The sequence below is a fragment of the Triplophysa dalaica genome, chromosome 15, assembly GCF_015846415.1.
Source record: "Triplophysa dalaica isolate WHDGS20190420 chromosome 15, ASM1584641v1, whole genome shotgun sequence".
Classification (NCBI taxonomy): Eukaryota; Metazoa; Chordata; class Actinopteri; order Cypriniformes; family Nemacheilidae; genus Triplophysa; species Triplophysa dalaica.
Genome location: NC_079556.1, coordinates 9,334,760 through 9,466,172, shown reverse-complemented (window position 1 = coordinate 9,466,172; position 131,413 = coordinate 9,334,760). Strand labels below are relative to the sequence as shown.

General features: G+C 38.5%; 8 protein-coding genes across 16 annotated transcripts; 4 read left to right on the top strand and 4 right to left on the bottom strand.

Moving 5' to 3' along the window:
- The first annotated feature begins 10,165 nt into the window (after positions 1-10,165).
- g2e3 (G2/M-phase specific E3 ubiquitin protein ligase) lies at positions 10,166-16,270 on the top strand. The gene is given in 15 exon segments (XM_056768049.1): positions 10,166-10,504; positions 10,614-10,711; positions 11,138-11,239; positions 11,329-11,453; positions 11,579-11,622; positions 11,625-11,740; positions 11,833-11,939; positions 12,385-12,501; positions 12,612-12,736; positions 12,864-12,975; positions 13,812-14,119; positions 14,213-14,394; positions 14,513-14,685; positions 15,089-15,300; positions 15,529-16,270. Coding segments are annotated over 15 exon segments (2,127 nt in total). The 5' UTR covers positions 10,166-10,443; the 3' UTR covers positions 15,774-16,270.
- A 647-nt stretch (positions 16,271-16,917) lies between these two features.
- Positions 16,918-29,829, top strand: scfd1 (sec1 family domain containing 1). Of its 2 annotated transcripts, none has more exons than XM_056768282.1 (25): positions 16,918-17,038; positions 17,751-17,821; positions 17,930-18,018; positions 18,172-18,262; positions 18,376-18,489; positions 18,845-18,932; positions 19,033-19,122; positions 20,468-20,523; positions 20,992-21,077; positions 21,218-21,317; positions 21,756-21,895; positions 22,480-22,570; positions 22,702-22,775; positions 23,056-23,137; positions 23,257-23,353; positions 24,168-24,238; positions 25,326-25,405; positions 25,526-25,588; positions 25,691-25,766; positions 26,503-26,556; positions 28,314-28,366; positions 28,688-28,721; positions 28,839-28,904; positions 28,994-29,062; positions 29,611-29,829. In XM_056768282.1, the coding sequence occupies exons 1-25, from the start codon at positions 17,008-17,010 to the stop codon at positions 29,632-29,634; spliced, it is 1,890 nt and encodes a 629-aa protein (XP_056624260.1). In that variant the 5' UTR covers positions 16,918-17,007; the 3' UTR covers positions 29,635-29,829. The 2 variants fall into 2 exon arrangements, with proteins under 2 accessions (XP_056624260.1, XP_056624259.1); XM_056768281.1 differs by having other exon boundaries at positions 16,920-17,038; positions 18,376-18,498.
- A 12,522-nt stretch (positions 29,830-42,351) lies between these two features.
- coch (coagulation factor C homolog, cochlin (Limulus polyphemus)) lies at positions 42,352-47,799 on the top strand. Its single transcript, XM_056768074.1, has 12 exons — positions 42,352-42,422; positions 42,855-42,903; positions 43,020-43,064; positions 43,377-43,533; positions 43,664-43,797; positions 43,881-43,949; positions 44,032-44,088; positions 44,216-44,363; positions 44,444-44,547; positions 45,478-45,704; positions 45,792-46,305; positions 46,567-47,799. Exons 2-12 carry the CDS (start codon positions 42,870-42,872, stop codon positions 46,737-46,739), a joined length of 1,662 nt encoding a protein of 553 aa, XP_056624052.1. The 5' UTR covers positions 42,352-42,422; positions 42,855-42,869; the 3' UTR covers positions 46,740-47,799.
- A 139-nt stretch (positions 47,800-47,938) lies between these two features.
- On the bottom strand, positions 47,939-72,810 carry strn3 (striatin, calmodulin binding protein 3). 2 transcript variants are annotated; one of them, XM_056768073.1, is made up of 16 exons: positions 72,278-72,810; positions 58,029-58,132; positions 57,791-57,864; positions 57,627-57,705; positions 57,294-57,470; positions 57,015-57,153; positions 56,728-56,869; positions 55,189-55,325; positions 54,244-54,419; positions 54,042-54,089; positions 52,928-53,049; positions 52,653-52,820; positions 52,263-52,403; positions 52,037-52,144; positions 49,809-49,895; positions 47,939-49,577 (listed from the first exon to the last, which is right to left on the bottom strand). In XM_056768073.1, the coding sequence occupies exons 1-16, from the start codon at positions 72,533-72,535 to the stop codon at positions 49,408-49,410; spliced, it is 2,130 nt and encodes a 709-aa protein (XP_056624051.1). In that variant the 5' UTR covers positions 72,536-72,810; the 3' UTR covers positions 47,939-49,407. The 2 variants fall into 2 exon arrangements, with proteins under 2 accessions (XP_056624051.1, XP_056624050.1); XM_056768072.1 differs by having other exon boundaries at positions 57,627-57,708; positions 72,278-72,809.
- On the top strand, positions 71,660-74,705 carry ap4s1 (adaptor related protein complex 4 subunit sigma 1). The gene is made up of 6 exons (XM_056768075.1): positions 71,660-71,850; positions 73,503-73,664; positions 73,879-73,965; positions 74,087-74,155; positions 74,245-74,256; positions 74,411-74,705. The coding sequence occupies exons 2-6, from the start codon at positions 73,527-73,529 to the stop codon at positions 74,537-74,539; spliced, it is 435 nt and encodes a 144-aa protein (XP_056624053.1). The 5' UTR covers positions 71,660-71,850; positions 73,503-73,526; the 3' UTR covers positions 74,540-74,705.
- Positions 74,706-74,983: 278 nt separating this feature from the next.
- On the bottom strand, positions 74,984-97,398 carry hectd1 (HECT domain containing 1). 5 transcript variants are annotated; one of them, XM_056768066.1, is made up of 42 exons: positions 97,151-97,398; positions 94,739-95,002; positions 93,487-93,721; positions 93,113-93,340; positions 92,622-92,903; positions 92,074-92,344; positions 91,918-91,994; positions 91,424-91,522; positions 91,207-91,321; positions 90,691-90,865; positions 90,446-90,584; positions 90,181-90,351; positions 88,972-89,194; positions 88,173-88,436; positions 88,003-88,079; positions 87,441-87,575; positions 87,186-87,332; positions 87,011-87,105; positions 86,833-86,938; positions 86,581-86,715; positions 86,354-86,493; positions 85,869-86,192; positions 85,619-85,785; positions 85,291-85,467; positions 83,211-84,053; positions 82,832-83,053; positions 82,434-82,612; positions 81,992-82,148; positions 81,682-81,904; positions 81,546-81,600; positions 81,073-81,255; positions 80,482-80,695; positions 80,302-80,384; positions 79,720-79,847; positions 79,407-79,608; positions 79,184-79,321; positions 78,486-79,093; positions 78,264-78,342; positions 77,083-77,176; positions 76,816-76,966; positions 76,112-76,256; positions 74,984-76,004 (listed from the first exon to the last, which is right to left on the bottom strand). In XM_056768066.1, exons 2-42 carry the CDS (start codon positions 94,876-94,878, stop codon positions 75,867-75,869), a joined length of 7,764 nt encoding a protein of 2,587 aa, XP_056624044.1. In that variant the 5' UTR covers positions 94,879-95,002; positions 97,151-97,398; the 3' UTR covers positions 74,984-75,866. The 5 variants fall into 5 exon arrangements, with proteins under 5 accessions (XP_056624044.1, XP_056624045.1, XP_056624047.1 ...); XM_056768067.1 differs by having other exon boundaries at positions 82,479-82,612; positions 97,151-97,397; XM_056768069.1 differs by having other exon boundaries at positions 83,211-83,912; positions 97,151-97,397.
- Positions 97,399-98,226: 828 nt separating this feature from the next.
- Positions 98,227-121,161, bottom strand: heatr5a (HEAT repeat containing 5a). The gene is made up of 37 exons (XM_056767973.1): positions 121,031-121,161; positions 119,439-119,645; positions 118,948-119,159; positions 118,711-118,819; positions 118,218-118,367; positions 117,872-118,043; positions 117,498-117,655; positions 116,940-117,189; positions 116,664-116,819; positions 114,415-114,665; positions 114,176-114,287; positions 113,941-114,093; positions 113,657-113,756; positions 112,313-112,422; positions 111,854-112,017; positions 111,498-111,661; positions 110,557-110,662; positions 110,039-110,229; positions 109,807-109,966; positions 109,507-109,696; positions 109,247-109,416; positions 108,066-108,092; positions 106,889-107,033; positions 105,612-105,791; positions 104,401-104,637; positions 103,878-104,056; positions 103,253-103,321; positions 102,758-102,937; positions 102,377-102,599; positions 101,928-102,167; positions 101,667-101,794; positions 101,354-101,501; positions 101,002-101,274; positions 100,444-100,668; positions 100,195-100,346; positions 99,876-100,086; positions 98,227-99,789 (listed from the first exon to the last, which is right to left on the bottom strand). Exons 2-37 carry the CDS (start codon positions 119,562-119,564, stop codon positions 99,488-99,490), a joined length of 6,123 nt encoding a protein of 2,040 aa, XP_056623951.1. The 5' UTR covers positions 119,565-119,645; positions 121,031-121,161; the 3' UTR covers positions 98,227-99,487.
- Positions 121,162-122,272: 1,111 nt separating this feature from the next.
- On the bottom strand, positions 122,273-128,652 carry mis18bp1 (MIS18 binding protein 1). 3 transcript variants are annotated; one of them, XM_056767041.1, is made up of 18 exons: positions 128,587-128,652; positions 127,601-128,196; positions 127,397-127,498; positions 127,187-127,291; positions 126,680-126,978; positions 126,518-126,591; positions 126,307-126,428; positions 126,144-126,234; positions 125,949-126,061; positions 125,627-125,793; positions 125,448-125,520; positions 124,293-125,361; positions 124,025-124,194; positions 123,801-123,940; positions 123,560-123,702; positions 123,325-123,403; positions 122,910-122,955; positions 122,273-122,795 (listed from the first exon to the last, which is right to left on the bottom strand). In XM_056767041.1, the coding sequence occupies exons 2-18, from the start codon at positions 128,133-128,135 to the stop codon at positions 122,686-122,688; spliced, it is 3,438 nt and encodes a 1,145-aa protein (XP_056623019.1). In that variant the 5' UTR covers positions 128,136-128,196; positions 128,587-128,652; the 3' UTR covers positions 122,273-122,685. The 3 variants fall into 3 exon arrangements, with proteins under 3 accessions (XP_056623019.1, XP_056623018.1, XP_056623020.1); XM_056767040.1 differs by lacking the exon at positions 128,587-128,652 and having other exon boundaries at positions 127,601-128,573; XM_056767042.1 differs by lacking the exon at positions 128,587-128,652 and having other exon boundaries at positions 127,397-127,480; positions 127,601-128,573.
- Between the last annotated feature and the right edge of the window lie 2,761 nt (positions 128,653-131,413).

Below are 131,413 nucleotides of genomic sequence, written 5' to 3'. Positions count from 1 at the left end.
TATTACTTTACAGTGTCATATCTCTTAAAATTGCTTCACGATGCCATAAAGCCATTTTGACTGAATGGGTTCACATTAAGAACCTTTAACATCCAACAAAACTTTATGTTTTATAAAGCATTCTTTATAGCTGAAAACGGTTCTTTAGACTAAAAGGGGGAAAAAATGGTTTTCATAAGACTTTTGAGTGCATGGTTCTTTGGAGAATCAAAAATGGTTATTTTATGGCATTGAATAACTTTTGTATCAAACCTGAACTCAATGAAATTTGAAAATATTTCACGAAGTGGCTAATTTGTATGATGTAATTTGACTATTGGAAAAAAGCTACACTAAAGCCCATCCCCACCCTTAAATCTCACTGGTATGAAAGTAAATCATACTTAAATGTATGAATAAAATAATGCATCGTGTGAGATTGTATTTTATCATCGTTTTTAAGAGTGTAGATTTAATTTAACCTAATACAATTCATATATAGTAAAATATAAATCAATATGAATATAAATTAAACATAAATAAATTAGATAGTTTCATTATTAACCACTTGCTAGACTGATAACTAGACTGGATGTAAACCAGATGCGTGCGCCCGATGAAACTGTCTATGATATTGTTACTTTTACACAGAAATGTATGACAACCAATGCATAACTAAAAAGAACATGTGGGGCAGTCTAAGTAAAAAGGATAAGCTCTTTTTCCCCTTTAAAAAGGATTTATCCAGTATCCAAAACAAGTATCCTATTAACCGGTGACCCCATCTTGAGCCCTCCACAAGCCCTACCACCTGACGGCCCAAGTAAAACTCAATATTTCATTAAAGCAATTAAGCTTCCCTCAACAGACGTTTAACGTTGACAGAATATCTTCCTGTTGAAGTCCACACTGTAAGGTGTTGCCTGAGTGAATCCATTAAAAGACCATGAAAACATAGCCCCTGTTTGGACCAAGTCTGCACCTACCAAATGGTTTTAAGCCACTGATGTCATGTCGCATTAACATTTATTTTGTAGGATATTTTTACAAAATCACACAAGTTGAAAATGGGTCTCTGTAATCCCCCCAAAAACACTTGAACTATGAAGAGGAACTCAGATGAAAGGTATGGAAAACAAACCTTCAAGTAAAGCACATTTAGGAGAGTGACCTAAGGCTGTGGAGATATAATCCTATTAGAAGACCATTGATGCAGTTTAGACTGGCCTTTCCAACACTTGTGCTGGTACTGAGCAGATGCGGATCTGCTAGTCGGGAGATTGTGCATATCTGTTACAGATGGGCTGATGGAGAAGATAAACTAAAAAGTTATTTCAGTTGTTCAGATTTATTATGATCTTAGATGTAGAATCAGATTGTTCTTCTACTAACACAGAGTTTTAAACACTATGAAATTGTACAATCACAAAAATATTTTTTAGTTCACCTTCAAAATGAAAATTCTGTCATCATTTACTCACCCTCTTGTCACAGAACGCAAAAGAAGATATTTAGGAGAATGTTGTAGAACACCCACCCATTCACTTGCATTGGTTACAATAGAAGTGAATTCAAAATATCTTTTGTGTTTGTGAAAGCAAGAAAGTCATACATGTTTGAAATGACAAGAGGGTGTGTAAATTATGACAGAATTTTCATTTTGAAATTGAACTACTCTTTTAAATAGGTTTTGTCTAAAGGCTGTAAATACATGGCACTTTATTTCAAAAAGCAGATAATCCTGAGCGGTGCTTGCAGACTAGCGGAACAAACTTAACATGACCTCCCCCAGCTGCTTGCACCCCGTCACTCCCCAGCCTCGCATGTACAGAGGGAATGGTCTAAAGACAAGCCCAATATATAATTCATAACCATGTTGGGTCATATTTCTGGAAGTGGTTTCTTTTGGCTGATTCTATGTAAAACATTTTTGCATGACCCCTTCATTCATCGTCAGGAAAAACTAATAAAACACCTTCATGTGTCTTGTAAAACATTCAAATCTATTAAAATAGAAAAAGCAAGAAAAAAAGACTTCTATGTGTCAGTCGGTCTCGGGCTCTTAAAATAAAGCTATGAATCATATCTTGAAAGTTCCAAATACATTTGTGTATTTCATATTTGAATGCACAATCCACAAAAGAGAAATTCTCTCATACTTCTTGGTTCAAAAAAACACCATATCAGTAAGATGAGAGATTTTGCTGTTGCCAATGGTTACCTATACTAGGACAAACACATACATATTGGGTTATTCATTCTATTAGTTTCTAGGCAACATGTTTCTGGACTGCATTTCAACCTGTCACACCAATATTCTCCACAGCAGACAACAAACAAATACACACACTGCTTCTCTGTCAGGGGTTAATAAAAACATAATTCAGTGTCTATATATATATATTACATTAAAACACTTTGGACGTATGTTTATTTAGCTTTGTTAACACCGTTTACATTTAATATTTTCCTTATTAACCAAAGCACAATTCAACAGTGCCTCCCACTTGTTTTTTATTTGCTTGTGTACAAGAACAAAAGCTGTGTAAAAGGCTGTTTATAACTGTTGCTGCAGTTTTATTTTAAGAACTCCACAGTACTCAGTGTTTCAAAGGGATAGTTTACCCAAGAAGGAAAATTCTGTCATCGTTTACTCGCACTCAAGTTGTTCCAAATCTGTGTATACTGTTGTTATGCTGAACACAAAGAAAGATATTTGGAAGAATGTTTGTAAACAAACCGGTCTGGGGCACTATTGACTTCCATAGTAGAGAAATAAAACTACTATGGTAGTCAATGGTGCCCCAGAACTGTTTAGTTTTGTATATTCTTCAAAATATCTTCTTTTTTGAACAACAGAACAATGAACTTTACAGTTTTGTTAACTGGAATGAGAGCTTCGTATTATGTCTCACAGGCTTCTTCAATAATGCTTGTGTGGTGCTTTTTTCACCTGGTTTCCATTCACTTTCCCATTAAGAAAGCTGAAAAGATTCCTTTAAACATAGAAAAACAGCTATATGGGGTTGAAACAACAAGAATACTGAAAACAAAAATATATTTATCTTTCTATATTTCTAAACATATATCCCATCTCTGTATTCTGTTATGTACAACTGTACCACACCTGAGTTATATAGCTTCTATACAGATATACATCCCCTCTCACCATTTATGCTCCGTAAATAAGGCTTCATCAGAATGTGGCACCAAATCACTCACAAAAACCTTTACCCATGTTCCTCGGTGGTTACATGAATTGCCAATCTCCACCTGCGCTACGGAGTCCATCACAACCTTCAAAAAAAAAACTGAAACACACTTGTTCGGCACTCACTTTAAAATCATCTGAAGAATAAATGTCAATGTAATGTAAATTCCTACTAAGAGTACCCAAAATCCCAGATTCTGGGAAGATGACAGTGGTAGACCCAGGAATAATGACTCATCTTCTGCCACTAAAATCTTCATGTACCTCTCTCATGAAATGGGTAATCCAGGTCTCGTCATCCTCGAAATCCCAGTTTCTCTGCTGGAGAGAGACACCACACAGTCAATCACTTAATCACTGGATATCCAAAGAAAATCTTTAATATATATTTACTAACATTGTCTAATCCATATGTCACTCTTGATTATGAGGCGCCATGTAGGGATCAAATCAAACTTCGCTTATGAATACATATAGTTGCACTGTGTGGCTCTCTGGAAAGTTTGTTAATCTTATTATAAGCTGGACTGTATACTTACAGTAGTATGCATGTGGCCATATTTTCGGACAAAATAATGAACGGCAGACAAATAGTGAACGGCTAATCCTGTAGAAGCATGCTGCTTAGTCAGACCTTAAAAGGTTTAGGATAATGGCAAGGAAAGCACATGGGCTGGATAAAAAAAGTGAGTGTTTGTTGTAGTGATAAAAAACAACCAACAACAGAAGTCAAAAAGGATTTTATTTTGTGAAATTGACACTTAATTGTGTCTTTACACTACCAACACATAAAAATGTTGTTTATGTATGTATTTCTTTATATAGTTTTGCAGTCATACACAAGGTAAATGTGATTCTGCATGGACTTACTTATTATTTTAATTCCCTGCTTATTTCTTAAATATTTCCATGAATCTGGCAGTAAAATTAGTCCTGCCCTTAAACATTTTGACAAAATATTAAAGCTCAAAATCGAACAAATTAAAGCTGAAAATAGTTAGCTATCGTTGCCTTTGGGAAATAATTCTCTCCTTTGTCTTCTGGGAATGTGCAGGTGCTAACATGTATGCCTAATTGACTAGATAAAGCAATTAATTATAGTGGGGCTGAATGATCTCACTTTCTCTGGTCTGCTGCTCGAGACGATTATGCTAGAGCATGCGATGATCAATCTTGCCTTTATTCTCCTTTCTATTTTTTTTATCTCTGTCCCCTTCCCACCTTTAATGGGTGTTTAAAAGGTTCAAGGAGTGTTGTCATTTTTCCTCAATAGTCAACATTAGTATAGCAAATAAAAAAGCTCCTTAACCTTCAAACAATCTTCTTTATCAAGCTCCCGAAATGTCAAGACAAATATGGTACATATAGTTATCTAAACAGTCTAGTTTGTTATTTTATAGCAATATAAATACAAACAAATACAAATTTAAAAGGATGGAAAAGGTGTGGGTGAAACAAAAAAGAAACAAACGGTCCAGTTTTCATGCTATGTCATGGTTATGTTATTTAGTTTTCAACAGTTCTCTGTATTTAAATACAGAGAATGTTTCTTGAATGCTTTAAAATCAGTCCGTAAGATACCTATGTATAGCATACGTATGTGCTGGCATATGTGCCTTCTATTTTCAAACATTTATACATATAAACCGATATATCTCTGTCATTAAGATACTGCTCCCCGAAACCTTCATATCACTCTACAGCAAGCTACCAGCAACACAACAAAAATGCCACAACGACCTTCCTTGCAGAGCCGGTTGCTATGTAACCCATTTCCCTGGTATAATTCATTTACACACTTCATACAAATATGTGGACAATTAACCCCTTTTGTTTGCATAATAAATTTTTATATTAAATGGCGCTCATCCACATGCGCGCTACAAGCTAGATGAACACAAAGCGGCAGCATTGTGCAACCTGCAACGCCCCATCCACTGCAATCATGCCCTGCTACCTGATTTCAACACAGAGCCAGAAAAGGAGGATAAATTACCCCTAGCACAGCACAGAGCTTTAATTATAGCCTTGCAGACAAGAGAAAAGCTCATTGATGTGTAGATGAGGATGGACTATGCATGTTGCACTGAAAGAACCCATGCTTTGGTGATTCTCCATCAAAAGAACAGCTGGGTTGCCATTTTCTCTCAAATTAGATTTCACCAAAGCAATGCGATGCGAAACTAAGAGACGCAATTTCAAAAGTTATTTTTCTTGTTTGTTGAGTCATAAGAGCAACAGGAAAAGTCGACGTTGAATTATGTTAGTTGGCAAAAACGGGAGAGGAAGCAAACATCCTAATCATCTGCGATGGGTTCAAAGGTTGAATTGAAATGCTTTCAAATGAGGCTCAACCTTTTCAGGCCCTGCAGCAGAATTTATCACAAAAAGACTGAGCTTCTGCATGCAGCTATGTGAATTCAACATTTTGTACATTCAGATGAAACAAGCAATATTTAAATAGAGAAACAAATCGTTTAAATCATGTCTTTGCATCTGTTCAAGTTAGCTGATACTACAGTAAAGTAAGCGAGGGACTGTCGGCTGAAATGTGTTACCTCTGTCCAGAGACTTGGTGCTGTTGTGTGAATCCTGGTGCTGGCGGTCCATCCACTGTTTGTTTTCAGAGAGCTTTAAAAAAGATTGTGTGGTGAAACATTGAGGTTATTGATACCCCTCCATGACTCAGACGGCAAAAAGCTCCACCCAGTAATGAACCCTGTGACCTGAAGGTGATGAAAAGGAAAAGAGACCCCCCCACCCCTTCGCCCCCAAACACAAGCCTATCAAAAAAATTTGTTATGCCTTGTTCCATGATGAAGGTTTGTGTCTTTTCCAAGGAGCTTATCATAGTTTATAAAAAAATGTGCTGTTAGAAATCAAAGGATATAAAAAATAATGATGGCCTGAGTTTATTTCTACAAAGAGTTTACAACTAGTGTCAATAACAGTGTCAATGTTTTTAAAGAACATATCTTTAGTTGTGTACAAAAAAATTCAGCAAAATGTTACCCGATCATGCTAATGGTCAAACTGCAAAGTAGAAACGTTTAAAGAACATTTAAATAATGTTTGAATACAGCTTTCCTGTAGCTCAGTGGTAAGAGCATTGCCTTAACAACGCAGGTTGTGGGTTCAATCCCAGGGGATTGCATATACCTAAGTATAAATGTATAGGTTAAAGCAATGTAAGTCGCTTTGGATAAAAGTGTCTGCCAAATGCGTAAATGTAAATAATGTTTTGTACTATTGTTATTTAAAAATCTTGTTGTTATTTGTTAGTAGTTGTATAGCAAGTGAGAATGTTTATTAATACAGATTACGTTGAAAAAACGTTTGTTTTACACCGTGTCTACACCAGATGCGGTGCTGCATGGCGACAAGAAACAATAGAACGAATTAGAACCCATTATGATTAAAAAAATTGTCCTCACCGGACGTGACGCTATGCCTCGAGACGATCCCATTAGAACAAGCCATGTGTCGCATCGCGCCGTGCGTCCGGTGTACACACAGTGTAAGAGAAATCTGGAAAAAACAATAACATTTTTGTCATGCAACTAGCTGATGTTACAGTAAAATATCGCCGCTGCCTTTTGAAACCTTGTATCTCCATATTTCGTGATGAATCATTATAACTAGTCACCTGTTATGTTTGTCACTGGGTTTTGCAAATATGTAACCAATAAATGTGTTTGTTAACATTGACAATACTGTGTTGGATCATTTAAAAAAATTCAGTGTTTTTTTCATTTCCTGTAAATGGCAAATTTGGACATCCAATGTTTTGGAAAGACAGCAGCTATATTTAACATTTTCTGAATCAGACACAAGTGATTACATATGTTAGTGAAAGTTTGTACAATGTGAGAGGAGACAAAAGAAATATGCAATCCTCTCATGTCACCGTGCCACTCTTGCTCTGAATTTTTTCACATTTCTGATTAGCAGACACATTTTATCACTCTGCAGACAACTCAATTTTCATTTTGGGAGGGGAGAGAGAAAGGGTGACAGCCCGGGGCCTTTAAGGCGGCTCGGGGACCCCAGTGAGCCCAGAGCTGAAGCTGATAATTAGACTTCCCTGAACCACAGGTCAAAGAGACAGAATTATTTGGCCTGTGTAGACAGCAATTTTCTCAAGCCACACGAGATGAGATATCACAAGCTGTTATACATGAGCACCAGGAAGCTTTAGGAGTGGGATCAGAGTCATTTCTATTCCCCACAGAAATTCGTATATTGAAAGGGCAGCTAACTAGGGACCATGATCATTTAATTTGACTTCTTTCATGGGAGAGTGTTCCCCAGCCATCAATTTCAGGGACTGGTTGCAGAGCTAACATACCCTGATAATAATATCTAGGTTTCCCTCTTTTTTCTTTTGGAGAGAGAGCTCTTCGTCAGGGTTGATGGTCATGTCGATTAAACTTATCAAAAGTGACAGAATATAATGAAAAGGTTGCTGTCCCCTGTGTAAGTGCTATCACTCTGGCTTTGAATAAAATGGCTGGGGATTTAAGAATATAGGGGTGCGCAGAAGTATTGCACCACCCCTTATTAAGTCTTGTCTTGCAATATCTTATAGCCACAGTTGAAATATTTTGCTTGCGTTAAACCATCATCAAACAAATGTCTAAATTTGAATCAAAATCTTAATAAAGTCTGGTTAGAGGGGTCATATGGCAAGCATACGTGTTTTTCTGTGTCTTTGGTGTGTTATAAGTTGCCCATGCATGTATTAGACACGTAAAATTGCTAAAAATAAAGTGTCGGAACAAAATATGCATTTTATCTAAAAGCAAGTGCTCACTTAGACCAGCCTGAAACGCCTCGTGTGACCAAACTTCCACAAATCTATGTCAGTTCGTGGTCTGATTTGACTATGACTGCCCAAATGTATAGGCAAGCAGGGTGGGTGTACATGTCAGTACAATTGCTTTGGAACCTGATTTTCCAAATATGGTAAGAGGCATTACATTTCCATTACACGCTTGAAGTATTTGACCGCACTGGTTAATTGGCCAATCATAGCACCTCGCTTTCAGAGCGATGAGCTTTGTAAAAATTCTGCACGTTTCAAAGACGCGGGGCAAAGAGGAGATACAAACATGCACGGTATGTGGAAAAATACAGCGTTTTTGAACCATAAATCATGTATAGGCATTACATAAAATAAATAAAAAACGATAATATTAGTTTATGCCGTGTCTCCTTTAAAATATGCCATATGCTGACCTAGTTATTTCCCTATCTATAATATTATTTTCCATGTTTTGAATAGGATTCAAAAAATAATTGACAACACTGGCAATGAACTCAGACACAAAATAACAAAATATATTTAAAAAAATGCTTGTCTCAATGACATAAAATAGCAATTTGTATAAGTTAGCCAGCTGCCTGTGTAACATTATTAAATGTTACATTATTCTTGTCTCACATGCTTGTATGACATGTGACACATCCTCGCACCTGCTTCGCAAAGTACAACAATGAACAGTCGAGCTGAAAAGAAAGTCATGGCAGATTCTTTAAGATAGCCGTTACTAAAAAGGTGTTTTTCGTCAGACAGAGGCTGTTGCAGTAGTTGGGAAGGAAAACACGGGGACAGCTGTATAATTATACTATTTTTACTGTCGGGAGCTCAGTATGTGAGAGGAGAATTAGCATCACACCTGTGCATAATTGGCTAAATTAGCTCACATAATGCAAACTCTGAGAAGCATTGGACACGGGGAGGAAATGCAGTGTGGAAAATTGAGGGAGTTGTTTGGACTCCCTCTGGAATTTAGTCAAGGGAAGAAAAGCTTGGCCTGTAATCTTATATCCCAAGTCAAAAGAGCATCCAAGGACCCCCTTGCATGTGTTTTCAAACAATAGCCAAGTCAAGACCTTGAACTTGGATCTGCTCAAGCAAGAAAACAGACAAGGGGCCTAGCTATTATGTATTATTATTTGCTATTATTATTCCACCTATAGGCATGAATGAATCTAGGCATCAGTTCTGGCTTTCAGCCGGGGCGGCACAGGTTAGTTTACAGATAGTGATCTAGTGTTAATCCTGGCACTTCATTCTCGAACACTCTTCATTTTAGAGCATAATATGAATTTATTCATCACTGTGTAGTTTTGTAGGTCATGCAGCACACTTGCAATACATAACAGCATATCCTTAATGTAACGATAACATTGAACAGCATAACATAAAAATTAGCAAAACCGTCTCACATTGCGATTGAATATTCATATTTAACCTGTGTGTTTTATTTGCAAATATGTATTCAATTTGTTTTAAAGTCTACCACAAAATAAAGATGTTAATAAAAGACATCAATGAAAGAAATAAAAGACAATGTAATATAAATTAGGATTTTATTTATAGCCAGTTTATACAAAAGTCAAGTTGTTAGTTTTGTGATCACATTAGTTCCTCAAATTTGGAGGACCCAGTTCTTGCGAGACAGAGCTTTGAACTGTTTTGATCTATTGCCACCTGCTGGTTAGTGATACTCATGAGGAATCGACGAGCATATTTTCTTGGGTGTCCAAAATATTACAGAGCTTGTTAAATATCCGAATAAAGATGATGTATATTGAAATATTATTTAATACTGTTATTCATGTAAACGTTATTATCTAAATATGATATTCTGACACATGTCTATTAAACAAATGAAATAGAGTAGCTCAAGGTTTAGAAATGTATTGACATAAACTTGCTAAAACATCGACACAATTTTTTAAGTATCACTTATCGCATGAGAAAGCATATTTTTACCAAATTAAACTACAAGTTTCATATTTCCACAAAGTCCGCCAACTTGACCCTTATTTTGAAAGACAAGCGGAAATTGCGCTAACGTGTTCGCACAAGTCTCGCGTGCTTTGCGCACTTTTTCGTCAGAGACCCGCCCACCGGAAAACCTCTGTTTTGGTTTAAAATCAACCAACCAAAAGCAAGCAGAGGCGGATTTTCACGTAGAGGCAGATTTAAAATTTAAACACATCACACACACACATACACTCTGGAATATTGTATTAGACGTAGGCTACGCTGTAATGAATATAAAAGCATTTTATTTTCCCTGAGTGATTTAACTAGGTAAAGCTAATTGATAACGATGAAGTTAATCCTCCACTAGCAACCGAGAACAAACAGTTAACTTTTACTTCTGTGCTAACACCCCTTGTGTATACATTTTAGCCTTTCAAAAGGTTTATTATTTTGTTTGCTGCCTAACAAACCGACTATGAAAGCAATAAAAGAGGAGAGTACTGAAATAAAGGAGATGAAGGACGATAAGGACCTCAGTAAGTTTTTCCTTACAATATTTCAGTGACCAAACTCGTGGTGAAGTTGTTACCTAACTTATAACTTTACAGTTTTTACCTCAGAGTAACATCTTTGTTTATCCTTCAGTCTGTAGTCTTTGTAAGCGCAACGACAACTGTCCAGAAAAGTATGGGGAGAAGATCACCCTCGAACAGCACAACCTGACTGTCCACTACTTCTGTTTGGTGAGCAATCGCCAAGTTAACGTTACATTTGTTTGAACCTTTTTATACATTGCACTTTTATTTATAGGAGCATGAAGTGCAACATTTGTTATAAGAACGTGGCTTTTATTCTCTGTTGTGCATTTAAGATGCTTGTGTTGTATTTGTTTTTATTCTCTGGTTCATCTGGTTTTGATTCAGGATATAGATTTTACATTGCACATTAAACAGAGCCCACAGTATCAACATATCATGCCAATGTGTTTATTAAAATTAGCATGTGTATTTTTATTATGTGGACTGTATGGTCCCAACAATCAAAATATAATATGTCATGAAATTCTAAATAACACACCTCGAATACATCTGTCTTCTCCAAATCATATTTTTCCTTTATCGTATTCAATCATAATCTTATTTACAAGCATACTATATCTTCATTTACAGCTGGTCTCTAGTGGGGTATTTCAGAGAGGGGAGGAGCATGAAGGCATTCATGGGTTTCTGGTGAATGACGTCAAAAAGGAGATTCGCAGATCTTCTAAGCTGGTAAATACACAGTTGGCTGTCTACGTATTTTCAATTATCACTGCATGAATGCGTCAGACGCTAAAACTTGTTTTACTTGTCACTTGCAGAAGTGCACGCACTGTAAAAAGCATGGCGCTTCAGTGGGGTGTTTCATCAGAACCTGCAGGCAGATGGTCCACATGCCTTGTGGAATAGAGCAGGAGTTTATATTCCAGTTCACAGACTCATTTCCGTTAGTTTCTTTTTTGCAGATAAACCTTTCTTTGCCATAACATGAATGACATCGCCTGAATTCCAGCACAGGGGTGTCATCATATTTATGTAAGATACTGATGATGGCAGCTTTTGTTTTTACAGGTCATACTGTAAAAAGCATGCGCCTATTCAGACCTGCGTCTCCAGCCCGAGTCTTCCACTTCCTGCTCTGTGTGTCTTGAGCCTATTGAACCTGTACTCTCCTACAATGTGCTTAAGTGTCCTGCATGTCATGGAAGCTGGTTTCATAGGGCTTGTGTACAGGTACTCGATGATTGTACATATACATAATTCTTAACAAATTTAATAATCCAAGGTTGGTAATCATACCCTGGATCTCAATTATGTCGTTGCAGCAATATGCACACAGTGCTGCTATGTTCTTCTGCAAATGCACGCTCTGCAATAACAAAGACCAGTTCCAGCAAGAAATGATTAGGATGGGAATATACATACCAGAGAGGTAAGTGGCAGTGGTTCTCAAAATTTTCACTGTAAGGCCCCTTGTGTAGGGTGCAACCCTTTCTGCCTCCCCTAAATAAAAAACTTAGTTGAAGATGATATTGTTAATTAAACCAAAAACATACAAAATTAAACAATGCAGGAACATCAATTATTTTTGTTGGTGTTTTTTTTCTGATGTTTGATTAGAAAGAATTTATCATAAGTTCTAAGTGTGATAAAATAAATAAACAAAAAGCACCACATTTTACAGTTAGTACATTGCATAATTGATGCATCATTTGTCTATGCATCTCTTTTATTTTTTTTAGACCAGCTTTAAGATATTGCTATGATTCTTAAATATCTGATATGTACCATTAATGCCATTTTAATTGCACATGGCTTGAGCATGGCGAGATTAATTCTTTATAATTAATTGTGTTCAAATATAATACAATCTTTAGAGATGCATCTTGGGAACTAGAAGAAAATGCCTTTGGAGAATTGCTGCAAGTGTACCAGCACTGTGATGCCAGCAAGTGTCAATCTCAAAAGGGTCGTAAACACGGCACACTCTCAGGGTAATCTATGTGCTTATTGAAGTCATTCATTAAATTAAATAGAATTATTTTATGTTTTTGATATTTTTGTTAAGTTTCAATTGTTATTAACATTTCTGTTTGGTTTACAGCGCTTGGGAAATAATTCGTTGTATGCTCTGTGGATCCAGGGGAACTCATCGGAGGTGCTCATGCCTCAAGCTTTACGAAACTGATTGGACATGTGCGGAATGCAAAGCCGCTGTTGAGGAGAAAAGTAAACTATTGTTTATTTGTTATTGATCAGCCCATATGTATATTTACTAATAATGTAATTCTAACAACGCATGCTTGGACATGAAATACCATATACAATATACCTTTCTTCCTTTTATTTTGTGCAGATTCGGTGACCTTACCCAACTATGCAAAATCTCCACTGGCTGAAAGGCAAGAGAGGAAAAGGTTATTTAAAGGATGCATCTCTAACCTTCATTCCTCCCTCATCTCTAAAAGGTACTAGCTCAGTTGTTTATGATAAAAGGGTCATATGACACGGCTAAAACGAATTTTATCATTTGTTTTAGATGTAATGCAATGTGTATACACGATTTAAGATTCCAAAACACTGTATTTTCCACATACCTTGCATGTTTGTATCTCCTTTTTTCCCCGCCTCTCTGAAATGCGCAAATTTTTTTACAAAGCTCATCGCTCTGAAAGGCGAGGTGTGCTATGATTGGCCAGTTAACCAGTGCGTAGTGATTGGTCGAATACTACAAGCGTGTAACGGAAATCTAACGCCTCTTACCATATTTGGAACATCATGTTCCGAAGCAATTGTACTGACAGGTACGGTCACATGACTTGCGTACACATTTGGGTGGTCTTAGTCAAATCATACTACGAAGTGACGTAGATTTGTGGGGGGGGTTTACATGAGGTGTTTCAGGCAGGTGTGGGTGAGCATTCGCTTTTAGATAGAACGCATCTTTTGTTCCGACACTTTGATTTTTGCAATTTTACGTGTCTAATACATGCATGGGCAACTTATAACACACCAAAGACACAGAAATACACGAATTGGCACCAAATGACCCCTTTAAAGGGGCAGTTTACTCGAAAATGAAAATTCTGTGTTTAAACTACCACCCTAAAGGAAAAGAACAAATGATTTTATATTTAAATGCTGCAACTAATTGTTTTTGTGATGCAAAAGTCCAGCAGAAACATTTGTATGAATGAATTGCTTACAGTGATCATGCTTTTTAAAACATTGTGTTAGTAACATTTACTGAATGCATGACTTGTTCCATTTCTTAAAGGTATTGAGGTGCTCTTTACTTTTGTAGGCAGTGTCTGCCAGCCACTTCTGCAGAGATCCTAATAGGTCTGGCTTGTCAGATATCACAGCAGCAGTGCACAGAGGTGTTAGTGGGAGATGGTAATGATGATGAGGTGGTGAAAGCAGCTCTTGCGGTTTGCCGGCAAAGTGACTTTAATCCCTGCTACACACTTTCTGTTAAGTTCTCCAAAGATAAACTAAACAACAAACTCCGAAATCAACGTTGGTTCCTCAGACGTCTTGTTCACAACTTGCAGACGTCTGAAATCTTCGGGGGACCTGATGGAGCTAAAAACCTGGTTCTGAACTCACAAGGTACTGAAGTGTCCTTCTGTACAAATTTCCAATGCAATTCTGTCACCTAACTGAAATGACTTTGAAAACAAACTAATTGTATTGTATTAACAGCTCTGAGGGACGATCTTTACTTTGAGGTCGGCAGCCTGTTGGCCATCTCTTTGGTTCATGGTGGTCCCCTAGTGAGCTTCTTCTCTCCAGCGCTGTACCACAGTCTGTTCAGCTACCCTAAAGACTACAGACCAACACTACAAGACCTTGGTGACACTGTTTTGGCACACAAAATCAGAAGAGTGAGTTTTCTTATTGTTTAATATAGGTTTTAAGATAGCATCGCAAATGAACAAGCCATGATTCTAGCAAACAGAATGAATGTTTGTACACCAGTCACACTGTGAGCACTGTTTTTAGATTGCAGACGCAAACTCCATAAGTCAGATGAGAAGTGCAATGCTGTCAGCCAGAGAGTACTTGGAAGCAGCAGGCTGTTGGCGAAAAGTCAGTAAGCTCTCGGAGAAAGACATGTTGGTGGAGGATGTTCTCAGTTTTTACTTGATCATCAGACTACAGTTGCCCCTGCAGAGGTTGGTACATTAGAGGGATAGATCACCTTAAAATTAAAATTCTGTCATAATTACTCATTCTCTTGTCATTTCAAACCTGCATGACTTACTTTCTTCCGCAGAACAAAAAACAAAGATATTTTGAATAACGTTGGTAACTGAACAGCACCGGCACCCATTCACAACTATTGTATGGAAACAAAACCAATGCAAGTGAATGGGTGCCGGTTCACAACACTCTTCAGAATATCTTCTTTTGTCTTCTGCAGAAGAAGGAAATTCTTACAGGTTTGATGACAAATGATGATACAATTTTAATTTTCTTGTATGTGTCTGCTTGTTTATTCTCTTATAAATATATTCAAGATGTATGTGTGCATCGATGTTAACCTTTCACTGAATAGGTTCTTATTGTTATTTTCAGGTTTCGGGAGGGTCTAAGGACGCTTGGAGTTTTTGAGCAGGTTCAGATGTGCGCTGAAAGTTTCTATTCGGTTTTCTGTGGCCCCGTGGAGAGGATGACAGCTAAATCCATCCTGGAGCTCTTTACCACACGGTTTTCAGAGGAGGAAGATCTGAAAGCAAAAGAAATCACGACCATTAACTTTTGGGAACAATATCTACATGAGTGTGAGGGTATGTTTGTTGGTTGGTAGAATTTCAAAATACTGTTTTATCAATTTATTTGGCCAATTGGGGTTGCATAATCTATCGCTTATTATAACAGAATGAATTATGTGGAATGCAAGAAAAAAACTCTAACAAAGTAACAAAATAAAATATCTTATTTGTTTTGTACCATAACCAACATATATAACTGTGTGTTTATAGTGCAGTGAGATTACCTCTCATCTTTTGTTTCAGAGGGCCAGTGTGCAACATCAATCGAGGACATTCTTACATTTGCTACTGCTACGGATGCGGTTCCAGCCATCGGATTCAATACCACACCCACCCTTTCTTTCCTAGACTCTCCAGACCCTACCTGTGGCTTTCCACAGAGCCACTCTGTCAATCATCTCGTTCTTCCTATACTACCCTCTTATGAGGTCTTCAAGAAACACTTGGACTATGCAGTGTGTCAGTTTTCTGTTATGCAGTACATTTGAAGAATCTTTTCTGTATATTAGACCATGTTTTACCCAGTTATCTGCGAAGGTGCTAAATGTTTATTTATTGGAGTTACTGAGTATTATTTAAAATATTTTTTTATTTCTAGCTCACATTAGCATTACTTTATTATGTTATCTCAACCGTATGTTAGTGCCCTGCGATGGGTTGGCACTCCATCCAGGGTGTATCCTGCCTTGATGCCCAATGACTCCTGAGATAGGCACAGGCTCCCCGTGACCCGAGGTAGTTCGGATAAGCGGTAGAAAATGGAATGGAACCGTATGTTACCCTTGAACCCCTTTTTTTACATTTATCAGAAATTTGATATCCCCAGCTATCATTGTATTTTATCATTGCAATTATAAATAGAGAATGACAGGGTCTAGGTGGTTAAAGTATTCTACAATTCTGTAAATGCCTTTTACCTTACAAGAAACATAAAGAGCAATCACAAGTCAGCCAGTCATCACAATAAACCATGTCGTTTTTCTTCTATGAAGCATGTTCTTTACAAACGTTGATTCATAACAGTGAGTTTATTGAAGTATTTTTGAAGTTATGGAAAACCAGGCATTTATTTAGGTTTAGGCTCTTGTAAATATGGCTAATAATATACATTGCTTTACTGGGATCAGAACTGTGTTCCTACCAGCCACACCCTTCATAGTTGCACCGGTTTTACCACCGTTAAAATTTTCAGTAGTTAGTGTTTATACATGTTTGCCTACAGCATGAATACCAAGCAACTGGATTTAACAATGTTCACAATGAACAGTTCTTGTTTACAAGATAGCCACAAGATGGTGCAATTGCTACTTTATTGTTTATTACTAGCCACAGTCCAGTGTTCTTTGAGGTCGTTGATTGAGCATATCTGTCATATTTGTTAAACTTTCTTAGCTATTACTCTCACAGTTTCTAACTTGGGTTTAATGAGAACTGTTTAAAATCAAGTTGAGTACACCGCCTCAATAAGCCTTATTGCACTCTGTGGCAGAAAAAGTGCATGAGGTTTGGTCTTGACGAGTATGACAGGTGTGGTTTCCATGGTAACTGTTTAATGGATGAATGAGATGGGGGCGCTATTCCAAAAGAGAAAAGTAAAAAAAGATTTCTTCCCTTTAATGTTTCTTTAAAGACCCCTTTCAGTGCGCGCGTTCCCGTACACACACAGAGCAACTTGCCGGTTGCCACGTCACCTTCCTAGACGTCACCGCATAAACAGTAAAGATGGCGGCCTCCGTCCGGGAAAAACAGGCAGGTCTGTTGCTAAGTTTAAATTGATCTCGAAACACTCCATAACGTTGATTTAATTCCTATGAATTATTCTCAATACATTGTAAGCCTTAATTGTTTAAAATACATACTGTAGAAATGAGTACGTTTTAACTTGAGTTGCTCTGATGGAATAGCTGAGGAGGCTAATCGTGTTGGTTATCTAGCAACTGGTTAACATCAGATGAGTTGATGATTTGTTTATTTTATATGACTAGATAAAGTACTTTAGTTTTGATCAATGTATAGAGCCAAACAGCTCCTTTATAAACCCTGCTGGTAATAATATCCCCGAGATTGAGGAACCGGTGGTTAACGTGACACGCTAGCTTCGAGGCAATAAGCAAAACCATATCTTTAGTGATCATAATAATTGATTATTTTATTATATTAAATAATTATTATAAAGATATTTTTAGAGGTTAACAATATGTGGATGTTAACATTTACTTTGTGGCTGCTGCTGTAGTCAAAAGGACTCGAGTTTTACAGCTGTGCATTTAATGTATAAAATGTGTATGGCATATGGGCACTGCATGAAGTATGTTATTGGTGAGATATGAAACATAGTGTCCTTGATGAAATGCTAATTAATGATTAATATGATTTAAATTATTACCACATGCAACAAAGGCGTTTATTGGGCTGGCTGACTGTGGTTTTCGATTTTGATGTTGAAAGAATGTTTCTTTCTTCAGCTGCTCTAAAGCGAATGCTCAACTTCAATGCCCCACCCCTGAAAAACACAGCAGCTGAACCGGTATGGAAGGTAAGGATGACATCTAGAGGTTCACTACACAAGGGTCTTAAAGTATAACAGTAATGCTTCTGTAGTTGTCATGACACACTCACACTCACCCTTTGCTATTGTTTTAAGGTCCTTATTTACGATCGCTTTGGCCAAGACATCATTTCTCCCCTGCTGTCAGTGAAGGAGTTACGTGACATGGGCATCACTCTTCACCTGTGAGAACCTTCAATACTTCATTATTATGATAAATATTGTGTTTTAAAAGTAACATTTTGTATAATGGATGCTTTTTTTAATGTATTGAATGTCAGTCGTTTGAATGATTTGCTTTTGATACTACAGTGCATTATGTTTGTTTCATTTTCTAGTTTGTTACACTCCGACCGCGATCCCATTCCAGATGTTCCTGCCATTTACTTCATTATGCCCACAGAGGAGAACATTGACAGGATATGTCAAGTAAACCTTACGATTATTGTCTCTATTACTGTTTGCAGTATTAACCAGTGTCAACCTTCATGTTAAAAAGTAACCCTGTTTTTAAAACTAAAAGATGAACTTTTTTCTTGCAGGATCTGCGAAACCAACTCTATGAGTCCTACTACCTGAACTTCATCTCTGCCATCTCCAGAAGCAAGCTGGAGGATATAGCAAGTGCTGCTCTAGCTTCTAATGCAGTAAACCAGGTGACCAAAGTAGGTCAAGCTCTCAAGTTGGAGAAGTTATTTGCTTGAAGCTTTGAAATGTTTGTAAAGAATTAGTTTACCCAAGAATGAAATTTAAACCATAATTTCCTCATTTTCGTGCCGTCCTAGGTGTATGTGCCCTAGGTTTATTTTCTTCCCCTAAGCACAAGTTTAAATCATTTTTAAATAATACGTTTAAAATATATGATATCCTGACTCTGCATAGCGTTGTAATGGCATTGCATTATATTATTGACTGTGCTTTTATTGATGATAAAGTGATGATTTTATTGATTTGTTCAGATCTTCAGAATACCTAAAGGCTCTTTCTCAAATCTGTTCTACCTTTTCGCAGGTGTTTGATCAGTATTTAAACTTTATCACACTTGAAGATGAAATGTTCATTCTCTGCAATCAAAACAAAGAACACATCTCTTATCACGGTTTGTTGCTCAAAAGACCGGCAGTGTTTCCTTTATATTTTCTGATTTTATTTGAATTCTGAATGGAATCATTTACACTACTAGTGTTATTTACCTGCAGCCATCAACAAACCAGATATCATGGACACCGACATGGAGGCTATAATGGACACTATAGTGGATAGCCTGTTCTGCTTCTTTGTTACACTTGGTAAATAGCAAGCTTTAATCCTTCTGTACGTGCACTCTGTTTAATGGGTTGTTTGAATTTAGCAGCTTATGATTTGTTTCAATTGTCTTCTCAGCCACCAAACTCTCAACTTAAATGGATAGTTCCTCCTAGTCATTTTTTTACTTTTGTATTTCAACAGGAAATGTTGATGAAATATAATTATTACAAAAGCTCAAGGAAGCCAACGTTTGCTCATTGTTTAACTGTTAAGATGTTTTGAAGACGATGAAAAATGATGAGTGGTTTGTGTTGAGAGAGCCACTGGGTGGCAGAACCTTCCTGCAGTAATGATTTTCTGTATATTGACTAAATGCATGAATATTTCGATTAAGGCCCGGTTTCGCATGTAAGGTTTTGCTTAAACCAGGACTACTCCTCCGTTAGATTAAGATTTTTTTAAATTTAAGTCACTTTTATAAAAAATGCCTTGAAAAATACATTTCTGCTGTGCATCTTGAGACAAAACAAACGAACTGATATATTTTAACATATGTCAGGGCAAGTTATTTTCAGTTTAGAAAGCTCAAATATTAATTTTAGTTTGGGATTTGTCTTAAAGGGATTCTTTACCCAAAAATGAAAATTCTGTCATCTTTTACTCACCTTCGAGATGTTCCAAATCTGTATAAATGTACATGTTACGATGAACACAGAGAATTATATTTAGAAGAATGATTATAACCAGATATATTTTGCCCCCCCATTGACTACCGTAGTAGGAAAAAATTCAATGGTAGTCAAAAGTGCCCAAGAACTGTTTGATGTCCTACATTCTTCAAAATGTCTTCTTTGGTGTTCAACAGAACAAAAAAAAGATTGATTTATTTTTCCTACTATTGGAGTCAAAGGGGGGCAAGATATATTTCTATGTGTTCACCAGAACAAAGAAATTTATAAACATTTGGAACAGCTCGAAGGTGAGTAAATGATGACAGAATTTTCATTTTGGGGTGAAATATCCCTTTAAGACTAGTCCCAAACTACAATTAATATTTGAGCTTTTTTTTTTTAAGTATTTAAACCAAGTCAGTGAAACTAGGCATAAGTCTATATTTACGTAAATAATGAACACATTTGGCTTTCATCCTTGCCCATAATCAAACAACTTTATTTTGATGAAAGGTGTTAATATGAACCAAACTGCAAAACTTTCATTTGACTGAAACTTCATGATTCGAACTAAGTGCAATGATCAAGTCTGTATTGCTGTTTATTAAGTGTGAGTGAAACTCTACTGAACATTCGTGTGTGTCTTGGGAGCCTGTGTGTGGATATTTAATTCGGCCTCCTATTGGCAGTACAGTGAGCTTTCCTGTTATCATAGGTGCTGTCCCAATAATCCGATGTCCAAGAGGGAATGCTGCAGAAATGGTAGCTGTGGTAAGTAACCCACTTATCTGTTATTTGATGTCCCTCTGATACCTTCTATATGAACAATCTGAGACATCTTTGTCCGGCTCGGTTTAAAAGAGTTTATGAATTGTGAATAGAATGGTATAGAATATCTGTGGTCATTTATTAATCACCTCCAACCCTCCAGTAAACCCTTTTACACAGCATTTGTAAATGTCCAAAGTGTGCAAACTGATACTGTCACTTAATGTTGTTTTACTGAAGGTACAAAATTCTTCTTTGTTCTGTATGTGGGACACAATCCAAGCTCGCCTGGCTTTCACTAGAGAGCTTTTGGATGATTAGTTTTCTAACAGAAGAATGTCTTGGTGTTATGTGAGATAAAATTAACACCTTAAGTTCCTGGGTTTATTAGATTATTTAATTTCCTACATATTGTACAACTCGTTCCTACTGGAACTATTGGTTTTACTGATTTCACTATTTTCCATCTAGAAACTTGACAAGAAACTGAGAGAGAATCTGCGGGACGCTCGAAACAGCCTGTTCACCGGAGACACCATGGGCACTGGCCAGTTCAGGTGGAGCAAAATCACACACACAGATAACAAACAGACCTATAGATAGATGGAAAGTTAAAGAAAAGATCTAGAAAACAGAGATTTTGGTTTGACTGTAGTTCTAGGCTTTATAATTGTATAACTTCACCACACCCCCACAGTTTTCAGAGGCCGCTGTTTGTTCTTGCCGACCGGAACTTGGACCTAGCGACTCCTCTTCACCACACATGGACGTATCAAGCTCTCATTCATGATGTGCTGGTGAGCAGATCCCAAAGAAACCCACATGAACTAAAATTAAGCCCATATTACTTATTACAAGAAATGCTAATGTACTTTTCCCCTAAATGGAAACTGCAAGTAGCTCCAAGTTGCGGTATATATGGAAAGATCAAGTTATTAAAGTCACCGTATGGATGATAAAGGGTTTTTTAAATGTGGAATGTCTGCTCTGGGTTGTGTTTTGTGCCAGTAGTCATTTATTCTTTTTTTTCGTGGTTTCAAAATGCTTCTGCTTTAGTAAAGTGACTTGCTTCAATTGCCAGAAGTGCTTTGAAGGATCTTATTTGATGTTCTGTACAATTGGATTGAAAGTTTTTGTTGTTATTTTATTGTCAGGGACTATAGGGCCTGCAGTATGTTTTGGTCCATAAATTCTGTTACCCAGCATCACATATTTGTATATATGCGTTATATCAGGACTTCCATCTGAACCGGGTGTCTGTGGAGGAGTCTCAGGGATCAGAGGCCAGCCCAGCCGGGGCACGACCCAAAAAAAAGAACAAGAAGAGCTATGATCTCACTGCTGCTGATAAATTTTGGCAAAAACACAAAGGAAGGTAAATACTTTCTCTTATAGTGTTCTTCTGTATTGTTTTAGTATCTAGCTTCTAGTAAATTTCAGCATAATGTTCTGATATTTAGTATTTTTAACAGAATTATTATATACTTGGTCTTTTCAACATTAGTTGAGAAACAGAAGAGTTCAAGATTTAAACATCAGTGCATTTGATGTCATTATGTCCTGTGCTTTCCTGTGGCTCAGTGGTTAGAGCATGGCACTAGCAATGCCAAGTTCATGAGTTCGATCCCAGGGGATTGCACATAGTCAGAAACAAATTTATAATACAGTTCAATGTAACTCGCTTGGATAAAAGCATCTGCCAAATGCATAAATGTAAATGTGTACATTTTCTAGATGTATTCGCAAATTTTTTTACTATATTTGAAACATTTTGTTTTGGTAGGGCATTGTGGACCTTGAATACACTGTTTCTTCGATAAAAGTGTCTACCTGATGCATAAATATAAATGTTTTGGTTCCATTTCTATATAATAAATAGTTTATCCGGATCACCTAATGGCTTATTTTTAGCCTCAACCTCATGAAAACCATTGAATTGATTTCTTTTCGCTGTTTCAGTCCGTTTCCTGAGGTGGCAGAAGCCGTGCAGGAGGAACTGGATACATATCGAGCACAAGAGGATGAGGTTAAACGCCTCAAGAGCATCATGGTAAGACACAAGGATGCGGTTTGTTATTTGTGGAGTCGCTGCAGGGCTGATGCTGAATAATATATAAAGGCATTGTTGGACTGAAGCGGTGATAAGAAGACTGTAACGCCAATATGTGGTTTTCTTCAAAGGGCCTAGAGGGGGAGGATGATGGAGCCATTAGTATGTTGTCAGATAACACTGCCAAACTTACCTCAGCTGTCAGGTAGGAGAAAGAAAAATTTCTTATTGACTTTGTGTGTTTTGTTCAAAGGAATGGTATGGCTTTCTTATTTCATTTGTAGATCATTCCCATTAACAAAAAAAGTTGACTTCCCTTCCAAAATTGTAATTGTTATGAAATCCTACAATAATCTAATTACACTTGTCTCCTATCGCACATGAGCTATTATAAATATAGATTAGTCATTGTTCTCACAAAGGGTCTTCCGCTGTACCCCTGCACAAATAGAGTTCGATAACACCGTGCTCCTCTCTCCAAACAGTTCTCTTCCTGAGCTTCTGGAGAAGAAGAGATTGATTGACCTCCACACCAACGTTGCCACGGCAGTTTTGGACCACATCAAGGTCAGTGCACCATGAGAAAAATGTTTTTCATCTCTTGGGTTACGCTTTCTCAGCACATCTTATTATTTTTGCGAGGCAGAGCCGCATATTTTACTCTTAATGCGCCTGTCTGTCTTTAGAGTCGTAAGATGGATGTGTACTTTGAGTATGAGGAGAAGCTCATGAGTAAATCTACTCTTGATAAATCTCTACTAGACATTATCAGCGATCCTGACGGTGAGTCTTCCACTTTAAACATGCGGAGCTTATTGGCTGTTAGTGCCATCACATTAAAATATTTATAATAGTATAACTTATTGTTCAAATGCTTCTAATTCCGTGGCATCACAATGGGTAGCTCCGCCCACAGTAAAATCGTATTGGTCCAGACACAACTGGGCTACAGGAGTCTCCATAAAGATTACATTTGTTCTAATATCTGATTGGAACAACATCCGTTGTGTCCGACAACATTACATAACCCTTTTAAAATCAGTGTAGCACTTGGCCTCATGTGACTTTTTGTCGAATTGACTGGTCTGTAAGCCTAACTGTCCTACACCATCATGTCCCTAAAAACATGGCAACTGCCTTATCGATCACAACGTTTTGTCTAACCAAGAACAACAAGATCAAACAAAACTAATTCAATGAGTAACTCGTACATTGATGAGATTCTGTCCCACCCCTCTTCTTCATCCAGCCATTTTCCAGCTTAGTGGACTGAAAAACATCACATCCCTAAGGGAAAGCGGTAGACTTTAAAGCTTCTCTGTGATGCTACCACAGGATGAAATTTGTTTTCTCTCCCGCCTGCATTGTGAGGTTTCGAGAGGACACGGTTTCTTGATCTCCACGGGGTCCTCTTTAAGTTCACGGGTTTCCTATGAGTACACAGGAATGGCCACTATGCTGACTATCATGATAGCGATCAGTTATTTTTCAAGTGTTCGAAATACACAGTGCTTTATTGTTCAAATTGAGGCACGTTTACTTTGTTGAATTTAAATGAACAATATGCATTTTAAAAATGTTGTTTCCTTATTGGTAGCTGGAACTGCAGAGGATAAGATGAGGTTGTTTCTCATCTACTACATCACTTCCCAGCAGCCCCCATCTGAGGTAGGGCCTACAATCAAACTATAATACCCAAATTATTTATCTGTTTTCTATTTTCCTGTATTTATCTAGGAATCCTAATGTTGCTCCAGGACTCCTTGACAATCTGTGCTGATAGCTGGTCATGATCGTTTATCATAGAGTCCCATAGCAACCATTTGATGTCTATACAAATAAAACTGAAACACAGACTTGCGGTGTCCTCTGTGGTGGGCTACCCTGATGTGCACTTTCGGTAACACCACATTTATTTTTCATAATCTGCGGCAAATGCATGGATTTCATTATTTTGGGACACATCAATCCAAATCCATTCTGATTCCTCCATATAAAGCTTGGCCTTGGTTCTCAAACAGTATTTTTTTTACTTCAAAAGCCTTGTTGTTCTTTGGAGCACATGCGGCGCAGATTTGGGGAACGCTGACGCTCTTTGATGCCACGGCCAAATGTTATTGCTCTTGTACCTTGATAAAGCAGGATTGTTCCGCTCATGGCAAGATCTCTTAAATGGCCATTCAAAAGACAGTATGAGTTCTTGTGTATAATTTCAAGACTAGGAAACAGAGCCATGGGAGCAAACTCGGATAGATGATGTCTCACCCCACAGCAGTGACCCTTAAAGTTTTGTCCTATCAGGACAGAAAGCGCAGTGGACAATGCGTCACCAAGGGACCCCGCTGTCACGCACTGACACAGTTGTTAATCTTGGCTGTTAAAACTTTAACTTTCCAAATAATAGTGATTTGACAGTTAAAGTCAGACAGGAACTCTCTTCCACGTCTTCTGGGATCTATCTTTCATCTGCGTCCCCCTGAACCGGAGTAGATTATTGTTGGCAAAGCGTTTGCACGAACTCCAAAAACAACCATTTTGTTTGTTTTTTGGAGGCAGTAATGAGATTGGTGACATCAAAACGGCCTGACTCGTTCCTGCGGTGCAGACTGTTATGCGTCTAACAGAAATGGGTTTCTTCTCATTCTGATGAATGCTCATGGCTTGTGAGCCATGTGCCATCCTTCATTGTATAAAAACAGTTTCATTTGACCAGCTGAAGTTTTGGTTTAATCTGAAAGATTTTGTTTTTCTTTAGGCTGATCTGGAGCAGTACAAAAAAGCAATGCTTGATGCTGGCTGTGACCTGTCCCCACTTAACTACATCAAGCAGTGGAAGTAAGTTCTGGCCATTGTCAACAAAAACATCATAACATGTCTCATAGTAACTACAATTTAATTTAACAGAATTATGAGAGCAAGAGTTTTGTAACTATAATATGGCCTAATATTTTCTAGAGCCTTCACCAAGATGGCTGCGACACCAGCCAATTATGGGAGCGGTGGAGTAAAACCAATGGGGTATGACGTTACGCTAAATTTAGCTCTTATAATGCGAATCCCTTTGTTACTGTCAGAAGCGTCAGGTGCAAATTTATGATGGTCTGCTTGTCGCTTTCCTAGTCTTTTCTCGAGGGTCATGAACACCGGCTCCCAGTTTGTGATGGAGGGGGTGAAAAATCTAGTATTGAAACAGCATGTGAGTATAAACGCCAATAACAAGCTTTAGGCTGCAGTGCATTAATCTGCAGTAAAGGAATAATTCACCCAAAACATGAAAATGTGTCCACTTACTGGCAATATACAGAAGCAGATGTTCTAAAGAAGTTCTAGCAGGTTCCTTAGAAAGTAAACACTTTCACAACATCAAGGTGGGAACTGTAGGAATTTTAGTTAATTAATGCTATCGGCTACAGTAGATAAAATAAGCATTTACTATGGTACTAGGAGTACATTTGTGGTGACAGAGCCAGAAACGAACACCATGTGTGTTGCTGCCAGAGCTGTTACAATATCAGTTTTACACGTCACAAAAGAATACACAACAACTATATTATTGTGTTATCTATTCAATTTGAAAAAAATAAATTATGCTTTCATTCGAATTCATATTTTTGTCTTTCATTTGAAACAAACAAATTAAGGGAGGCAGAGAGGGTTTGTAACCATTGTTATTCTTAAGGTCATTTTTTAATGAATGCTGAATAGTTTATGATTTTGTAGATTATGTGTAGAATTAACACAATATCAATAATCATGGTTTTTATTTAATCCTAGTAATTGTCAATATCTGTTATTGTGACAATATTACTTTTTAGTCTGCTTCAAAGTTAATATTTTTTTACGATCTAGCTCGGTTGCTAATGTTTGCATTGATGTTGCTATAATATTTTTGTCGGCTTTCTCGTGAGTCTTATTTGTTTGTCTTTGTTTAGAACTTGCCTGTTACACGAATCTTGGACAATTTAATGGAAATTAAGTCAAACCCGGTAAGCATGCATCTGTCTCTCGCCTACTCTATCACACCATCCTTTTTTCTTGTTTATTATTCATAGGAGTACCTATAAATCTGATAATCCTTCGCCTTATTGCGGTTTGTTTTTGCACATCTATGGATAGTTATACAAAAATGTTTCCAACATGCAAACAGTATTGCATATCATCAAGGATGACTGGTTTAGCTCCAACTGCGGATTAATGCCTATGACACTGCAGCTCTATGGGACACTGGATTTACTCTTAACAGGGCACAGAAGAAGCTTTTTTTATACAAGACCTCAGTTTAGGCAGTCTGATCTGCTGTGTTAATGCGACTGTAACAGCCAGGGAACACCTGTGGAGAGCGAGTGAGGAGATGGTTCTTAGTGATCAAAAGCATAATGTTTCGAGGGATTTGGAAGCGATCCATTTTGCTTTTACCTTTTTCGAAACAAATGAGCTTTAAACAGCAGTAAGAGGTAACTTCTTTCTGCAAACTAAAAAAGATTTTAATGATGGGTCCCATCCCTGTACTTGAATGTCTGTATATGAAGCATCAGGTATTTAAACACATTGGCTGTTTTCAAGTTATTGTTGGACTGTTTTGAAGGAAAAATATTCTTTGAAAATGTCTCCTGATGCTTTGAGATCAACTACGTTCTCGGACTGTGTGGGGGAAAATGATTGATGCTGATTTCTTATAAATGTGGAATCACTGAAAGGATATGATGTGGCAATTTTTTGTCAGCGCCCTCACATTATGACTCTAAGGGCTCAATTTTATATAGTCATGTTGAATTTTCCCTAAGCACACTTCCAAGAACTATCCTGAAGAGCTATCCTAAATTTAAAATGCTGTAGTGGAGACTGCTAGCTGACATATTATCTCTTGAGATCTGCTTGTGTAACAGTGGCCTTTTAGCTTCCCCTTCTCGCACCAGGACAGACCTTATTTCCTTTTATAACGCCTTCAGGGTCTTTCTGATGTTCTCGCTCTTAAAAGCTGGGGTGGACAGATTGTCATATCTTGATACTGAGATACTTCCCTTTCAAACTCTACGTTCTGCCCATAAACTTGAATTGAACATAACAGTATTATCATATTCTCAGCGACTGGAATTCCAGTGCCAAGCACAATACAGCTCTTGTTGGGAAAGCTATGCGATGAAGGGATAGGAGCAGCTCAAAACCTCCACTAACAGACCAGCCCACTTGACCAGGTTTTAGTGCAAAAACAAAAAGCTCTGAACTTTTGCTGATAATGTGGAGTTATACTACCTAGCAGCTGAAAACTGATTGCAGAAAAATCTGGAGCATGTAGACATTTAATAGTATCACTGGTCTCCAGTTTCAGTGAGTTGACATCAAAGTTTTCTCTTTGAAATATGTGACGGAGCACCAGGTCTGCCAGGCTGACTAAAGTCTCGTGGGGGAAGAGACAAGCTTGGCCCTTTAAATATGGAGGATGAATCAGTAGGAGGCCATTTGCCCCCACCTCAGAGACATCTCTCGTTAGTTGAAGTCAAAACATTCAAAGAAGGATTTTCTTTATTAGCCTAAAGGACTGGGAGAGCATATTTTACTGTTTGGGGCTAGTTTCGAGATAAATTGTTGATGGTAGCATAATAGGTTGATAAGGGTTTAGAGTTGATAAATGAGGTGGTTTTCAGTTGCTGGTGATGTGGGGACGGTACATTCAGTGTTATTTTATCCCTAATTTACTGACGTGCTCTGTAATCCCTTATGTTAAATTCTGTGATTTTTGCAGGAGACAGATGACTACAGATACTTTGATCCCAAGATGCTTCGCGGAAGCGAGAGGTAGGAACTCGAGATTCATTCAGAGTCCTTATATTTTCTAACGATAGAGCTCAATGTTTGATTTGGTCGCACTGTATGCAAATATTATGTTAAAGGCATTTGATCCATGGAGGAATTTGAAATCACTTGTTTCTTTTATTACATACACATAAGGCAGCATTGAAGTTGTGTAAATAACAGATCCACACATCCTTGCCAGCGCTGTGACTTTCCACTGAAAATATTTAGAATATAAGAAGATCTGTAGTTTTTCCGCAACTGTTGGCTGCTTTCTCTCTCTGCCACTGTTGATGAATTAATCAGACTCTTTAATTCCTTCAGCTCCATTCCAAGAAACAAGAACCCCTTTCAGGAGGTAAGCATAAAAACCGGTGATGACACTTGATAGCTGATGATATTTGGACCAAGTCTAATTTATTAAAATCTTTAAATGTGAATTGAAATTCCATCTACCATCTTTGTCATTTTACAGGCCATTGTCTTTGTTGTTGGTGGAGGCAATTATATAGAGTATCAAAATCTTGTTGACTACACAAAGGTATTCTAAACAGACTTGGGTATGTGAAATATCCTTCTACAAAAGATCTTTTATAAAAATGCATAACAGTTTTTTTTTGTTCTCTTCAGGCTAGACCAGGGAAGCGGGTTCTTTATGGGTGTAGTGAGCTTTTCAACGCATCCCAGTTTATTAAGCAGGTATGATCAGTTATCCTAAGAATATTGATATCAGGATATCTAAAAGAAATATTTATGACCCATATACAGCTCAAAGTCACGATCTGCATCACTCTTCAGCCATTCACATACATGGAGAGAATGTCATGAAAAAAATGCTTTACAATCCATTGCTCTAAAACGACATCTGAATATCCCAGAGTTGGAGGAACAACACTGCTTTGAGTGTCTTGGAATGCTTTTTGCTACTTGAAGCAAATCTACGTTGTACTTTGTCTTAACAAAACTGACACCAAGTCATAACGTCCCCTTCACTTTGTAAATATTTTTTGAACATTTTGCCCAGCTTTTTAGCATACATTTTTTGTTAATACACTTTTACCCCATATTCCTCTGCCTGGGTAAAAAAAGGAGGGGTTTCTTCCTTCTTTCTCTTCGTCGTGAACCTATATGACGCAGACTTTGTATGAATAAGAAAATCATTCAGGTGTAATCCTGCTTTGTTTAGGAGTTAATGTGATTATGCAGTGTTCGAGCTATTAAGACTGAATCCATTCATTTCTCCACAGCTCTCCCAGCTTGGTCAGAAATAGGAGCAGCGAAGTCGAGCTATCCACTCTTCTCAAAATTGGAATCAAGATATCTTCATAGCTATTAATGCTATGCTATAAATTGTCTCTAACCTCAGAATCATTGATATTCCATGTACTTTATACTGTTTTCCTATACTATTTAATTCAATAACAATGGTTCTTGACAATAAAGTTCTAACAGTCTTAAGCAGGAAAGGGCTGCCATTTTTATTCTTTGGGTCATCAGCATTTTTCAGCATCTTTTGTATGGTTTTGCCTTTTGGTTGAAGCATCTGTTTCAACCAGAGTTTAACCAGAGAAGTGTATGTGTAAAGTCATAAAAAATCCAGCTTGGGATAAATCAAATTTAAAGGTTTTGCCAACATCTCAGAATTCTGACTGAAGATGGGTACCATCAATTTTTTTCCCTCAAAGATCTACCATCTACCAGGTGTCACATGGAAGTGAAAACATGCAAGGTAAGGACATAATTTGGCATCTAAAGAAAGTTGTTGATAAAGTCAACTTGAAAGACTAAACTATTAAACTATAATGCAGCCTCAGAAAATATTAAGACATTTTATTTAATAAGCATTTCTAAATGTATTGTGGCCATTCCAGTTTAGTATCTGTTGAACTTCAACGAAATCAAACCTCAGAAGTCATCCAACAGCAAAGTGATAGATTTTTATCATATTTCTCATGTCTTATCATGCTGTCTGTCTGAGATATCATATAAAGAAAATATGCACTTCCCTAAAAATATGTACTAATATTACTGTTGTATTGCTTAAAAGTGAATATAAACTTGTTTTCTTTGCAGTATTTGAGGTCTGAAAAAACACAGAGCATCTTTTCTGTTTTTACCTGTTTCTTCAGTTTTCATTTTCTACAAATAAATGTAAATAGAAACATTTTTTTATTAAATTAGAAATACGGTTAGTAGTTCACAGAATGAAAAAAAAAGATGTCTGATACGTACCTATAAATAATACATTTTAAAATCAGAAAAACTCATTTTGAAATGGTCTCTTATCACTTAAGTTTACTTTAAAAGCTCATGTAGCTTTCAAAGACATTAGGCAAAATCGGCCACTGGTGTGTGAGGTCTATCTTTGTATATTTTTTGCCATCTGGCAGGTGATGTTATGAGGATCTGAAGAGATAAATGATTTGTATCCGTTCCAAGTACACAGGCATGTGTCCTTTTATCCCCTAATCTCTCTGGCTTGCTCCCCAGGACCTGGTTAGTGGGTGATGAGACAGGTTTCCAGAGAATGCCAGAACTGTTTGCACTGTATAAGATGCTGTGTCTTGGCCAGGTGGATGAATTCTAATCCTAAAATCATCAGCATCAACACGCTGACGGCCATCAATGTGGTCCATTACATCAAAGGTTACCAGCCTCATCATGGTATGCTCCATTTTGGCCAGACTCTCTCAGAGAGAGAGCATGCGTACTCTTTATTAATGTTGGCAGTTTTGTAGAGTATTTTAAAGCGTATGAGCAAGACACATTCGAATGAAAGGGTCTTTACAGGTCGATATATTTGGTGTACTTCAGACGGGAGAAGGTGGTCTGACAGTAGCCCGCCACTCTCCACATCCGACATACAGTGACGGCGTACACACAGTTCCCTGTACTATACAACATAAGAAGTATGTTCTGTGCATACCAGCCACGAGTGCGCCATCTGAGAGAACAGTTAGCTTTGTGGGTTGTGGAGGAGATATGAGGCAGCATTAGTCAGTATTGCTTGTAAACTCAATTAAAAAAAAATTGATCCCTTTCAGATTTGGTAAGTTTGCCTGCTTACAAAGAAATTAAGGGTCTATAATTTTATTGTAGGTTTATTTTAACTGATAGAGAGACAGAATATAAAAAAGTCAGGGGAAAAATGTTATATAAAGGTTATAAATTGATTTGCATTTCAGTCAGTGAAATAAGTATTTGATCCCTGAGAAAAAATAACTTTGTACTTTGTGGAGAAACCCTTGTTGGCAAGCACAGAGGTAAGACATTTCTGATAGTTGGTCACCAGATTTGCACATGTGTCATTATACATTTTAGTCCACTCCTCTGTCAATCTTTAAGGTTTCTTGGCTGTCGCTGAGCAAATTGGATTTTTAGCCTCCTTCACAGATTTTCTATAGGAATAGGATCTAGAGACTGGCTAGGACATTTAATGTGCTTCTCCTTAAGCCACTCTTTGGTTGTCTTGGCAATATGTTTTGGGTCTTTGTCATGCTAATGGTCCACGTAGGACCCATCTTCAGTGATCTAGTTAAGGGGAGGAGGTTCTCATCCAAGATATTACGGTACACTGGGCCGTCCCTCAGCCCCTCAACGCGGTGAAGTCATCCTGTGCATGTAGCAGAGAAAAAGCCCTAAACATAGCATAATGTTTCCAACAATGTGCATCTCTGTAGGGATGGTGTTCTTGGGGTCATAGTCAGCATTTCTCTCCCTCCATAAACAAGTCAATTTTGGTCTCACAGCATTTCCAGTACTTTCGCCAAAGCCTTATCTGAATCATTTTGATGTTTATTTTCAAACCTCAGATGAGTCAGATGGGCCTTCTTGGGGAGGAAGACCTTGTGGGTGCTTCATGATTTCTATCTATTGTGGCATAGCGTGTTACCAATGGATGGCTTGCTAACTGTGGTCCCAACTGTCTTGAAATCATTAACAAGCTTCTTCTGTGTAGTTCTGCGCTGATCTTTAACCTTTCTCATGATCATCTTTACTCCATTGGGGAAAACTTGCAGGGAGCTCCAGACCAAGGCCAATTGAGAGTTACTTAGAATTTCTTCTATTTCCAAATAATCACACCAACAGTTGTCTCCTTCTCACCAAGCTTCTGTGTGTAGCCTATTCAAGGTTTGTGGAGGTCTACAATCTTGTCCCTGACATCCTTTAAAACCTATTTGGTCTGGACCATGGTGTTGGAGAGATTGAAATGGAAGGTACAGATTATGTTGGCAGGCATCTTTTATATACATAACAAGCTGATTTATGAGTACTTTCAGTGACAGGACTAATCTGCAGTCCATATAGGCACATAACCAATCTGTGGAGCCAGAATTCTTGCTAGTTGGTAGGGGATCAAATACTTATTTCCCTCACTGTACAAACTAAATATAAAAAGTGCATTTGTCCATTCAGTTTATGCAATAGTGAACAAATTGGCTAAATAAATAAAATTCGGCTTTCAGCCAAGTGTTTCATTTTTATTCAGCTTCGGCCAAGAATTTTTATTTCGGTGCATCCCTAATATATTTTCCCATATGGCAGTAAATGGGGTATGAGATTTTTTTGGTTACTAACGTTCCTCAGTCTTAAGCAGATCAAAGACATTCATACAGGTCTGAAACAACCCGAAGGTGAGTAAATGATGACAGAATATTCATTTTTGGGTCTACTATCCCTTTAAATAATTTTTGAAAGTTTATACATTTTTGTGTTTTAGATTTTTCATAAATATATGCATGCATGTGTATGTTTTTATTTATAATTTTAAATTATATAATTAAATTATAAATATAATTTTAAGTACAAAATGAATATGCACAGTGCACAGACATATATGTAAACACAAACTTTTATTCTGGATGCGATCTACCACGGTTAATCGTTGGATAGCCCTAATTTTATTCATCTTACTTTGAGTTCTGACTCACTTCTTTCTTTCTTCAAAGTATTGTAGCCCCCATGTTTTATTTTTTATTTAATTCTCTCGCTTTTTCTGGACTACAGGGATGCAAATTGTTTTGTTTTGTTACACCCGGTGCAAATATTCACTAGGTTATCTTATATAGTATGGTTAGGATTGGTTATATTCTAGCAAACAGTTCTAGGAACACTGGTCAAAGAAACTGGCCTCAATACTAATGGAATATAGCAGGCCATGTTCATCGCATTATGGGTCATTTCACCTAGACAATATTTATTTCTCTCTCATTGACCAAACACAGGTTCAGCCAGGTTCCTCCATGACCTGAAAACATCTGTACTTGGGCTTCAGATGTTATTTTTCCATTATTAGTAGCTCTTAAGACTTGGCGGTACAAATTCTAGATAAATCAGCATTATTACTCTGTTAGGACTGCATTGATACAAATGTTCTCCATCTCATTGCGTCAATAGGCGTAACATTGCCGCGGTTGTAGCAGCAGTCTGGCTGTGTTGTGTGTGTATTGGGCTAGGGTAGTTACAGAGGTAGGACAAGGACATTACTTCTAGTGCATTTTCATCAGTGGTCTTTAAAATTGGGATTTCACGCAAACTCCGTTTCGCTCAAGCTCCGTCATTGACGCTTTCTCTAACTACTTTTGCTAGTATGCGTTACAGTTTTTGTCGTTCCTTTGCATAGTCAAGTCCAGCAGAGGAGATGTCAGTGAGAGGCAAGAGAAGATTGAGCGGAGCATTATGCGGGTAAATCCACTGGTCCAAACCTTTTAATCTAACTCCATAAGGAGAATCAATCACGTAACCAAAGACTGATGATCATTTAATGTGGAAATGTACCCCTCTTCTCTATTAACACAGGTGTGTATTATTACATGTACTCTAGTGTGTATTTGATTCTCACACCAGGTCTCACTCATTCTTTGTGCGGCCTTCCTGTTGGCCTGGTCCCCATACGCAGTCATTTCGTGGTCGGGTGGGGTTACCAAATACCCCATCTCAACGGCATCCTGGCAGGCCTCTTTGCCAAGTCAGCAAGATTTTACTATCCGTTTATCTACATTGGCATGATGTCTAAGTTACGGAAGGACCTGCGGGCTCTGCGCTGATGAGGGTCTGAGGCAGTAGAACAAAATTCCACCCACCCTCCCAATGGCACCGGCCTGTTGATGTGTAGCTCAACATGACTGCATTTGAGGAGCCAGTTAATCCAGACTCAGAGGTGGAGATGGGCCATGATAGGAGTGAAGGCTCAGGCATCCCATGAACCAGAAAACCACCGTAAACCATTAATGGCGTCTTGAAGGGTTTTCAGGAAACGCAGCTACTCTGGAAGGTTTAAGAGGATTAGGTTTGCCATAAATGATACGTTTTTACAGTTTGCCATTTATACAGTTCTTGGCCAACTTTGACTACCATAGTATGAAAAATGAAAATCAAAAGTGCCCCAGAAAGGCTTGCTTTCCTAAATTCTTCAAAATATCTTGATAAAGATATTGATAAAGAACTTTTTCCTACCATGGTAGTCAATGGTGCCCCAGAACGGTTTGGTCACAAACATTTTATTAAAATATCTTGTTCCGTGTTCATCAGAAGAACAAATACATTTGAACTGTTTTGGAAGAACTTGAGGGTGAGTAAATGAAGACAGAATTTTCATTTTTGGGTGAACGGTCTTTTAATGTATGTCTCTGAGGATTGTTTGGGTTTGAGAAGAATTTAGAAATGGTTTGGGGACAAAAAACAAAGATTGTTGGGGTTCCCTCAACTCAATTTCGAAGTTTCCAAAAACATTTTGAATAAAACTTTGGAAAGCATCAAAGAACGGACGGGAAGGGGAAAGGGCCAAAATAAACAAATACACCACACTATCTAAAAGGGAAAGAATCTAACTTGCCTAAAAATAAAAACAAACAATATCATTTTTCCCTTTTTCTCTCTAACCAAAAACAAGAACATAAGGCCAATATCTTCAAATAAAATAGCACTCACCTGCCTACTACTATACAACATAAAAACGTTATATTTTTTAAAGTTATGCAAAGTATAAAACTGAATTCATAACCAGCAGAAGGGCAACAAAACTATGATCAAATAGCATCAACATCTGGAGCACAAAAAACAAATCCTGCTGCATATCGTCTCTGCTTTTCATTTTCTTCCCAAGACATTTAATTTCATCTTAATTAGAAGGACAAGGGACAAACAAGTCAGACAAGAAGACATTGTACAATTGCAAAATAGCGTTTTTCTCCATGATGCGTAAGAGGAAAAAACTTGTGCAGTGTGGTCTGTGTGGACAACAAGGATCTCAACTACCATTCAACTAAACATGCGTCATTGGTTCAGTTGTCCCTGAATAAACTGGCCAAGCTCACTATGCTTAGTTATTTTGCCAAAACACTTAAGTTGGTGTATTTTTACAACAGAGAGGCTGGATGAATGGGTTATTTTTCAGAAATTCACTGAACAGTCATGGACCCGTTTCAATTAGTTAGACTGAGGTGTTATGACTCCTGAACTGTCCCTGTAAAAGTAAACATCAGCAATTCCAGCGTAGATTTAAGAGTTCAATGAAAACATTCTAGAGTCTCACGGGATTCCAGGTGATATTTTCTCGATATTTGATATCTTGTACCTCTTTCAACAAAAACGGCACTGTAACTGAAACGCTTCTCTTACAATTATAATAGGAAAGATAATAGAAGATTTTGATTTGGTTTTGCCAGCAAGCTGACAGAAAGAAAGGCAAAATCCGGAGATGTCAAAAATATTTCATCCATCCATTCTCCAAACCAACTTGGTCGCAAGAGAGCTGGATCCTATCCCAGCATCTTGGGCATCCCTGGTTGGCCAATCCATCACAGGGCTACAACAAATATTCAGAAATGGTAAACACCCAAGATCTGAATATTGCTCTGGCCCTGCATCACTCGGTTTCAAGAAAGACTTTATTCGCAGAGGAAGATGCAAAACTGGCCGAAGAAAGGATGAGAATACAAAGACCTCAGAGAGCAGCAACTGTTTAGAAACGTATACACGATATATCCAAGTTTTAAGCCTGCAATACCACCACAACCTAAAAGGGAGCTTGGGTTTAAAGTAAAAAAGAAATATTTTAATTCTCTCTATAACCAAAAACAGGAAGCACAACTCGGTACACACATTCCTTAAGTTTCCATGAGTCCATTTTAGAATTTACCAAAAATGTTGAACCCAAATATTTTACTAATAAATAGGATGTGAAACTCAACAGAGTACTAAAGAGGAATAACACTAACAACAGACACATCAGCAGTTGTTACACAGGACTCTGTAGCGTTTTTTCTAACCTTTAAATTCAATGCGCAATTATAAATGATAACACTAATTATCTGTAACACTTAAGTATGGGGGCAATTCTCAATATTAACTAGTTGTTATTAGCATGCCTATTATTGGCATATTTGCTTTTTATTAATCCTTATAAAGCATAAATTCTGTATAAGCATACTCTACATCCCTAAACTTACCAAATACCTAAACCTAACAACTACCTTACTAACTATTAACAAGCAACAAATTAAGAGTTCATTGGTCTAAAAAGTTGTAGTTAATGGTTTGTTAACAGCGAGAATTGCCCCCTATACTGAAGTGTGATCTAATTTTCTTACACAACTTTTCAGTGATTATCATAAACGATTCAACCATGCACATTATAATTTTTGTAAAATTAATTTGCAGTTGTAATCTTCAATCAAAGACATAAAGCCCCACCCTGCCTCTAAACAACACCTCTTCATGACATAATGCTTGAAAAACGAGGTTGTACTATACTGATTGTCCAATGGGTACCGGGGGTGTATCAGGCCAAATAACAACGATCCAATAAATAAGGGGAGGGTGACAAGAAGTCCCAGTCCAATTTGTTTTTCAAATTTCAAAAGTCACGATCCGAAAAGAAGACAATCGCAACTTCCTTTTCATGGTGATTTCAAAGCTTTAACCAGTTTTAGTTTGTGTAAATTGTAAAGAATTTTTTAAAGATAACTTTACAATCTCATGGACCACATAAGGGGGTGGAGCAATACAATCTCATGGCAATTTGTATCTTTCAGGTCAGCAAACTCGTTTAAATGTGTATCTCAATTTCAGCCCATCGATGGCTGTGTTCAAATAATGACATTTATTTGGAAAAAATAACACAAAACTGTCTACGAAATCATTACTAAAAAATATGTTAAAGTTACATTTTCCTATGAGAACCGATTTGAATAAGGGGAAAAACATTTTACAAATGGGTTGCAGAATATAATATTTGGAGAATCAATCCAAAAAAGCAATAATATAAAAAAAAGCATCCGGCTGACTTCTCCCTTAATGTCCCAGAATGAGAAATAGTGGGCGTGAGTTGTGTTTTCCACTCCAAATCAATTGATTTTAAAACCGTGAAGGAGGCAAAAGAATATTATTTTTATACTGTAGATTTTGATTAAGAATTATGAGGTTACACAAATAAAAAATAATGACCCCCACAGATAAAGTATTTACAACAAACATTGTAAATTCTTAAAAATATACAAGTTTCGATTATTATGGTGACTTTAACAACTTCACTACATGACAGCCTTATATGAAATAATCTCAGCTTCAATTTTATTTGAATATTTTCAATATATGTACAAAGTGAGCCACGTTACAGTCAAATGGTTTCAACATGCACCTTATATAAAGCAGAATTTGCTGCTTTTTGAAGAGTTATGTTCAAATTGTAGATAAAATCCTGCAATATAATTTTATAATATTATAGTCTTTATTTGTTTCTAATACAGTGATAGGCTTTAATCTTGAGATCTAAGACAAATGGTTAGGACCTTAATGACCTAATTGTGGGAAATGTCCCCGAGAATTCCAAGAAGCCAAACTTTCTCTACTGAAGCATATTGTCTCTTGTCCAATAACAGCAGAATTTGTTGCAGATAAAGGGAGGATCCTAGTGGGCATTCGTATTTTGGTGACTGTTTTCTCAAATTAAAGTTGTCAGGGGGTAAGGCAGGTCTGTTACGCAAGGTCATTTTTGGCTCACACCACTTGCTTATTTTGGTTTGAAACATCACCTGGCTACCAGGTTGTGTGAGAAATGAAACTCTGGATAACATTCATTAGTGTGATCATTGGATGATTTAAAGATTTATGGGAGGAAAAAGTTGCATCTGCTAAGCTCTGAAGTTATTATTTCCAATGGAAATGTATTACTAAACCTGCTGTCATTCAATGTAAAACCATTGAAAATATAGAACAATTTTACTTGAACTAGAATTTCATTAGCTCTAATGAAGAAGTACATAAATATTAAAAGGTCTTCAACAATGACCCTATACTGTACAAAGCTGAGCGAGACACAGATACTTAAAACCACCTGAAAACCAAACTTGAAACACGAGCTAGCTATTTCTGATGCAAACCATTGTAGTTCTTCATTCAGCCCACATTCACAGATCTATTGTGCTGTGGATATTCATCACAGCAGATGCGGAGAGTGACACAAAGAGAGTATAAATCTGAAAAGCAGAAGCCTAATATATATACTCTCTATTATTAATAGTGACATACTGTGTATTCATGTTTCCAACATTGAAAATGAAATCAACTTTTTATTTTGTTTTGAGCAGACAGATCTGGGCTCAAGTCTATGCAATACTAGCCAAGGCATATATTTGTGTAGGTAAAGATGGTTGCCTAAATGAGACATCCATTGGACGCTCGCTACTATTTATAAGCAGTCAAGCGGTAGTCTTTGCATTCTTGGACGAAAGCAGCAGATCTCCCATGAAGTCTCACATGGTGTGAAACGTGACCGCGCAATACTGGCCCGAGACGAAGTGTGTGTGTCGCTTCTCTTTAATTTAGCCTTTCATCTGACTGCACACAGACAGAGTCAAGCCAACTTGTCCTTATGACCATCAGCCGCTGCCCTAATGGGAACAAACTCTGTGTAATACAAAATAATAGGATACAGTCACCTTCTTAACCAATCATAAAAAAACCTAGACTATTACATAAAAGAACATTACGAAACCCAAATTAACTTCAAACACAAAAAACAGTAAATAGAACATCAATATTTTATTATGTAAATATATATATAGTACAGTATATTAATGTAATCTTATTTACACTCGTGTAATATTAAAGGTTAATAAAGCAATTTCTAACTGAACCTATATAAACTAAAAATCTATAACAATGATCCAAGAATGACTTATTTTAATGTTTATGTAACTTCTTTAAAAATTGTACACAAACATGTTTTTATTTTTGTGTTTTGTTTTTATTATGTTTAAATATTATAAGCTATTATATATTTTATTGTTTTATTATTTATTTTATGTTATATATATGTTATATATATTTTATATTATTTACAATATTATTACAATAATACATTATTAACTATAACAATACATGGTAAAACTTTGCTGTAATTTCGCATCAGGTTTGCCAGTAACTTTCTGTAGATTTAATGTGCAGTTTTTTTTTTCAAGCATAAACGTACCTTTATATATTTTTCTTTCATAAAACAAGACTAAATATCTCGGGTCACCTTTCTTGTTATGTAAATGTATTGTAATTTAAGACATTTTTTATATTTTTACATAAAATAAGAGAAAAATATTTAGGAAGAATGTTTTTTTTTGCAGTTTTGCTGTGCTAAAGCTGGCCTCTTCTTGCTCATTTTGAATCTCAAAAGTCAAAGTGTTTTACTTTTGATAAAAGTAATTGAAAAAAGTAGTTATTTGATATTAATATTAAGAATATTCAGTAGTAATTGGTTCTACGGTAAGTTTCTGGCAAACCTGCTGCAAAAACTACAGCAAAGTTTTACAGTGTAATTAAAGTTTATTTAGAAGAATGTCAGAAATCAAATATATCTTAATGTAGTAAATGGGAGTAAATGGGGGATGATATCTGTTTGTTTACTGATATTCTTCCAAATATCTTGCTCTGTGTTCATCAGAACAAAGAAACTCACACAGATTTCGACCAATTTGAGGGTTAGTACATGACAACAGAATTGTAATTTTTGAGTGAACCATCCATTAACCATGAATAAAAATGTATTATTACATTATTATGTTTTTATTAAAAGTTTTCATAAAAGCTTGCCACATTTACACCGTGTCTACCACCGACGCAACATGACAACCTGAATGGGTGTGTCGATTTGCGGCACATCCAGTGTTGACAAAACTTAAAGATATAATTGGTTCTAATACGTTTTTTATGTCTTTTTTCGTGTCGCATCCTGTGTAGACACGGTATTAAAAATAAATCTGATGCTAAAGGTTTCTTCTATGGCATCAAAGATGTAAATCAAAAATATTTATCATTGATAATTTGCTGCACCTGACGGGCAAAAATCATTATGTTAAATGTTTCACACAGTAATTTAAAGTCATTAATAGTCATTGATGTATTTTATCCACAATAAGGTTAAGTCTTCCAATAAGTGAGAAAATATATATTTTGTTAAAGATTTATCCGTATTTCTGGTGACTTTATGTAACCATCTTACATCAGCTGTGATGTTTGAAACATTTCCAGGGTTAAACCTGGGATCAAACAGGAATATGATATGCTAATGTTGACCGTGGCATCCCCAGCTCATTGGCATTTTCTGATTAAGCGCTTTGGAAGTTTGTAAGGGTGTGTGTTGCACGACAAGGTCCTCATTCAGAGCGACAGATAAAAACTATTCAAAGAATGAAAGCTGATCCATGTGTTATGGCCCTCTTTGAACAACTGCTCATTGTAATGACTGGGAACTCAACCAATGTCTCAATTAATAAATATTTCACAGCACACAAAGTCTGAGGGTCAAGCAGTCTTTCACATTTTTGTGAAAGTTATTATAGAGGGATAAACCAAACTGAACAAGCCATGCAAGTGTGAATTTCATTGTGGCCGTATCGAGTAAAGCACAGTTAGATGAAAACAACCATTCCTGGATCAATTCCAGAAGTGTAAGATGCTAAGTAACGTTGTGGAAACGTTGAAAAGGATTTTAAGGGGTTAACCCTTCATTATATGTAGTTGTAAAGAATTGTTACTAATTTAAAATGTGTAGTGTAATAATGAACTGCTAAGTGTTATAATGCATTAACTGTGAAAATAAAATTATTTATAACACATTACGATGCATTAAAATGTACATTGCACTGATTTACAACTACATTCATGCTTCAATAAAGTGTTACCGAAATTTCTTAGTTCATCACACTCATCCTGTTCCAAACCCGCATGACTTTCTTTTTGTTACTAAAGGTGTTAGGCAGAATGTTAGTGACGGACTCAGTCACCATTCACTTGTACTGTTTTGGGGAAAACCTTAAAAACAACTCTTTGTGATCTATCCTTAAACAAACTGGTTTGGAACATGAAGATGAGTTTCCTGTTATCCTTTACTGGCAGAATTGTTATTTACATCTTCTCCATATACTGTAGATGCTAAATACATTTAAATACATTTACAGATTCTTCACATTTAATCCAGTTATTAGGGTGAGGATTAAAGTTGGTACCCGAAGGTTTGAGTTTGAGAAGAAATTGTGCCATAATAAAATTGTCTAATAAATGACTATACTGTACACACAGTGATACATTTGCCGATTCATCTGTATCCTGTTTTGTTTGTCAGAGGATCATCAAAATTTGGAATTTGCTTATTTGGACTCTTTATTTGCTACTCAGGATGTCCTCAAGTTGAACCAACAGCCTTCAGTACTCAGGGCCTATAGTGGTTTGCACACAGTAGCTTCACCTTTGCGTTCAGTTTCTTTTCGTTGACTAAACTAAACCACCGTTAATTCATTGTCCTGTTAAAGCATATAACAAACATATGTTTGCACATATCTCTAAATGACTCAAAAGAGGCCGACTCCACAACGATGTCCTTTTCAGGTGCTTTGGACGTAAGCCCCGCCTCCTTTGATGTCACCAGGGAATCATTGGGCTTTCAGGGACATTATTTAAAGGAGTAGCTCTTTCCTCGATATTCAGACGCCTCTGGAATATCATCCGTAAAGGAATTACTTTTGTGTGAAGCATTCAGCGCTGTGGACAGATCATCCTGCCGTTATCTGTAAGCTGGATTTCATTTTAGTTTTTGGTTGTCTGTTTAGTGTGTGGTAAGGATAAACCTTTTCATTATTTAGACATGTACATGATGATAAGCCTTTTCATTATTTTTACATATTTGCAACACACATTTCTGTAGTTTCTGTCTCACTCTCTCTCTCTCTCTCTCTCTCTCTCACTCACTCTGTGAGTGGATTAACTGAAGTATGCGACAGGGGCTGTTTGTGATGGATGTGTCTAGGGAGATTACATTCTGTATCATATCTCATCTCTCTTCTTGCAAAATAAATATTACACTCTTCAATACAAGAAAAAAAGCTTTAAAAAAGCTCTGAGAGGAGTTGGTATCTTTTTTTTTTAAATATACATAATACTTTTTGTTCAGGATAAGTGGAGTTACTATTGTTGCCTGGCATAATGTTCTTTGTCTCTATAGACATCTTCATTCACCATGTCGATGTGGTTTGCTGTACTTCATGTATTAGGTAGGCGATACATTTACGAGTTTGTCCAAAGTTATTTTATGGAATGCCTCATAAATTTAAAGTTTAGATGTGTTTTAGCTGCAAAAAATTACAATTCAGTTTTTTCTGATACACAGGTCTACTGTCTGTATGCCGCTGCACTTTGGGCTCTGAAGTTAATGGTAATTTCTTTGATCTTTTTCAATGTGTATTAAATTTCATCCAATGGAGCAACTTTTTAGATTTAACAATACAACAATACATTTTTATGAGCTTTTTTTTTTTTTAAATTACATAATTACCTGCATTTTATTCACATACCTCACAGTTACCTTCACATTTTTAATACACACTTCACTCTTATTTATTTATTTTTTTACAGCATTTCTGAAACACTCTGGAATTTATATGCAAACTTCAAAATGTTTTTTTAATTCTGTTTTGTTATACTGTAATTCTATATGGACACACATTTATTGTTATGTATATCTCAGTTCCAACACCAATTACCTGTGGAACCCGGGCAGCTGATCTGCAGGACACGCGTCAGCTGGTTCTCTGCCCAGCAAACTGCTCTCTATGGAGTCTGTCGGTGTTTGGTTCAGGAGTTTATGCGTCAATTTCTAGCATCTGTGGTGCGGCAATACACAGGTACATTTTTCACAAGAATGAAATGTACCTCAGAAAGTATAAAAATCTTGGAAAAACGAAACAAAGAAAAACGAAAGAAATGTTAAGGTCGAGTAAAAATGACGTGTCTTTTGTCCGTATCATCACCCAGAGGAATCATAACTTTATCAGGTGGCCCCGTGGAGGTTCATGGACTGCAGGGCAGAACAAACTATCTCAGCTCTTTCGCTCACGGTGTCCAATCTCAGTCCCTGTCACAATGGAGTTCATCTTTTACTGTGGCCAGTGAGTAATTTCTTTATGATTGGATCATTACAAATGTGTGCGTGTCTCCGAAATGCAGTCTATGATTTGTTAATTTCTTATAGGAACAATAAGCTTGCCTTTGGAAGTGTCCGGCCAAACCAGCAGTTCCTCCACTGTTGTATCTGGAGCAGGTAACATGATGAGAGCAGATAACAAGAGTTGATTAAGTTTGATCTGTTGCCCATTCTGAATATCCATACTTCTCCTTTACAGTCAAGAAACCAGTCAAAAAAACTGTGAAGAAACCTCCTCCTACAACAGCAAACAGAGGTCAGATGATTACAACAACCTTTTTTTTTACTATTTAAACAATATTTTCTAACTTGAAAATATTTTCTAACTGAGTTACAGGTATGATCATGATTTAGCAGATGATGTGTAAATTATGTTTCTCCAGATTGTCCAGTGGATATGGCTTTGTTGCTAGATAGCAGCTATAACATTGGACAGCGTCGGTTTAACTTGCAGAAGAGCTATATTAGTAAGCTTGTGTCGATGCTGAAGGTTGGATCACCAGGACCTCATGTAGGAGTGGTGCAAACCAGGTGAACTCTGAACATTTTTTCCTTTTCTGGAGATTTGATTGTCATGTAATACCAGTTTTAATACATGTTCTTCCCTGCAGTGAGAGCCCTCGAACTGAATTCTACCTGACAAACTATACTACGGTCAAAGACCTGACTTTTGCCATCAAAGAAATTCCATACATTGGAGGCAATACAAATACAGGTTAAATACAATCACTTACAAACTCACAAAGCAAACATACTTTTGAATTATTAGTGACAAATCTCACTGAAATGCACTCTTAAAGGAATGCTTCAGAAGTAATCTCTCTTATTAAAAATGCATACCAATTACATTGTGGGGCAAAAAAACAACAAAAAAAGTAACAACAACGAAGCTTTTTCACATGCATCAAAATGTTTGTGCCGTTTGCTAAAAAAAAAATATTCTTCATAGTGGCAATAATCCAACAAACACCACCTGGAGTTTCACGCTGATCTAACAAACGTGATAAATGAAAACAAACATTAATGTTGTGCAAAACTTAAAAATAATTTTAAGGAGTGAACATCAAGTGGTGCATATAAGTCAACAAACCACAATCAGTTTATATTGTTAATGCTTTCAAACTGTTATAAACTATTCATTATACCATGCAATGTGCATTTTGATTATTCCCCAATACATACATTCTACAAAGGCTGTACAAGGGGAAATCATATATTCTGGTTGAGCATATATATATTACATTTATGCATTTTGGCAGACGATTTCTCATCATGGTCATCATTCATTCATACATTTTTACATTCCTGTGATAAAATTGAGATTATTGTTTAATTGATAACGCAAATAAGAAGTATTTCATTTTTAATTGTCAGCTGGATATTTTTTTTGGGAGCCCAAAGGAAATCTGGGGGGGGCACTGGCCCCTCAGACCTGGTTTTACAAGAACATTAATAAAACGTTTCAACACAAAAACTAGTAAATCAAAAGTGTCTAATTAAACACAATTTGTACTAAACAAAAAAGTGCTTTGACAACAGAATGAGCTTCACGTTCTGTTTTTAAACATTTAGGATGCCTTGCCCGGTAGACTTCCATTAAAAGACTAGTACAATTTTGCTTTAAACATTTCACATGTTTGCACAGGTAAGGCTATACTACACACCGTGAGGAACTTCTTCAATCTGGATTACGGTGTGAGGAGAGGTTACCCACGGGTCATCGTGGTGTTTGTCGATGGTTGGCCCTCGGATAATGTGGAGGAGGCTGCGGTTTTGGCCAGAGAGTCTGGCATTAATGTGTTCTTTGTGTCTGTGGCCAAACCTGCTCCTGAGGAGGCTAATATGGTGAGCGACCCAGACTTCATGAGAAAGGTGAGACGATTGAAAAGAACCCTCACATTTTTGGACAAAAAGAAGACTATCGGTTCTCTAAAACCTACCTCTACTTGTGTTTGACAGGCGGTTTGCAAGGACAATGAGTTCTTCACCTTCACCATGCCTACCTGGTTTGGAACCAACAAGTTTGTGAAGCCACTTGCTCATAAACTTTGCTCCATCGATCAGATGCTCTGCAGCAAGACGTGTTACAATTCCGTCAACCTGGGCTTCCTCATCGATGGGTCCAGCAGCGTAGGTGATGGGAACTTCAGGCTAGTCCTGGAACTTCTGGCTAACATTGCACGCAGCTTCGATATCTCAGACATCGGATCTCGCATCGGTGCCATCCAGTTCACCTACGACCAAAAGATGGAGTTCAATTTCAATGACTACACCACAAAAGATGATGCTTTGAGGGCTCTGAAGAACATCGCGTACATGAGCGGAGGCACTGCCACTGGAGATGCCATCAATTTTGCTGTGAAGAATCTGTTCAAACCCCGCACAGGATCCGGCAAGAAGTTCCTCATTATCATCACAGATGGACAGTCCTATGATGATGTGAGAGTGCCCGCTTTGGCTGCCCAGCGAGAGGGTATGTATATGTACATGCACACACTCTCCCTTTGGTTAATCCAGAACCAGGCTGTTCACTCAGGGGTCCTTGAAAATCACACAATCCATTCAGTAACTATTTTAAGAGATGCTAATGTGGACTTTGTCAAAATTTCACATTCTCAAGTCTAGTGTGACCCAACAACAAAAATAAAATTCCGACATCAATAGGGCGTCACTTGAGTGATTACCAGCACAGATTATGGAAGGCCATCATGACCATGTGCATCTTGTTTCATAGGGATTACCGTCTATACGGTGGGCGTGGCTTGGGCTCCAATGGAAGATTTGAGGGCCATGGCGTCCGAGCCCAAAGACAGCCACATGTTCTTCACCCGCGAGTTCACCGGCCTGGCAGATTTCCATCAGCCCATCGTGCGGGGTATCTGCAGGGACTTCACAGAGTTCAACTAGAGAGGGCAACTGTTGGAGAAAGAGAGAAGACCAAGGATGCCGCGAAAAAGGAGTAGAAAGCAGGGCGATCTTAATGAAAAGAGCATCATGTTTATTATCTCATTTGGCTTTTCGTTACGCATATTATCATTTAGAACCAAATTAAGGCCAACAATGTAGTTTTTGTATTTAAAACAAAGTGTTCAAAGCAGGGATGGGGAAATTCTGGTTGTCTTGAAGGAAACGTTTTAAGTTTAAATTTGTCAAAGGTTACAACGTATTTGAGAATGCATCACACATTATTGTCAATCTCTCTATAATGTGGAAAATGTAATTATTATTGTTCCCGTTTAACTTTACAAAGGGCTCTTTTATATTAACATTGGAATCAAACATTTCATTCCAGTTAGGAGGCCGTGCACAAGATGCAGATTTTTCTGGTAACCAAAAACAGCATAGAGGATACCCGCAGTGAAACAGAGCCCTCATGTGGTAGTACAGATGAACCGAGTCCCGGTTGATTTTTTTCCTTTTTATATATCTTAATAGGTCCTTTGCCGATTCGCTCCATTACATTAATAAATCTGGGTTATATAATAAAGCAATATGGTCCTTCCCAGGGGTACCAATCGATATACATGCACTGTAATACACAATTTCTTACTCACGTTCACAACAAATCATGTTTTCTGGGTTTCTGTTGAGAATAGCATTTGGTAAATTGGAATATTGATATTTTGCCTTTAATTACACCTTCACATACCAAACAAAGCTATCTTTGCCTTATCCTTCTATAAGCATGCTTCACTGCCTCACATAATGACGACAAAGGGGAGGAGGGGGCATCAGACTGCTTGTACATTTGTTTTTAATTTATTACTTTTCCTCTCAATAAAAGACAAGGTGCTTTAAAAACGTGACCAGCTGTTGATCAAACATGTGAAATCAAATGACCACACTTTCTTCTAAACAGGTTGAGCTTCATTACGTCCACTGGACGCAATCGAAAATTCACAATTACTCACAATTGAACACTGAAACAACCCATCCTCATAACAAAAGTACAGTCTTTCATCTATGTAGCAGAGGTCTTGTTTATTCGTCTCCATAGAAAGAAAATCTTCATTAAAATTGTGAATATTGGCAATAAATGTTTGTCGTTGTCAATCGAATACTTTGATAAATACAACGCTGCATTAATTGTGGAGACAAGGGGCATGTTGCATATACAGATACACCATTTAATATTTATTATAGACATTTTATATACATTACTTTTCAACAGTTGCGTTTTGCTATGTGGTACAATCTTTAAAATCTGCTGAGTCGTAGTAAATCAAAAACCTTACAAAACTCATCAAAACTCTTCAAACTGATCAGATCTTTTGGAAGACTAGAAAAAATACTTTATTGTCTTAATCATGCATTACACAAACCAAAGGTCTTTTGTTACACCATAAACTGCACTGTTTCTTTAAAAATCCTTTAACAAAGGATTGGGACAGAAGAACCAAATATTTAGAAGTGTTTTTAAAATCCCTTAACTTTTGACCATGCTTCCAACTGCCAGCCAGCATGAAGTCAATGCAAACCCCACTAGCAACCAGGTCAGAAAGTGTATGTTTAAAAAAAAACATTAATATTCATCTATAGGTTTGCTTGTTATTGGATTATGAGCCCCAATTGGTTTGCAGCCCAATCTACTAGTTACCATCGAGCTTTGCTCTGAACAAAAAACAAGACTATCCACAAACTGAAAATAAATAAGCCAATAGCGTTCAGATCCTGTGATAATTCAACTCAATAACAGTAAGGTGTACAAAACATCATGTGACAGGACACTGCAGTTTATCTGTAGATTCCTAAAAGCTCTCAGAGCACCACATACGTATTTCTACTAGTGTACAGTCTCAATTTTATGTGATAAAACAAGATTAAAGCAATGTCACGTAGCAGTATGCGATATCGTGGCACTCATCCCAAGTTTCCAGAGACACAAGAGCAGTCATGAAAGAGAACCGGGTAAAATGGAGGGCTTGAGAGGGATTATAGCCCCTTTCCTTTAAAAAAAGTGATTTTCAGCGGTTTTACGACAGTCTTTATTTATATAAAATTGATTATAAAAACTATACTTTTTTACACAAACATGGAACAAACTCTAAAGGTATGAGGCTGACTGAGTTGAAGTGTTTAACTGTATTGGTTTTCACGCTACATTAGGGTGGGGAAGGCGACTGGATAAGGGTGTGGTTTATGGCTCGCCGGGGTGGGCGGGGCTCCTTTCCGCCAGCCCAGGTAATGGTCAATGACAACCTACTGATGAACATGAGAACCACTTCATGGTCACTGAAACATACCTACAGGACAAAAAACCAGTCGAAAGGCTACAAACACTGGTCTCACTCCAGCTCTGACTTAAAGTAAATTACAGTTAATTTTTCTTTTCTGAGGAACATTTTTTTAAACTGATCGAGCGCTCCACACTGGCTTCACAAAAACAGCACTTCCCCTCATGGCACCTGGTATCGGTGTGTGTGTAGCGTGAGTTTGACAGCAGAGGTGGTGGTGGAGGAAGCCACGTCGTTGTAGTGTGTGAAATGCTACTCTTGTTACACAAGGCAGTAAAACCGTCCGTTTCTTGCTCTCGGTCTTAAAAGTATGAACTGATTCAGGTGCGGTCGAGGGCTTTTTATACAAACACTTTGGCCAGGGCATCGGCTCCAGCACTTCCTATATAAGCCTTGGATGGATGGAAGGCAACGTCATATATGGCCTCGTCCGACTTTTTCCTGTGAGCTGTAACTTCCTGTACACAAGTCTTACTGTCCAGGTTCCAAAGGCGGATGGAACTGTCGTGACCTGATGGATGATGAAGAAAAGGTTTTTTATCCTGAGCTTTATTTTTAAGGTGTATTTATAGGTGAAACTATTCATGAAAACATGTATACAAGAACTCTGTACACATTTCTTTATAAATAAAATTTTGTACGCATTAAAACAAAACTTTGCATTAAAATTGTCAATTGTTTTATTGTTTTACTCAGCTGGGAAAGCCTGTTTATAAATCATATATGTGTAAATAATACTTACTTCCTGACATCAAGTAGATACCATTTGGATCTATAGCCAGACTAGTCACAGCATCCAAGTGAGCCACCATTGCATGAATGGCTTTACCTGCACAGAGAGATGGACAGAAGGTGATGAGTAATCCCTGGCATTAAATATATATAAAAAAATCGAAACAAAGAGAAACATGCATTAGAACTAGTGGTGGGCCGTTAACGGCGTTAACGCAGTGAGACTTTTATCGCGCGATAAAAAAAATGTCGCCGTTAATCTATTCTCAAAGTTGGGTTGGGAGCTGGGTCTATACTACGCAAGCTATGATGACTTTCACCTTGATATTTTAGCGCGGATGTATACCAGCTTAACTGAACTGTACAGGGCGAGAACGAGATTTTTCAACTCGCGTGATTCGTGTCATTCGCGGAAGCAGAAGCCGCCTCATCATCTCATAACCAGGGCTTCATTCGCGCGATTCGCGCAGCAAGTAGGTCTATTGGCTCTTTGCATTAACATATAAATCACTCGCGCTTGACGTGCCATTCGCATTTGGTCTGAACACAACATAACGTTACTGTGAAATTACCGCATCAAACGTGACGTGCTAACATGGATGCAGCTATGAAGCCGCCGGGTTTGCTTCAGGGAATATTAATTTTAAAAAAGCTTCCCAATGGAAACATCGACAAGACTAAGGTTGTTTGCACCTTGTGCAATGCGGAATTGGTTTAAAAAAACACTTTCTCTCAACAGGTAGTGGTCTAGCTTTAGTTGAAACCAGTAACTTTGTATTGAGATCTAATGTATTATGGCTCCTGTATGACATATCGCTTGTTGCTCCCTCACTCTTTGTAAATCGCTCTGGATAAAAGCATCTGCTAAATGACTAAATGTAAATGTACTGTAGGAGCTCTTCCAGTCAAGTACCACCTAAACGAAAGCATCCCTTAGCTAATGCGGAAGTAAACACAAGTTCATCTTATTGAACATAATTTAATTTTCATCACCAATTATCATAGTAGAACAGCTTTCTCAAGCAGTTTGTGATGCATTTTGGAAACAGGAGATGAGCCCCTGGTCTAATGCGCCACCTGGCTTGAGAAACCCGTTCTCAAAGACTTACTTTTAGTCATTATTTGGGTAGCACACATATTCTGAATGCCTTCGGCAGAATTCAAATGAGCCATTTTAATCTAGATTAATCTAGATTAATTCCAAGATTAAAAAAATTAATCTATGCCCACCACTAATTAGAACGCATTAATATTAATATATATATATATATATATATATATAAAAAATACAATCCCTTAATTTGTTTTCTTTACTACACAAACAAATTGTGCTGACATATTATGTAATGAAAAATGTTTAATAGCAAAAGGCTGTTTTCCTTCTGAAACCTTGCATCTCTTATTATGCCATAAATCATTATTAGTCACCCTTTATGTTTCTCATTGGGTTTTGCAAATATCTAACCAATACATAAGTATTAAAAAGTAGGGATCCATGATAAATTATCTCCCATATCGGTCGATAAATGGTTGTTTTTAAGGTTATCGGTAGATAATAAAATTTAGGCCGATATATTATGGCCGATATATTATGGCCGATAAATCATAAATCATTTCCTCTGGTTAAACTTCTTCAGCTGCATGCTGTTCACAGTTAAAATACAGTACAGTCTAGATACAATATTTATGTAAATTATAGGAAAAAAAGCATATAGATTGAATCAGACTGCTGTCTGAATGCTTTCTGTCTTGAGCCCTGTTAGATGTGGCAATTAAGATTTTTTTTCTGGGTTGCTCAGGAAGAACACCTGTAAATTGCTTATTAAATAAAAAAAACAGGAAAGTTTGAAGGTTAAAGAATCGTTAACTATTATAAAGTAGGCTTGGTACATGATTTTAAGGGGAAAATGAGAACTAATGGTTACCTTGCAGTGGACAACTTTTTGCCTTTTGCTACTGTCTAATATTAATATTTAAATATTGTATATCAACCAATATATTGGTTATCGGCTTCCAATATTTAATAACTATTGGTAATCGACCAAAACTCGGCATCCCTATTAAAAAGTAGTTTTCAAATTTGACAACACGGTATGTAATCATTAATAAAAGTAGAGTGTTTTTTTCCATTTCCTGAAAAACAACAAATTTGGACATAAAAGGTTTCTGAAGGACAGCTACGATATTTATGATGGACATTTATATAGACTGAAACACCAACAACAACACAACACTCACCTGATTTATTATCAAAGAATTTGATGTGTCTGTCCTCATGAGCTGTGACTGTGATTGGCAGGGTTGGGTGGGAGACTACTTGATTTATATGATTCCCACAAGGAATAGCTGCAACAAACCAGAGGAATACATAAACAAAACATATCACCAATCCAACTCTGAAGAACTACATTATCTACAAAGAAAAGCTTTGATTCTTAACACTGAGATGTAGAAATGAAGTTACCGCTCTCTCCCTGTGCGGAGAACACCACAATGGGCTGAGATGTCTCCAGATCATAAATGACAGCGTCTCCCGTGTTGAAGGATGCCACCATATGAGCTGGATCACACCCGTTGAAGTCAATGGATGTGGGCATACCATGATCTGAAATAAAGAAATTATACATGTGAACAAGTAAACCGACATATAAATACATTGCTAAATGCCACATAAAAACAAGGTTAACACAAATATTGATCAATTAACTTCTTTTAAATAATCAGTCATTATAAAATGATATTACGTGATATTACTAAATAGCAGTAACCAATGATTAGAATGACCTAATGCTTTTACAAACTTCCTTCTTTTACAAGCCTGGAAATCCCCAAATGAATGGAACCCTCCTCTAACCTCTATCTGAGTTAAACGTCTTCAGACACGGTGACTTCTCCTCAGGGTTCCACAATTTGATCGTCCCATCAGCTGAACAGGAGAGCAGCCGGTTTTTGATTCCACTGTAAGCAAGCCCCCACACCGCATCACTGTGACCCAACAATGTACCAGCCAACACGCTGGGATCTGAGCGAAACAAGGGACTTTTCTTAGTCGAATATATAGACTTGCGAAACAAGTCTCTGCAGTGCCAAACATAGTGCTATGCTTGTGTGATTTTCTCCTCTTCTTACCATATGTATCGTAAGGGTCTACGTTTGAGCTGGGGATGTTCCACCACTGTATTGTTGAATCGATTCCACCGCTGAAACACTGCTCGCCATTTGAGGTCAGAGCCAATGAGAGAACAGGCCCACTACGGAAAGCAGAAAACAACTTTAGAAGTTTAAAATCTGCCATTGACACATTAACTGATAAAGAGACACAAAATATCTCTCGACATTTCAGCCATTTTAGAAATGTTTGAATGTCACGGTCACACAAGAATTTGAAAATGCAAAATGGTTACATTTGTGTAACCAAACTCGGCCTTTGGAAAGCAGTGAAATACGAATTTTGATTTTGAATGGAAGTCAATAGCTTGAAAAATGTTGCATTAGATGAAGATAACAAAATATATCACCAGGCAAAATTTATTTTTAAGAAATATAACCCATGCAAAGAAGAACATCTGTTAGGTTTAAAAATAAATATTTTGAAATATCTAAAAACTCATGCTTCATTTGTATGGAGATTCCACTTGGCTTGCTATCCAATGCAAAAGAGATTCATGAATTATTAAGTGTGGCTTAAGTGTCTAAATAGTTTTCATGCACATATGTACAGTATATATAAGTGTACATAAAGAAGAATACAGCCTCTTTCAAGGCAACAGAAATTTCCTGCTTGGTCAGTCATAAGTGCTGACAGTAAAGTAAAACATCCCAGAGCAAATGGTAAAATGGTACCATATCATATGTGCTCACAAAAATGGGACTGAGATCTGAGGGTTAAAGTTATGTGTCCTCCTTATAACCACTGATTTAAAAAACCTCTCGAACAACAAGCCATGCTCGTTGGGAGTTTCTGGAACTGGCTTTAAATAACTGTGACATCACCACACGCTTTTTGCTGTTGTGCTCACTGCACACTGGAACAGAGAACATTGGGAACACGTTCTGTAGAATGATGAATAACATGTCACATTCTGATGGATGATGTGAGCAAAGAAGGTGCGAGAACCTTTTTTGAGCACATAATACCAATAATCTGCCTGTTTGATGAAGCCTTTCGGCAATACTTTCGTTGCATGATCCTTAAACCACACAAAAAAAACCCCAAGATAAAGCTGATGAAATCAATACTCACACATGCCCTCTAAAGGTGTATATAGGCTCCACATCAAAAGAGGCACTTCTGCAATGACAGATAAAACATGACGTTTAGTCGTGTTTGTTAAACAAAATCTGTACGAAACAACATGTTAAATCATTTTCCGAATACGAGTATGCCATACCTGTAGATCAAAACCACTAATGCTCTATTCCCAGAATGCAAAACCATCCCTTACCTTTTGGCAGGAACCGTCTTCTGGAGGTTCCAGAGTTTAAGGGTGTGGTCTTCCGAGACGGTGACCAGTACCGGTTCCACAGGATGGAAGGCCAGGGACCGGACTCCATCGAAGTGGCTTCGCAGGGTATATTTGGGATTCCATGTCTTTCTGAATGCGTCCTTATTGGCTGGCAGCTAAAAGTAGAGGTAGGGGAACACCAATGTATAGGTATTTCAACAACTGTGACATAAAACCTGGAAATCGCAGGTGGCATGATTCTTTTCTAAAATATTTTACAAGATGTACACCGTTTAAACTGTATTAAAGGTCCAGTCAGTGAAATCTAGCGGCAAGGTTGTAAACTGCATCCAGCCACTCACTCCACCCCTCCCGTTTTAAACACTACGACGGCTGACAGAACATAGCGAATAACATGCAAGGAGAACCCCGGTGTATGTAGATAGAAATAGCTAAATAGCTTACTAATAGCTGTGTAAGCTCTTTATATACTTCTGAAGACATAGTAATGTACATTATATTGCATTTCCGTCAATAGATGCTCCAAAAAAATGACACACTGGACCTTTAAAGAGACAGTTCAACCACAATGAAAATTCTGTCATCATTTACGTACCCTCTTGTCATTTTAAAGCTGTATGACTTCATTTCGTCTGCAGAACACAAACGAAGATAATCTGAAGAATGTTGGTAACCGAACAATGAAGGTACACATTCAATTCGATTGTCCAGACAAAAAAACTACGTAAGTCAATGGTTGACCAATGTTGTTACCAACATTCTTCAAAATATCTTCTTTCGTGTTCTTCAGAAGAAAGAAAGCCATACAGGTTTGAAATGACCGTAGATGATGAACTATAATACATCTTTATTATAAATGGTATCTCTACCATTTATGTCAATGTTCTCTTCATTAAAACCAATTAAACAAGATGGCATGCTTACATCATAGCTGTATTCAGCCTCGTCATTGGACACGGTCAGATCGGCGAGATCTCCCAGGCCTAGCACACTTTCCAACATGTCATCAGAGCCCATGATAAAGGACTTGCCCCCACCAGGCGTGAATGGCAAAGGCTCAGCTAAGAATAGAAAAGCATAGAGAGGGGTACTGTAAACAAGGTGCCACTATGAAGTGGAATCCAGAGCTCTCTGATTGGTTAAGCAAGATCTCAAGCTCTTTTACAAACGCTCTTTTACAAACACATACACTTGCACTTGAACCCCATTACACAGCTCATAGGGTTGATGCTAAATAAATACTCCTTAGGAAAGAAACAAACAGGTAATATGTTCATACTTTCATGAGTTCTAATAATGTAATTACAAGCGAATCATTGTCATAAGATGATATTGCACTCTAATAATAATATATACAGCCGTGGAAAAAAATAAGAGATCATTTCAAAGACTGTTTTCTGATTTTAAGGTAAAATTATCATTTTTGTTTCATTCTGTGAACTACTAACAAAATTTATACCAAATTTCAAATAAATATATTGTTTCTATTTGCAGAAAATGAAAACAAGAGAAACAAAATAACAGAAAAGATGCTCTGTATTTTTTCAGACATCAAATACTGCAAAGAAAACAGGTTCATATTAACTTTTAAGAAATAAAACAGTTATATTTCTACATGGCTAAGTTAAAAAAATATGTTTATGTGATAACCTGGATGTTTATCACAGTATTTGTGTCTTGTCATGCTGTTAGTATTTCACATTGCTGTTGGATGACGTTATGTCACTCCTGAGGTTTGATTTTGTTGAAATTCAACAGACACTTGACTGGAATGGCCACAATACATCTAGAAATTCAGATTTTAAAGAAAAATTTGGAATGGTCCCTCGACTTTTTCCGCGACTGTACATGCTTATATCCACAATCCCCTATATAAATTTGATCGACATCTTCACATATACCTAATTTGACAATGTATGGTTCTTTCAAAATACACGTCCTTTTAAGGTCTAATTGACATAATCCTTAATTTCAGAATTGGGACAGAGCAGCCAGAGGAGTGTAAGAGCTAAAGACAGTAGAAGTGTGGGTGTGTGGTGGGCTGATGTGTGTGACCCAGCTGGCTCTGGATCAGGGTAAGAGAATCTCCTGCGCTGGAGGACACAAGAATGCTGATGCGACAACTGGCCTAACTGACACTCAACTGCAGGGTCAGCGTGCAGCCCGGCACAAATGAAGAACACACGAGCAAAAGTTAAAGGAACAGCACGCCTCAACATTTTGGAATATTTTATTGGAGACTGCTGCTTTTTGTTTTTTTTGAACCACCTGCATTCAATTCATTAAAGAAAGAAAATGATTTATGTTCCTTTAACTAATACTTAAATTCTAACCCTTCTTTCAACCCTCCACCTGTCCCACCTCATAAAACTCACAAGTCTGTTTATTTTCTCAAAAGATGTGCCGTATTTTTACTCATAATTGATTGTAAAGCTATTTTGAAATTACTAGAGAGTATTTTACCCCACTCTGTGCCATCTCCTGAACTCCGGGCCTCCCCGGCCCCTTCTCCATCCTCGGCGTTCACCAGGAAGTCAAACTCCTTCAGTGCCTCTTCTGTGTCCGTGTCATCTGGCAGATCTGATGCCAAACCTTCATTTCCAACCTGATAGAAAAGCAGTTATGCTTTTACGGTCATCTCTACTTACACTATGCTATGTTTCCATGATGTCCGTGTTTATATAATACCAATATAATTATTATTCATCATAATATTATCAATATCCTTCGCCACTTAAATCAACACTCACCTTAATTTTATGCTTTCTTATTCTGAGCGTATCACTTCTGTCCGGCACATCCTCCATTATATCGCCCTCCTCATCTTCCTCTTCATCGCTATCATCTGCATTTTCTAAAAAATTAAATGTCTCCAGAACCTCTGGATTCCTGTTAAATCAAAGGTTTTGATCACTAAGTTAAGCAGAAATTCTCTTTAAACAAGAAAGGTATGATAACTATGATACCAGGCCTTAGTCAGGACAGAAATTATTTCATTTTCAAGGAATAATGAGTCAGGAAATCTGTACCTTTTCATATCTTGTCCCTTTCTTTTGGCTGGAGACTCTCCTCCATTAAGAATCTGCTCTAGGTTCTTGGTTTCCACTGAACCATTCTGCTCAGAGCCAGACAGCCCCAGTAATGACCTTACTCTCTGCGACCGAACGTCCAATATTGTGTCTGTATAGCCTACTTCCTGAAGATATCTGAATGGAACACAGACGCATAAAGAGAACTACATATGAAGCTCTAACAATCAGGGGTTAGAAGTCATAATATGATGTTACATGAACTTCCTTAACCGGCAGACTGAGACTTACTGGCAGAAAAACATACTGACTTATGGCCACAGGCCAACTTACTGTCTGAGGAGTTGCCTGCCCTGTTTCCATGTTAACTGACTGTTTTGAGGTATGGCCGACACCTCTGTATCTTTGGTATCTTCTGAAAAGAAACACATGATTAAATATCAAATAAAACCCATGCAGCCAAAACACAGGTACACAAATATGTGAATTATTTTTACCTGATTCAAAGCTGGGCATTTTCACTTCACCTTGATTTAGTTCTGTCCCATATTTTAATTTATGGTATTTTGCTCTGGTAATGGGTGAGAGACTTTTTGTTATTTTTTCTCAAAAAATTTAAAATATATATATAAACACATTAAATATTTTAGAAATAATTTAATGTATAATATTAATGAAATAATGATATTATATTATGAGAAAGCAAAAAGTAGACAGAATAAAACAAGTACAAACCTTTCTTGCTTTAATGCGTATTCTAACATTTTTATTCTTCTAACAAGGTCATTCTTTAAGTTTTCTTGACCTTTTCTTTCTCCTTGAAGGAATGCTATTCGGGCCTGTAAGACAAAAAAATACATAAGGTCTGATTTGCTGCAAAATGAAGTATTTACTTCGATCATCATTCTTATTGCAGAGAGGTAATGTTGAACAGACAATAATTGGATGTTCAAGTGATTTCGTAAGCAAGACGACAGCGTTTCTTTACAATCAATCAATGCTTATTAATAAATCAAAGCCATTTCTATACTGACAATGATGGCTGTGCTGACTCGGGCAAATGGAAGTTAATCCAAAGGAAAGCAATATCCTCTACATATTTATACACAATAGAAGAAATGGGCTACATGGCACATAAATATCTTAAAGATGAGGTAACAAGCTATTTAATGCATTCGGGCTTCTTTACAACGGGTGTAGGAAAAATTAGATTCTTAGATGCATCGGCATCTAAAAGCAGGGTATTAAATACACTGTGCGGCAGCATGCGAATAGATTCTCATGCTTAACATTGTCATCTTGTTTAAAAACTAGTTTGGCGTATGGCACAGTATTTCTGTGCTCGATAGAGCTCATACAGGTAGGGCTTTGACGGTAAGGTTTTGTTTCTCACCGTGGTGAAGATACAAAAAATCATAACAGCAAATTATTATTAATATTATTTAACAATTAATAAAGCTACTCTTATAAAAACAAAAAACAAAAGCAACATAAACATAAAATGGGAATATATGGCTAGCCTATAGTACAAGTGTTCGGCTCTTGTACAACTACTTGGTTGCTTTAGTGAATCGTTTTGTTATTTTTTGGTCTTCATGTTTCGTGCGAGGAAAACAACCATGTTCACTTTGTTTGGTTTCGCCGAGGCTCTTAACTAGGGATGTGCCCAAATGTTCAAATATTGGATCTGCAATAACTATTCGAAAGTTAAAAATGCTTTTCGAATATTCTTTTTTTTCAAAAGATTAAAAATGCATCCCCACAGGGTTAAGTTAGCTCTACAGAAGACCATAGAGTTGTCACGTCTTATTTAACGCTTCTTCACTTCATCTGTAATGATTTTTTAATATGCAGAAAATTTAAAAAACCATTTGTGTTCCTTAATCTTTGTTCATACAGATCGCAAGTTATTTTAAGTTTACCGGATGCCTGGATCGTTTGTTATGCTCAGCTCACTCATATCACCATATTAAAATGTTTCAAAACTGGTGAGCCACAGAATTCGTTTACCTTACTTGCATAAGGTATACAAATACCAACATAATATTAAATGACTAACAATGATCCATTTATTAACATTTGTTCTTTTGTAAATGTATTTGTTCATAAAAAATATAAATGCTAATTTCAACAATTTGAAACATGAAAATGTACATTTCACTGCAAATAATGTTTATGAATTTGGCCTTAGCATATAAGACTGGTACCTTTCCATACCTAGAAGCCTGAATTTTCCTTCAAAGAAGCTAACAGGTTACAGCCTTTTAATTAAATTTGCATGGATGCTTTTCTTCTTTGTTTTCAAACGAGCTGTGAATCCCGAGTTACCTTAGTTAAAATAAATACCTTATTTATTGATACTAATGCAAAGCTAAACAAGACATATCCTGTCCTTGAACGACAAAGAAAACATTATTTATTACAGACTCTCAATTCACATTTTGTGCCCAAATAGTAGACACATCATTTGGCTTCAACACTAGATTTGTGGCCATTTTTTTAATAATGTTATAAACTGACTTACTTTAGGTTACTCGAAACTCAGGGCAATGTAAAACACATCCGTGCCGGTATGAACTAAACCTGCTCATCCTTTTTTTCCGGGGATCCAAATTACTGTAACCTCTCTACTTCTAACGGCGCAGGAAAAAAAACACTCAACTGCGACAAATCAACATTACGTATATATTTCTGTGCGCTACAATACAAAAAGCGTGCGGTGATGACATCAGCATACTGCTGTAATGCGGTTATCGCCACAGCCCTACGTACAGATTTCAGAAATTACTTTTCAAACATTGATTTTCATTTCGTAACAAGGGTTCTTTGTCCCTTATTGGGCAATTCTCCCTGAAAAGTACACCCGCTCCTCCAACGTGAGCAAAGAGCACGCCAACGTGTCAACCAGCAGCGAGAGAAAGAGCACACCCACGCATCAACTGAGCGAGCGTGAGAAAAAGAGCACTGGCATCAATGCGATGAAACTAAAGACTCTTCGAAGATACGGAGTATGCAGTACTACTCTATAGGTACTCAATTTTAATATGAGATTGGCAGAAGCTGCATGTGTTACCCCATCTTTAAAACTGTGTTCAGATTAAAGTTTGACTTCTAAACGGGACTGACAGCAGATTCATGAAACTAGCAGCCTTCTTATACTTTTGCATAAATTTAATGCATTACAGTTTGGATATGATTATTTAAAATATGTTCATATTTTTGCATTGTTTTAACATATTTTTACAGTTAAGTCAATAGTGATTATTTCTGTAACTTGAGCTATTTTACCTTGCGTTTTATTTCAGTATAAATTTAGCAAACTATCAGTTATCAGCTGATACTGCCAAACATAGCTAAATAAAATCCAATATCGGTTGACTTCTACTTCCGATAGTTGTAAATCTGTCCATTTTATAATGGATCACAGTTGAAACATGTATACAGGGAAGCAACACAAAGCCGCCCGCAGGCACCGGCCCAGAGGAACAGAGCTCTCCAGAGCAGGTTAACATTAGCAAATGAGAGCAGCTGTGCAACTTGACCCTCTTAAAGGCCAGTGAGTGAATGAGAGGAGGCAAGGGGCGGGGTTATTTATAGACAACCCAAACCCTCAACCTTTCTTCCTCTAGAGAAAAGCTCCTGCAGGTTCAAATAACCCGATCTATTTAGTAGGTAAACTGAAAGAGGACTTCCTGTGGGGTTTTCGTAGAAAAAGGGGAGGTGATATGGGCTTGCGGAACAACCTTAGACTTGTCCTTTACATTCTTTTGATGCAATATTTTCCTACTTGTTGTTAGGATGACAGAAAAGAACATTGTGGGGGGGGTTGTTAATAAAACGGTATGTATATGCGTATGCATGTGGGAGTCCATAAATTCATCGCAAATGACACACTTGCTCCTGTGAAATTTGACTAGAATACATGACACGACAGACGACAACCCATTGATTGAGTCAACACTACTGGTACATCATGTACTTGAACTGTTAAACTCCAACACACACAAACAACATCACTTGACACGCACTGAACGTGTTTTCTGAAACATAAGTAAGAGCTTCTGTAACATGACAGCAAATGGTACATAAAACTGCAAAGCAGAATATATATATATAAACCCCTTCACAACATCCAGACAATTAAGGAACAATCTCAAAGAGGTAAATATGCCAATGAATAAACAATAAAGAGAAGGCAGGGACAACTACAGAGGGTTCACAAATAAGTGCAAGAGCTTTAAGAATAGGATTGGTAAATTACACTTCTAAAATAGCTGAACAAGCTCTAAAATAGAGCTGTCACGACTAGGAAATTTGGCTAATTGGTTAATTGTCTAATAAATCATGGTTATTATAAGGTTAAGTGTCCATTTTATGACTTTGGCATTTAATTCTCATATTTTTTTTATTCATGAAATCATTTTTAAAGTGTTGTGATTACTTAACTTTTGCAAGATGTCCCTGGCAGTAAATATAAATACACTTAATACATATTTAGCTCATGTAAGGGGTCATATTAGAACCGGACCACATGTCTGTAGTGGCTACAAAAAAGACAATAACTTTCAAATCCTGGAGAATAGCATCCTTCACTTCCCTGTATAAATTTGGAATTGCTGTTTCGGAAATGTATGTTTTTCCTGGCAGTTCATACTGCTTGTCGAAGTTTTGCTGTTTTTTCCACTGTATTTCCTTTTTCATTATATTGCGTTACACTGTCAGTAAAGGAGCGCCATCTGATGCGGTCTCGTTTAAACTTAGTTGTTCCTTCAAAAGCCTGCGTTATAGGCAATTGACGAGAAGTATGCGCGGACGAGGATGTTTTCACCAGTTCGGCAAATTCAGTGGGGTGATGTGACTTCCGGTGAGTCCGTAAGTTTGTGGTGTTAAGAGTGTTTTGCGGCTGTCTCTCTCTTACACAAACGACGTATCAATATCTTGCGGTTGTCCACTTTAGTCTGATTCGAAACCAAAATATTACCAGATCGGTGCCGTCGTATTCGGCTTTGAAACTAGATCCATTTTAAATGCGGATACTGTACCACTCAGAGTCAGATGACACCTGTAACCAAAATCAGACGACAGAGCGATGGATGTAGGGCACGACAGCTCCCCCTCTCGTCCACGCATGTAGTAAGCTCCGTGTAGTGTGTTTAACTGTCACTTGGATTTAAAATCAAAGAAGCGTTTATAATTCAGCAACACATTTTCGAGAAAGAGCAAACAGCCTATAGCAGCTCTTTAATGTAGATGTACTGTATTGTGATTTTGTCCGATGATGCGTTTATAAATCAGGATTTTAGGTCCTAAGTAAAAATTGGGCTTAATGCTAACACGAGGCGATCACGACACAAATATGCTAATTAGTTTGTAACATCACCAGCACCACAACACTGAGAGGTCCTAGAATATCATGATATGACCAGACAACACCTTCAGTAAAATAGTGTTCAGGCAGTGTGTTTCCATTTCCATGGATGGCTTCCTAAAGCACTGGGTTTTTTTGGGGGAGATGTAACAGAAGACAGAAGCATCTGGATTAATTCTTCAGTTGTCTGGATGTTGTGAAGGGGTTTTTCTTTATCATTGAGAGGATAATGTCCTCATCCACCACTTTTATCTTAAATAAACGTCCAGGATTTTTTTGTTGCTGAGCTTAGCATGGAGTTGTTTTTTCTCAGAATGTACCAAATTGTTCATTTGGCCACTCTTAAAGTTCCCCGGGTCTTTTTGATGATTTGTTACGTTTTTGAAATCTAGTTATGGTCCGTTTCACTTGCATGGAGATCTTCCTGAACCCAATAATGTGGGCACCACAAGTAGAATCAACTCCAGAACTTTAACATGCTTAATTTATGAAGAAATGATTTAAGAAAAAGCCCATACCTGTGTATAAAATAGCTTTTGATTCAACTGTCCAGTTACTTTTTATTTTAAAGGGGGGAGCTACATATAAAAGAACAGTAATTGCTTAACCCTTCAGAGTGCGCACTTTATGACAATGTAAACTGAACAACTGTAACTCAAATAAATTTTGTTACACAGCTAAAATAAATCTTTCACTTTATATAACTTGAGATTTAAAAACGACTGTCTTTTGTTGGTGTGGATAATGATTTGGTGCGTATCTAAAAATATCTCACGTATGCCCAAATCAGAAACTGGGAAACTTATGTTTCAGCATTAACTTTTGAACACATAGGGTATGCTAGCTAACTTTGTTAGTAATAAAACTAGCAGTTAACTATCGGCCAGAAACTAAACAAAGGAAACTGTTTGTCATCTTTTTTTTAGTTCTCTCACAAGTGCATTATAAAGAGATATTTTTTGTCATTGTTAAAAATCAAGCAAACCAAGTGTGCTTCCTAGGGCTGGGCGACGTGTTTAATTTTTTAATCGATAATCGACTTTAAAATCATCGCGATATCCGATAATATCGGGTGTGTTTGACTTAATGCAAATGTTGTGCAGACGATCAATCTGCGGATACGGACCGGGAAGGAATTTGTTCCGAACCCACCAAGTGCCAAACAAAACAGATGGTTTATCTATGCGCTTGTTTGTGCGTGTGGCGCTCCTGTGTGTGTGTGTTTGTGCATGCATACCTTTTATGCAGTAGAAAAATGTTGCAGGTCTTGTGAAATGTCATCCTACCCATCAGATTATCCTACCAGGCATGTGCACATCAATGTTAAGTCATTTTTTTTGCGCCATTAAATCATTCTACCCGTTTATTTTATACTGCTACAGGAATATGATCATTCTACATATTTAATACCTATAGTACAATTTGATTTGGTTCTGCGCTGTAAATTAATCCTACATGTTTCATTTATGCTGGTCTGGGTCTTTACACTGTAAATTTATTTCATACATTTAATTTATTTTAATGTCAATACCTGACAGGGTATTTAGCATTGTGAAATCATCCTACTGGTTTATTTTGTTGATATGGCTTTGATTATATTAAGTTTTGGTCTACGGTAGAAAATCTACTGTACTCAGCAAATAAAACAGAGGTTGTTTTGGTACGTTTTGTTTAAAATATATTTGTTCTAAACCATTTAAGCAAAGAAATGCTGCGTTTATGCGTTCGTTTGTTTTCGTAAATTTTAGTTTATTTTATGTTTATGGTTATTTGTTGGCAGGCTCATTCGGCTTGTAACTGATATTATAGTTTTTTATTTTTGCTAATAAATTATTTAAATGCACAGGCACCCTCCTTGCGTTTTTCCAACACATGATAATTATAACTTTTTCCAGTGTTGCTGCTGCTCATTTATGTCCGTTTAATCGCTTTATTTATATTTTAAAACACTTTATTACTATGTTTTAGCATTTCTCTGTAGTATGGAGGTGTATTTTGAAGTGTACATATTTTCTCAGCCGGTAAACTTAGACTATTCTTTCCCTTGTATATATGATACATATAAACATTAACCTTCAAGCTAAAGCCTACATTGAATGATAATGTTATAACGCGTATTCTCCATTATTATCAATTATCTTCTGGTTTCTGTCTGTTGTTATTAACGTCGGGATACTTGCAAGACACATCGCCCAGCCCTAGTGCTACCTTGCATTGGTAATCCGATCAGGGGGATCTTTCTGCCTCCACCCAAGCTCCAGCCTAAACCTTGCATCTATATCGGCCTAAATGTTATTATCGATACAGAAAAGGACGATAATTTATCGTGCATCCCTAGTAAATATATAAATGAGACTCATGCTTAATTAAGAAAAATACATTGAAACAATGAGACTAACCTTGTTGATCAATATTATAATCATAAGTTTTCTGTCAGTAAAGGAATTACAGACGCAACAAACTAATACTTTTCACATTTGCCCACGAGACTGTGTTGTCATGGTTTCTATGGCAGTAAACGCGGAAACCGAGGGTAATGCTTGAAAGGTGTTATTGGGGAGAAGCACTGTCTGGAGAAATGTAACGACTTCCATGAATCATGTGAGGCACCTCAGCCAATCATGTAACAGCCTCTAGTCTGCTTTCCAGCATTTCGCTATTTTTGACAAAAGGTTGCAGGCTTACCATCTAGTGTCTTTGGTAATGCGGATATGATGCCATTAACAGCCGACTGCCAGAGACGGCCCCATGTCACTGGTTAAAATGACAATTTTCTCACGATTTACAAATAGTTGGAAATATTTGAGATATTGTAAGTACTCAAATGAACAAAAGATATAACACTAGCCTAGTAGTTTTTGGGTCACACTAAAAAATACACCAACATAACATGTTTATATTAGGGGTATCAAGCAATTAATCGCATCCAGAATAAAAGTTGGTGTTGACACACGTATACGTCTGTATACTGTGCATATTAATTTCGCTCTTTAAAACACATATAAGTATACAAATATGTATACATATTTAGGAAATATTTACACATTTATTTATATTTACCAATAATTTTCATTATTTATAAATGCTTATTAATTTTTACATTTCATATTTTCCTTAAATATATGCATGTATTTCTTTCCTGTAGCTCAGTGGTAAGAGCATTGCGTTAACAACGCAAGGTTGTGGGTTCGAGCCCAGGGGATTGCAAATGCCTATGTAAAATGTATAGAATAATGCAATGTAAGTTGCTTTGGATAAAAGCGTCTGCCAAATGCAAATGTACACAGCCATAAAGTAAACACAAACTTTCATTCTGGAAGTGATAATTGCGCTTAATCGTTTGACAGCCCTAGTATATATTTGAAAAATATATAAAAATCAAGAAATCTTTATAGATAATTTAAATTATATATAAATGTATACATGCAAAAAATTTCCCTAAATATATGTATATATATATAGATTAGTAGTTAGTACGTACATGTTTATAAATACAAAATGTATATGCACAGTGCACAGACATATATTATGTAACACAAAGTTTTATTCTGGATGTGATTTACCGCAACTAATCATTTAACATCCCTTAGAATTGTACACCTCAAATTATAGACAGGTTTCAGAATGAAAAAAAATCCTTTTTCAAAAATGCTGTTAAATTAAAAGCCCACTTAGCCCAAAAATGAAAATGAATATAAACATTACATAAACCCAACAAATCATTATGAATTCATTCCTAGCGAAATTCAACTCTTTAATATGAAGCCTGACAGCTGTGGCTACTCTGAACTGTTGTCATGTGGAAAAGATCTAAGTGAAGACTTTTATTTTGTCTCATGGTTTAAAAAACAGCATACAGAATTGGAATGACATGAAAGTGAATAAACAGCAACAGAGTTTTCATTTCAGGGTGAACTATTCCTTTAAGAGTTCATCAGAGTGAAGAGAAGGCAAGTGTGGTTGGGTGGTCAGAGCCATTACGTTTTCAGTTGGAGCTCTCATAGAGACAGCTGTCTTTGCTTGTCTTCAAACCATGGACATTTTGTAAAGAGATGGCACACTGAGACACTCTGCTCAAGAGTGCATCGTGTCTACAGCCAGAAAAGTACTGGAGAAAAATCTTAAATCCTACACTGATAAAAAACAGACCACTATGTCATCTTGGGTAACATTTATTACTCATCATGAGGTGATGATATTCTTGAGAGAAGAAGTACATGCGTCTACGATCCACCCCAGCATTTATAGTTCTGGAATCGATGTGTGAGGTCACTCCAGTGATACGCCTCACAGGCTGCCCGAGGGAAACTCGGTGAGATCACTGGCCTAAACTACAGCCTTACAAAGGAGCAAAGCTGTGGCACGCCGGGCAAGAATAGCCCTTACCGACGCATGACACATTCCCCCGTACAGTCGTCAGATAACAGCTCACGGCACGAAAATATGTGGGTTAGAGAGAGAGGAATGGGAATGGCATGTTTGAAGCAATAATGATCAAATAATTTTGATATGAGAGGATTATATCAAACTAAACATGCTAGTTGTTAGGCTGCTTGAGATTTTTAACGTTATGAAGATGTTGTCATTGAACATGCCATTATATAACATCTACGGGTAACACTTTATAATAATGTGTATTTAAAATGATAGTTCACACAAAAATGTAATCATTTACACACACTCTTGTCATTTCAAACCTCTTTGACATTCTTTCTTTCACAGAACGTAGAAGGAGATATTTTCAAGAATGTTGCTAACTGGCACCCATTCACGTGCATTGGTTTTTTTTGTCTATAAAGCTGAATGGGTGCTGGGGCTATATATAATCTCTTTTATGTTCTGCAGAAGACAGAAAGTCGCATAGGTTTGAAATGACAAGAGGGTGAGCAAATGATGAAGAAATTTCATTTATGGGTGAACTGTCCCTTTAACATTAGTTTATGCATTAGCTAACATGAACAAACAACATTTCTACAACAACTATTCATCTTCAAAATTAAAAGTTGTAACGTTACCATGAGTTAATGCACAGTAAATTAACAAACAGTTATCTATTCTATCTTACATTAACAAAGAAAAAAAAAAGTCCATGCATTTACTGATGTTAGCAAATACAACATTAAACCGTAAAGTGGTACAGGAACACGTAACATAATCGTTCAATTGATGCATGCATTGCCTCCAGGTAAATTATTAAAACCTCTTCCCTAGTTACTTTAAGAGGTTCAACGTAAACATTTGAAGTAATTTTCCGAGTACCTGCTTACTGAAGATGACTTATTTTAATAAATTATAAACAGAACAAAACTGCAGCATTGGCTCAACCAATGGCATGAGCCTGAGGAGACACAATCTGACTGAACAACCAATGGCAGATGGGGAAATCCTCTAAAAACATATTTCATTCTATGTACTAAACAGATGTAACACATAACAGATGAATACATTTCAACCTGTCAAGCAAGTTTTAACATATACATTTAATTCAATTTACACAAAATCTCAAGAAAGCAGCGGTACTAGTTGACTAGTGTGTGAATCTGTGTTAGTTTATAATCAAACTACCAAACAATAGTAAGAATTCCCTCTTTATCATTACAGAGATCCAAAAATAATGAATATCATTATAAACCAGTATATGACTCTTTCCCTTCATATAAACACAAAAGAAGAGATTTTGAGAAATGCCTCAGTAGTTTTGCGTGTCATACATAGTAAGTTGTTGTTTGGTTACCAGCATTCTTCAATATATCTTATTTTGTGTTCTGCAAAACAAAGTCATACAGGTTTGGAATGACACAAGGGTGAGTAATTGATGAAAATTGGGTGAACTATCCCTTTAAGGCTTAATCACAGGGACTGAACGGTCAGAACATAAGTTTAAGGCTATATAGTTCAAGGGAGGCAAATTCCCACTCGCTTTTTCAATCTTGCTTCCTCTTTTAGTTAATCAAGGTCCTTTTTAGGCAAACTTGCAACCTTTGACTAAATTATCCCCCAAAAATCATGATGCTTATCGCAATTCACAGCAGTCCAGCAAAAATGTATACAAGAACGCTTAGCCTCTTTGCTGACACTGCAACTGTAAAATCTGATGCACAACATACAGTACATATAATAATAAATGAGTGAATCAAAGTTGCGTAGCTAGAACTGCAGTTTTTCCAAATATCTTCATTGTAACACAACGCGTCTGGTAGAAGTATTGTTAATTTACATTTCAACTACAATACAGTCACCAAACTGTGGCTCATACCATACACGTTTTCTGACTCTACGGAGATATCTTTAAACATTTCCAACACACCTAGTGCACTTCTGTTTTTAATTTTAAGTAAAAGTTCTCAAGTTCTATAGACTCAAGAGTGCTATAACAAACAACAATACAGCTTGGAGCTATCAGATGTATACTTTTGTTTATCTCTGCAATGTGATATGTGCATTAAGACTTGAATATTAATGACATGACTCGGCATTAGTACGGCACTAAGCCATTAGTTATACACCTTACTCATTTCGGCTGGTTATGAGTTAACATCGATAATTCAACGACTTCTGGACTAACCTGACTTAGACCTACATTTTTATTTGAGTGTTTAAAGCAGTGTTAAGTGCAGGCAGGTAATGCTAAAGAATACTGGTCTATAAAAACACAGCCCTGCTTGTATCAGCAGACTGTGAAGACAGCTATTACACATATGGTCGGGAACAGCTGGCTGCTCACAGCCCTGAGCAAGACTCTGATGCTCGGTGGAAATCTCTGTCACCTACCCGATTTAAAGAGCGGCAGAACAGCATTTCAGCTGTGCGGACTGAACGCAGACCCTAAAAATACTCTGGGCGCTGTGGGAGAAAAACAGCTGAATGAAGGGACCTTATGGGTTTAATTTTAGCATGTGAAGCAAAATGCCTATATCAACCAAACTCACAGGCACGTTCAAACTCATTAAACTTAAACAACATTAAAGAGTATTTAAGAAGCTAAACTGCATTCTGGTTGAGCTAAACTGAATGATAAACAAACCGCAATGATGTTAGGGGATGTCTCCGTGTTAGGGGCTTTATCTATAAGTGAACACGTGTCAGAAAAATCGGTTAAAAAACAATGTTTTCATAAATTTGCTTTTGTTCCTGGTTTCTACATACAGTAACTGTTTTACAACCATTTAATGTTATGCTTAAGGTAGTAGTTTACCCAAATATGAGCCATGTGTAAAATGAAACAGCATTTTCTTGGATTACTCCGCCAAGAATCACAATTCTGTCTACATTTATATACCCTCACGCAAGTCAAAACATGTTTATGACTCTTTCTTCTGTAGAAAACACAAAAGAAGATATTTTGAGAGATGTCTCAGGGTTTTGTGTCCATACAATGGACGTCAATGGGGCCTATTGTTATTTGGTTACCAACATTCTTCATAATATCTTCTTCTAAATTCCGCTTATTCTGAATAAAGAAGCCAAACAGGTTTGGAATGACATGAGGGCGAGTGAAGGATGAAATCATTTTCATTTTTGAGTGAACCATCTCTTTAACATACAATTATTTGTTACGATTATTAATTGTTGCAATTATTTTATTCATATATAAATATTAAATTTTGTATTCGAGTGAATGACTCCTTTAACATTAATAAAAAACACAGAAAACATTTATGCTGATGGCTACAGAGAGTCAATGAGTCATGACTCTGAAGATGGTGCTACAATGACCTACAAACCCTGAGCTAACCCACATAACCCAAATCAGCTCTGTTCCTGATGTGACTGTTTAGGACATCACTCCTAGCAGCGTTGCCTAGACGGACTGGCAAACTGACAAGAAGAGTTTCACATCAACTTGGGCAAGAAACTGTCATAAAGCAGCAATAAACTACAACACTACAACCATTGAACTAACATTAGCCCCATCTCCCACAAACACACAGATACCAATATAAATGTACGTACAGCACTAATAATGGGCCCAAACTAGCGCTTATCTTTTTACGTTCAGTTACAATGCAGTAGCTGAACATCTGAACCATGGAATGCGGAGCAGATAAACAAGACCAAACCCTTTTCTGAGAAAACCTGGATTGGTATGAATGTGGGAGAGCACAAGCTGACTGCTTTGAATAATGACAGTGCCTATTAGGTTTAAAGTGGGAGTCACTTTTACACGCATGTCCCTGGACAAGTTTGAACACGGGTGGTAAAACTACTTGATTCCTCCTAAGGGAAGAGTCACAGTGTTTACATAACGCAACCTCATGCCACAGGCCTTCTAGATCCTTTCCTCGTTCACTAAAGATGGAGAGATTTAACACTCATGAGAACATTGAAGTAAAAGGCCCTACATTATTACTGCACTTAAATTCGCAGCTGTCAAAATCAACTAGTGTCAAAACTAACAACCCAAAACGTCACGGTGCTCAATTATAAGGACACACATACTGATAAAAAGCTACATTTTGAATGCAATGCTAAATGCATACATGTAGAACAGAAGAAAACATGCCTTTAGTGTCAAGAGAGGGCAATTTACAGCTTCTTGTTTGTTACACCACAGCCAGGCAAAAATGAGACCAAATGTTGGTTGTTTTCGTATTATTTTATATCTCTCAATCCCTGAGATTGTGTGTTGTAGTCACTCAGGAAAAACGTATAGTCTCCCATTCCACAACACTGTACAAGAACTGAAGTCCTAATGGTCAAGCATTAAGATAACCGTACAACGTGGTAAAATACCCAGACTAGAGTCAAATAAATATATTTCTATTTTTTCTAGAAACAATGTCAGAAATAAAAATAAGCGCAAAACTAAAGCAACGGCATTATAACGTTAGCTTCGAAACTAGCTAACAGCTTCGCAGTTAACGAAAAAGCTCGACCAGCTTAACGTTACATTCATAAATTGTGCTTACAAGACAATCGTCACTTCTGTGTGTTGTGTACTTGATGTCACAAAATATCAAAAATGTAAATACTGTACATTACAGTGGGATGTTAAAGCGAGTGTGCTAATAGGCTGAATAGATACAAGAAGAGACCCATCCGGACGCCATATTGACCACAGCAAAATGGCAGAACAAGAGAATAGTTGACAAAGTCTGCTGGCTCTCATTGACAGATGCTTTCTCATGGCACGATAAACACTAAACAACAACACATCAACAACTATCAAATCCGGTTCTGTGTCCGTGGGTAAGATCATACTGAATCCATCGTTCCCGCTGTCGGTGAATATCGTTGGTGAATCGATGTCATGTTAGCTTAGCTTAGCCCATCCAGACATGCTAAACCAATGTACGGTACGTTACAAGGGCCCCGTCGCGTACATTGAAGACATCTTATTTCATTGTAAATGTAATTTTCTAGTTAGTTTAGTGTGGACGATGGCAATAAAGAAAGAAAAATGTAGAGAAAGCGTTCATGTTAACTTAGTCGCGTCGCTAGCAGTGCGGGACGGGGCGGACAGGAAGCTCACAGGATCTTTGGTATTTATTAGCAAATCAAGGACTGTGCTTAAAAAGCGCTGTTTAGATAAATACAATAAACTTGTTTGCGATTATTGCATCGACATGTGGTATCAGACATGGGTTTCTGCAGATCTAACGTGACGGGTCTGTACCTGAAGTTCGGCCCTTTCGACTTCCCAATGCGCTCTCTCCATCTCGAAACGGGCCCATTCGTGCTGGATGTAGTGTAAAATCCCCGGGATAGTGTACTGCTGGGGCCTTGGCATCTCGTCTTGCTGTTGTTGGACCATCGGTGCCCCTCCAGAGCTGCCCATTTGGGGATTCATGCTGTTGTTGCCCTGTTGCGGTGCGGGCTGCTGCTGCTGTCTCTGGGCGGCCATTCCTCCTCCTCCGCCGGGCTGTTCATCCATATTTAAAAATAGGAAAGTCCTGCTAGAAGTCACCGATTGTTTCCCCTCAACCCTCCCTTATTCACCGTTCGCGTAGCGATACGATGTCGCCCTGCCCCCCACGAAGAAGGCTGGCACCTGAGCGGGGTGGTACGGTGTTTTGGCTTTCGTGTCAGCGCACGGATTTGCCGGCCGCCATTAGTTCGATCCCTAGATGTGAGTCTCCTAACTGCGGGGGCGAGTGAGGGAGGACTGGCGCGCACTGCATGATGGGACGCGTTCACCCAACCCTGCCTCATCCGAATACAGGACCGAAGGGAAGACACAGGGAATGCGTGCGTGTGTGGCGAATAAATCGGAGATTATTTCTTAAAATGACTTTAGTATAAATTAATTCAGACAGAAATGTATGTAGACATGTAGGAATAAAAAAAAAATTGTCCTAAAAAGGGCATAATACAAATTTGGGCTTGAATTTAGTTCTATATTTACATAAACATAGTTTACATTTTATTTGTAGATTCATATATATATACATGCATTTATTTATTTGTATACATTTATCTATGTATGTATTACTTCCTTTTTTTTCGTCCTCTACAGTTTCTGAACTTGATAATATAATATTCAGGCATTAAAAAGCAGTATTTATACTGTATATACAGAATAAATAATTTATAATTATATACAAAACAATGACAGTTAAAAGTCCTGAAACCTAAACTGTGATGTCTTGAAATTTGCTTCTGTAAAATTAAAACACCAAACCCGTAGCAATTTTATTCATTCATTTATTTTGTTTTGCAACATTAAATTTGGATTTTATGGTAGCGTTTTAAATTGTGGTAACTATGGTATTTTTGTGGAAACTACAAAGGAAATGCATAAATTCAGGCATAAAAATAACTTATTTGAAGTTATTTACGATCGATTATCGTTACTTACTGTTACAGTTGCAACCTAATGACTTGAGTATTTTTCTTTTCAGTGGAGAACATTCATCTGGTTCACTATGATCAAGTTCCTTCTGATGGTCAATAAACAGGGCCAGACGCGCCTGTCTAAGTATTATGAACCAGTAGACATTGGAAAGAGAGCAGCTCTGGAAGCTGATGTGGTCAGGGGATGTCTCTCCCGGAGGAAGGAAGAGGTAATTTTCCAATTGGCTTTCAGTTTAATGGTTAACCACACAACTTTATTGCACTAGTCTGGTATATGGGGTGTGATATAGTCTAAACAAGATTGATAGCTTAATGGTTATACATGTATTGTTGATCCCACTGGGAATTTAGTGGTACATATAGCAACATCAAACAAGTCTATATTACTATTCATTTGTATTTCTCTTCTTTTTGTTTCCACAGTGTTCATTTGTGGAGTATAAAGACTACAAGCTGGTATATCGTCAGTATGCAGCTCTTTTTATTGTTGTTGGGATCACTGAAAATGAGGTTAGATATTCATGTTTCTGGTAACGACTGATAAATTGTTTTGTGATTATTTAGGTGTCAATACAAGTATTTGGTTCAAATGCTAAAATTTGATTAAAACACTTCTGTTCCTATTACACAGAACGAACTCTCAATTTATGAGCTCATGCACAACTTTGTTGAAGTGTTAGACAAGTACTTCAGTCGTGTGGTGAGTATTGGCAGGGTTAGATGAGAAATATATAATCAGGTATTTTTACATAAAATTTACTGATGTTATCTTTACCCTTCTCTCGACAGAGTGAACTGGACGTATCCTTTACAAGAGGAATGATATATTAGGCATTAAACAAACTTGTTTGTTATTTATCAGTTTTATTTACAACAAAGTTTGTTTGTGTTGTCATAGGAATTGTGGCATGAGTTTATACAATCATTAGCGTTTAATTCCTTAACGTTAACTCAGATAATGTTTCATTTAGATAAAGTGCATATTATACTTGATGAAATGATCCTGAATGGACACGTTGTGGAGACAAATAGGAACCGTATACTGGCACCGCTTCTCGCCCTGCATAAGATGGGTGAAAGCTGATAAAATGACATTTCTTAATTGTTCAGCAAGATAAATTCACACTAAACTAAACCAATTATTTGCATTATTCCATAAAATTGTTTTTAACATTGATATCCTGTAAGAAATGCATTGAATAAATCTTCCTCTTAAAAGTATTCACCGAAAAATAAAAATATCATCCTCATGTTGTTTAAAAACGGGACATGATTCAAACACAATAAAGCCAATGGGGGTCGGTGTTTTGGTAACCAAAATTCTTCAAAATATCTTTTGTGTAAAAGTCAAACAGGTTTGCAATGACACGAGGGTAAACAGATTATTTTTGGGTACTCTTATGTCAAGAAAATACCTTGTTCTACAGATAACTGACAACACATATGCAATAACAATTTTGAGAACTGAAATCTTCCACAGTTTGAGTGCTTGCTAAACAAAAACCAGACAAAATGAGAAGACGTGACATGGTTTATACTTTGCAAACATTTTAATGATTATTTTTGGAGCATACACATTTGAAAATATTTGTTTACTTCAACCTGCAACTTGAGTTAAATAAATGTTTATAATATACAAAGAAAATACAAGGGAAAGCACAGCTTGCTTTTGCTTTGTTTTTTTTTAATGTGCCTTGCACACAGAACCAGTGTTTCTGTATCTCTAGCTTTATTGTAAAATTACACAAATGCACTCGGGGACTTCAATCCTTAAGCAGGGCAAGAAACGGTTGAAAACATACTCACACAGTAACGGAAGCGAAAACGGAAAAATACCCAGAAACAAAAGCATGTGCATGATTGTATGCAGACGGATCAAGTTAAACAAATGAAAAAAAAATCCTAATATTTCAACGACGCAGGCACTAGTAAAACTTAAAACCTGTTAAGGAAATGCCCAAACACTCTAGAAGTTAGCTCTACAGAAGCAGGTGTGCTTATGTCCCCCTCGTGCAGAGAGACAGTTGTCTGATGCTGGAGATGGTGCTATCTGGATCAGAAAAAGGTGATTCATGCCGAAATTTACACTGAACCTGGAGAATGACAGTAAACACAGTTGAATGAGGTGAGACTACCCTGGCTGCCAGCGGCTCAAGCCCTTAAAGCAGTACAGTGACCTAGGAAAGGCCTTGTAGAGCAGTCAAGTGAAGAAGGAGAGGTCAAGGCCCTAGTTTGTTTCAGTAGCTAGTGGAGCTGCTATGGGACATTTTTTCCTGTTTTTTGGGTACATGTGGGGTGCTTGGGCGATAAGGGGGATGGCATTTCATCAGGGCACAGCTTTTATTTTCTGCAACAAAACACAACAGGCGTCACCGGTATGGGAGTTGGTCAAAAATGTGAGGAGAGCATGCTCAGTTGAGGTGGAAGCCCTTCTCCATAGTGGCAGCAAGGAGGCGCTCTCTCATGATCTCTTCGGAGGAATACTCAGGCAACTTCAAGTAGTGCACACATGTGTTAACAGAAGGATAGCTGGCATCTGTTGCATCAACCTAGAGGACAAATAGTGGTTTTAATAGTAGTCGATAAAAAACTGATAACTGCTTATAACAGAACAGCTGGATTTAGCAGATTATAAAGAAAGTGGAGGAAAATAGACCTTTCGGACTATTGTGAGACGTGGGTGCAGGTTGGCTAGTCCACCAGGGGGTAGAGTTGAGCAGCCTGTAGTGAATTGAAGGAAGGCTTTCCTCTCATCAGATGACATTCCACACAGCACTCGCACAAAGCGCAGGAAACCAGGACTGCAGTCAAGTGAAATCAATGAGACAAAAGTATTTAAACATTTTCCCATTTTTGTTTTGTTAAAGGACCAGTGTGTAATTTTTAGGAGGATCTATTGACAGAAATGAAACTTAATATACATATCTATGTCTTCAGAGGTGTATTAAGACCTTACATAATTAAGTGTTATGTTTTCATTATCTTAGAATGAGCCGTTTCTATCGACAAGGTCCCCTTCCATGGAATTCACGGTGTTGTTTCTACAATAGCAGCCTTAAACGGTCATAATGCTCTACAGAGCGTGTTTCATAAGTACATTATCTCCTTTGTTAAAGAAGCGAAAACATAACAACATCCAAGTCCTGTGTCAGCCACCGTAGTGCTTTAAAAAAAAAAGGAGGGGTGGACTGAGCCATTGGTTGCAATTTCATACATTGGACCTTTAAGCACTGATCTTAGTATTAAAATATACTTCTGTTTGCTATACTAAAACAAAAAGATACCTTTACCTCTCCAAAAGTAACCAACTCACATAAAATGAATGTAAAAGAAATATAAGCAGCGTGTATTTCTATCTACCTGTCACGTGTGAAACCCAGTTTGGGTTCTGTGTAGTTAACAATATCCTCAGCGGTCCAGGATGGAGACTGGTTGCCACAAAGGATCATCTGCACTTCTTTATGACTAAATGAACTAAGCTTCTCCATAGGGAACACTTTGATAAAGCCCTCTGTACACACAAAATAATAATATTAGAACAAGATCAATGGTACAAACAGTGCTGAATAATAAAGTGGGTTCAATTACATTGCAATTCACACAGGAGGTCTGCTAAAGTCATCTTACCTCTGAAGGCCTCCATTTGTTTCTGGATTCCAGTGTGCATGCAGAAATCAAACATGAGCTCTACATAATCCTCTGCATTGTCCATGGTGACCATCTGAGAAGAGAAAAGCGAATATATTAACATTCACACCCTCTGCTCCACACTGGGCTCAATACAAACCTACGTGTTCTCCTTTCATGACCTAACAGTAGCTTAAAGTTACTTGCAAGTAACTAAATGAAATGATTACAAAACAGCGTGTACAAGCACCTATCATTGTTACTGACTGGACATGAACATTTGTCAGTAATTAGTATTGTATGTCTGACAACAAAACTTTAAATATGTAAATGACTGCGGCGTTACGGGTATTAAAATACAGTAAGTTAAAAGAACGCATGTACGTCGTTGCGGTGCCGTCACAAACATGTTAATTGGCACGTAATATCACCTTGCCCCATAGTGTCGAGTAAAAATATATTATTACGGATTTTTTACGAGCCTGTCCGTCAAAATGATTGACAATGAAAAAGTCTAGTGCAATTAGGGGTCGGCGATATGGACAAAAAATAATATCTAGATATTTTTGGCTATTTTAACGATAACGATAATTAGACGATATCCATTAAAAATGTTATTTTAAAAGTCTGAGTTACTTAATCACTGATGATAATAATGGGCACAATGTTGAATGAAAACATTGCTTATTTATTTTCTTTAACATGTAAGTATTCAAGTAAAAACAATTCAAAGACATAAAAAATACTAATTGAACTAGTGTAAGAACATCGAACTCTGAGTAAACATTCAGTTGTACACCTCTGCTGTAATGTAAATTGTGGAGCATACAAGCAAGATGAAATAATAATAATAATGAACAAATAGCATCTGTAAATAAAGTTCTCTGATCTGTAACATATTGCACACAACCATGTGTCCTTACGGCCTTATTGAACAAATACCTAACTTCAAGTACTGCCCAATACAAAGATGTGAACAGCAATCACGTGACGCCCTGCTGCAGCCTCTGAATGTGTGGCGTTTTAATGCGTGTTTTTTCGGAGTAATTTAAATACTCGATAATGAGAATTTGCACATCGATAACACAACAATCACGATATTATCGCAGACGATATATATCACCAACCCCTAAGTGCAATCTCTGCATACAGTATAAATTCAGATTACAATAGCGGCCTACCATATCCTCTCCATTGGGCTTCAGGTCCACTGTTGAGAAGCCGTGTACTTTGGACGATGGGCAGAACTGGAAATTTAATCTAAAAAAAAAACAGATTCATGAGAACAACGACATCAGCAGCTAACATGAATAAAACACATTACTTAAAGTAATCAATTAATGTGCATAACAAATTGTTCCAATAGTCTTCATTAACATGCAAAGCAATGTTTGTAATCTCACCCTAGATCTTCTACACTAAGTGGTGGGCCAGAACCCATAGGGTTCTTCAACATGAGATCTTGCAGCCGTGTGTTCTTTTCATCTTCAGACAGGCTTTTATTGCTCAGCATATGCCTTCTCTTTACAGAAAGCGCCTTCAGCTCTTTCAGAAACTGTGCTCTATGGGGATTTACAAGTTCAAAGTCCTCCCAGGTCAGGATGCCGTGATACCAAGCTGGTGGCTTAGGCTTGGGTGGGTCAAGGATAAACTCAGACTTTGAGTCTTCATCAAAGCTACCCACAGAATACGTGTCCTGACCCTCCTCGGTGGAGGCCTCCGACTGAATCTCGGAGAAGTGGCAATCCGACTCGACACGGGTTTGGTAAAGGAGCTTACTCATGTTGCTTTTGATGTCGCCCATACAGAGCAACTTGAAGAAGGGTTGGGAGACGGGCAGGTCCACAAGCCGGTTATCCTGGATGCATTTGGCCAGAAAGATGCCAAGAAATAGGAAAAGCTTAGTGATGCGCTCAAGTTCATCGCTGTCTTGGGGAAAGGGAGCGGGGAAAAGGCCGCAGGAACGTTGAACGTAGAAGCCGGGTGGTTTTAAGCCACCGCCCAGATCCACCTGATAAAATAATGAAAGCAAAATTTTAACAGTGAGAACCAATTGGCAGAAAAAGGCTCACCGAAGCAGCTAAATAGGTAAAGCTTTCACCTGACGTGACTCATCATCTGGGAAGTCGTCATCACAAAGCCAAATACCAAGTGAGGTCCTCTGGAACTCTGCAGCCACCAGCGCGTAAAACTCCAAGGTGGGACCAAGACCAGTTCCCTCCTCCCCCTGGAACTCAACCTGTGCAAGAAAATCATCAGCCATTAATCTTCAGAACAGATTGAAGTATACAGATCAGTGTAGTATACAGAACAGTAGTCTTTACCTCTAGCACAGACTTTCTGTCAGCGTGGATCTGCATCACGCTCTCAGCCCACTCCATCATGCTCTCTCCACGAGGCACCTTGACACGCTCGTGTTTGAGCCTGCCCACACGAAACTCCCCTGGATCATCACGACGCACCGTGGTGGATGGACGGGAACGCTCCATAGTGGCTTCTCTTCGGTTCTGGAGCCAGACTATAGCCCTGCAAAAGAAACAAACCCATCAATGCTAATCACTCCTAGTGTTCTCCGGATTACTCGAGAATGAACTCCAACAAAGCAATGATTTCATTAAATGCTGCGTGTGCACAGACCTGGAGGCTCCAAACGCAGTGCAGGTGAAGTAAAGCTGCCGTGTTTCAAAGGGGATGAGGAAAGGACACTTGCTGGTCAACTGCTCACACCAGTCTGGGAGAGCCCCACTAGCCAGGGCCAGTGGCTCCTGTAAATTTGTGATTGTGGATGTGACATCATCAGTCAAAATAATAAATTCTAAGAGCAAGTTTTTGTTACCACCAGTTCATTGAACCATCTGTTTATATTTGACTAAACCCCTGTTGACATTGTCCAAACATAAACATACAAGTCTACTTAAAAAAATCATGTGTTATGGATTTGACAAAATACTTTTTGGGAGACAACATACGTTGTAGGATTTGGGTGAATTTAAATGTACGAACCAGAAGCAACAATAGCTAACAAACGGAGAAGAGATAGATCTTTATAGACCACAAAGTAGTTATTTTATTATAATTTTCATGTGACCATTTATGATCAATATGGACTGTAATGGACGTGACAATAAAAATGAATGACAAATGAAAAAAAAAATGCTTAATCTTAAGGTTTACATTGCATGGAATTGCCTAACTACACTGAAAATGTAAAACACACACCTCGATCTGCTGCAGGATTTTGGTTGTAATCTTTTTGCTGGTGAATTCTTCAGGTGATGCATTGAACTGCAGCTCTTCCATTTCTACACAAAAGACATGATTGTTATAAACACACACTGTACTAATGCTGTACTAATGTGAAGAAATAACTGGTCAAAGAGGTTAGAATGTGTTCCCCACCTTCTTGTAGTGTGCGTCCGGACAAAGGTTCTCCCCCGATGGTGAAGAGGATGCGTAGGAGCTGCAGCACATCCTCCACGCTGCAGGCGCTCTGGCCCGAGCCCGCCTTAGCTTGAGCCTGCTCCCGCGCAGCACTCAGTATATCACAGCTCTGAGTGGCGGACAGCGTCCCAGAGCTCAAGCCTGAAGATCTGCAGCCACGCTCGCAGAAGTCCTGTAAAATTACACAATTACGCACACATAAACTACAGCATCTTCCACTCCGTTACTCCATTGACAGTTACTGCACTATCACGAAGGGCTGTTACAATTACCGTATTCTCACTAAATCAAATACTGTATGGCCAAAGACGAGAAAATAACTCAAATCAAACCAAACAGAGAACAAAGTCCACAATGACAGCTGAATACTTTTACGGTATGACATTATAGCCCATTGGGCAAAGAATTTACAATAGGACAGCAATTTTCCTACAGGTGGCTACACAAGTGACAGTCAAGCAAGAACAAAAAAATACTTGAAAAACAGAAGGGAAAATAAAGATGGTATGTATATAGATAGATATATGCACATCCGATGCCGTTCTATACCTTGTATGCAGCTATGAGCTGCGAACAATTTCTGTTTTTCCTAATACTTTTATTAGAGCCGGTTAATTTCCAGTGGCGCAGGAAAGTTGAGTCTGCATTCTTCTGCATGTAGGTTATCAAGTCATTCTTTGGTAATTCATCTGTGCCAAGGTACTGTTCCACATGCTCTACAGACCAGCAACCCTACAACAGGAAGAACCAAATGTTGGTCTTTCCTGATTGTAAAGTCTCACGCAATACACATGCATTACAGTAAATTTAACCGCTGAAAGGCCCGTGCAAATGAACAAATGATACCAGTGCGAGTCATTTCAGTCTCCTAGCTTTAAGGTTAGTGACGACTGACAGACAGTTTACTGAGGAGTATTTACACATTGGGGATAGCCACAGAAAAATCACAGGCAAGATTTTAATGAGCCGAAGAGAACGAATGAGAGGGAGAGAAGGAAGAGTAAAAACATTTTTTTCATTACCATCTTTCCGCTCTCTCTTTCCTTGTCAGAGTCCTTCAATTCTCTGTACATTATTCTGCAAAGAAAAAACCCTTTGAGTAACAGAAAGAGACAACATTTTAAATCAAGAGACATTTAGAAAACCTGAAAGACTCACGTGTATGTAGGCTCCCAGATGCGTCTAAGCTTGTCAGGTTTAATAGCACCATTGCATGAGAGCTGGAGAAGTTTTTGGACATAATAGAAGATGGTGGACTTGTAGTTAGAGAGAGGTAGTTCAACTTCTCGAGTAGTTCCCAGCCCTGCTACTTTCAGGATGAGAGCCAGACGGGGGGACGGTGTGCACTCCACCTCCTCTTGTACCTCTGATCGAGGTGTACCTAAAAGGTTAGATCATTAAATACATGAGATCAGATGCAAGTCACAGGTATGGGGATGAATCTTCTCTTTAAAGATTTGACAAGGACCTGGTGGAGCGATATCCAAGTCAGTAGTTTGCTGGACGTTAGTCCGGCCTGGTCTGGGGTCAAATGCAGGTACTAGAGCAGAAAACTGTCTCTTCAGCACAAAGTCGTCATCCCAGGTTCTGCGTCGACCCCCTTTGGTTTCGTACTCCTCTTCCTCCTGTCAAGTGGTCAGCATTGAAAAAAGTGGTAAAATGGTTTTACATGTAACTGCATGCAAAATGCATTAATTCACCTGATCATGCTACACGTGGACACCATGCTGGTCAAAATAACGCAAAAACACAGAGTACAATCCTAACCAATAAATACACCACTGTTCACGAAACTAAAAATAAAAACAACCACCATCGAATTTCGGTTAACCATACAAAACAGAACCAAAAACATATAAATGAAATAAGGAGTTGCACTGTACTATTATTGAAACTTCAACAGATTTTACCCTATGAATATGAACGTGGTAACCAAGGTTGACCCTGGACCGTACCAGAACTTCCTCATACTCCTGTTCTTCCTGATTGTCATCTTCGTTCTCATCGTCGTCGTCGTCCGGCTCTGGCAGGTCTTCCTCATCATCCAACTCTGCAAGCAGCGTGTTTGCCCGACAACTGTCCAGGAAGTCTGTGGAAAAAGTGAGGAGAAACCCATAAGTCCTTTCATATTCAAACAATTTCAAAAACTGAAACAGGAAACTGAAGCTTAGTAGCAGTGCAAAAGTTATAATTAGATTAATCTGCATATGTTTGATGCTGACGAAGGTCATGTACTAGAAAGATGTAAGAGAGGATGCGGTAGGAGAGGAGAGTTTCTGTAAAAGTCAAAAAACATAACATGGCCTACCATAGAGGGAAAACTCAGCCTCCTGACCTGTGTCACTCTCGCTAGATGTAGAGGTCAAGCTGGTCGTCAGCGTGTTACTGAGCAACTGCCCGACGGACAAACCTGTAGTTGCCGTGGCTACATTATTGCTGCTGGTTACTATGGAGGTTGACATTGTAACAGTTGAAGTGGTACCAGTGGATGTAAGGTTAGGAAAGCTCTGCGCACCCATGAGAGGAGAAGCTACGAAAACAACCCAAAATCTGTGATTAGTTGATGAAAAATAAGCAGCTTGCCATACAGACTAAAAACATGCTGAGAATGGCTGCAAAATGTTAATATCGAGTGCCATGTTTTATAAATACACCAGAACATAATAGAATTTAACCTTGATACTCACTGGCAGTGCTCATGACATTACGTCCAAGCGTGTTAGTGTTGTTGTCGCTGCTGCTTCGGCTTAGGTTCATATTGTTGGTGGCGTTGGTGCGAGACATATTGGGTGCTCGGCGAACAAACGACTCCATCAGACTTGCTTCACGAGAGGACAAGTTAGGGACACTGGCGCTGGAGCTCATAGGCGCTCCAGCTGCCAAAAGAGAGCTGACGGACAGCCGCGCACTAGTTGCGGAACACAACGGCCTCTGGGATGCAGCGTCCTTACTGGACGACTCTGAAACCGAACTGACATCGGGCGAGCTGACGCTCACGATTCCCATAGAGATGGCTGTAGACTCAGCCGACTGTCTCAAAGTGCCATCGGGTGCTGGTGTTATGCGATCGCCACTTTCACTTCCTGTATCCGCTGTTAACGTGCTGGTGCTGGAGGCGGAGCCAGCCTCTGCCGAGGAAAGCACGACAATTGGTTCTTGTCCTTCCGCCCCAGGGGGTCCCGCGACGATCCCCATGCCCTGCTCCAACAGGCTTTCGACCCTGCGCTCCGCGCGGGTGGAGCTGAGGCTAATATCGCTGCTGCTGGCCACGCTACACACCGAACTGCTACTACCCTTGCGACTGGAGGAACTGGCCCCCGCTGTGGAGGACGAGCCGCCCTTGTCTGGACAGTTATTTTTCACCAGGCTGCTCCAAGACTGCGGCGTGCCTGCAACAGTGGATGAGACAGGTTTGGGTGACGGCGCTGATTCAGGGTCGTACCCTGGTGCAAGCTTGAGGTCAAACTTCCCTTCCGCACCCATACGATACGAGTTTGAGCCACCGGCATCCCAGGTGACATCAATCCAGCCTGAAAAGGGGGGGGAGGGAGGGGGAATATGAACGGGTGAGACCCAGCAAGAGAGCAGAGAGAGACAGCAGCAAGTCAAAGACAACAGCTTTGCCTGACGCTGGACCAGAAACACGATAACAACACCGGACCCTTTTGTTAGGTTGCATTTATTGACGCTTTTGCCTCGGCAGGCAACATGAAATTAGCACCACGCCATCCACATTTCATATGTACATGATCATTAGACGTTTAAGAGGCATCCCCTGGTCCAGGTGAAGCAGTGAAGAAACATGAAGCACAGAAAAATGACAAAAAGCAATAGAATCTTGCAAATGCCAAGCTACAAAGCCACTTAAGAAAAAGAACAGAAGAATCATTTCTGTCAGTGTAAAAAATTGCAATGGAGTTCATACAGAGCTTGCAAATTGTGACATCAACATGCACTTGGCTCGACTGATGGAGACAGGTTGAAAAGGGTGTTTTACACACTGAAACATGGCTGCCCAAAGAATTTGATAGCAACAGAGTGGATGCTTGAGATTATACGAGTATGACATTGAAAATGTTACCTGTTAAGTTGGGGGGGAGGGATAAAGGTTGCACTTCAAAATAGCAAACTAACAAAAACAAGAAGTATGGAAGGACAGTTGCAGATAGCAAGGAAGTAGTCATCTAACACATCTCACTAAACTTCAGAGTGTGAAACAGATCAATTTCGTATGACATCATTTCTTCATGCAGAATAGAAGCAAGAGAAAAGCACCACACAAGGAAGTAAACAAAGGAAGAGAAACTGGTTTCAGATCAGCCCTGTCTGTATAACAGCGTGTAGTGTTTAAATACACACAAAGCATTTAGGAAAACACTTGAGTAGGAAGTGGCTGGTTTGAAAGCAGTCCTTTTCTGAAACCATGCTGGGAAAACAAAGTCAAAAGTGATATCAACTTCACTTCTGTTTTACAGTGTGACGTCAGTAACTCCGTCCCCCCCCCCTCGCTTATCAGATGGGTTTGCTGCTCAGAATTTACTCAAAACATGCAAATGCACGTGATGTTCACAATTTGTTTCCCTTAAATATAATAGTACCACTGAACTCCATTGTAGACTGGTCACCAAAACGCTCTCCACGTAGTGGTTCGATGCTGTTAACGCTGTTGTACAGATAACTTCCACTGCATAAGCGTTACAAGTTGGCTCTCCTTTACAAGCTACAATTAGCTAAAGGCGCTTCCACAGTCTTAAAAAGGTGACTCACCATTGTGGGCCTCTCCAGTGACGGTGCCCTCTCCTGCGGGATTACCATCCTGATCCCGCCACTTCCAGTCGATGCCGCGCACCACCCGTGCCCCTGGAACGATGTACTTCATCACCTGATTGCGAAACAGTCTACGCTGGCGTCTCAGGTTAGCCTCGGCCTCCTTCACGGCTTTACCTGGAGATGCAGAACAAACAAGAGTGACATCTTCACCCAAGCATGAATTTTACAATTGAAACACAATACAATAGTAGCAACCTCAAAAAGCCAAGAATCACTTTAAACAGTTTACAAAAGTAATAAAGACAAAGTCTAAATTGGCACTTACCCAGCTGGTCCTCACACACACCAGTAACAGTGCCGTAGATCTCCAGACCAGACAGCGAGAGGTAGTGTGTTTGACCGCTGGCATTCTTCCCCATCTGTTTAATGCGAATGTGCCTCCAGCCCTGCTTTTCATCTTTGGATGGATCCAGCGGCCACGTGGCTGTCGACCTAACAAAGGGAGACGAGAAATGTTAGTGAAAGCACAATGAACCAGCACAAAAAAAAAAGGGCAAAACCCACGCCCCATGTACCCCGGTTCATTAAGAGAGCTGTCATCCACGTGCGTGTAGAGCGTCATCCAGTTTTGACCGTCTTTGGACACTTGAAACACCCAGTTGCGGAGGGCGGAGCGGCCATATCCACGTGCGTGACGGAGAGTGTAAGCCGAGGGAATGACCCATAAACCAAGGTCAATCGCAAACCAGGCGTTTTTATCGTCATTTGTGTGGCAGTTGAGAGCAGAGCTGTCTCGGCTCAGGATGTCTTCGAGTCGGCCGTAAGGCAAGTTCCTGCCCTCTGAGGAGGTCACCACGACTAATCCATAAGCTGCGGGGTTTACCCATTCATACGCAGTTCTGCGGCCAAACACAAGAGGGTAAGAGTTACGCACAAACATTTCGCACAGTAGCCATTGACCCATTCAAAGACAACTTCTAGGAGAGCAACACAAACACAATTTCTCGATTGCATTTAAATAATCAATGATGGTCTTAGAAAAGCCAACAAAGTTGCTCACTTGGCGTTGGTGCCAATCCAGTACACGATCCCATTCTCATCAAAGTCATGCTGGTGTCTGAAGGTGAAGCTCTGGCCCTCCCTGAGCTTCCTAACAAAGATGAATGAGGCCCTGTCAAAGTCATACCACTGCTTGGCCACCTGGGGAAAGACGAGGAAAACGTTATGAACTCTTCTCCAAGGCAAACGAGCTGAATGAAAAGAAATAGGAGTGAAGAAAACTTTCACCATTTTGAGGAGATACTGCTCCAGTGATTCAACTGTAGCAAGCGGCTCCATTTTGAGCATTCGGCCGGTGCGGTCGATGAGGGCCGTTTCGCCAGGAGCGCGCTCCAGACGAAAACGTAACCTTCTAGTCAGAATCTAACACACAAAACAATGCAATGAAATAACACGTGTTATAAAAACAGATAAACCATTTATTGACATGCAAAACCAAAATGACACATGCAAACAAGGAGGGTGTAAAGAGACAATCACCTGTAAATTGTACGTTGAGCCTGGTGTGTCATATAAGTGGAGAGGTAGCCGCTCTATCGATTCTAACACTGCTAAGAGTTTGCGAATTAAGGCAACTGCAGGTCGGCTAAAGAAGGGAGACATTTATGTTAGCTAAATGAAGCAAAACAAACATTACAGAATTGTGAAACATCTTCACCTTTCATCGTCTTCATTTTCAGTAAAAGCAGTCTTGAACACGTTTATTCTTTCCATCAAAGGCTTGCAGTCATGTTTAAGGTCCAGTTCCACACTCTGCGAGGACAAATAATTATTTCAACCAATTTATAGGAATAAAATCAGACAAAATCTTCATGACTGGATGTGTGACTTACATTGCTGAGGACAGTAAACAGTGCTTGCACAAGGCCACTGCTGCACATTTCATAGGGAGAAATTGTGTTCTCATCCTTAAGAACAACTATTAAATTCTCAAGAGCTGTTTTCATTAGGTCTCGCCACGTGTTTTCGCCCTCAATGCACTGTGGAATCAAAAGGCAAATGGTACTTTAGTGTTATTGCACACATAATGATAAAGCAAATGTGTCTTTACTAGCACAGGGAGGTTAAATATTTGAGCGTCACTGCACCTGTCTGTTAGTATGCAGCTCCCAAGCAGACTCCAGCTGTGTGGCAATGTTTCTCAGCGTGACCACAACGCCTCTGGGCATGCTCTCCACAGCCTTGAAGTGATCATCATATAGATCTCTGGCCATGGTTTTGACCTACACAAACACAGAGGCGTGATCAGCAGGTTCAATAAGTTTAGTTGAATGGCATGGCTTAAATATGCATCCATCAAGTTAAGGACCCCTATGCAATAAAGGATTATTATGAAAGTCTGCCAAATTAAAGATATAAAAAAATTGGTCAAAAGTCATTTAAATGGTATGAATAGTACATTTACAGCAGTAAGAGAGAATTGAACATGCATAGAAAAAATAAATAAAATGATAATCATATTCTATACTTTCATATGTATGTGATATTCCATACGTTCATGTGTTCTAAAGATTTAAAACAAAAATCCTGATGACTCAACAGAACGTTATCAATAAAATCTCTTTCCTGTTTTAGAAAAGATACGTTTTTGTCCCCAACTAAACACATCATTGTATTTCCTATAAAATTCACGTTTAATAAACGACATACCTTCTGTTTCGTTTTTTCCAATTTGGATTTCAGCTTTCTTCCTCGTTTACCAGTCCAGCCAGTAACGAACTCAGAACCTGTGAAAAAATTAAGGCAGTAATAGATAAGTGACAAAAGACAGACAAGACGATTTTTAACAAAGGAGTACATTTTTTTTTAAGAGAGTTTACCTAGAGACGTTTCTGCAGTAAAAGAGTGTTTAGTGCCTCTGTTTGATTCAAACACAAAGCCTGGCAGGTCTTCCTTGAGGATGGTGGCCTGCTGTCCATCCGAGTTGTGGATGGCAATCTCACCCTCTTTCAGGCAAGTAAGAGACCAGTTGCCCACGGATAATTTGGTGGGACCTTGTGTGGACAGGATGGGCTGGCTGGCGGTCACTGGTTTGACCTGACTCCTAGCACGCTGCAGCTTCTCCAGAAACTCACTTCTGCTCTCTAAGGAAGGGAGGACAAAAAAACATCAGCTGGAGGACTGTATAGGTCAACCATAAAGATTTTATTAGATATTAACAGATGCTCCCTGCAGGGCCACATAAAGTCATAAATAATGCAGAGGCTTAATGCAGAAAAGATGAGTTTTAATTTCACACAAGAGGTTTGGCGCAGAGCTGGATGGAGTGATGATTAAGTGGCGTCAAAAACATATTTAAGTGAATGACAGGAGAGTTGTGAAACGCAGCATGTGGCTGATCAAAAAGTTAACACAATCTTTGAAAATGTAGCATCTATATGCATGAATAGTTTTGTTGGTTACCAAAAAAAAAAGCACAAGCATTCGCCATTCGAAGTTATTCATCTCAACCTTTATTGTTTGCTGATAGTAAGACGCAGCTGACAACAAAAGTATTTTGCAAACATAATTAAGGTTCGAAGCAGGCCTCAAATTGTGCAAATTATGAACACAACATATACAGGACAATTGGATTTAAAAGTAATTTTCTGGATTGATCGCTGTATGCAGGGGACCTACCAGAGCTGTCAGATCCTCCCTCAGGGCTTCCACTGGAGTACATAGTGGCCAGTTTACCATCCAAAATGAAGCGGAACCAACCATTGCTGCCATTGGAGAGCTCCAACGCAGCAGCATCGCTCCAGATATAAAGACAGTCCCTGCCTCTAATGATAGACCAGTCCCTCCAGTGGTAGGGTTTCCCCTGCTGTATCTCTTTGGCATCTTCTTGAGGTTCATCATCCTGAAAAAGAGACAAGGATTGCGTAAATCAAGTTAGTTGAGCTATTTCTGAATATTCCTACTAGTGTTTTCAAAAGTCCCGGTACTTCGGGTCCAAGTCGGTACCTAAAAATAAAAAAGTTGGTACCTAATTTTCATAAGACCTGGTAGCACCGACGTACCGGGTCAACCAGGTACAGATGTTCTGTCTGACAGGTTGTAAGTCGGAAACTTTTTATAGACGCAATAAGACGTGATGAGCGGATAAGCGAGGCTCCATCCACAAGAGATGCGTGCAGAAATACTTCAGATTAAGTCATATCATGAAGAAAACAAACATTATGCATTATGAATGTTGTATAATATGTTAAGTTAAAGGTAACATTAAAATAAACATCCCTGTTTGCGTGTTAATTTGTTAGCGCCAATGCTAATCCAGTCAAGGGTCCTTATTAATCATTTAATGCTTTTATAACTGTAATTGGGCAAAATAAATGGGACATGATGGAGTTTACATTACCTATTTTAAATAGGCCTATCTGTGCTAGAAAACAATATATGTTTGAATAGAAATGTGTATGTCTTGGATGGATAATTCTATAAGGTTTAAAGACAAATTTAAACTAAAGAAAAATCTATCTGTTGCAATTATTATTACCTTAATGTAACTAAATCTAGTAAAAAAACAGAGGTTTATTTTAATATTGCATGTGCATATTTGACAGTCAGTTAACTTACTGAAGTTTATTATATTTGTACAATTAACTTGGCATTGCTTTTTATTCATTTATATTAACAATGAGCTTGTTAATAAAATTGTGTTTCAATTAACATGTACTGGTGTTTTGCTTTGGTACCGAAATTGGTACAGAGAACCGTGGAATTTTACTGGTATTGGTACAGAATACTGAAATTTTGGTACCGTGACAACACTAATTCTACCATGTCTGCAAAACGAAACAGATACTGTAAGACAACAAAGATTAACTGAATGTGAGCGAGTCTGACCTTCTCAGGCTTGGCCTCCTCTTCGTTTTCATCGTCTGACGTGGGTCCTGCCAGAGTGGAAACCTTATTAATGACACCCAGCCTGGCCAGCTGGTCTAAAAACACGTCACCTCCCTTATCCACCAGATCCCTAATGATCTGTAGTGCCAGCAGGTGACCGTCATCATCATCCTGTAAGATAGGTAGAGGTCAGAGAGAATTAACTACCATCAGTGAAGCGGAAAGCCTACCAGCCCAACTAAAGATTCTAACAAAATGATCGAACCTCCTGATCCAACACGGTCGCAGTGATCTCAACGAGTACAGTGGGCAAGTTGTGTCCAGCATCAGAGTCGCACACCTCCTTGAGGAGAACTTCAGAACTGTAGTGCACCATCTTCCTGATCAGAGCTAAACTAGCTTTCCTGTAAAAGAAGATGATACGTTAAATGTAAGGCATTGATTTCTACAAGGTGCCACAAAATGTTTGGCCTCCGTTTAAAATGGTGCATGGCCCTCAAGTCCGTTTACCTTATTGAAGGCAGCATGGTTTGCTGAAATGTCTGTGCAAATACTGGAAGCAGCCTTTTCAGGTAGATAGGTGCCATCTCAGGGTCACCTTTCGGCTCACTGCCCTCCTCCTCTTCTTTATTTACATCCTTCTTTTTCTTGTCATCTCCTTTGTTGACAGGGCACATCCAGTCTCCTGCACCACACACCATAGGAATCACTTAAAAATCTTTCAATTATCCAAATTCCAAGACAAACCCATTGGCAAACGAAATTACAAATGAGTAAATGCATTAAAGACGAATGTGTTATTTTTAAACTTGAAAGAGATCAATTGAAGCACAGAACCACATACTGAGCTTACACATTTTGGGGGAAATCAACCAACAAATAGCAAATTAGACTGGGATAGTAAAGTACCTTTACTTATAAAAACGTTATTGCAAATAAAACTCATGAGATGAAACTTGACTGAAATTTTAATTGTGTGAGCAACACAAGTAATTAAATTAAACAAGAAAAAGTTGATGGACCCACCGGGAGACTGAAGAATTGCTACAACCTCGCTGTGACCCCTCTCTCTAGCCTTGTCCAATGGAGTTTTCCCATCTTCATCTCTGAGGTCAGGGTTGGCCCCATGGCGCAGTAAAGTCTATATGTTTTAATACATAAAATATATGCATAAAACTATAACATATAAAAACCCAAAGCTTTGTTTAAAAAAACTAAAATGTAACATATCAAAACGCTTTACCTTGGCTACTTGTGGTCTGCCAAAACAGGCAGCATAGTGCAGTGAGGATGACCTCTGACCTCGGTTGACATCAGCACCTCTCTCGCAGAGAAACTCCACCTTAATTGGGCCAAAATACAGTGTGAGATATCACGTCCCTCAGAGAACAATGCTCATCTGTTGCACTGACCCGGTCCCTCTCGCTTACACAAGCCATTGCCAGACCAAGGGGGTCAAGAAAATGAGGTCGTATTAGTTTTCATTAGACATGGTAGTCATGGCACCTCTGCTGGCGGAAGGTCAGTCAGCATTACAATCTTGCCTACTCAGCTGGGTCCCTTCACATAACCATATTGCACAACATAAGCGAGCTGTCCTAAATTCTGCCAGCAACCTTTAGAAGTCATCTGTTTGTTTGCTCTGATTTCCATGAGTCACTGTCTGAAGGCTATTTCTTGCTAAATGTGCATGTAACAAACAACTGCAGAATGCCAGACGCTACCAAAATCTCTTACCATCTCTTGTGTGCCGAAAGCAGAGGCCCAGTTCAAAAGTGTCTGACCCACATCATCCATGAAATTCACTTCAAATGCTTGGAAGAAAGAAAAAAATATAGATTTAACAAACAATCTGGAACAAAATTAGTCTGCCTCGATATTACAAATGCTTACCACCGGTGTCGATGGCATCAATGAGAGCGTCTGTGTCTTTGCTGCGTATACAGTCAATAAGCTGTCGGTGGGAACGTTCTCCAGAGCTGTCGAGACGTCGCAGACCTGGGATACGCCCAGTGGAACCAGCTGTCGATTTGGGCAAAGCCTTGCGGCCCTCAAAGAGTAGCACCAACAGTAAGTCCACCAGACGCATGGTGTCCAACACGCAACGCTCATCCCCCTGCAGGGCGCTCTCCATAGAGTCAGGCAGCTCGGAGCGCAGAAGATCCTGAGCACACGAGTTAAGGCGACTGTCAATTTTACATTGCTACTGTACCTTTGTATTTATGTAATTGGTAACTGAGTTTCCTAATTTAATTGAATTATAAGTAAAACATTCATGACTTTGTGAATAGATGTAACTGAATTTTAGGAATATGTATTTCAAAATTTAGAAATGTCTGTCTTTTTGCAATGTTCTGTCATTTTGCACTAATCTGAGGAAAACCCACAGTACTTGTGACATCTAGCAATCGGCAAGTACATTCTGTGAAATTATATCTTACATGTGTGACAAGTGGCGAGCCTCTGCAGAGTGTGGACAGAAGGCTGACGATGGTGGACACTTGGTTGCTCAGTTTAGAGTCGGCAGCAGATGGAGCCGCTCCGCTGGAGGTTCTGCCAGGTTTGCAGGTGGAGGACGGTCCAGATGCTGTTCCACCTGCTGCTGCCATACGGGACAGCAGCTCTTCTGTAAGTCCGTGCTTGGCTAGAGGAGCTGGGTCAACTCCACGCCGTGTGAACCTGTCCGCCAGTGAGGCAAAGCAGCGCAGCGCTCCGTCAGACACCTGTGGATCACATAAGGGCAATATTTTATATTTAACTATACAACAGCTGTGTGTCATATTTCATCTACAAATGTCATATTTTCACACACCATAAATCTGTTCAAACATACTAAGCAAATATAGCACTTAAGTACTTTAATTGCACTTTTTCACTTTATTTGAGCCTGACAGACCATGGCTAAATGTACATGAGTTTGCTCATGTAGTACCTGGTGGTCTTCGTGTTTCAGCAGACTAGAGAGGGACTCCACGCATGTCTCGAGAGAACAGTCCTGTGGCTCCATCTTACTGCACAGACGAGAAACTACTGACATGGCGGAGTGCAAAGTGTCTTTGTGCACTAGATGACCACTGTCCCGAATGAAGCTCAGCACACAGTTCAGTCCCCCGGCCTCGAATACTGCTCCAGACTCCCTAGTGCAGATCAGCTCTAGAACCTGATAAGGAGAAAGTATTCACAATTTAAAACAGCAACACAAGCTTGTTCTCTTTATTTTTTTCCCACTAAAAATCTTTGAGTGATCTTAATTAGAACCGACTACGTTCAACTAACACTAAAGGCAACCAATATAGCAACATTTACCTTTACACACTGTTCAGCCAAATCTCTGCTGGTTCTGTTGTTGAGCTCCACCACCACCAGCCGGTTACAAAGGGCCTTGATAGCTCCATCTACTCCCACAATCCTGCGGGTGCATTCGGCAGACACATCCAGGTAGTAGGTGATAGCTCTGGCTGTCACTTCCAGCACATTATCTGGTGCGCTCTCATCTAAAAAGATCTTACACAAAGCTGGAAGAAATGTCCGTGGAGGACACCTGTTACACACGGAGAGCAGAAGAAAAAATAAAATACATTTTATTTAGAATGCATCTCATATTTTTGAAATATGGTTGCCGAACCAATAACTGCATAAATAGACATCAGTGCTGCATGCTATGAAGGACATTATGATGGCAATACACAATACGGATTAAATGATGGACAAACCTAAGAATAATTTGACAAATCAATGTCTATTATGTCCAAGAAGAATTAAAGCCAGATAATAATGACAATCAAGATATAATAAATTATGTATAATGGATATTTCTATGACTCAAAGTTCTCAGTTAACAGTAAATCCTATTAAAGGCGTAATCCACCCAAAAATGAAAATGCTGTTCTCATTTACTCGCCCTTCAAACCTATATGACATTTTTTCTTACGCAGAACACAAAAGATATTTTGAATAATGTTGGTACAGAAAAGCACCTGCACCCATTGACTTCTATTGTATGGACACAAAACCAATGCAAGTGAATAGGTGCCGGTTACCAAAACTCGTCATAATATCTTCTTTTGTGTTCTGCATAAGAAAGAAAGTAATACAGAATGAGAGGGTTAGTGAATATTGACAGAATGTTACTTTGTTGGGTGAACGATCACTTTAACGCAAATCGATAAGGCCTAATTTACACAAGTTTTGAAATCTATGGGTTTTATGAACCATATCTGACAGTGTGTGGTCATGTGTGAAACCAAAATACTCCCACACAACCTAGGGACTTCCTCACTTAAGCACCAAATATTCAACTACAACTATATCAGATGCCTCCAACCTGTCAAACCTATCAATGCTGGCTCGGTCTTACACCTACGATCACGCATACGATGCGCATCTGCAGCATTAGCTGTTATATTTCTATTAAGTGCATCTAAATGATTCCCTTTTAGCATTGACATTGTATGCGATGATAAAAACGTCCTTATCAAACTACCCTAGCAGACATTACTGTTACATAAGACAAACATCAGCCCGTCACAACAGGCCCAGCATCTGCGTTCAGACTTACGTTTCGAAGCAGCGGTCGACGTTGTCGGACATGAGCAAAAGCATGCACAGCTGCTCCAGGGCGATGAGCTGCATATCCCGCTCATCCCCCTGTCCCATCTGCAGCCACTCCAGCAATGTGTCCGGATCCACGTCTGCCATGATGCCCAACGACCCTATCCACCCAACACCCGGTCACAGCCCCAACTGGGGACGCATCCGCCGGTAGCAGGAAAGAAAGAAACGGACAGTCACTGGTCCTCTTGTTGTGTCATGAAGTCTTCACCTTCATCAAAAACAAAAGGAAAACTTGAAAAACGAGCATCTGGGATATAAAGAGGCTTAAAGATGCGAATGCAAATCCTCTGCGACATTGCTTTAGGCATTAGTGAGTCTCCACCTTCTCTTCTTTGTTTGATGTGTCTTTGAATGGAAAAACACGCTCGAGTAATTGAATGAAAACTCTTGAGTAATAACAGAAAGGGCGGAGCAGAAGACCCCATTAAGACGTATGTACTTGAAAGGTATTGTAATTGAGGTAACGCAGACTATAAACATGATGAACTGTGATCAGACACCTGAAAGAAATCGTTGCGATTAGCTGATTAGTTAGCTTGGCCAACAGCGGTCCGCATGATGAATGGCTCATCAATTACTCAAACTGTACCGTCCAAACAGCTTGGCTGTACCCTGAAACATACGAGGCAATACAAATCGACAAAAATGAGTCTTTGTCCTGAAAAAGCAACGGCAGGCCAAACTGAGCCAAGCTTGAGGGGAAACTGGAGTGTTGTGCAAACGGCGAACCTTCCTTATATCCTGGGTGGCTATATACAGACATCCACCATCTTCTTTGAGACTAACAGAGAGATCCACTTAACAACAGATTAAGTGACGAACTCGATTCAGGAAGAATGTCCGGTTAACATGACATTGAAAGCAACCGTTTGGGCCTGGTCTACACTATTTGCTTAATGAAAAAGTAAACTAAACACACTAGACTTTATAAACAAGTTCTGCTTCTATTCAAACAAGTCTAATACCAGTGTGATCAGATTAGACCCTTTTATTTTCACAACTATTTATATTCGTGAAAACAGCCAAGCTCACTTGCCGAGCTGTTTATTACCGTTACATGGGACCATTGTGAAGCAAACAATGCATTCAATATACTAGACTGTGAACTTCAGACTCCGGGGTTCAAAACCAGTTTAGATGCCATTGCCCTGGGTTAAATAATCTCAAGCAAATGCTTACGAAAAGAAAAACAAGGTTTACATACAAGCGTTATTTTAATAAATCAAATACAGCTGTTGTTGACCTTTTATCAGCAAACTATTACGATCCCCCCCCCCCATCACAAATACAGAAGAACAAGTCCAATTTCATTTCACAAACTATTTTATTTCTCAGATGTTGAGTATGGATTCTGACCGTCTGATGCCCCGAGGATCACTTTTCAATGTGAGCCACAATCCACATGCCAGTAAACAGCTAATCAAAACCGTCTGTCGTTATAAATCACATAGACAGACATCTTATATTAAATACTGACACAGCACCGTGTTTTCAGGGCACATGGTGTGATTTTTCGTGGACAAACTCGCATAATATTTTTTTTCGGCGTTGTGCCAGAGCAGCTGACTAATGTGTAATTGGACATGTTCAAAAACAACTTCATTGCACCCGATGCCATCATGACACAAGTCAGACAACACAGTAAAACATGAACACTAGGCTAATAAAGGTCAAGCGGAGAGTACATGATATATAATATCATATCGCATGTTTACCTTGATGTAACGTATCCTGTGATACAAGCGGACGAACAAACATTAGGTTCCTTATAACCTTTATCAAATAACAACGTTATTAGAAACGCTAGTTGAACGTTATAAAATGGGTGAGCTAGGCTGAGAAAATGTGATATTTATTCAATCCTCTTGTTGTAATGGCCCCTCTCATGAGTTCAGAGATCTTATGTTAGCTTAACAGAGTCCTGTGTCGCTTTATTTTTACCACTGTATTACAGTAATCCTTTTGACAATATGTGTACACGGAAATTTAGTGAAAGCCATTGAAATATTGACTTTAAAAGGTTAAGGTCTTCAAAGGGTTTAGTTAGCTGGGATTAGCTAACGTTAAACTGCGCCCTGCTACATTTCGATATAAAATCACCTCTGTAACTAAAACCACTTGTTTACGCACTACATATTAAACATGTAAGGTTACACGTTTCTATCTACATGTACAACCAAAGGAAAAAATGATTTCAAGTTAATCTCAAGTACGGAAACAAACAAAATAAAGTAAAACAATCCCGGCCTTGTGTTTACAAGCAAAACCGGAGGCTAGCGTTGAGTGGGAGACCGAGGCCTGAGCTCGTCTTTCGGGCACAGAATTAAACCTTCCGCCGAGCGAAATAAACACTCACCGTTTATCGCCAAACGACGAGAAGAGATGAAAAAACACACAAAGGCGGAGAAATTCGGCTCTGGTATAAGTTGTCAGCCGGTAAGATGTAGAAATCTCCTCATTCCCCGTTTGTTTGTAAGGTAGAGGTCAACGTGAACGGGAAGGCGATGGGTTATATATCGAGTGAAATGGAGAGCCGTCGAGCGAACTGGTAAAGCCTCCGCATATCACGAGGCTCCGACCGCAGCAATGCACAGAAACACGAAATGCTACAGTGGATCAACAGGGGGCGCTAAACATCTGGTCATTTACATTCAACCTACACACCGGGCAGCGAATTATTTAGCTGAATTGAAAATTGATTTATATGTGCTGTTTTTTGTAAGATGACGTTAAAAATGTGAATATGTACTACCTTGTTCTTACGTAACTCTATAATATAAATACCTTCATTGAAAAATAAGACACTCTTCAAAATGGTTAAAGGGACAGTTCACCCAAAATTTAAATTCTGTCATCATTTGCTGACCCTCGAATTGTTCCAAATCTGTATCAATATAGAAAGTGTTTTGTCTGATGAACACAGAGAAAGATATTTGAACCAAGAATGCTTGTAACAGTTCTTGGCCCCCATTGACTACCACAGTAGGAAATGGAAGTCAAAAAGTCCTTTTCTACATTCTTCAAAGTATCTTCTTTTGTGTTTGACTATACAAAAAAATGTGTAAAGAAATGTTACTTCATCCTACTGGTTTCCAAGAACTGTTACAGTCATTCTTCCAAATATTTGTCAGTGTTCATGAAAACAAAGAAATGTATACAGATTTGGAACAACTTGAGGGTTAATAAATGTTTCAAAATTCATTTTCGGGTGAACTGTTCCCTTAAGGCAATCACGTTAATCCAGTGACTTCAATATCAACTGCACAACAGTACACATTTTTCCAGTTATCCTGATATTTGCAAAGATATACCCAAATTAAGGGCATCTTATCAGTGAATAAATATATGCACATTTGCTCTCCAATATCATTAAATATAAACAAATCCTTGTAAATGTTTTCATGGTTAAAAGCAGGAAAAAACTGCAACTCATGACGCAAAACTAGAATTTATTGTTTCAGTATAATCAGAAAATAAACCATCATTTGCCCTAAATTTTTATCTGTACAATTTACAACATACAAAATAATGGTACAGTTGTAAATGCAACCAATCATCACTGAATGCATCAGAAAGCAGCTACAGAAGTCTTTAGGTTCTAGTGAAATGAATGGACTAATGTGACCTTTGATCCTAAAAGGTTTATTGTGCATTTCTTCATAGTGCTGTTATAGTAGTAAATATTTCACTGCTTGTATAAAAGCTTTCCATATGCCCAATACACTATAGAGAACATCTGTTTTGCTTAAATCCCTTTAAGTGTAAAAAATGACAAAACAAAACATTAAATGCATAATGATAACAAATAAAGCTGGGTTTCACAGACAAGGCTTTGCTAAATCCAGATATGCCTTGGTTAAATTAGGATATTAAAGTCGATTTTCTTAAAATGCCTTCGATAAAAATATAACTGATGTCCATCTTGAGACAAAACAATGGCAATGACCTATTTTAAGTTATGTCAGGGCATTTAAAAAAAAAAAGTTAATACAGCTCAAACTTTCGGTTTATTCTGGGACCAGTTTTAAGCGTTGTTTGTGAAACCGAGCATAAATGTAAGCATTATTTTGAATGTACTGAAGTTGCACTATTAGTGTGTTGAACTGATGTAGTACCTGCTGGAAATGCTTTTTACATCATCACAAATACATTCACAATGAACATACCTGCCTCTTCAAAGTGTATAATATTAAAACATATCTGTTAAAAAACAGTTTAGTCATAAGATCACTAAATTTCCAGTGATTCAATGAGTTTAGTTTCAAACTGCTGCATGTCAGCAAAGAAATTATCAGATTAATGCATTTGTTTATAAAGACAAAATGATACATGTCAGAAAATTGCATGATAGAACTAGGTTTGATGAATGTCCTTTAAAGTACAGTAGTTTCAACTAGCTAACTAGCAAAACTAAAATGTTAATAATTATAGAAACAATAAAACAAGTGTTTTCCATGAGACAAATAGCATTAAAACATGTTTCCGTTGACATTCTAAAAGTAAATATGTTTTAAGTTCCTCACAGAGGTTAATACAGTTTAAACCAACATTACTATGAATAAACGACAAAATAAAAATGAATTGATTTAACTATCAAACGTTTAAAACAACACCTAAACATTAACTCAGAAAAATGCAAATCATAATACTAATTTGTATGCACATTCCATGTGAGTAACAACAGATGCTGCATTCACAGGAAATTGATCTTCAGTTGGATGCTAGGCGTGTTTTTGCTAATGACTGGATGTGCTGGTGTCTTAGTGTTTATGCTTTCCTGGTTCCCCTTGACAGCCGCCTCAAGCCTGGCCTTCATGTGAGGAGCGGAGGCCATCAGCGATTTGAAGACAGCCGAGTGCTGGGGTCCGATACGCATGAGGTCTCTCAAGGCGGATTCGTGCAGCAAGCGAGAGGCTGCAGGAGCTGAGGCCAAAGCATTCTCATCTAGCAGCAGAGATATGAGGAGGGGCAGAAGCTCAGCCACCAGCTGAGATCCTGCGTGGACAGACAGTGTGTCAGATGCAATATTGATCTAAATATACATCCTGAAGATATCATTGTTCTGTCTCGAAGTGACTTACGGTGGGTTTCATCAGCGGCAAACACAAGTGCTTCCAGGGCTCGAATTCCGTCCTGCACTGCTTGTAGTTCCGCTGAGCTTTGAGGACGACTCTTTTCAACTCCCTCCAGCTGTGACAGCAAACGGCTGCCCAGAGCCAAAATAAATGGCCTGGCAACTGCCGAAGGCCCTTGAAATAAAGACGCTAGCAACTGATAACATCTGCTCAGCACCTAGCGAAAAAACAAGATAATTTCAATTGTTTCTGAGCTCTTTAAGCAGCAAGACACAGAAATTGTTATATATGGAACAGACCCTTGCAATGGTATCTTTTCACTTACCACAGGGTCCTTAGACTCCAGACTGGCTCTGAAAATCTTGATGCATCGTGTCTGCAGTGGCTCTGCAGTTGTTACATCTGCACTAGCGTTCAGCTCGAAGATGGTGAGGGCTGTCAACATGGTAACCTCATCCACACCAGGCTCCATTTCATCTTTTCAACACAAAAATCCATTGCAAAGAATGCGAGAATATTCCTCAAACTATCTACAATGCAGTTGCAAATAAAAAAAGATGATATATGAAAGTACCTTCACTCCAAAACTCCAAGAGTGTATGGAGCGCACAGCGTAGCAGATCAGTCCAAGCCCCACGACTCTTTTCAGCTCTGCTCATGGGAGAGGTGAGAACTGTGCGCAAAGCCTGCAGGATGCCTGGCACCAGCTGTCCACTTTCGGCTCCGACAGAAACCTTCACCACCTCTCTTGTCACTCCAAGCAGCAGATAGAGTACTGTGGGCAGCACTGACACGCTGCCTGCAGTGTACAAAATGTTTCATGTTTTGGGTTTCACAGTGAGGAGCATGAATAGGTTTCAAACAGGTTTGCCTGACACTCCAACCGACACCTTTTGCTCCCCGCCCCACAACCCACTCAAACAAACAGAGCAATGTTTACTACACAGTCTCAGTGTTGACTCTCTTCAGGGAAGTCTGCCTATGAATGGCTTACTTGTAATGTGTTCACATGAAAAAATATTAAAAGTCAAAATCAGAATACGTTATTCAGTCAGTAAACACCAGTATTTTGTCCTAAACTGAATAAAAGTAGACTATCATAAAGTGTTCATGAACAACCTGGATCTCTTACCCTCTGGTGAACAGATGGAAGGAAGTTCTGAGAGAATAACCAGAGCAGATGTGACAAGTCTACAGTCGGTGTTGCTAAGGGAACAATTTTGTCCCCCCCGCCCAGTGGTACTCCCGGCCAACTTAGGACTGAGCTGCGGAAGCTTCCGGACCAGAGTGCACAAACACAGCTCCAGAGCTCCAAACACGAGAGACTTGCCCGGCACCAGACCGCCAGTGTCCCGTCCCTCACCAAACTCAGGAAACGTTTCCTTCTCTGCAGCACCATCATCCACTTATGTAAAAAAGCAAAGAAATCAATCTTAACATCAAACTGGGGGGATTTAGAGACCTATTTGGGGGTCGAGATATACCCTCTGCGCTGTGGCGTTTCTCTTTGATGTGCTCCTGAGCAGCACATACGACATTGCGCACCAGTTCCAGCACTGCCAGCTGAATGCTGGGAGATTCCCGAGTGACTAAGAGCCTGTGCAGTACGCTGAGCAGCTCCACGCTCAAAGCCTACAGGGAGAACAAAGACTGAATCAGAAATGCCAAAAAGAATGTAGTCAAGAACATGCTAAGGATCAACAACCCTGAAAACATTCCTTGTCCTATCTACTTGATTTTAAGACTATAGACATTACGCCTGGACAAATGAATAATGATTTCTGAATTGCAACAAACCTGATCATTGCCCACTTTAGAACGAGGCCAAGGAACCTCCAATAAGGCTTGCAGTGCCTGAAGACATGAATTGATGTCTTCCATTTGGTCTCCAGAGTGAGGCGAACACAAAAACTCCACACTGATTCCTAAAAGAAACACACCGAGGGGATGGAACAACATTTAACAGAACGGTGCAAAACAACGGTTATTCTAAAACCTTGTTTCAGGAGCTGACTGAAAGAAATCTAGAAACTTCTGTAAACAGGAACTGATCCATACCCAGGATAAGGTGGATGCGATCAGTGTTGATGTCCTCTGGAGATTTGACACTACTCAATGAGGTGGACTGGCCCATAGAGGTTGGGGTGACTGGCCGGGAGAGGTTGGAGGGCCCCTCGTCCACCATGATGAATCCGGTGCTGTTTAGCCATAGAGCTGTAGCGTGGAGAATTGTGGCCCAGGCGCTGCTGTAATGTGGACGGGCCTGTTCCACTGTCTCCGCGGTATAAAATGATCCACCTGACACACAATGATGGATAAATAACAGAGGAATGAATCACATAATCATTGTCTGGTAAAACAAAAAGCTTTTAATTATAAAAAGGATTACACAAGCTGCCATAGGAGCATGCTAAGACTCCTTAAGAGCGTAAATTGTTCTTGCAGTTATTGTGAAACACTTGGGTAGCAAAATATCTGCTTTTTCATTCAGTTTCATGTTGACTTACCTGTGGAAGGAAGTTGATTGGAGTATTGTGGGGGGAGCGTGAGAAGGGCGAGGTCCTGTAAGGCAGCGAGCCACAGGCGACTGAGGGTTGCCAGATCTGCCTGGACCAGTTTGAGCAGACCAGCTCCTGTTGGACCAGCAGCCCCGGCCTCCTCGCTTTGCTGTTGTGGATGGGTGCCTGGGCTCTCCTTCTGCCCGGAGCTCTGTACCGCTGTGATGTACACCTGTGCGCAGAGTGGGGTAAATGATGACAAAATGTTCACATTTAGGTGAAGTACTTTTTTAACATCAATCACCAGGCAACAATATTATCAAAGCACATTGTTTGCAGGCCAATGGAGGGGAAGCATATGTTTGATAGTACATGAATGGCATTAGGTACCTCCGCCCAGGCTTTGAGAACAGCAAGTGACTCCATGGTGAATGAGCTTTCGTTGTAGAGCTGACTGGGAACGTCCTTCCCCGTCTGAACCTTGGTTAGAGAAGAGGCCAGAAGCTGATGCACCCTCCTCAGGTCACGCAGGTCACTGATGACCCCGCTGGCAATCCAAGCACTGCAAACCTGAACAGCAACAAAGACATTTCGTAACTTCCTCAGCAGTGAACAGCGAGACTTGTGACAGAAAGCGGGTCACACAAACTTAACAGGTTTTAAAAAAACAAGAATTGCAAGGTTTTTAAGAGGTCAAAAACAGAGTGATGGATTGTTTTGGGACCTTTCGGGGCTCCAAAAGAACATGTTTGTGTTTCTCAATGAGACAACGGTGAAAGACTTGAATTGAGACCAGAACGAATATGCTGCCATCAAGTGTGCAAGTCGAAACAGAGAGATTAAAAATAAGTGTTAAATATAATGATATAATCTTGATTTAATTACCTGGCAGGCTTTGGCAGTGACATCTGGAGGGGCGTCCACACTGAACGCAGGTCTGAGCGCAGCTCCAACCTTTTTTCAGGAAAAAATACTTGAACAAACCATTCTTCACAGTAATACAGTTGTTTTAATGTGAAATACAAAACAAAACAAGACTAGACTAAACTTTGTGTGACACATTCTAGTAACCTTTATGTGACACATCCCCCCACATGATACTGAATATGTTTCATGACACTATTTGAAACTAGCGGCCCCTTACTAAGCCCACAGATAACCTAATTTAGTGTAAACGATATGTGCCGTCACATGCAGGCACACATGCCTTAGTAACAAGAGAATGTTGAGCAGACTCAGGTACTTCACGGTGGGCATGTAAGAATAACAGGAGGGAGCTTTACCGTACATACATTTTTAAACTTCCAACAGATCATTCAGCGCAAAGGTATTTGGGAAGTACCACGTTTAAAAAAAAAATGAAACACAATCAAAATAATAAAACTCATTCATACGTAAATACAAAAAAGAATGTCACTCAAATGTTGCTTTTAATTCAATGAGATGCATTGAACTGAGAGAGTAAACTGAAACTGTTCAAAGGTGATTTTAAACTAAGTCAAAGGCTCACATTGGCTTGATACTGTTCCAAAATGACATGCCCGGGGAACTCCGGCTCTGGCACGCTGGAGAATTTACGGATAATGACCAACAGTGTTTGTAAACCGGCCAGTCGGAGCTGATCGCTGTGGTCTGTGGCTGCCATGAAAGCCATTCGTATGAGGTCTGCCAGGTGAAGAACAAGGAAATCTGCAAGACAGCAGGTGTGGGCTTTAAGATTTTTCATAGAAACTAAAATAACTGGGAAGTAACATAGAACACAAGAGACAGATAATAATTGACCGAAAATTTCAATCACAATTTATTTGCATGTGATTGCAAAGAACAAGACATCTTCTCCTATTGTGTTCCCTAAAGGAAAAAGTCACATGAGATGATAAATATAGATTATAAAGACATAAATTATAATATTTTTTTTCCACCAAAAATATCACCCCAGAAGATGGCGGTAAGACAACACTGAATACAAGAGTTGTAACAAATGTTTTTGTGGAAAATATAGTGGACAAAAATTATGCCAAACACCATCTAACCTGCAGACTCATGCAAACGCTGTTCCTGAGCCAGTGCCATGTTAAAGTGAGCAGGGTCTCCGTGCTCACACTGTGCGATTATACGACACACACACTCCATGGAAAACACACGAGTGGACCAACGTAGGTTGTTGAAGGGGCCACTGGATTCAGGCTTAGCGTGGAATGCAGAGGAGTCATCATATCGATCTCCATCCTCCTCCTGCTGCGTCTCAACGGAAGCGGCTGCAGTTGAGTCTAAAGCGTGGACAAACCACCACAAAAAACGAAAGATTCAATTATAAAATCCTTTGAATATGAACTAGATAAAAACAAGGATTTATTATGAAATTGTGTGATCGCTGTTGTTCTAGTCGGACAAGACTTATCCTAAATCTGTGCAGAGTTTTAAAATGAAACCAGCATCCTTAAGGACTTTATCGATATAAACATTTCCAAGATAATGAAACAACAGAGCTGTTAATTGTGCTCCGAGACTATTATTTTTGTCAAACTTAAAAAGTAGAATGAAGCAAAATGCACTGTGAGAAACAGTGATATGAAAAGCATATTGGAAACCAAAAGAGAGGTTTTTTTATACAGTATACATTACCTTGCCCTAAAAATAATTCAACAGCTGTATACTTATATCATAATATCACTGCTAAGTTATATTACAGAAGCGAGTGGCAGCATATTCATTTCAATTAATTGTTCATTAAAGTACTTGTAAACCGGAAGTTGTGATCGTTTTTACTTCCGTATTCTGATGCACTTCCGAGTGAAATGGAATCACGAATGAGAAAAAAAATTGTGGGCGTGGCTTGTTTTTCACTGGAATTTGATAAGACATAAAAACAGCCTTTGCATTTTGAAATGGAACTGGGAACAGACTGACAATTGAAAGGGTGGAGTAAACAGAGGCCCCGCCCAAGCCCCCTAACTTATATCATTTGAGATGTATAGTTACTAGAGGGCGGAAGTGGATTTTCTGATTTTACATGAAGATTATGAGGTCAGATGAATTTTGAGCTATTTACAATAAAAGCTGCAGTATTTAATGAAAAAATTATGAATTAAATGTTAAAATTTCACTGGGACTTTAAAGAGTGTAAATAACCTGACAACATAACGCTTTCATTCAGGTCATTGAACTATTGTTGGTGCCCATGTTTTACTTAAGATGGGGCATTCATTTCATCACTGCTGGAGGAGCTGGGAGTTAAACCCACCTGCAGAAGCTGAGAGCACGTCTTTGCAAAGTTTAAGCCAGTGGGCCAGGTTGCCCTCAGCACCCGAGCTCATCGTGTGGACGAGCGTCTCCTGAATGTCTCGGCACAACTGCGGGTCGGACTCTCGGTCCAACAAACTGAACAGAGCTCCTTCCAGACCCACCTCCTTAATAGTGACATCTGTAGGACAGACAGCTATCATTTAACACACAACCTAACACAACTAATGACTTCCATTCAGCATATTATCAGACAAACTCAATCCTGATGATTCCGCTATATTCTGGGATATGTTCTTTATTTTATATTATTATATTATATTGCCTGAGCCTTACAACCAGGGCTGGATTGGTAATCAGGTATACCGTGGATTTACCAGACCGAGAATTAAAGTAATATTTCACTGGCAAAAAAACATTTCCCCAGGTTTTACTTAAGGCATCCTAACGGAATATGACTTTCTTCTTGAAGAATAATGCAGTCGGAGTTATAATATATTTGCCGGTTAAATATCACTTTTACAAAGAGGGACCCTCGGAACGCAACAAGTATTTCAACATACTTCAGTTAATGACAAAAAAACTTGAAACTTACCCGCAACCAGACTTAACATTTAGTTTAAGTGTCATTCGTTTATTTGATATATTTAGCTGACAGTTTCAGGGATGTCTTTCTAATAACTTGTATCTCACTATTTTGTGATTTTTTAGCTTTATTATTAGTCAGCCTTTATGCTTATCATTGGGTCTTGCAAATATCTAACAGTATCATTAAAAAAGCTCAGCGGTTTTATCCATTTCCTAAAAAAAACAGCGTGTTTGGACATCCAAAGATTCAGAAGGCCACCAACGTTTTATTCATAAAAGTCAACAGTATGCAGTAGACAATGTTGAGATTATTGTGCAATATAGATTATTGTGCAAACTAGAGCAGTATTCGTTTTCCTTTTGAATATGTGTTTTTTGATTAATTACCACAAATGTTGTTTTGTTCAATGTTTTCTTTCAAAACGTAAAATAAATGCCATTAAACATTTTTGTCACCCACTGCAGCGACATTCTGTGTTTGAGTTTTAGATGTGTAAACGCTTACTGTTTAACCACATGAAGTAAACAGACATGAATTATCATCCAGAAAAGCACTTTCACGCTAAATTCAACACAAAATCTTACATCCTCCCAAAGTTTCCAGCAGCTAAACCCACCTCAAAATATAGAGAAGCATAAACTAAACAGCAGGGAAGCCCTGAAATGGTGTAGTGGGCGAGGATGACTCACCCAGCTGTGTGTTGTCTCTGCGAGGCAGCTCTTTAACCAATGCTACAGCGTGCTCAGATACCTGCACAGCCTCCCTCTGAGCCAGCTGCCTCAGGCAGGCCACCACCGCCCGCCGCAAGGACAGGTACGAGCTGCACAGGTTTATCTGCATGTGCACAAACGAAACGAAAACCACAAGAGTTTAACATCTGTATGGGTCATGCTAATGAGAAGTGCTTTGAGTGTTTGCATCTTGAGCAACATTAATAGTCTTGATTAGAATCGATTGTGTGCTGTTAGTTTTATTAGCTTGAAGTGGATTTGCTGCATTCAGAAATGAAACGTGTGCTCATAGACAAAGTGGCTGAAAATAGAAATAACTCCATCATATTTGCACGAGGGAGTCTAGATAAAAGTGCAGACAGGACATGCAGGCTACATCCACACAGTGCAGAGGATTTATAAAAAAACTCAAATGTATAATTAGATCCCAAGATGAATTTTACTTTGGGGTGAACTGTCCCTTTAAGCACACCAAATTAGACTGACAACCAAATCCTGCTGCTGTGTGAACATAGCCAAAAACTCTTTTGCAGACAGGGACAGCCACAATAAAGTTAGTCCTGTCAAAATGATCCCACAAAAAACATATCACAAGGTACCGGAGGCCGGTGGGAGAAGGGAAAGTGAGAGCAGGGCTATTGTCAATGCTTGCTTTGAGCTTCAAATTATGTAACAAGTGAGCTGTTTTGGGAAAACAAAAAACATAAATCAAAGCTTCTAAAAATAAAGCGCGTAAAACAAAGCACGCTTTATTCACAATTACTGTCTAATATTGTCCCAGTGTGCAGGTGGGGCGGTGATAGGGAGGAAGAGCGAGAGAAAGCGAGTCAGTGATGGAGAGAGAGAGAGAAATAAGACACATCCTGTAGAGGTGAATGTCATGTGCACTGTGTTGGAAGTCAATGTTAGAAGCATTTACAGAAAAGCCCAATCTGGTCAAATCTAATCCTTGGCATCAACCCTGCAGTTAGAGGCAGTGACACTGTCTGCTCATTCTTAAAACTCCAGACATCCTGTTTGAGTTAGTTTCACACTGGCGAATGACAAAGCACAATAAGGAAGAGAGGTACACAATGAGCAAACATAAAGGAAGGGTTTACAGTGCCCTGACAGCACGGAGGCAGAGAAAACCTACCAACACTGAATGATCCAATAAGATCTCCTGTACGAGAGAGAACACAGAGTCACTTCTCACCTCTATTTCAATGCAATTCATTTATCGCCTCTATACTTGAGTAAAAGTAAGAAAGTACTAGTCGTTTTAAAGTGCTCAAGTATTAAAGGTAAACAAAAATGTAGTGGAGTTAAAAGTATGATAGAATACATGCTGTATACAATGCATATAATGTAATATAATACATATAATGCAGTAAAGTGAATTTATCCCAAAGTAAAATCTGCTAAATCACACTAAAAACACATCGTAGTTACTAAACAACATTAAATCAATATATACAATGTTTACAAATCTGACTCTGGACCAAAAAACTAGTCATAAGTAGCACAGGTATATTTGAAGCAAAATCTAATAATACTTTGTATGGTTTTTCTATGGATATAAGTTGAGATCATGTTCCATGAAGATATTTTGTAAATTTCCTACCGAAAATATATCAAATCATGTTTGTGGGTGGATGTGGCAAACTCATGAACAAAAATGGCTGGAAATATGCTTACAAACTTCACTCTCTGCTGCCCGCTCTTTGGGAATTATCCGTTCAAATTTGGTAGCTATTCATTACAACATCATTGCAAAGTACATAGAGAGTTTTGACAAACCTGTTTCTTCTTACCAAACGGTCTGTTACGGCGCCTCTGATTGACAACTTTTAAGGCGATTTTCTCAATATTTTGATTTTTTGCATTCTCAGATTACAGATTTTCACATAGATGTATTTCATCCAAATATTGTCCTATCCTAACAAACCAGACATCAATGGAAATCTTATTGATTTAGCTTTCAGATTAAGTATAAATATACATTTTGAAAAATTCTCTGTTATGACTGGTTTTGTGGTCCAGTGTCACATATGGTTTTATAATAATGAAGGTCCCTGATCTCATTGTGTGATCTATTTTAAAGACAAACAAATTTTGATAATATTTAATCAAAACAAACATTTCTTCTGCGACAGATTTGATAATAACCAAGAAAATGTATATTAACCAATCTTACCACAGCCCAACACTATCTCAATGGAGTGGCACTCCATTACTTTCCACGGAATATGCCGTTTTATATGTAATGGTCATGTTTTCTTAAGTGGCATAAAATAGTATTATTGTAGGTAAGTAATGCAGTATGCGATCACGTACACAGAGGCTGGGCACAAGGTTGGCCAGGTTGACGAAGCGTGGAGCAAACATGTGCAGCTGCTGGAGGCAGGCGATGGCCTGGGCTTGAACCAGACAGTCTGGACTGTCCTGCATCACAGCGCAAGCCACCAAGCATGAGGTCCTCACTGAGGATACACACGCACCATCGCCTGGGGACAAACATTAACATAATATAATTAGCAAGAAATGAGTAGAGGTTCTCTTTTGCAAGGTCAAGGTGTGTTTAGGTAACTGTATACCTTGCAGATCAGGACCCATGGAGGTGATGAGTGCATTAAGGCAGCGCCCCAGGCTTTGCTGCACCTCCACATGTGTGTGTGGAGTTGAGAGGAGTAATCTTAGCACAAGAGTAAAGCTGGCCTCCAGATGACTGTGATACAGAGGTCCTGCTAGATCCACCACCATGGATAGAGCGTGGAGAGCCCACATCTGCAATTTGGGCATGCAATTCACATTTCTGTTAATCCACTACACTAGATCTACTAGTTCCATTCGGATTTGATTTTCTGTATTTTTGTACAGGCAAAATGCATATGTACCTGGACTTCAGGTGAGGTGCTGTCTTGGGATAGGGTGAAAAGGACCCCAACACAGGCACTGAGATACTGGGATGAATTAATGCCGCCCAGGTAACGGTAGACAGTGCAGAGTGCCAAAGCGTGACCTGTGCGTGTGATGGCATCCCTTGCCGTCTTCAGTCTAAAATACATTACATCCATGTCAGGTTAAATTGCTTGTAAAGAAGCTCTTGTTCTTGTGGCAGTTACTCACTTGTCAAAACTCATGAACGTGAGGGAAACAGTGAAGCTGGGGTCATTAAGAACCTTCACCAATCTAGCTAACCCCTCTGCTGCCATGCAGCGCAACAGAGGGTTTGAGCCCTCTAGTGCCCCCACCAGGAGAGACAGAGAGGGTCTTTGTACCTCTTCTGGACCCAGTTCCATCCGATTTGAAGCTAAACACTAGAAGAAGAGAAACAAACAGAGACAAACCGCTTGAAACAGCGTGACAGAAATGGTTGCTAAAGGATGTCTAAGCGGCGGTTTCCCAGACACGCCCTAAACGTGGTCCTAGTCTAACTTAGATGTTAGAGGATTCTTGATCGACAACAACTTACACTGACATATCATTAAATATATCAGTGTGATCGTTTTGTCTTAAGATGCACACCAGTAGGGTTTTTGTAAAGTTTTTAAAAACGACTTAAATATCCCAATTTAACTAAGGCCTAGTCATGGTTTAAGATACTTTCTGTCTGGGAAACCGCCCCTGAGTGTCTAAATACTTACCTTCAATGTGCAGCAGAAAGCAGCAGTTACATGGATCTGAACTGTCTGCTGTCTGACTCCCTTAAGCTGTCTCACAAACTCACAGAACTGCTCCAAAATCTGAGCCCTAATACAGGATATACAACAAATCTAGTGAATATGTATATACACACATACAGAGTATTAAAAATTTCCTTAAAATAAACTAGCGCTTCCAGAATTATTACTATTTATCAAAAGAAAAATAACACAACAATAAAAAAGGGAAGCAGCTTGTATTGCATCACAGGATGAAAGATGCATTGTAGGAGGATAGGTGGCCACATATGATCAGTATCATTTCCTCTTCGCTGTTCTGTTTAATAATGTATGAGACAAGGCCTGATCTGCCCAATTACGCAAATGTATGCAGATGTATGGATGCAAATGCAGCCGTGCTGTGTAAGAAAGTGCTTCAAAAAGCCGCTGGTCCTCTCTAAGGCCAGTTTGAGTTAGAACTACAAGCAGCCGTCTCAATTCCTTTTAACAAACCAAATCCTTTTAATCTTTAATGTGTAAACATAAGTAAAAGGAACACATCCACAATCCAGTGAGAGCAACAAAAGCAATATATGTGATGTATTATGCATGGATTCATTAAGATAAAGGCAGACACTTTAGCATAGCAGACAACAAGGAGCATGCAGCCAAAAACGTACAGTTTAACTATCCATCTGTTTAACAGTTTGTTACATAACTTGTTTCTTTGCATGCGGATTGCAACGTATCATTTGAAAAAACATCCCATATGATTGGATGCATAAAATCCTAATCTCAGTGTATTCATCAAACTCAGTTGAACTAAAGCCACACACACAAACTTCATTACATAGCAACATTAGCCCTGTATGCTATTAAAGTCATGTCACTCATAAAGCCAGTCTCCGAACAGATGTTGGATATATAATGTGATGGATATATACCTCTGCTGGACGCCCAGGTGGGGGAAAATCACCCCAAAAAGCTGGACGGCTGTAACAGAAAGAGCCGAGGCTGTAGGGAGGGGAGCAGGGACGTCTTTAGCCTTCTGAAAGATGGTGAAAGGGTCATATTCTAACGTCCCTCCTCCTGAGCCACCTCCTTGAAGCTTTTGACAAAAAACAGAGAATCAATATAAAATTATAATAATGAAAGATGTTTAACAAGTTATCAAGACCACTTCCTCTAAGTACATCTTAAACAGTACGCTCACATTCAGACATCAAATGTCTACTAGCTAATAATATGATATTAATAAAAGGTTTGGTTGAGTTTTTATGAAGATGACTGTGATGCTGACCTGCTCCTCTATGTAGTGCTGGTCTATATCCTGCAGTCCCAGGTCCAACAATGCCAGGTCTTGGCTGTAGCACAATGGGGGCAGCAGGTTTAACTCAGAACATGCTGTGTTTTCTGGCCCAGTCAGATCGCTCAGCAGCTGCTTTAACACAGTGCCAAAGCACTCTGAGCAAACACAACCAAACAAAAAAGAACAAATAAATACAGCTCTTTTGGATTTAATGCACAAATTGATTCATTCAACATCAATTATGAAATAATTTTACTTGAACACTGGGTTAATGAGCACTCATTATTCAAGGATAATGTACAGTAAAAGCATGTATGAAGAAGCCAAATCTGAAAAACATGTCAATCAGAAGTTTTGTACAACAGCTATTTTAAATAACTGGCCGAATAGAGCAAATAATACATCACCCAGCAGCATTTATCCAGGCCAAACAACCAAGCTTTAACTTGCCTTCATATGTTTTAGGTTGTAGCAATGTAAGGATCTCATAGACTCTTAATCTGAACACATTGGCAGCACTTTTGATCTGGTTTCCATAGGATTTGGCGAGAGACGGGAGCCTAAAAAGACCAGAAAATTATTCAATTAGTGCCCTTTCACTTTAAATTAATAAAAAAGAAGCATTAAAGGTGGGGTGGTTGATTTGGAAAGTTGCTAACTTTAGCCTGCTAGCACTGAAATTATAATCCCACCCCTCTATGCGAATCGCCGTCCAATGTCACGCGTCCTCCAAACACATGAATGTTTTTTGTAAATCCAGGTAACGAATTACAAACTTAATCCATTAAATTCTTCTCGAAGTATATACATACTGTGCCTGTCCAAAAGAAAGAGAGCAACCATGGTATCGTCTGTCAGAGCCTTTGCCTGCCAGAGAAGTCTCCGTCGTGTGAGATCTGAACCAATGTTAATTCGAGTTTTTCCTCTTTAATGATCCAGATGTTTTTTTGTCACTGCTTTTTCAAAAACTGACTTTCGTTTTGTAGATTTACTTAAAGTTTGATCGTTGCTGAAAGGCCTTCCACGATAACAACTTTTTGTTTGCGAGAAATGGAGTAGAGCGTCTTGTTCAAGCGCTCCTTTGTTTCATTTCGGAGTTGGAAGTTTGCGGCTTTGACACCGGTCGCTTACTATACCGAACTGGCTTTATTCATCACAGATAAACACAAACAGATAACACAGTTAACTTCTCCAGTCTTTTGACGTGCAGCTGTCTGCCCCGGTGACGCTAACAGATACAGTGCGATCGGATACAATGTTAAAAAATATGATGAAAACAATGCATATATAAACACAATGCCGATACCACAGAAAAGAACCGACTTCAAGTTTATATATCGCGAGATAAGTCGATAAGTTGCTGATTGAGGCCTAGTTGCTGATTGTCCGTCATTCTCTCTACATTGACACAGCGGACGTGAGCGTGCTGATGACGTATGATGTCTGCGTGAACAGGGTGCGCAGTGGTATGCATCGGCTACGTCGGCTGAAAAAGTACACATGACCAGTCACAGCGTTCGGCCAGAACGTTTTGATTGGGTTAACGTTTTTGGTCCTATGCGTTTCACAGACGATATATAATTGTAACATTATTTGACCACTATACTTCTTGAATGCTATCAGGATGTAAAGAGATTTCCGACCAACATGGCAAAACAATTTTCGGGACAGGATCACCCACCCTGCCTTTAACTTTCAAATCGTTTCTCAGAAGAAAATCATATGGGTTACATAATTCAAACTTCACACAAATTAAAGTGCTTTGTTTGTTTGAAGCATCAAAACCCCACTCACTGATTAAGCAGAGCCACTCCACAAGACACGAGTGGAATCAGTCGACTGATGACATCATCAGTAAGAAGATCTTTGCAGTGCACCACAAAACTCTTCATTGCTAGAGAGATAACACACATAATGGAATAAGGTGAATGAACTATGAAGAACAAATATCCTGTGGTATTAAAGGAACAGCAGTTTAGCAGGTGGGCTGATGCACCAAGATCTTTTAAATTTTCACTAATAGAAATGATGCGATAGCAATTTGAAGTCTGTGAGATTCAGGAGACATAAACTCTCACCACACAGTGCTCCTGATCTTCCCTCCAGGGTCACCTGCCAGGTGAAAAAGTCTCCACGCCGCAGCTCGCTCTCCGCATCCCTCATTGATAGCGGGAAGGCACATTTCCATAGCAACAGTATCCGAGGTAGGTGATGCTCCACTACAGTGGGCCCTTGAGGGAAAGATCAGAACAATTGAAATCACTAACCATAGTGGTTAATTTATTCATTTCTTGTTGAAGGATTCATTCATACCAAGTGTGGAGAGGGCACTAAGCAGCAACCAGCCTGCCTGAGTTCGCTGGATGGAGATTCTGCTATTCTGGGCTGCAGAGCGCAGGAGATCTTCAGCCAGGGTCATCACCACCTGGTAACAAGTGGATACTGCAATGAATCATAATCTACCAACAGTGCTAACATCTAGCAAAAAGACGAACAATCTGTGTGCACAAAAGGAGTAGTTAGACATGTACAGACACAGACTTCGTTCCCACCTGGCTCTTAGAGTGTGGTATTCCAAGTGGACAGAGCTGCGAGGCTCCCAGCAGAGCTGCTATGGCAGCACTGTACCCGGCCACGGCCTCAGGGCACGACTTCATGGCATTTAGCCTCTCTGCACAGCGGTCTAGCAACACTGCCACCTGAGCTGGCATCGCCACGGCAACACACCGCAGGCACCAGGCAGCAGCCAGACGGGCAGACGCGTTCGGGTGTAGAAGAACAGAGATGACCGTGTCTATCATTCCTGTCAGAAAGAAAATAGGCTTTGAACTTTAAATCAAAATCTGGGTGTTACAGATAGACAATCTGAAAACATCTGTGCTCATTCAGGAAATGATGGGTTTGTTAAATCTGCAGCTGCAGGTGGTTTATCCCGATCATACGGTGACTTATCCGTTAAAGAGACTATACTCTGCACATCACTTATCATTTATGGGTTTTCTTAAAACAATAATTCTTATGTCTGGTCCAGAGATACAGCGTTTTCAAATTCAGGAACTATTTGAAACATCTTTCATTCAGACATTCACAGTGTGATCCTCAGGAGGGTGACTTGAATCAAAACCCTTGGCAAAACTAATGGAGGTACAGCGTGAGGCGTTTGATAGAGCAGAATGTTGCCCCAGTTTCCTACAAGATTTGTTTTTGCAGCAGAGAGAAATAAATCCTAACATAATCCATATTTTTCATTTTTTTATTAAAAAACAATTTATAACAACAAAACTGAGCCCACCACCCAATGTCAGGTTTGTACCAAAGATGCACTAAACTAAAAAGACCGTTGATGACCAAAATCATGTTTAATATTTCCGTAATGGTTAATCCACTGGTATTCGTAAACTCTTTAGTCACAGAAGTATTTCTAATCCAAAATTGGATTTTTTTTTTTTTTTTTTCATGAATTTCACAAGAATGGCATAAAATTTTTTAAAGCAATTCATTATTTTTTATTCCGTAATAGACTAATATGTTTTAATGGTTGAATGTTATGATTTATTCTAGAGATGCACCGATTTTTTTGCGCTGATACCGATTTTAACAAACAATTATTGACCGATTCCAATACCGATACGGGTCAATTGCATACAGTACTATACAATACTAGCTAGTTTTTCTGCTTTCAATTTATTTTACTGAACATGAATTGGATCCATTAGATATTTTAAGAGAGAGGCACACCTGTTAATGTGCCTAAATGTAAATTAAGATACAAATACAATAAGACAACATGACATCTTCAAAGGTTTTATTAAAAACATTAACTCAAATTTGACTTAAAATGGATCATTTCTTTAATATATTTAAATAAGGTCTGTGCTGTTGCTATTTACAGTAATTATTTTGCTCAGAGAATAAGTACACTATAGTAAGTTAGACAAAACCACACCACTCACTCATTCACATGGAAAACAAGCAGATTGCATCCTTTCACAGCAGCTGTATTATTAATAGCACAATTTGAATTTCATGAGCTGTTCAGCGGTACTTTCTGGCATGTTTGCTACTTTCCATCTGGGTTTTCAGCTGCACGGAAATGAAAGGGCACTAATAAACCATGCTGATGGTGTTAAATTAATCCAATATCGGGCGATTAATATCTGCGGCCGATACATCGGTGCATTCCATCTTTATTCACTTCTGATTCTGACTTTTGAGAGAAGTTGAATATTGGCGGCTGAAATTTGGGTAATTACATTGATGAAGACTACTTAGTTGTCACAGAATTACTCGGAAACCACTTAATTTGCCTAATGATTTTAAATATTTTTTTTTAAACATGAAGCGTTTAATAGATCATTATACCATTTTTTGAATCTCCAATCACTTCTCTCTCGTCACACAGAATTCACAACCTAACAAGTCAGTTAAAACACCAATATTTCACATATGGACCACTTCGGAAACGTAAACAATGCAAGTCCTACGTTGATCCAAAACAACTTCCTGTTTCGATTGCAGAAACATTTGAATAGAAAATAACAGAATATTGGACTAAAATGTTAAATACTATATTAAATGTATTATACATGCAAGATAAAAAAAAAAAGAAACTGTAAGTGCTTCTGAACCATCTTTCGAAGTGGTCTACATTGTGTGCTGCAAACATACGGATTAGGAAATGGCACAGATCTGCCACTGCATAGTGCTAAAAAACACACAGTGTTGTCCATGGCAGCAAAACAAATTAAAGTTTAAAGGTTTTGATAGGCTGTCCAGTGTATAATAAGAAATAAAGACAAACCTATGCTGGTGTCCTGCAGCAGTGGAGCGGCAGTCGAGCTCAGGTCCTGCAGAAGACTGCCCAGCTCCAGGAGGGCACACACCAGCACATGCTGACTAGCCGCTACATCCGCAGGGCTCACACGTGTCTCCGTGTTGCCCTCGTGTAGAGCTGCATCTGATAGAAAGACAAACAACCTCAAGATACAGTACATCTAAAACATTATTACTACAACACCCACTACCTTCTGTCAAACAATATCAGTATGACCTAAATATTCGCCCTGCAGTCTCTTACCCACAATCTTCTTTTGTTTGCTGATGGTTTGGCAGATCTCCTTGGCGGCTGCGATCTGGGCCTTCTCCCCCAATAAAGTGCCGAGGGTGGCCCGCAGTATGAAGGAGACGCAGCGGCGGCTGGAGACAGCGTCAGCCGGGCACTGAGTTGCGCGAGAGTGTGACGCCCACTCCATGAGAAGAGCGAGAAAAGAGGAGAAGTGCGTCTCCAGCCACGTGCCACCCAGAATGGACACAAACACCACACACGTCTGCTTAGCAGAGATGAAAAGAGGTACTGATGTTAAACCAGTGCACCAAAACAAATCTTAATTTATACCAGTTGTATGTAGTTATGTTTAAAATTGTTTTGGTGTATATATTTTTTAAGCAAGTTTGAGCAAATTAGCTTCAGAAAAAGCAAATACAGTTGAAGGTCAATATTTTTAAAGGACTTCACTGCATAAAGGATTTTAACAAATCAGTTTTTCTCATATTCTATAACCTCGGTTTTACCCAAGAATTAAATCCACACATGCTGTAAATCAAAACATAAACAGCATAATTCAATGGTTAAGACCTGTGTGATGCCAACGCGCACGGCCCTGCTGACAGAGCTGGTGCCTTTCAGCATGTCTCCTCTGGCCCGCAAGAAGCCGGCTCCCCCCCGCAGGAAACCAGTACGCAGCAGCTCCATCACCTCCCCCAGGGAGTTACGCTTGGAGCCCGGCCTCGGAGCTGAGGTGAGATGCCAAGGGGTGGGAGACGTGCAAGAGAGAGCGGGGGAAAAACGACAGAGCAGATGGAAAAGAGTGGGAGAGCAATGATGAGTGATACGATTGGGAAAAATAATACATAATGTGGGGAACATGGGAAAGAAAGTTGAGATTTTCACAATCGCCACTGATGCCAGGTCAGCTCAGCATTCAATATCAGAGAATGAAATCCCCTTACCTATGACCTGTCTGGGCTCCAGTGCCGACGCCAGCAAAGTACCAAGCAGTTGTGAGATGGCAACTCTGACATCATAGTTCGAGCCCTCGAAGGCTCGGAAACAAATAGTGGCCACGTTCTCCAGTTCTGTGGACCAAAGGAAGACGGCCTCTCTCTGGAGCTCAAGGAGACACTATGAGAGATGCAAACATGCATTATGATCTTTCTAACAAATATTTCTTGAGAATATACTGTACAGTATATACCCAAATGGTTCCTGTACATAAAAATACATTTCTATTTACTGACAAAGTCTAAAATGCCTGTCATACAAACAAGAGATTTAAATGAGGCATGTGTTTGGTACCTTTGCAGCAGCGCATCGCACTGCCATCGAGCGATCAGTGAGGCAGGTGCGGGCGGCTTTATAGATGTCTCTGTGACAGGACACGGCACATATGCCTAAACCCTTCTGGATCTTCTCAATACACAACATGATCTCACAACGGCCCTGAGACTGGACATATGAACAAATACAAACTGAACAGAATACGATGGGAACACATCTTGTAATATTGTGGTGTAATTTTTATATTTTCTAAAAGAAATTTGCTCTCAATGTATTTGAGAATTCTGGGTAAGTGCACAGGCTTCACTATTTCTAAATTCTGAGTGTTTTTTATGCAATTCAACAATAATTAAATATATACTATGACTGCAAAGTGTTTAGGTTAACGTTGTCTGTGACATAAAATCCACGCATTTCCAGTTTGCCATCTCTGGTCCAATAAAATATTCCACAGCATCATTGTTTGTAGTCACGACTGTGAACTCCTGTGGTGTTTTATATTCACACTCACCTCCGCACTCTTCACGGCTTTCATAAGGTTTGCCAACGTCTCTTTAAATGAGTTGATGAGAAGTCTTCCCAGTTGCTCATATAACACACCCAAACAGGCCACGGCTGCCCTGTAGGGAGCAATAAATAAACTCAGTGGCAGAATATCAAGCTGTAGTAGAACCTCATCTGCAGTCCAGTCGATGGGTGGGCATATGATGAGCGTGTAGGGTGTAGATTTATGACACACTACACTCACAGTCGAGTAGGCAAGAAGCTAGGCGAGTCATCTTTGCTGCGAATGATGTCATTGCAGCGGTCCACGGTGAGGCTGGACGTGAGTGAGTCGCCCACTCGGTACACCAGCGCCAGACAATGTGCCAGCAGCCAACGTGTCGGAGGGCCTGGAGAACTTGTTAGTACTGTAGTCAGCTGCTCCACCAGGCGCTTCTGTTTCTGTTTCACGTCAGCCTGAAACACAAATCGGCACCAACATATTGTTTAGATGATTGGCATTCAGATGGCCTCTTCAGTTGGAGGCTTCTCAGTAAGAAACGGAACATAGACATATAAACAGTCTATTCCAGATGGAGAAACAGACGATGGAAAAGCAGGGAAATAATCAAGAGTCTGTTTGGAGTGACTGTTTGTGTGCAAGAGAGAGAAAGAGAGAGAGAGAGAGAGAGAGAGAGACTGAACCAACATTTCTTCTCAAACAGGGAGCTTATTGTCAGAGTGCTTAGAACTCACCCTGTCTGTGACGGGCAGCAGTTTCTTAAGGAAACGCAGCCACTCGAAGACGAATTCAGCCCTCTGGGGCTCCCTTAGCTGACTGCAGGCCTCCTCGTTCAGGAGTAAACTGTGAGCCAGCTCCATCTTCCTGTCAGCTTCTCACCAAACCACAGGGCAAAAGGGCCAATCGGTCATTGAAGTCACCCTTCGGACTCCTCCGTCTCCCTTGAAACGCACCACAAGTTGAGAAACAAATTACTTGGAAACAAACTACTGCCTTAATCTTTTATAATCAATGTACATATAGATCCTTTACTTTTATTAGATTCTCATCATTCTTCCTGAAATTGACATATGATATTGATATTTTATTACCAAATTTAATTTGTTTACTTACATTTACTTTATTATATATTTCATTCTATATTTATGCCTTACTCAGCACTTTATTTTTTTTTTCTCTAATGTGTCTAGTTATTGTATGTCTTTTGTTATATGTTCACTTCTTTGGCAATATTGTATGAACACGCGATCATGCCAATAAAGTACCTTGATATTTGAAATTGAGTTGAGCTCCTCGAAAAAAAAAAAGTTTTTTTAAGATGTTTGCAATGTAATGTTGTAATAAGGAACTGATGGATGTAATAGGAGCGTAAATATCTAAAGCTGCACTTACAGATAAGGACGTTACATAACTCCTACATTTCTAAACTCAGTTTGAAATGTACAAATCAATATGGAGATGTTTTTAAAGTTGAAAAAAGTTTATAATATATGGAACAACCTCTCATGTAAACGTATATGCTGCCGTTATGAATAATGCAATGTTTTGCAATGGGCTTGCACAGTCAGAAGACAAACCAGCAGACCAAAGATCTTAAAAGGATCCCTGAAGTCTTGTGTTTCCCAGTAGGGAGGGATGCAGACATTAAAGATCTTATCTGAAAATAACGGGATGAAATAGTGATGTAATAACGTTACTATATCAGATTTGGGTGGTCCACGGTGACGGGCGGACATACTTGACTTTTTCTTTAGGTTTGTTAGAAAAAGCAAAACTTATGCAATGCAGTATGTATCGTAAGGGTTATTTTCAGTTTGGACATTTTTAATAGCCATGAATGAAACCTTTATAAAATAAATCTGACCCTTATAACAGTAGTTAACGTTTTAACAATTGCATTTAATCTGTAGCTTTTTAAAGATCAATTTAAAGATCTGATTGTTGCCTAAAAACATACATAACATATTAACTTTCCACCAAGGTTTATGGATATTTTTCATGTAAATTTAAGTTATACGTGGTGAAAATAAGACGACCAGTCTAAATGAACTGGCTACAGCGATTAGCAGTCAACTTCAGAAAGTAACCTGAATTTTAAATGACAATTAATTTTAAACGCATATAAGTTAGATCATACCCTTTACAAAAAATATTGTTAGTAAATAGTAACAGTACTTCAAAAAATGTGTTGTGTTGAGATAATATAACTCTAATGCTAGCTTGTATCCAATGCTAACCAATTAACCTGACATGCTAGCAGGATTCGTCTTCAAAAGCAACGATTTGCCGTCTTTATATTGTATACATATAATGAGAAAAGTATTACCTGCTTAATACATCAGTTCCATTGTCAGGAGAGCCCTAATAAGAAAACTATTTCCTTTTCGAGTCGACTGTTTGTGTGTAATTTCTCAATGACATCTGCTCGCTTGAAAGTGCGAGTCAAACTGTGAAGCGCAGGCACCGTTCGTTAAAGAGACAGAAGCTGGAAAAGCGCTAGATGGAGACATACAGCACTAAGTTACCTAAAATATAGAGCTCGAAATCCAAAGTCAATTGTCTACCTGGTACACAACGTTTTTGGACATTTGTATATTTCAGATGGCAACTTTGTCGTGTAAAATAATAATAATTAATGCCCAAGTAGACCGCTTACTACATTCTGTAACAGCACATGTTATACACATAAGCCCGATTTCACAGACAAGGCTTGAAGCTAACGTAGTCCCAGAGTAAAATGAATGTGTGACGTGTCTTAACTGAATATAACTTGCCCAGAAATATCTTAAAATATATCAGTGCCATTGTTTTGTCTCGAGATGCACACCAGTAATTTATCCTTCCAAGGCATTTTTATAAATATCTTAACTCAACTAAGGGGTAGTCCTGGCCTTAACTAAGCAACCGGGCCATAGTGTTATGTAAAGATAGTAGAGATTGAGTCTGTGGCCACATTAACATCAGTCTTCTTTCAAGCTGTTGCCTCTCTTGTTTATGAGAGAAATCTTATATAACCAGAATACTAAACTCTCTAGGTCTATCTACCAAACAGGCCAAATAATAATAATTTAACAATTAATCAATTTAGGGCTGTCAAATGATTAATCGCATACAGAATAAAAGTTTGTGTTCAATTAATATATATATCTGTGTACTGTCCATAATAATTTTGAATGTATTAATACATAAACGTACATTCATATTGTTAAGAAAAATAAAAAATGTATGAACATTTATATATAATTTAAACTATTGGAAAATAGAAATAAATACATGTAATTATTTCCTACATATGCATTCATAGGTATGTGTTTGTATATATGAATACAAAATGAACACGTACAGTACAAAGACATATATTATGTAAACACAAACATTTATTCTGGATGCGATTAATAGTTTGACACCCCTAAAATTTTCTCATAACCTTTGCCTGTAAATGTGTTAATTCTCTTCAAAGTGTAAAGTTCTTTAGTCAAGATTAATAAATCAAATAGCTTCAAGCACACAGCTAAATACACTATGTTAAATACCTAGAAAAACACTAGTATAATTAAAAAGGGAAATGTCAAGTATTTTCCATTTATTTGTTCATACATTGTATTTGTTTACTTATTTACAATGCTACAACACATCTTAAAACACTGCTTTTACAGTTGTTAAAGCCGAACCATGTATAGAAATTATTTCTACTGTTGTATGTTTGCATGTACCTTAATAAGATGTTAATTAAATACCATCCACTCAGACAATATGACTTTATGAATAGAATTTTATGTAAAAAAGGCATAATTTTGATTATTTGATACTTAAGCCAAAGTTTTACAACACAAATCAAAAAGCACTTTAAAACAACCAAATGTTGTAACCAAATGCTAAAAAACTGTAAAATAGTGTGATGGACAACACTGTTCTGAAACATTAGACTCTTAATTAGAACTGTCATTTAAGAAACATTTTACAAAAAACACACAACAAAATTCAGCAGTATTCCATAAAATAATCATCTTCCTCATCACTGTCATCCGCTCTAGAGGATGGAATATCCTTATCAGAGAGCATATTCCAGACAACAAAGTCCTCATCTTCAGCTGATGAAAGAACAGAAGTATATATTAAACCAATGCGTAACAAACAAGTATATAAACACAATTTACAAACCAATGCACTGCTTTATAGTTATAAAATAAAACACATTTACATACCAACACATCTCTTTAGAGTCTTCCTGTCTGCTGGGGTTGGTGTGAGCTTGGCATTCAACAAAAAGAAAAATATTTATTACATTTTGATCATTGGTTTTTGATACAGAACACTTTCCATTATTTAATAAAGTGGTAAAGCACAATATAATTGTAAACTTTAACATTACTCTACACACTAGTTAGAATTAACTAACAAACAATACTTTTACATCATTATTTTTAGTTAATATCTGCTTCAAAATCTTAGTTCAGTTCAAAGTGAATAAATAAACCTTCCACCAAAACACAAAATGCTGTAAGAAATATTTTTCTATTTTATGATACATAACGCATGAGCTAATATTAGCTTAAAAAAACCTTAATGACAAATATGTTAAATATCTGAATTAATTGTTATGAAATTCTTTATTGTTACCATTGGTGCAGCCTTTTTGCCCTGTTTACGCCCTTTTCTGTTTTTCTGGAGATGGAAAATGTACCTGTCCATGTTGTTCCTTTAAAAAGCACAATCAAGTAAAAACAACTTATTTAAATATCCTAGTTAGACATCTGGATTAAAGTGACTCAAATTCTCTCAAAAAGACAATATGTCTTAAAAGTGCACACAGCATCTGGAAAAGCTTTGGTAGTCCAGCTAAAAACAAACATACTTATTAATAGATCCTAGCATTCCTGGGCTGATATGAAGACACTGAGGGGTTTTAACAGCCATAGCCATGCTAGAACTTGGCGTCTGAGGATCCTGAAGCTGGCTAAAATCTTCCTCCTCTCCATTTGCAGAAAACACCGGCAACTACAAAGAGAGGGTAAAAAGTGCACATTCACATTTAATCTTTCATCAACCCATTGTCCTTCAAAACATGGCTCTGAATCAATGAAAATCAAAGCTACCTTGATTTGCTTATTTTGCATAGGTGAGCTGGCAAAAACGTCATCATGGTCATCTTTGGGCATGTGCTCCAAAAAATACCTTATCTGCTGTCTCCTTTTAAGCGTTCCAGATTTAGCAGTTATTTCAACAATTTCCTTTCCTGTGAGCAAAACAAAGTTATTTTTTCCTATTTGGACTGCAAACCATCAAGATCTGTTATCTATCTGCAATATACTGTATGTACCTGGTTCCTCAGTTGCCGCTGGTTTCTTCTGCGCTCTTTTTCTGGATCTTCTGTTGGACTTCTGATGGGCATTATACTGTTCCTGACACTCCTCAGCTGAACGGGTCCCAACAATATATGCAACATTCACCCAGTAACCACTTTGGTGCTTGGGTAATGAGTTCACTGCCCTGCACAAAGAAACCAACCAAATGACTAGAAGTTTTAAAAGTATTCTTTGTTAATACTTAACTAGTCATTTTTAATACACATTTTTAATCAAACTTACTCATGCAGTTTCTGAAGCTCTTCTTCTGTCCATTTTCCATCCAATGCATCCTGTTCATCCGTATTGATATGTTCTGTCTGTGGCATTTTGCCGGTCGCTCTTCCCACCTCAGACTTCTTTGTACGTCTGTTATTCGTCACATTATGTTGAACACTTTCTTCATCTTCTGACTGCTTAGAATGCACGTCCTCAAACGATGCCAAGTGTCCCTTTGATTTAGGTTCCCGCTTGTGTAATGACACATTCCTTTGTCTTGATCTCTTTGACATAGGCTTGGCTGTCTGGCCTTGCTGTGCTCGATCTTCATGATTATCGCTATCTGAGGGAAATTCAACAAAATCAGAATTTTTCTGCAAGACCTTTTTTGGTCGACGTAAACGTTTAACTAAATTGTGTTCAATTTCTTCCTCATGACTGGTAGAGTTCTGCGGCAGGGAGGTTAGGACCTCTGCTTTTTGAGGTTTAGTTATTTGTTTACGGTCTGCGGATCCTTTTCCTCTACTTCTTTTTGGAGGGTCCGGAGATGCAAATGAGCTGTTTGAGTCAGTGGAGTACTGAACTCTGGAACCTATGCGAGAGCTTCGCCGTAAGGAACTGGCGTCCAGGGTGGCATGCGGATTGGAGCGCAGTTCTCCCTGCTTTTGTTTTTGGGAGGTCCTGCAGTAACGCTTTGCTTTCTGACCCTGTTCATCAGAAGGCATTTCTACTCCAGTCGAGCAATGAGCATTTTGACTAAACAAAGCATTTGCCTCATTGTTGCCCATGTACTTCTCAGGCATCTCTAACCCTGAGCAAGCAGATGATTCTTCTCTCGAACCCAACTCCCTTCTCCTCAGTGAAGTTCTCTGAGGCCTGCTGTATTCTGTAGCTTTTAGTTTCGCTGTATGACTGGAGTTGGGGGCATCAATCTGGGATCCTTTCTGGGCTCGTGCAGTTTTCAACTGCATGGTGCTTGGTGCTGAAAGTGGATTGTTTTGAGACGGGACCTTCTTTTGGGATTTGGAACGTGGCTTGACTTTTCTCACCGGTACTGACATTTCATCTTCACTGCTAGATGTGTTATGCTTCCCTTAAGTAAAACAAAAAAAGTTACATTTGCAATTAAAAAGTAAATGTACAAGTAAATTACTAGTGAAATGAAGACACATTACAGACCTCTTTCAAAAGTTTCAGGCATTAATGATTTATTCATGGGTTGTAATTTTGCAGGGGTTTTTGGCTTCTTGGGCTGCAAAATTAAAACAAAATACAATTATAAAATAGCCTCGCTCCAACATTAAATATAAACTTAGTAAATGTCACTAAAGCCCTAAGACATGAAATTTGAGGAGTACCGTGGATAACGCTGAGGTACTATAATCCTCATGGATGGTGACATTCATGCCAGAATCCAAAACAATCCTCCCTCCTTTCCAGTATTCCAACGGAGGCTTGATGGTTCTGCCACTGCGTGAAACCTTTGAACTACCCTGTAGGATGCTGTCGGTGGGTGTGATGGAAGCTAGAGCACAAATCAAATTGTGAATGCCAAAGGTCTCTATACCATCAGCTAGACATCAACTTTGCGATACACAATTCAATACATGTTTGCATGCAATGTCAGTAACCCAGTAATAATATTTAATTCAAAAGTAAATGCTGAAATGATCTACTCACAAGTCATGTTGTTTTGAAGCCTGGAATTTTTGGGTGTTGACTTTTTGGTGGTCTGTTGATTTCTGGCTTTAAAATTATTCACATTGTTGTTGTCTTTTATAGTTTTTTGGAATCTAAATTAAAAACAGAATAAATAATCATGAAGAAATATGCAGATGGTTTTCAAAAATTGAGTAGAAGTCAGATGCAACATACCCAGCGTGGTCATTCAGAAACGTATTCAAGTACTCTCTCCACATTTTCGGAAACCCAAAAAGAAACTTCTTTAAAAACCATGATGGAAATGCTGTAGAGAAAATACCAAACTGTTAACTAAAGTAAACCACACTAGACTGACATAAAAAATAAAAACTCTTACTTGAATTGGGATGTTTGGCCATTTTTCCGATAAGGACATAGGTTCTGCCAGATGATGTTTTAAGCACATTACTTGCGATTCTTTCAGTGATAAAACTGCTGTGCCAGGGTACCTTTGTGTCTCTGAATGTACAAAAAATAAATGTCTGTTTTTCAGCAAAGACACAAAAACAGCACACATTTAAGAAGAAATTAAAAAGGTAATATCTTACATCCGAATACCATCAACCACAAGATCTTTGTTGAGCAGCTTCAAGACCCAATCTCTCAAACGAATACCTTCCACCTAAAAAAAAAAAAATGTGTGAATACACTGAAACAATAAAAAAAATTGCTTAAAATTATTACTACATAAAGCATAGTTGTTAACGTACATTAAATCCGTCATGTGGAACTACGTCCATTTGTCTAGCTTGATTTTTAGACTGAGACACCGACACTTTCTTTCTTGGGATCAAAACACGAGGAGAGAGTTGCAGGAGAGGATCGGCCAGAAGATTGTGAGGGGGATGACTGGGTCCAGCGATCAGTTCTGTGCACTCTGACTGAGACTCGAATTGGCCGAGGACATGAGATTCAGGACTGCTGGAAACATCCATTTGGAAGCCTTCTTCACTGTCTTGAATTGTTGAATCAGTTACAATGCTCTTCTCACCAAATACAACACAGCCCCCTGCAATAACACATTACAGGGCTGTTACCATTGATGATTCAGTATAAATGAATAACGAAATTTGATCTTTGTGTTGGTGTTCATATCGTTATTGGTCCCTCCTTTCACCAGGTCCAATGAATGAACTAAAACATACTGTAAGTCCCTTAGTAATCCTCGGTCATTACCGTGTCCAGAGTCAACTGTGCAAAGTAAAACAACATCATACCTCGATTTCCGACGTCCTTTGAACAGCTGGCAAAATGCATTGGCTTTCGCTGAAGATGAGCTAACGTCTCACCCGGAACCACCCTATCCAACAACACTGTGGGTTCTTTAAAATAACAAACAAACATGTTTTAAAAATGTATTGGGTCGCACACTACTACACATGTCAAACAGTTGCATTTGTTGGGGTACAAAAAACATATAATCATACCTTGACGTCTGTTATAAAGATTCATCTCCGGCATTTGTTTTCGTTTCAACTGCAGCTCTGTAAAGAACTCCTGAGGCAACTTCTCTAGTAAAACATATGACTCTAGATACACACATGAATGATGATTACAAAATGTAAGATTATTAGAATGCAATTACAGATAATCTGCTCTGTATCAGTATAATATAAAAATGGAAAACTAACCAGAGAATGATTTGTCATCTTGTCTGACACTGTCAGGCACTATCTCTTCATCCTGTGAAGCTCCTGTGGGTGACTGTGGAGGAGAGAGGGCTAACACATACGTCTCCTGGTTGGTGTTATCCATTTGTGGGTTCTGGGTCTTGAAGATTGGCGGGATACTTTTACACATCTCATGATCAGTAGCTACTGAATGACCCACAGCATTATCCCTATGAACTTTTGCTTTCATCCTGGCAAAAATTTTCGCTGGTGTATCTGTGGGCTTCTTCAGCATCAGGTCAGATTTATCTGGAAGAGCCATCTCTGCACTATTGATGCTGCTGAGTTCACAGGGAATATTTGGACTGTTTTCTTCAGGATTCTGAGCTGTGGAATTCATCACCAGCACATCTTGGTTTGACAGCTTTCTGCCTGACCTAGTTACACCTTTTGCCCAGTGGTGACCCGTTTCGGGCAATGTTTTCACTGGTGTGATCACATTAGCAGATTTAGAGGCTTGAGGAATGGTAAAATAGCGGTCTAGTTGATGATACATTGTTTTAAAAGGCTGTCAATCAAATTTTACGATCGTAATGATCCATGCTCTCAGCAGAGTCCTATAACAAGATCCAAACCAGAAACAAAAAGAGTTCCATATTTTATAGAAAGAAAATGTGTGCAGTTTGAGAATTCTTTGCTCTTACGTTAAAAACAACGACACTTATCTACTTTAGATGATACAACAACATAGAGTTTCAACAATAATTAAATCAACACAACTTTGAGAAACACATTTGAAAAGCTTTATAAACCAATCCAATAATTGTTTGGTGTAAAAATCTAAGTTACTGAGCTCCCGCGACAACAACCCCTTGAAAACCTTTTGAAACGACAACCCGTGCAAAGCAATCGACTAAGTAAAGTAAACACATAACGCAACATAATACGTAGTAAGATCAGTTATATTGAAACACCATCCAAGATGAGAATAAAAACAACGCCCTCACCTTCTAAACTCGTTTGAATTCTCCCGTACAATGCGCGGCCAACGACTCGAGTCGCGTAAAGACTGCGTCACTTCCGTCAATAATAGCGGTACATGTGTGAAGTTTGTGTTGTTGCACTTGAGTAACGACATTAAACTGAATGCTAAGCGAGTATAACAATGACATTAAAGTGTTAGAAAATACACGTGAATTGCGTTGTTTAATGAATCAATGGCCGTAATTCAGCTAGCGCAGGAGGTTTGGATCCATATGTTTGTTTGGATTTTTGTTTAGTCGACACGCGTTTCTGGAGAACACTTTCGAAAAGAAGTCCATTTGTATTACAAAAGACAAAAAAACGTGTCTTCCTGTTGTAAAAAGCAGAATATGCTGGTTTGGTATGTTTTGATGCTGATTTGTGCTGGTTTAAGATGGTCCTTAGCAACACATACCTAACCCAGCATATGCTGTGTTTTCAACCGGTTGTTTGCTTTGGATATCTTCGCTGACTTTAAATAAGTGCTCTGATGGCACAGCCCTGGCGACACTGGGTACTTTAGAGCACCTTCAGGAGGCTTGTTATCCTTCAGTGTCTCTGTCCGACTCTGAACTGCTCACTTCCATCTCTGAGACAGCTGACACATATGTGCCTGAATCTTACCATACTATACTACCACGAAGATAAAAATCCTGTTCCCAAAACTGCTCTTCGTGCAATGCTGAAATGCCTGACTAATTTAGAACATTTACGTTTATTCATTTGGCAGACGCTTTTATCCAAAGCGACTTACAAGTAGGAGAGCATATACAATATTGTCAGCATTGTGTTTACCAAGCCACACTACAAGGAGGATTAAAGCTGGAGTAAGCAATGGAGAAAGTGAACAATACAAACAGTTATTAGTTAGTCAAATAAATGTGGAAAAATTTGATCTTTCCCTAAGAATGGGAATATTTCACACAGGAGGGTTTTAGGGTGCTCTGACCTGTCTGGAGCTCCTAAATTATGAAGATCCCTGCCTGTCATCAGTTGCCATAAGACTGTTTTCTCTGACCAAATTGACTGTATGTTATGGCTTGGAGATACAAACCTTTGTAACCTGACAAATTGGCTGCAAGGCTTCACTTTACTCTTAGACCTCAATATTTCTTGTAAATTGTATTTATGTTTTTAAAAATAATATAGTGTATGTTATGTTAACCGTGTCTTAAGCCTTTAGCAAAGGTGTACTAAAAAAACGATATATAGCTATACAAATACATTTTTGCATACATTTATTTGGGATAATTAACATAATACTTTTAACCATTATATTTTAATCCAACTATTCTATTCCTCTTTGGGTTTTTTTTCCCACTTCGTGTCTACGCTAACTCAATACCCAGGACTGTTGATAGTTTATCTCTAGTGAAAGCAGAGCTGAAGTCTTTCATGATTATGGGGGAACTGGTGCCGGATCTCCTGCACCTTCACTTGGACATGTCCTCTTCTGACACCTATGATATAATCCCCAAAATTCCCCAGATTTTCCCACTTTAAGTGAGATGTGAGATAAACATTTATCTTTCGTAGAGTAGCTCAAACTGAACTGTTTGCCATTAATTGTAATTGTTATTTTGGAATACTGCAAAAGCAAAGTGGTCCTGGTTAACTTTGAATCCTCTTGTTTCAGACACCATGATGTTCCAGTGTTAGTGCTTATTTGACTTCGTAGCTTTCTCGATTTGAGCAGCTAGTGGTTCTGGAATCACCGCCAAGCCCTAGTCCTACTGTCCTAGATCTAACAAACAACCTCTTTCCATAGTCCCCCCCCAAAAAAACGTCTTGTTCTTGTTGTTTTTATTGATGGGTTTGTGTAAACAGGGCATTTTTATGAACTTTCATTAGTTATGTTGTATGCGTACCATTTACTTTGAAATTCTCAGTAAGGGTTTGATATGAGAAATGTGACTTATTAAAATGAATGGGGCATTAATAGCAATGTTTTTAGTGCCTTTATCTGTATTTACTTCAAAATTGAAATACCTGCTGGATGGATTCAATTATTTATTTTCTGTAATCCTCACATGGAATCAAAATATCTGAAAAGACAGTTAGTTTAGTAATGCAATGCTACTTCACGAACCATCCTTAACATTAACATCCAATTACCTCCACAAGGTGGCAGCCTATTCACACTCGAGTGCAATATTTCAATTCATTACAAAACCCTTTTGACTTTTTTGTTTTGTTTGACATCCTCTATACATCACAATTCATTCGAAACTGTATTTTTATTATACTTTTTACATAATTTACAATGCGTTATTTTTCAAGAAACGTTTGTTCGTTTAGATTTTTTTGTTTCTAAACATTTTAACTTAAAAAATGTAACATTTTAAAAGCATTTCAGGATAAACATGTTTCTCCAATGCCTAATCAGGAGCTCAAGGGGCCATATCCTTTTACTAAGATGACCTAGGACAATTTTTTCAAATTGTAGTATTGATTATTTAAAGGAAGAATGTATAAGCAAAAACAAAATGTTTAAAAAATCATGTTTTTTATGTTATCGCTTTTTTATTGTGTTTTATTGTGTAAGTTAGCTGTTAGTTAATAGCTTTTGGATACAAGATCACACTGTCGGGGCTTATTTCTGCGATAACATCCGGCTGCCTGTACATTAAATTAACTTAAATAAAAACAAGATTTTAAAAGTGTATAGTTATCTATTTTTATACGTGAACTCTTAAAATATTTCAGTACATAAGTCTTTACATGATAGGTCATAAGAAAATGAATGTTTTGTTTAAAGTTATGTAACCCTGTTTTATTTATTTCAGAAACATTCAGGGATCTATTACTGCT

Bases quoted from the DNA above. Each gene is read 5' to 3' on its own strand.
- ap4s1 (XM_056768075.1), top strand. From the start codon at position 73,527: ATGATCAAGTTCCTTCTGATGGTCAATAAACAGGGCCAGACGCGCCTG. The intron at 73,665-73,878 runs GTAATTTTCCAA...TTGTTTCCACAG, and splicing joins TCTCCCGGAGGAAGGAAGAG to TGTTCATTTGTGGAGTATAA. The intron at 73,966-74,086 runs GTTAGATATTCA...CCTATTACACAG, and splicing joins TTGGGATCACTGAAAATGAG to AACGAACTCTCAATTTATGA.
- heatr5a (XM_056767973.1), bottom strand. From the start codon at position 119,564: ATGGAGCTGGCTCACAGTTTACTCCTGAACGAGGAGGCCTGCAGTCAG. The intron at 114,288-114,414 runs GTGGGAACGAAG...ACTTGTTACCAG, and splicing joins TACCACACTCTAAGAGCCAG to GTGGTGATGACCCTGGCTGA. The intron at 104,638-105,611 runs GTGGGTTTAACT...TCCACGCTTTAG, and splicing joins CGTGCTCTCAGCTTCTGCAG to ACTCAACTGCAGCCGCTTCC.
- mis18bp1 (XM_056767041.1), bottom strand. From the start codon at position 128,135: ATGTATCATCAACTAGACCGCTATTTTACCATTCCTCAAGCCTCTAAA. The intron at 126,979-127,186 runs GTATGATGTTGT...GTGTTATTGCAG, and splicing joins AAAGGACGTCGGAAATCGAG to GGGGCTGTGTTGTATTTGGT. The intron at 123,703-123,800 runs GTAGCTTTGATT...CTCTCTTTGTAG, and splicing joins TGCAAAATAAGCAAATCAAG to TTGCCGGTGTTTTCTGCAAA.
- scfd1 (XM_056768281.1), top strand. From the start codon at position 17,008: ATGGCGGCCTCCGTCCGGGAAAAACAGGCAG. The intron at 17,039-17,750 runs GTCTGTTGCTAA...TTCTTTCTTCAG, and splicing joins CGTCCGGGAAAAACAGGCAG to CTGCTCTAAAGCGAATGCTC. The intron at 18,263-18,375 runs GTAAACCTTACG...TTTTTCTTGCAG, and splicing joins ACATTGACAGGATATGTCAA to GATCTGCGAAACCAACTCTA.
- strn3 (XM_056768072.1), bottom strand. From the start codon at position 72,535: ATGGATGAACAGCCCGGCGGAGGAGGAGGAATGGCCGCCCAGAGACAG. The intron at 57,154-57,293 runs GTACAGATTTCC...TTGATTTAACAG, and splicing joins AAGGGACAAGATATGAAAAG to GAATCCAGAGGTTCTGGAGA. The intron at 56,870-57,014 runs GTGAGTGTTGAT...CTTTTCTATCAG, and splicing joins TAAGAAAGCATAAAATTAAG to GTTGGAAATGAAGGTTTGGC.
- coch (XM_056768074.1), top strand. From the start codon at position 42,870: ATGTCGATGTGGTTTGCTGTACTTCATGTATTAG. The intron at 43,534-43,663 runs GTACATTTTTCA...ATCATCACCCAG, and splicing joins TGTGGTGCGGCAATACACAG to AGGAATCATAACTTTATCAG. The intron at 43,950-44,031 runs GTAACATGATGA...TCTCCTTTACAG, and splicing joins CACTGTTGTATCTGGAGCAG to TCAAGAAACCAGTCAAAAAA.
- hectd1 (XM_056768066.1), bottom strand. From the start codon at position 94,878: ATGGCAGACGTGGATCCGGACACATTGCTGGAGTGGCTGCAGATGGGA. The intron at 77,177-78,263 runs GTAGGCCGCTAT...TTCTCTTCTCAG, and splicing joins AGCCCAATGGAGAGGATATG to ATGGTCACCATGGACAATGC. The intron at 76,967-77,082 runs GTAAGATGACTT...TTGTGTGTACAG, and splicing joins ACAAATGGAGGCCTTCAGAG to AGGGCTTTATCAAAGTGTTC.